Source organism: Astyanax mexicanus, chromosome 15, assembly GCF_023375975.1.
Source record: "Astyanax mexicanus isolate ESR-SI-001 chromosome 15, AstMex3_surface, whole genome shotgun sequence".
Lineage (NCBI taxonomy): Eukaryota > Metazoa > Chordata > Actinopteri > Characiformes > Acestrorhamphidae > Astyanax > Astyanax mexicanus.
Genome location: NC_064422.1, coordinates 7649663 through 7793841, shown reverse-complemented (window position 1 = coordinate 7793841; position 144179 = coordinate 7649663). Strand labels below are relative to the sequence as shown.

Sequence of the window (144179 nt, the reverse complement as noted above, 5' to 3'; positions counted from 1 at the left end):
GCACAAAACACATCTGACTGGTGGGCTATAGATCGCTAAAATAGGGTGATATATGTGTGAGACAGTGATTATGTACAACTAATAAATAGTTTATATATAGTGAACATGTCTTCATGTCTTCACATACACTTTTCCCCACGTATCATACTGAGCTCCATCTGATAATGCTGTATGTGAAGCTTCTGATTTCTATAAATAAATGATAGCAGGTAATTAAACGTCACAGACTTCCTAACATCCCCCAGATACTTCACACTGTAAATGAGTCACCTCCTCCCTCTCTCTCTCTCTCTCTCTCTCTCTGATTCCTGGCTCAGTAGCAGCTCAGCTCTGGGAAGTGAGGGCACTGTGACATCACCTCCATACCGAAAGGCAGGTGAAGGAAACATATCTGGGTCTTGTCCTGCTGAGAGGATCCAGGGGGAGCTCTGTCCTGACAGAAGTGTGAGCAGATTCTGCTGTAAGAGGGAGAATGTGTCACTCTGAACAGAGAATAAAGTCCTCTGGCTCAGGCAGTGTATTATTAATAATGCACTTTTTGTACAATATAATGTAGTATTACATCATACATTATTAAATTCTGTTACATATGACATAGGGAATTGTCATATACTGTAAGAAAAAAAAACTGATGCAATTTTACAGGGGAATTCTAACAGGAAAAAACTGTTTCTATCAAATACAGAGCATTGCTGTGAATACAGAACAACCCCCAAAAGAGTTTTTCTAATGGATGCTGGGAGATCAGCTGTTTAGTGAAAACATTTAGTTCACAAACTCATTCAGAACGAGGTAGTAATTTAATTTTAACTGTATTTTGATAGAGTTTCTACATTTACTTTACTTAGTACACCTAATACCATATTTATTATTATATTCATAATAAGTGTCCCCCCAACCATCACTCACCATCAATGTCTGATCTTTTCCACCTGAGTATTCATTTATATTTTATTTATAGTGTTAGTGTGATTTTATGTTGGCTGAGAACTGCACTGAAGTACAGTACTAGTCAAGAATTTGCACACACCTTAAATTCAGTGGTTTTACATTGTTTTAAAATTTACAGCATTGTAGATTAATGCTAAAGTCTTCCAAACTATGAAGAAAACAAGTCAAAATATGTTTTATGGGGATTTTTCTCAGTCAGTTTTATGAGACAAGTTGTAAAGTAGTGAAGAGGTAGAGTTACAGGTACACAGTGAATAGCTACAGTATATTTGAGTAATGTTCTAATCCAGATTATGACAAGCAAGAACTACTTAACTAAGTAAAGAAAAAAAATGACTTTAAGAAATGAAGGTTCATTCAATCCAGTCAGAACATTGAAAGGATCCTCAAGTGCAATTACAAAGACCATCAAAAACATCATGATGATGAAACTGGCTCTCACCAGGTCTTCTCCAGGAAAGAAAGAGCAAGAGTTCCCTCTTTTGCACTGGATCCCTTAATCAGAGTTATCAGCCTCAGAAACCACAAGTTAACAGCCCCCCTAGATAAGAGCACCTAAATGCTTCTTCACAGAGTATTTTGGTTTGTTTAATACTTTTAAGTTACTATATGATTCCTTATGTGTTCCTTCATTTACAATGTAGAAAAAAATAATAACATTGAAGAAGGTGTCTCCCAACTGTTACTGTAAGTCTGTGCTGAATTAAATTTACTGTATAATGAGACTATATTCTATAGATTTTATGTTTTTACAGTAAAACTTTAGCATCTACTGTTGAAAATAGATAATAACAGTATATAACACAGTGGAGGTAATGTAAAACAAAAGTAACGCTGGAATTCAATATATAATAAACTAGACTCACAATAAATTATAGTAGATGCACTTCTGGAAAAACTGCTTGCACTTAATTAACTGAAATTTTGTAATATTACCGGGCAATTATTTATTTAAGCTTGTGACATAATTCTTTAACACTCTATTATCATCTACATCTCACTTCAAAATAATCAGTTTCTCTGCTTCAACTATCTATATGTATATATTTGATTAAAATAAACATTGTGGTTTTATTCCATTAACTACTGACACATTTCTCACAAATTCCAAATAAGAATATTGTAATTTAGAGCATTTATTTGCAGAAATTAGAAATGATCAAATTACAGAAAAAAAATCATTTAGAAGCAACAACAATATTAAAGTTTTATCTAAGGAAGACTTCAGAATGAAAAAATGGTAGAATAACCCAGATTTAGAATAACCCAAAAACAGTGTGAAAGACTTATGGAGAGCATGCCAAGATGCATGAAAGCAGTACACCAAATATTGGTTTCTGAACTCCTAAAACATTAACATTGTTGTTTATGAATATGAACTTTTTTTTTTTTTTGCATTATTTAATGTTTGAAAGCTCTGGACCTTCATTATCATAATCATTATTTTGACCATTTCTCATTTTCTACAAATAAATGCTCTAAATGACAATATTTGCATTTGTAATTTGGAAGAAATGGTCAGTGGTTTATAAAATAAAATCACAATGTTCATTTTACTGAAACGTATACACAAACAGAGTTGCCTGAGGTGTGCTGTTGCTTTTGCATACCTCAGGCGACTCTGTTTGTGGCGTGCTTGCAGAAATGGCTTCTTTCGCATCACTCTCCCATACAGCTTCTCCTTGTGTAAAGTGCGCTGTATTGTTGACCGATGCACAGTGACACCATCTGCAGCAAGATGATGCTGCAGCTCTTTGGAGGTGGTCTGTGGATTGTCCTTGACTGTTCTCACCATTCTTCTTCTCTGCCTTTCTGATTTTTTTATTGGCCTGCCACTTCTGGGCTTAACAAGAACTGTACAATATTTATTGCTGTACAATAAACCTAATTTCAATCCTGAAATATTACTGTGTCCATCAGTTATTAGATAGGGGTGCAAAAAAAAAAATCATATGACTGTACCTATAAATAGTAAAATCAGAGAAACTGATCATTTTGAAGTGGTCCCTAATTTTTTTCCAGAGCTGTATTTTTTACCTTGCCCCTAACATCTTATAGCATAGCACTAGTTTAGCATGCTGGCCCATGTCTTTCAGAAGCTCTGTGTTCCTCCTCTGTTTTTATTGACTCTGAAGTAAATTTTCATAGTTGGACAGAGATGAAAGAAGCCATTAGTTCAGTCACGAGGCTTCCCAGGCTACCACTGATCACTGCTGCATTGATTCAATTAGCACGCACGCATCGACGCACCGGCTAACGTAAACCTACAAACACTAATCAGGTTTATCTGTTAACAGCATCATGCGCTCATCACTCTATCTATTTCCATGCCGTGGCTGTGAGCTGTAATAACTCCTTCAGTTCTAGACTGTTTTTTATCAGATGACAGGACACTGAACTCCCAGCTAATGCTCAGAAATGCTTTAAAAGATACCAAGCTAAAAAGATTAGCCTGTAATGTTCCAGGTACGTCCTCAAAGCCTGTGATGTTATAATGATTGCATCACAACGTTAGGATATTTCTTATGCAATCTTAGCTATACACAAATAACATTATGAAAATATCTGAAGTAACTTTACGTTACTAAAAAGACAACACAAATAAATACAGTTTAATAGAAATACTGCAAGAACTATTTAACCAAGTACAAACTACACAACTAAGTAAAAAAATATACTTTAAGAAATTAAGGTTATTCAATTTTAAGAAAATTTTGCAGTTGCAAAGACCATCAAAAATGTTATGATGGAACTGGCTCTCATCAGGATAAGTTCATCAGAGTTACTAGCCTGAACTTTTAAGTTACTACATGATTCTCTATGTGTTCCTTCATAGTCTGGATGAGTTAATTATTAATTTATAATTTAGAAAAAAAATACAAATAGCAAGCAAAAAAAATGACCCAACCATATATCCTCATACTACTTGCAGAATAACATAGCAGAGATACTCATTCTGCTGTTTAAGAATTAGACAGGTGCACCTGCTCATTCTCACTCATTCTCTCTCTCACATCGTGTGAGTTTAAGAAATGCAGTTTAAGAAATAAAAAATGGAAAGAAAAGAACACTTCAACTGAACATACATTAATTTAATTTCACTGCAATATTATTTAAATGAAATTCGCTTTTTTTTTAAACATCAAAGCCACAGTTCTCTGCTGCCTTTTCTCCAGCTGTACTGTATATCAGTTCTTCAACACAACTCCCAGTAAAACCAGCAGTGAAATACACAGATCTATGGTTTATGTTAGCGTTCGTTTCTCATCACCAGGTCACATTTTGAGAAAGTTAAATACAGAAGAAATAAAAAAAAAATCAGAATTTGTTTCTCTGATTTTGCCAGAATTTGTTTCTTTGATTTTGCTAGTATATATTTATTTGTTGTTTTATTCTATAAACTACGGACAACATTTCTTCCTAATTCTAAATTAAAAATAGTCATTTAGAGAGAAAATGAGAAATGGCTGAAATAACAAAAAAAATGCAGAGCTTTCAGACCTCAAATAATGCAAAGAAAACAAGTTCAAATTCACATACGTTTTAAGAGTTCAGAAATCAATAATAGGTGGAATATCACAGTTGGTTTAAATCACAGTTTTCATGCATCTTGGTTTCATATTCTCCTCCACCAGTCTTACACACTGCTTTTGGAGAACTTTATGCTACTCACTCCTGGTGCAAAACATTCAAGCAGTTCAGCTTGGTTTGATGGCTTGTGATCATCCATCTTCCTCTTGATTATATTCCAGAGTTTTTTAACTTGGTAAAAGAAAAAAAAATCATAATTTTTTTAGTGGTGTCTTATTTTTTCAGAGCTGTATATTAATTCATTACCAGTTTTGTCAAGTGCTCTAAAATGCGGCTCACTGCAGGAGACGAGTGAGCATGGTGGAGCGCGCTGCAATGCACCTCTGTCTTAGTCAAAAACGTAATATTGTTATAATAAATAATGTCGGATTAAGTGTAGTTCACACAGCAAAGAAATGGTATAAAACCCACTATAACCACCATCTTTACTGAAATGTTACATCGTCGTTTATACAAGATTGTAGTAAATTACACTGTGCATTTAAATAATACCCAGTCATTGTCTGGGGGCCCCAGGCCGACTTGGGGCCCCAGGCAAGTACTTGGTTAGCCTGTCCAGTTGCAACGGACCTGAACAGAGACAGTAATGTTAAAAAACTGAGCCAATAAACATTTAAATACTTAGATATGATCAGGCCTGTGGGGGCAAACAGAAGAGGAACGCAGAAAGAACCAGAATAGCTGACCAATCCAAACACTCTTATATAATTTTAATGAAGGAAGTGTTTCCATTACCTAAAGTCTGGCCTTCTAAACCAGATTTGAGAAAGTAAACTGAGACTTTAGTGTCCTGCTGTGTGCTCTGCTCATAATCAACAGAAACTTCTGGAAATGCTGAAAAAAGAATCAGATTAATGTTATAAAAAAATCAGAAACTTAATCTCCACTTAATCAGCCATCAGGTAAAAATCATGATGAGAAAAATCTCAAATAAAAGAGCAGAAATTGTACTATAGTGAAGGAATAGAAACTGTATTAGCCTCTAACTTGATTAAAAGTGCAGAGACTGCACTATTAAATAAATATGGGTCCTGAACCATAATCTAACTCAATCAAAAGAACATAAACTGTACTATACTGAAAGTAAGGGTACTGTATCATGATCTAACATGATTAAAAGAGCAGAAAATGTATAATAGTGTAATCATGCATAATAAATCACAGTGTAGCTTATTAAACGAGCAAATATGGGTACTGTATCACAATGTAACTCAATTACTCTCTATTATAGTGAGAGTATGGGAACTGCCTTGGAATCTAAATCTATAGTAATGTACTATAGTGAAGTTATGGGTACTGCAACACTTGAATAATAACTTGAATAAAAAAACAGAAATTATAATGAAGTAAAAGTATAGGTTCTGTAGCACAATCTAACTAAATTAAAGTAGCAGATAAACTGTACTAGAGTAATAATATGTGTAGTGTATCACTACTGCATCACACTCTAACTCAATTTACAATACAATAACATACAATAACATCAGGTTTGAAGCAGGGAGAGGACTTGGAGAGCAGTCGCAAATGTGAGCTTTTATTGAAATGAACACAAATAAACAAATAACCAGAATTACAGAAAAATAAACCAAAATATAGAAACACTGGAATGCAAAACCTCACTGACATAACAACTTACAAGAACCGACAAACTAACACTGAAACAAAGGGCTATGTCACGTCTTAGCCCTGTCTCATGTCTCTGTGTGTCTTCCCCACGTGACCTGTGCCTCTCTGTGTCTCCTGTCAGTAGATTTCCACCATGTGTTTCTCATTTGTAGCTCCGCCCCTTCCCCAGGTGTTTCCAATTCTAGTGTGTTTTATGTTACTATAAATAGCCCTCCTCTGCCACCTTGTCCTCCGTCGGTCTTTGCACTAACCTCTGTTGTTTTGTCTCTCTGTGTTTCTCCGCGTTTCTATAACCCTAGCTCTGTGTTTATTCCTAGTTTGTTTCCTGTGCTCCTTATTTCTCTGTTTATCTCCAGTTTATGTTTCCAGTCCCTTGTTTATTTCCGTTAACTCCTTGTATTTAACCCTGCTTTGTGTTTATTAGTTTATTCCCTTGTATTTATTTCCCTGCCCTGTTTGGTTTGTTTATTTTTATTATATTCTCTAGTTTGTTTTAGTTCTCTGGTTCCTCTCGTTTGTTTTCTGGTTATTTTCAGACATTTAGTTTTTTTTCCCTAGTTCATTGTATATATCTCCCTGTTCCGTGTTTTAGTGTTTACTTGTTTCTTTGTTACTTGTTATTTATTTATTAAATTATTATTTATTGATTTCACCCTACCTGCACTTGTGTCCGCCTCCTCGTCTCCCTGCCTGGGTCAATCGTGACAGGCTATATATACAGATTGGGACAGGAAACAGGGAACACTTGAACAATGGTAACGAGGGGGCGGAGCTACAAATGAAACACAGGTCAAAACACTAAAGGTGGAGAAACAGGAGGGACACACAGGACTATGTGGGGAATGACACAGGCATGGAGGAGGAAAGATGAACAAACACAGAGATAGCAGTAAAAATGAAACAGATAGGATGTGGCAAATAATATTTAAAAAAAATCAGCAGTTATGTAAATGATCTTTTCTAAAATATTATGTACTAATAACTTAGTGAATTTTGAGGGGGTTGATTTAATTAGGCATTATTGTAATGAATGTTCATTATGACACAATCTTAATTTTTAGAAAATTCTGAATGTTTCATTGTTTCATACTAAAAAAAATAATTTGTTTGATGTGAATTTCAGTAAACTAAACCACTGAGACACTGAGACATGCAACTCCTGAAAGTATTCCTTTAACGGAAAACAAGCCCACATTATGTCACAATAAAAAACAAGGCCACATTAAGTTTGACGCACTAGTTTTCCGGTCCAGGCCGTTTACAACCTCCACTAACACAGTCCTGTTTCAGAGCTCCGGGGAATTCTTTAAGTGCTATGACAGACACTGAACACTAGGCCCTCTATTTAGGACTGAATAGAAGGGGAACTGGAGGAGAGACGGTAGCACTGCTGAGTCATTTCTACTCTTTCTCCTTTCATTTTAAGCTTTGATGAAGCTCCCAAAAGCTATGATAACAAACACAACACCTTCACAGAAAAGCACTGACCAACAGAACAGGATGCAAACTTTAAATGCACAACTTTAAATGCACAACTTTAAATGCAGGATTCATGCTGATGTAGAGTATGAATACTTTGTTGTCTTTCCTTTTCTGAAAACAGTTTATTTGGGTGAGTAAAGCGTATTTGAAGCTTGTTAGCCTGTACATAAATAACCCATATTAGCCACACCGTTTTATACGTTTTCTAAGTGTTTAAAGCGTGTGAATAAAAGTAGCGGCTTATAGCCCGGACTTTGTGGTACCTGAACACACCTCATTTCTAGACCATCACACTCATTGGCGTAGATATATTTACAAGCACTGTAGGTTGTTGGCAGGGTGTAAGATAGCAATGAGCATCATGCCTTGTGCAAGGTGTAAGATAGGGCCCCAGGTCTTGATTAGTGTTATGAGCAAAAAAAACATTCTAAGGCTACTTATTCAGTGCTAAAATCGCTGTTTAGTTCCATTATTATAATAAAATCTAACTGAAAACCAGAAAATCTCTCAGCGCAGGGATAAAGCACTAATTTGGACTGCAAACCACTGCTGTATAGAATTACTGTACAAGATCAGTAGGACTTCTGCTCCATCTGCTTCAGCTGTGTTTATATAAAGAACCACATTTTAGGCTTTACAAGTATTGTGTGGTTCATAGTTTTTCCAAATGTTTATAGACACAAGCAAAATCAAGAGAAATCAGGAGAAATCAAGAGTATTACACCCTTTTACAGAAAAATGTCTGCAGAATCAGGACAGCACATTATCCGGACATTATCCATTATCCTTTCATACATGTAGAGTTCAGCATGGGATTTTCTACGTCACTCGTGTTCTCTTTACAGCAAATGAAATGTTCCACATGAAATGCATGCAGGAGGCAAGGCATGACCCCACTGAATTCTCTGGAAAATGACCTGCAGTATTCACAGATGAGCTCTGACACAACTGATACAGATATTTACCTTCATTTACATATGCAGCTCCTCTGGACAGAGCTGGGCTGTTAAACTTAAACGTTTGTCACATTTTTTCCTTTCAAAATTCTTGAAAACTTTGCTAACACATACGCACCAGATTATCAATTTTTAAAAAAATGCAGAAATATTTCAGAATGCCAACCATATGCAGCCACTTATTAATACACATTATCAAGTTTTTTTTTAAACATCATAATTTTTATTTGCAGCTTTTATCGTTTTATAGTGCGTGTTTACGGTGGATCAGTAAACAATCCGTAGCTTTGTGTTTCTGTAGCTGCTTTCAAACTGAACGTGAATAATTTCAGCAAACAAAGTCCGTCGCAGCAGACGCACAGGGTCATATAAAGGTTAAATGTTTCCAATTTTTGTGTGTCGCGCTTCGGCTTTGTCCCTTGCAGCCAATCGTCTACTAGGGCCAGTTGTTAAAAAAAATGTAATCCGGATCAAAATTATACAGATTTGGTAATCACATTTTTTGCTATTCAGGATCAGGTGATCTGTCTTACTTTAACCCTTGTGTGGTGTTCATATTTTTGTTTTGTCTCGTTTACTTTGTTACTTGTATTTAATTCAGCAAAATTAAGCAATTTTACATTAACATGCTTTACACATGCTTGCTTCACCTAAATTGCAAGCAGTATAAACAGCTTACATGGTTAATATTTGCCCTTTACCTTTCTTATGTTACATTTCTTTCAAAAAGTGCTAATCTTTTTTATTAGTTTTTAATAAAATGTAAAAGAAAATGAATTTAACTCAAGATATGAGTAGAAAATTTGTTTCAAATTTACAAATGAAGCAATGTATATTAGCCCTTGGCCAAACATACTGTATGTAATATAAATGTGTGTGTGTGTGTGGGGGGGGGGGTGTACAGTGTGTGTTTATCGAAAATGTGTTTTGATATATGTTTTTCACAAAAAATGAGCCAATGCCAATGAGTTTGAGTTAGAAAAAATATTTTTTGTATCATTTGATGAAAAATGAAAACGTGTCCCACAGACCCGAACACCACACAAGGGTTGAAGCCAGTTTTTCAAAGCAATATTGGATTCTGGACCCTGATCCAGATACACAGTTTTCAGGATTACCTAATCCGGATTACCAGCTATGTAAAGAACAGGTAGAAGAACCAACATGGGCTGATGACTCCTTTTCTTGCAGTAACAACAGCTGCGCAGGCACACTTCGGTACTGCTCATTGCAAAACAAGATGTGCGATTGAGCATTTAAATGGAGTTCTGAAGAGACACTTTGCATGCCTTAACTATTTGTGAGTTGAACCACAAGGAGCATGCAACATAACACTTGCATGTATTGTCCTGCAGAATGTTGCTACCAAGCGCAATGTCCCTCTCTGTGATGTTTTTGATGCACCTGAGCCTGTTGAAGAACCAGACCAACCTCTGGTGTTCTTTGCAGTTGTTTGAAATTACTTTTGGCAGGTTCATGTCTGATGAATGTTTCTATGACATTAATATACAGTAATGAATGACAGTGACATGAATAAATGAATATATTATTTTTGTTTGTTATTGAAATCTTTTGGGGGGATTATTTCATGGGGCCAAGATCATTTTATTTTAACTTTACTATAGTAAAAGGCTTAATTGGTAGCCCATGTCTACTTTATCACTGTAACGGTTAAACAGGTCAAGTGCAAAATAGAAGTAAATGTATATACACTAAATTGTACGAATGTATTATTTTTTTTACTTTAAAACTGATTTTAAAGTTTTATTACATTTTCTTCCTGAAATCCACCTTGAAATCCTACCCCTTGTTGGGATCAGGGTAATCCTGTTTTTTTGGATCAAAGTTATCCAAATCCTACTGAAAAGTTTTGAACAACAGAAACTGAAGGTTTGATCCATTTACAAACTAGGATTGGATTAGATGATCTGATCCGATTTCAGAATGCTTCTTTCCCTTTTGAACAACCCGTTTTCCAGATTTGATCCAATCCGATAACCAAAATCCAATCAGATTACCTCTGAACAACTGGCCCCTAGGTTGTTCAAAAGGGAAATTTTGCAATGTTTTTTCAACCATGGGAGCACTTCAGTCCATGTCATCCTAAACCCTGACTTGCATCTGGATCCAGATTCCATTTCCTTGTCCTGTCAGAACATAGGTCCTTGCCCCAGGTCCCATCTTTGTCCAGTTTATTTTGTTTAGTTCCATCTGGATCCAGGTCTCTGATCTCTGTCCAGATCCTTGCTTAGTTTCTGTTCCATGATTCTGGTCCCATCTGTATCCACTTCTCTTTTCCAGACTCTATCTGGATCCTGTTTTTTTTCCAGATGCCATTTGAAAACAGACAGGTGAACGTGGTGGGGCGAGCCTCCCAGGGCCAGTAGATGAAGTGGGACCAAGCATTGATCAAACGCTGTCCTGGAAGGAGCTTTGGAGCACTGACCATCTTTTGCCAACTCTAAGTAATTTTAAGATCTGGGGGAGGGAGGAAAGTTCATCATGCACAAAACGTAGCGCAGCATTGTGCTCAGTGAACCACACTTTGACAGGATGTCCAAAAGCACTTGTAGATAGATGGCTGATACAAGTGGAGGCATGACAAGGTACTAAGAGAAATCGGCAAATGGATGGAGCTCAAGAAAATCAGAGGCAAAAAGAACCATGCTTTTCCTCATGCAGTCACCAATTTCAAGATTCATCTTCAAGATGACCAGGTTCTCAAGGGCAAAGAAAACAGTCAAGAACCCACTTTATTCCATTTTATAGCCTGTCATCCAAGGGTGACACAGGCACTCAATCATTTTTACCATAGAAGGTACGGTGTTGAGGTTTCCCATCAACATTGGTGTACTACTTCCTACAAAAGCTTCTGCAGGTAAAGGCTAACCACTCTTCACTGCCCGCTCAAGCAAAGCATACAGGCTAACGGGAGAAATGCTAGTAAACCTGAGACACCTGCTGATGTAGTTGGGTTCTTAATATTGTGGAAAAATAGACCATGCCTTCATTAAGGAGAACCTACACAAGGAGCTTTCTTTTGTTTTTCTCCAGCACCGCCATCTTGGTAGTAGTTCCAGCAGTTTCTGCTTGTAGCAAAGTATTTTTGATGCTTATCTCACATAAATATAGTTCCCTTTTTCAGGATGAAGTTCCTTTTTCCTTGTGCCATCTGGACTTAGATCTTTGTCCCAGGTTCTTTCTGGATCCAGTTCCCCTTTCCTGGTCCTGTTTGGATCTAGGTTCCAGTCACAGGTCACGTTTGGATCCACTTTCCTTTTCCAATTCACTCCAGTCCGGAGGGCACTTTTACAGCATTTTTTTCTAAACCACGGGAATACCAAGGGGGGCAATTGCCCCCTTTGCCCACCCTGAATCCTCCAATGCCTCTGGGTAAGGTCTGGAAAGGTTCAGGGTTCCTGTGCATGTGTGCCTCTTTGATTCTATTCAGCCTCACGAGTGAGAGCATCAGTGAGATCAGGTACTTAAGTATTTTGGACAACAGGTTCTGTTCCTTCAAGTCATCCCAATGGTATTGGATGAAGCTCATCATGAGTCTGTAATTCTTTGATCTTTTAGTATGAGGCAGAGTCTTGTGTTAAAATCAGACCAAGTCAAATCCATGATATGGTCATTATGTACACAAAGACATACTGACAGATACACACACTCTGAGGAAAACTCCCTTCGGTCCATCCAGCCTCTGTGGTTGTACTAAACACATACAGCTGTACAAACACATTTTGTTTTGGGGAAAAGCCCCTGAAAATCAGATGCATAATAATGTCAGTGATTTCAGGCCAATCTCAAAAGAACACACAGCTTTTAGGGCCGTGGATAAGTAGCTGTCCCGCAATAGTGATGAATAGCTTGAGAGAGAGCATCAGAGAGATAGAGGGACAGAGCGCTATTGTTCAGCATAATAACGTTATTAACACAGTCAGAACTTTGGTTTATATAAAACCATTTAATATACTTTATATAATGATGAAGGTCAGCAGGTTTCCCTGTTTTTAATATTAGACATGGATCAAAACTTGATACAGCTTCATCAAGCAAATACTGAAAATATTTATTTTATAAATTAATTAATAAAATGCGTGCAATAATAAAAGCAATGCCAATATTGTCCTCAGATCTGTCCCTGTTCCCAATATGGTAGTTTCCCGCCAAAATGGCTATGACTTTCACACATACACTTACAAAAAAAAATTTCACAAAAGGGCACTTTGGGCAGTAAGAGCCAAAGCGACAGGTGCTACGCCCCCACCTCTGCACGTTCTTTATCTAGATCCAGTTCTCTTTGTCTGGTCTCATAAGGATCCAGGTCCCTGTCCCAAGTATAATCTAGGTCCAATTCACTTTTTCTGGACTCATATGGATCCTAGGCTCTCTCGAAATCACTGTCCCAGCTCCTGCTGTGATCATGTTTCATTTTCCTGTTCCCTTTAGGATCTAAGCCTTTGTCCCAGATCTTATCTGGATCCAGATAACTTGTTTTGGTCCCGTCTAAATCAAGTGTACATTTACTCATTGGCGTAGGACCCGGGGGGGATGTATGTAATATTAGAAACAGGTGGATTTGTCCCCCCCAAAAATGATATCGTTTGGCTCAGATCAGCTGTACTATTAATGAGGAGACAGACCAGACCAATCACGGAGCCGGTTCAGGAATTAAGTCCTGCCTCTCAGTAGAAACAGTTAATCAGCTTGCTGTTTTTGCTGCGCGAGGAGGAGTCAGTGTGCTGGTGGGGAAGCCCCTCCCTCGTGGTGAGATTTAGCAGTGGGATCGGGACGCAGCTGATTTTAAAACAGTGATTTTACTAAAAGAAATGTAACAATAGGCTAACCACTTAAACTGTGATGATATCTTTCTGATAGCTGGTTAAAAATACACGTCTCTGAATCAGCACACAGATCAAAACCTACTATGATTAATAAACTGCAGCTGTGTGAGTGAGTTAACTTAACTTTGGAATTAGATAGATTGGGAGTCATGGTTAAAGAAAAAAAAAACAATAAATGTAATGTTCAACTTGCCCTGTACCTGATCAGTTAATTACTAATACATTTTCAAACTGTCTTTATTAATTTAGGAATACAGGACTTATTGTGAGCTATAATGAACGAAAATTCATTTAGCTAACTAGTTAGCTAGAAGATGGATGTAGTGGATAGCCAGAATTTAGTACAGTACTTTATGTTTGTAGTTTAAAGCAGTTTCTTAACCCTGATCATCACTGCCCCAAAATAGTGTTTTCCACCTGATCAACTAATAAACAGTCATTTACTGAGTTTACCTGTTAAAATCCTTTAGCCCTCTATGGAGCCTAAATTAATCATGTATATCCAGCAGTGTATTAAACACATCATACCACCACTTACTTTATTAAGTGCCTTTAAAGCAAAGGAAGCTGTAGAATATGCAGAACAGTGTTAATATGCAGTAGAATATGTAAGAACAGGGTTGAGAAACACTGCTGTAACGTGACTTCTATTCATTTGTAGTTCACAGTGAGACCACATGTCCTGTGTAAAAATAAAAGCGCAGGACCCAACGTTTTTTTTTTAAAAGAGTGGAAAAAATGTAAATATACAACAGAATTGACATGCCAATACATAATATGTCACGTCTGGTGCTGTTAGCTCCTCTGTCCCTTCCACACCCAGCTCTAACGGAGGTTCTCAGGTCAACAACTACATTACCCAGAATGCACCACCCGCTGACATCACGCACTCACCTGATCACGTGACACCTCACCTGCTTCCTCCAGGAAGTCCTGAATACTGATTACTGGCACTATAAAAGAGCACTCCACACAAACACCCACGCCGCGTATTGTAGGTTCTCCTCATTACAAAGCGTTCTATATCTCTTGTCTCAGTTTATCTTGTGTATGACCTTGCCTTTGTTTTCTCGACGCCGATTATTGCCTTTGCCTCTGATATTGGATTGCTTGTGTATTACCTGGACTGTGTTTTCACTACTGCCTCTTGGATTACCTCTGACATTGGATCTCTCGTGTATGAACTCTGGACTGTCTCTCGTTTATGGTATGGTTTTGTCTACATTGCTCTGGTTTCTGGTGATTAACTGTTTTCTGTATCAACCACGTATTACATCTGTTTATTTTTATAATAAACATACATTTTGATCAGTATCTGCACGTGTCTGCAATTCTGTGCTCATCATGACATAATAATAATATTAATAACAATAATAATAACCAAATGTGTTATATTATTTTAAATATCAGGTGATAACTGATCATTTTTGTCATATGTATATAATTCAGACATTTCATGCATATTTTTTTTTCTAACAACAGTAACTGTAACATGGAGTAACATGTTTAGGTTGTAAAATCACCATTACTTGGATGTTAACTAATAATAAACAAAATACAGAAAAAAATGATTATTTGTGATTAAAGTAATTTCCATAAATGTTGTTCTAGGAAACTATAGTGTGGGCTTGGGTTCATATTGGCAAATGTGTCCCCCCCAATGTCAAGCCCGCTCCTACGCCCTTGCATTTACTTGTCTGGTCTGAATACATATACCCATTTAGGATCCCATTTGGGTACAGTTCTCTTATGCAGGTCTTTTCAGGATCCAGTTCCCTTTTCCTGGTGCCTTCTAAAGACCCACACAACACTGAGCATGTCCTGGCTGATTGATTGAATTTTGGATCAGTGATTAATCATACTCAGAATAAACAGGAAGAATATAGCCGTCCTATTTCCTTGTCCAGTAAAGCCCTGTCATCAGAGATTGTATTATGTAATAACCTTGACTTGTGTAAAGTCAAGCAGAAACAGAAGCACACAATATACCCTATACACTCAGTACACTCTATACTGCATTAATATATGCGTTATAGCAGTGCTTTGGTCTGAGAGCAGGTTTAGAGAACTGCAGTGGAGCTGGACTGAGGCGGACGGGTCTGTTCTGCATTTTGTCAATAGTAATGATTAGAGAAGGAAGTCTAGCCTGTGTGAACCCCACCCTGCCCGAGTGCTACCGTCTTCTGTCTCCACCAGAGAGGGACACGAGATGATCGCACGTGTCTCGCACAACACCAGTGCACATCACAATGCCCTCCAGTCCTGTACTGGTGTGGGTGTGTGTTCCATTGTCCGTAAGTCCGGACGAGCTTTCAGTTTCATATGTGTGTTCAAACAAAGCCTCCCACACATTCAGAGCTGTGTATCCTGATCAGCAGAGATACGGCCAAAATTTAACCTCCGCTTTCTTACATTTCTATCGTACATTTTGTTTTTCTGAAGAGCAGAATCTTATTTATTACAGAACCAGCACCTGAACCTTAGAGGAACTTTCCCCACCAGCACTATTTGGTTTGGTTAAATTGGACACTCTTAAAAAATGGGGTTCGTACTGCACAAATACTAGTGCATCTCAAAAAATTAGAATACTTACTTTATTAGTTACTTTATTTCATGAAAACCCCAAAATCAGTATCTCAGAAAATTAGAATATTTTATAAGACCAGTTAGTACTTTTGGCAGTGTGGGCAGTGTGTCAAGTCCAGTGTGTCAAATCTGCATCTCCATAAAAGTTGTCAGCAGAGGGAAGCATGAAGTGCTGTAAGATTTTACAGGAAAACACTGCACTGACTTTAGACTTGATATAACTCTCCAAAAGAAGATCTAAAAGGAATTAATGATGCTTTTCATTTACTTCTGATGTTGGATGTCAGAGCTAGGTACGATGTCACACCTGAGTTGTTGGCGTTCCAAATTAAACATTCAGATATAAGCTATCATTGTTAGCATTGTCCCAGATTAGCATTGCTAGAGATAACTGTTGATAACAATGCATTATATAGTATTTTGTGCATCCAAACAACATGTAATCATGTTTATAGATAGAAGTTGGACAGTACTGTGTGTATGGCTGATTTAGTGAGAAACAAATACAAAATACTACTGTTAATGTGCAGTGCAGCCACCTTGGCTTCTGAACTCTGACTTGTGGGAGCATTCTACTTGGAACTAGGAAAATAAATGGGATGCATACTTTATTTAATTATGATAATTTAATAAATATATTTTAGAACCCAAGAAATTTCATATTTTGTTTGCTCAACTCCATTTTATTTGTAAATATACGTTAATATACACGTTTCTAAAGTTCAGGCCTGCAACACATTCCAAAAACATTAGGCCAGTAAAGCCACTTTACCACTTAACCAACAATGTTAGCATTCCTTGTCATAATTAAGGTATTTGGCAAATAGCATATCAATTGACGAAGTGTTTCAGGTGTTACGTTGCCATTCATTTCAAAATTCTCCACACATTTTCTTTAGGCGACAGGTCAGTCCAGTACCCGTACCCGTACCCTCATGTGATTTTGCATTGGCTTTTTAAAAATCATCTTGAAGGCAGCATATATTGCTCTAAGATGAAACAAATGAAAGGAAGTTGACCAGACAAAACATAATTCAACCGTCTGCAGTGAATAATTCTTACTTGCATTTTCTCTAGTGTGCCATTAGAACATTAGTGTTCTCTAATGTTTTTTTTTTATTATTTGTGTGTATCAGTACACACACATTTAGTTAGACACACACAAAGCACCAATCATGCCCTCCAAACATGATCATAATTGCAGCACCACAAACTTGCGTCACAGTGAACCGGGGGTCTAACCGCAGTCAGACGGAGGCTGTTATGAAGGTATGCGCTGGAAGGCTGGTGTCGCTCCCCCGTGTCCTGTTTCTGTCGGCTCTATTCACGCTAATGGAGACATGCAGTAAACTGTCGGAATTTTGGCTGTGATGTGAGCACTAGCCTGCGTCGCCCTGCTTACATAACACTGACTGTAATTAGCATTAGCGTTAGCGCCTGGCATTATTCACATCTTGGGCTGATTAATGGAATGTTACCGAAATGGGCCTTCAGGAGCAAACAGAGTTAGATAATTCCTGAAAATGGAAACAGCTGCATCATTTCAATGGCCTGGCACAGAAACCTGAAAACATAACGAGACATTAGCATTGGCAACTTTAATACTGACTGCCTTAGAAATTCTAAACTAGGTCTAGAAACAGGACAAAAACACTATTCATCCTGCAGGCTAACAAGATTAAGGAGTAGCAGGTTGACGCAGCTATGGTCAGTCTGCACAGCTGTGAGTCTAGATCGGTGCAGTCAGTGTAAGTATATGATAAGCATTAAGGTATTAAAGTGTTCATGTAATCCACTGAAAGCAAATGACAGTGATTAGTAGACCATTCTGAAAGTAGAGGCCTGGAGTCTACAGAAGCTCTTTTTGCCAATTATTTCATTTTATATGGTTTTCCTTCCAATTGGTTTTGCATAATTGCATGTTTGAATGGGCAATAAAAATGACCATCCCATTTCACCCTTTGGCCCAGCAATTTAGCCCAATTACTCAGTTTGTATGTGCACGCCTAGGGGTAGGATGGCCCGATTCTTGTTAGGCTCTAGAGGTGGAGAGTGTAGTGGTATATGGCCCTAGTTTAATGTTTAGTTTCATTGTTTTATGTCATTTTCTTCATAACAAGCATAATATTGCTTGCTAGCTAGCTAGATAACTTTCCTTCTCCACCTTAAATAGTGTAACAGACAGCAGAGGCTGCATCATTTAAGGTTGTACAAAACAATTAACTAGAATAAAAGTGAAAAAAGGCTAGGCCAATTGTCCCACCCATTCAGCTGTATATCCCCCATCACTGTTGATGCCACAACACAAGGAGGGTGAAGACTAGCACATGCCTCTCCAATACATGTGAAGTGTGCAATCGGAGAAAAGCGCAGCGACTCGGTTCCGATACATCAGCTCACAGATGCCTTGTGCTGATCGACATCACCCTAGGAGTGATGAGGGGAAAGAGCGACATCTACCCACCCAGAGAAAGCAATGCCAATTGTGCTCTCTTAGGATTCCAGCAGCTGATGGCAAGCTGCATGACAGGGATTTGAACCAGCATACCATCCCGAGCATAGTGGCAGCACTTTAGACCGGTGGAACACTTGGTGCTTGATGACAATAAATAATTGCTGCACTACCTGCCCCCTATCTGAAAACATACAATGCCTTAAAGTTAACTAGTTAACCACCAGCTAGGAAAGGAAAAAGGTTACAATCGAAAACGGAAGGGTACAAATTAGAAATGGCATTGGGCCTCAGTATCAGTGTAATTACAGTAGTGGTATTTTCCCAATACAGCAAACAGGACTGTTTCCTGTGTAAATAGGAAGTGTGGTATGTTATGCTCAGAGTCTCTTATTCAGACAGAAGTTATGTAAAACACACCCTGATTTTACGCTGTGTGTACACACAGCGACACAAAGACAACTCCTACACCTGTTTACCTTTCACATCAGCGTTCACCACGTGTGTGAGAGTGTGTGTGTGTGTGTGTAAGTCTATTGGACTTTTATTGCCTTCATTGAATCCTCCAACCCACGGCTTCCCGAGACCACGCCAAACAAAACACTGGGCAGATCCCGAGCTCACACTGAATGGCTCCAGTCCACTCTGCGACAACAACTCGATAACACCACGTGAGAGGCCAGACATTGTTCTGCCATCAAAACATCCGTCTGTCTCCTGAGGATCCCGTATTTACCCAGAGAAGAAAATAACCAGCGGCTCCTCGTTACTAATAATCGATGCCCTATCAGAGCAGGCCTGATAGGTTGGCATAACATCTGTGGCAGCTCAGTTAAACACTGAAACTAAGCAAATAATGGAAGATCTTTTGTTTGCTGGGAAGCATGCAGGATGTTTGCATGTGTGTGTGTATGTAGCGTGTGTAGCATATGTGAGTGAGTGTGTGTGTGTGTGTAGACTTGAGTCTAATGATCCTTACAAGCTCACTGATCCATGTGGACTGTTTTGGAAAACCACATGATTGCTATACTTTCCATTAACACTACAGACCACTGCTGCTGTAGAGCTTGAATCCAGACTTGAATTCATCTGATGATATATTGCATGTAATATGTGTTACAGTATTAGAATGAAAATACAAGTTTATTCTGAAACTGTGCTGTTCACAAAAAAAAAATCTGCGAAAAATTTACTTTAAAAAAGTAACTCACAACTTTCTGCATTTGCTTTTTTTAATAAATTGAATTTCAGATAAATAGAAGTAACTTCAACTTGATTTCAAGACTTAAATGTTACACAGAGTAAATAAGTGAAATGAACTTCTGTCAATCCTTTCTTTTAATAAACTTTACTTTATTTATTTTTGCTGAATCAATCCTTTTTTTAGTAAACTTTACTTCATTTCTGCATAAAAATATTACATAATACAATGACTTAATTTATACAATATTACTTAAATAATTTATGATACATTATATATTATAATTCCTGAGATTTATTTTAGTTAAAACACACATATTACACGCTCTCAACACATAAATTGGCATGTAATACATTCTTTTTAGTATACTAAAAATAATGTATTACATTCCAGCCATGTGTTGAGATTAGTCTGTTTACAAAATAAATCTTTGAGATTATGTAAATATTTCAATGTGTGTTTTAACTAAAAATATTTAAAGTGTATATTTAATTGTATAAATTAAGTAATTGTAGTTAGGTAATATTGTATGCAGAAATTAAGTAGAGTTTACTAAAAGAAAAAAAAATCAGCAAAATTAAATTAAGTAAAGTTTACTAAAAGAAAGGATTGACTGAAGTTCAGTTCACTTATTTACTCTATGTAACATTTAAATCTTGAAACCAAGTTGAAGGTACTTACGTTTATCTGAAAATAAATTTACTTTAAAAAAGCAGATGCAGAAAGTTGGGAAACTTTTTTTAAGTACATTTTACGCATCATTTTTTACAGTGTTGAACAGATCCTCTATTACCCTGTTTGGTGGCTCTAGCCTGGATACAAGAGGAGATATGGTTGGGCATGGAGCACATTTACCCACAGATGTTGCAGCTGGGCCTGTAGATCCTACACTCTTCTAGGTTACCAAAGCAGCCATCCAAGCTAGTCCCATTTTTGCTTGATTATTGATAAATCTGTAAACCAAGGAAGGCCATGGAAGAGTTGCAATACATGGGAAGCTCTTGCATTGTGTGGACGAGCATTATCCTGCTGAAACATGCCAGCTGGAAGTCATTCCATTAGAGGCAACCCTTGTGGTCGCAAGCTGTTCTGCCCAAACTGCTGAGCTGTTGGTGTCTTTAGTATCACTACTAGTGATTACTGACTGTCGTATGCAAACGCCTCCCAGATCATCACACCAGCAGTGGGAGCATTGTGTCGCTCCACATCAAAGGCTGTACTTGATGTATACTCAAACTCAACTGTAATAATTCCTCAAACAGATCCTGGGTTTGGCAATAAAGATGAAACAGTTTGTCAAAACAACAGTTCTACTTCTTTCAATTTAGTGATTTGCCACCTGTCAAAATCTGTCAATTGGCATCATGCAGTATACAATCTCTCACCAGGAGGTACACTACCTAAAAAGTCAAAAAGTAGTCTCTGGGACCCTTTTTATAGGGTAGAAGCGGAAGCACTTTTACGCTTCTGACAGCAAGACCCAGACTACACCTGTAACCATTTACATATCTGCCTGGTTCATAACTGCTTTCTGAATTTTGCAACAAAACTTGCAAGAAAAACAAAAATAAATTGACCTTCTGCACAAAATGAGGCGCCACCAGGTGTAAAATAGCATGGAATGAAATATGTTTCTTTACATCAATATGTGTCTTTACATCAAGACCAAAATTTGGTCTGACCAAAAGAGGTGCTCTCAGTCCGAATCAACTGAACAATGCTGAATGAATTTGTTTGCAGTGTGAAAGCACTTTTTTGAAGTGCAAAGGGATACTTGGAGAGGCACTTCTCCATCAGAGAAGCACCAAACCAGGCGCTTCCTAAAGTTTTATCACCTTTTATTTAACAATAAACCACATTTTCTCTACGGGGACAGACACCACTTGGGACAGTGTTAAGCAGCTCCTTATCTATTGGAAGGGCAAAAAGTCATGCGACATATTATCAAATTTTCTTGCTCTAGAGGGCACATTATAATTAATTGCAAGATGGAAAACCCTAGGGGGACCAGAATATATGAATGGCTGTCAGTGGGGCAATTCATCTCATTTTTTCCACCCTACAGGGCACTTTAACAATGTTTTTTAAATCATGTGGCATCAGGGGAGGTTTTTAAACTAGTCTCAGATTTTGAGTATCCCATCTCGGACTTGTCTTGGAATCAGCAGTGTTTGTTCTCATATTGAACTTAATCCTTTTTGTATTAAGACTGGTCTTAGAATTTTGGCTTTTGGTAGTTAACATTTCAAAAACAATAAAGGCTGCATCCAGTTACTCTGGTTTGTTGATGGTGGAGTAGTGGGTAGATGCCAGTGTTTCAGTGTGCCTCCATGTCTATGTTACCTTCTGGCCTTTAGTTAGGTTGTTATATTCAGATCTGCGCCTGGTCATTAGCCCCAATCTAAAAATATACAACTCTGGGAAAATGAGACCAGTTAAAAATATGAGGTTCTTTGATTTTCCTAAATTAAAAACTTCTAGAATATAATCAAGAGGAAGATGGATGATCACAAGCCATCAAACCAAACTGAACTGTTTGAATTTGTGCACCAGGAGTAAAGCAGCATAAAGTTATCCAAAAGCAGTGTGTAAGACTGGTGGAGGAGAACATACCAAGATGCATGATGAAAACTGTGATTAAAAACCAGGGTTATTCCACCAAATATTGATTTCTAAACACTTAAAACTTGTTTTTTTTTTGCATTATTTGAGGTCAATATTTGGGTGAATACCCCTGTTTTTTAATTACAGCTTTCATGCATCTTTGCATGTTCTCCTCCACCAGTCTTACACACTGCTTTTGGATAACTTTATGCTGCTTTACTCCTGATGCCAAAATTTAAGCAGTTCAGCTTGGTTTGAAGCATTGGCTTGTGATCATCAATATTCCTCTTAATTATATTCCAGAGGGTTTCAATTTGAAGTCTACAGACCATATGTTCCGGATTGCTTCTGAAAAGTGTAGCACAGGAGTGTAAGCTGCTGGGGTGTGTGGTGATTAAAGACACTGGCTGTGTTGTTAAGAGGAAAGGAACATGCTGAACTGTTCTGATAAAAGAAGAAACCCCATCTACCTGCTCCAAACATCTGAAGATCACACATTTTACTGTATTACGTACATAATAAGGACCTCCTCCTGCAACCCATTAAAGTCCAGTACAGGAGAAGAATTTACAGGCAGGATAATCAGTCATCATAATCTTGTCGATGTGAAAGATCTGTCCCATTCTTCTTAGCAGAACAGGACTCATTATGTTCTGATTACCTCCTGGGTTCTCTCGCTGAAGAGCATGGAAGAATCTCTGAGTCACGAGTGGCGTGGGGGTGTAGGAGGAGCACAGTCACATTCAGATCTGTTCTTCTTCTTCTTCTCCTCTTCTGCGCTCGGCAGAGTCACCCTCACTGGCCTTTATTTATCAAATTCTCTGAGAACCAGTGCTGATCTGGGGTCGTGGACTACAACGACTCATGTGATCTTAGATCTGAACTCCAGTTCTGAGAAATTTGGTTAATATGACCCAGTGTGTGTAAAATAACAGAAAACAGTTCATGGGAGGAAAAGAGTAGTTAATTTATGCTGTTTTTGCAGAATTTGTTTTATACAGCAAAATAAATAACCAGATGAGAACAGACGGCACAAAATGTCAACCGGTAGGCAGCTAACAGAGAACATTCATTCATTACAAGAACATTCAGAAGTGTTTGTACATTTATAAATAATCAATAGTTATAGCAATTTTGTACACTAATTCTACTTTGACATTTATTGTAAGGTGAATAAAATATATTTGTATTTAGCCTTTTTAATCCATTTTTTTTTATAATTTAATTTTTTAAATTTTTTTCCATTTTCTCCCCAATTTACATGGCCGATTACTCAATCCCCTGCTCCAACTTGGCCAAGCCCAACTACTGTGGTTATTAGCATCACATCTCTGACTCTGCCTATGCTGGTTTTGTGCCGAATTCAGCACCCCAGCCAGGAAAAGCACCACATCTTTGAGCGAATTTTAAAGTAAAGTTAAATCGCTTTTATCAAGAGAGAAAGTGCTTTTCCTGGTGGGGGTGCAGATTTCATCACTACTATGTTGCCGAATTCAGCACCCGACGCCAGGAAAGGGGTTGCTGAATTTAGAACCCCTGCCAGGAAAAGCACCTCCTCATGGGAGAGGCTGCAGGTGACATGAATATTTTTATTATTTCTTAGGAGTCAGTGTAGCTTAAAACAGCATCTTGGGAATTTCCATTTTCTAAAAGTTAAAGCCAAGAAGACGTACACGCGTGCTCTTGAGAGGGGGTGCTTTTCCTGGCGGGGGTGCTGAATTCGGCACAACACCGTTTGTTATGATTGAAGTTAACCTGCTTCAACTTTGCCAAGCCCAACTGCTGTGTTCATTAGCATCATGGCTCGAATTCTGCATAGGCTAGGCTTGCTGTTAGCATTGCAGCTAACCTGCTTCAACTTTGCTGTGTCCAACTGCTGTGTTCATTAGCATGACAGATCCGACTCTTGGACAAACCTTGGACAAACCAAACTGCTGTTATTAGTGTTATTAGCATGACGGCTCCAATCTGACCAGAGGGTTAAATGTATTTGAAGCACTTTGGGAAGAATTAATAAACACTTAATATATTTGTTGTTTTGGTTATCGTACTTGAAGTTTGGTTATGAGGGTTCCTGTTTACACATGAACGCAGACAATAAAGTATCTCCTCATGCCGAATTGAGTGTGTGAATAAAACATTTATTAGGGAAAAATAAACAGATTGGAGATGTTTGGCAGGGAGAACGTTTCCGCAGCTGTGATTAATATTTTCTGTGTATTCCGTTCAGCTGCTGACCGGTTTATTTAAGCTTCAGGAAGACTTTATTAATTCTGCAGCTCTGGTCAACACAGAATAACCAAACCGTGTTACGCAACAACCAACCCAGCATGTAAAAACATAATAGCACACAGAAGTTACATCAGAACTTGGTAAATCATGACAAAACCCCAGCATCCAGACTACACTCTCCCCTTGAGCATGATAGAAGAACTCAGATAAGCTGTAGAACCCTAAGGACATCAGTGAGACTTATCTGCAGTGGTGTTTTATGATGGAGATTTATTACTGAAGGCTTTTACTAGAGGGAAGAGCCTAGACCACAGACCATAAAGACCTTTCATCTTGTTAGTCATTTAACCTTGCATCAACATTTCTGCCATTTTGATGTCTAATTTGAATGCCTGAATGCCACTAGCTCTTTGCATCTTGCATACGTTTATTTTGCATAGTTATTTTTTGAAGAAATGCATCTGATTCAGTGTACATAATGCAGCCACGTGTAGATAACAGCATGTATACAGTATCTGTAGCCTTTTAATACTATGCTTTTTTTCCAGATCTGTGCTTGCTCAGAAAGTTTGGTCAAGCATGACCTGATGCAGCTCTGTTTCGCTGCAGGTGTGGAAGCTATCTGTTCCCAGTGCCATGTGTGGGGTCATGGGACTGGATAATTTTGTAAAATGGCGCTTCCACTTATGGTGTTACTATCATATGGAACCAAGAAGACCAGTAAAGGCAAAATAATATTGAAAAAAAATATTTAAGCTTGTTAGAATTGACAGGCGGTACCGAGTGGTCCGGTGGTTAAAAGCGAGGGATTGCTGGTTCGAATTCCGCTCATGCAGCATGCAATCAGCTGCCGGAGCCCCAAGAGAGCACAATTGGCCTTGCTCCCTCTGAGTGGGTAGGTGCACTCTTTCCCCTCATCACTCCTAGGGTGATGTCAATCAGCACAAGGCATCTGTGAGCTGATGTATAGGAACAAAGTCGCTGCGATTTCCTCCGAGCGTGCTGTGATGCTACTCTGCAATGCTGCATCAGCATCACTTCAAAAAGTCTTCACACTCCTTGTGTTGTGGCATCACTAGTGGTGGGGGATATACAGCTAAGTAGCAGCTGAATCGGTGGGACAATTGGCTCAGATAAATTGGGAGGAAATGGGCAAAAGATTTAAATAAATTAAAAAATCGACTGCATCAAAGGATGAGGCCCTAATGTAAAGCATAATTAAAGTGGTACTAAAAAGGAGATCCTGCCTGAAAAGTCTTAAACAGTGTAACAGAGTTCTGAAAGTCCTACAGCTGAGAGGCAACAACCTTTTCAAGAATGTTGGTGTTGACAGACCAAATCTGTAATACCTCAGTTTATTTGATTCACAATGGAATAACATTTTCTTTTGCTTCCAAATAAATAAATACATTACAATGTTGGTCTTGGTTATGTAAACATACACTCTGTTAGTCAACACAACTTATTTACTGTTTAAATACTTTTAGTGTGCAAACCAAACAAGCCAACTGGGTTATTCCTGTCCTGATGGGTTTAAACAAACACTTCAGACTCTAGTTTGGTTGGGTCTGGCCTCAGCTTTAGATCTGTGGTTTTCAGAAATCATTAACTCCAGTAAGCTGAAAGTAAGGATCTGATAGTCCCAAAGAATGTGATACATGATTTTCCACTATTTTACCATCCTCAACATTACAGTTAAAACTCCAAAAGTCATGGGACAGCAGTATGGTTACCTCAGGGGACAGCTTGAAAATGCCAACATCTGTATAAGTGTCATCTTGTGAGTGATGTTGAACACTGGCCTGCGTGGTTATGGCAAGGAGACATGAATTATTATTAAAAAATTCTATTACATTCATCTGGGTGATTATAACAGCATTAATCAAATGGACATACAATCACATCTATATTCAACACAGGAGGCCCAATATGCAAATCCAGCAGTTCATATGCAATATGCAAATTCTGCAGTGCACCATCCTGTAACTTGTATTTGACATGATAAATAACATGGGACACAATACTAGTTCTGCAACCTGGTCTTACTTACCAACTGTTTAAAGAATTAATATTTTGTAAGTTTCTGTATGGTAACACTGTTGTGAAAATCATATTTATTTTTAAAAGGTTGAATAGATTGCTGACTTTCTATCTCTCTGTCTGTCTTGTTGGACTGATGGCTGGCTGGCTGGCTGGGTTGGATGGATAATTAGCTGATTGGCTGGATGGATGGATAGCTGGTTGGCTGGATGGATAGCTGGTTAAATGGATGGATGGACGGATGGATGGATGGATGGATGGATGGATGGATGAATGGATAGCTAGTTGGATGGATGGATGGATGGATGGTTAGCTGTTTGGCTGGATGAATGAGTAGCTGGTTGGCTGGACTGATGAATAGCTGGTTTGGATAGGTAGCTGGTTGAATGGATGGTTAGCTGTTTATGGATGGATAGCTGGTTAGATAGATGGTTAGCTGGTTGGTTAAATGAACGGATAGCTGGTTGGCTGGATGGATGGATAGCTAGTTGGCTGGATGGATGGATGGATGGATGGATGGATGGATGGATGGATAGCTGGTTGGCTGGATGGGTAAATGGATAATCTCAGAGGAGAAATTCACATATTTCAGTTGCCTAAAGAGGGCTTTCTTTTTGTAAAGTTTAGACTCCAACATCTAAGTATCAAACTGACCCTATACTACTGACTATACCGAAGTTTACATAAACCCTAACTAGCAATATTGTAACTGCTTTCATTACTCCACATCCAATCTGATATATGCATATAATTTGTTTCTCTTTTTTTCCCCAATTTGGAAGGCCCACCCACTCATTAGGAATCCCTCCATAACTAGTCATTCTAATGCCCTGAAAACTAAGAGGGTGAAAACTTTATTTCTAAATGCAACTGGACAGGTTTAAAGCGCACTCAGAGGAAAGCGCCTGGTCCCCAGCTACATCAGAGGCCAGTTATGCTCGCTCAGACTCCGGCTGCTGATGGCAAGCAGCATGATTCGGGATTTGAACCAGCAATCCTCAGATCATATTAAGATCTTAGTCTGATGGACCAATCACAGCCCCCTCAGACTCTGATTTCGGTCTGTTTACACTTGCATTGTTATGTTGCTTGGATTAATCCAGATATAATTCTGATATTTAAGACATTCAGCAGGTGTGAACAAGCTGGTCAGTGTTAATACAGACAGACACAGCAGCAATCTGAACAGCAGGAGCGCTGGGTTATTTCCAGACTTCTGAACTTTTTTGACTTTAACTTTCTGTTCCGTCACACGTAGACAATTATCTGTCCATCAAATCGTCGACAAACTCCTCCAGCAGACAGCATCTGTCTGAATCCACTTCCTGTTTATTTGTGGTTTGAGTAGCAGTTTACAGTGAGTGGAGATGAATAGACCCGTTAAGAAAAGACAAATGTCTTCAGTCATCAGAGCTGCTGCGCCCACAGATACACCCTCTGACTCACAGAGAGAGAGATCTGTCATCTCTCGCCCACTGCACACACACACACACACACAAAGCGCTGATCAGAGGGAGAACCAGGAGCAGCTGGACGATGGCTGGCTCTGGTTAGATGAGCGGTTGGTTGAGTTCTCAGAGAGTTCTCCTTTTATCAGATGGAGTTCTGTTTACCTGCTGTAGCACCCAACCAGTGAGGCCAACTGTGACCAAACACTACACTACACATACACACAAACACACACACACACAAACACACACACACACAGACGCAAACACCACGTCAGGATCAAAACTGCAGCCTCTTCAACAGCAATGTCCATCCAGCTGCTTACAGAGAATCACATCAAATGACTCATTTCACTGATAAGAGTCAACTCTTTTAGCCTCTGCAAAAATCAATCAAGCAATCTAACTTTATCTTTCATCAGAAAAACAATGAGGGTGGTCATAATTTCCAGTGTAGCGAAGTGTGTAAATGCACACACACAGTGCTGTGAAAATAAAAAAATAAAGATAGAAACCTAACTAGCTTACCAAGGCTATGTTCAGACTGCTCAGAAAGCCCAATGCAGATTTCTGGCATAAAAAATACAAACAAGATAAAGAAATGCTCCAGGGGTCACAGATGTGAGGCGCAAAAGACAAAGTACAACAACAATTTCTCAAAAAGAACTAAGCACTGGCAGTAGTGAAAGCTGTGCCATCCATATGCATCAATAAAAAAAATAATAATATACTGGATTTGTCCCAGAGCAAGGAAACTCCTAGGGTTGAAAGAGTGAAAAGTTTATTTTTCTTCTGGGGTGGTCCTGTTGACTTTTGCTTAATTGAGTAGTTCTTGCCATAATATGAATTAAAACATTACTCAAATAGGGCTATTCTTATCTGTAACAATGTGTACTTTGACAGTAGTTACATTGTTATTACATGGATTGTTAATGTGTAACTACACAGTTATTAGAGACACATTAGTAAGACCAAATTTTTCACAAAATCATCTGCTGCTCTCCAAAAACAAATGCACACAAGAACTAGTGATGCAATGCAGAAGATACATTAATTCTTTCTATATGCATTCTCATTGGCTGTAGGTTGTCGTTGCTTGCCAACTGGTCCAGATATCAAACCTGCTAGATGATTGCTGTGCTTCTGTGACTCTTTTGCAATCATTTAGCCACATCTTTTTGGAAAAACTACAAAAAAATATTCTGCACTAAAATTGTGTAGTAGTGAGAACCATGAATTAGCTGTGTGGGTACAACTTTGTTAGTTTTGAACTACAGAAGACTTATCTTAACTCAAAGAACCTTAACTGGGGCGTGGGCCCAAAATTGTATGTTTTCTGGGTTTTTTGGTGTTTTACAGGTAAGCCTTGTCCAGATGTGGCCCAGTTTACAATGGCCTACTCCTAGGTGCTGCATCCATCACACCGTACTAAAAAACAGTTACAGAAAACAGGGTGAATCTGAAAATGTAAACAGTTTTTTAATAGACCAATGTTTTTGCCATCTTTTATTGCTAAGGAGAGATCAGACATTGACCCGAAACGAATAATCCAGAATATCTTTAAAGCTCCACAGCACACCCGTGATCTCCAGCTATGTAAGAGACTCGGCCGTGTTAAATCCCATCTCTGACTGAACTATTGCCTGACTCATGCGTAGGTTGGTTCCAGTCAGGAGGAAGCCGTGGATGAAACGATACACAGATGCTGCAGATTCACTGTTTCATGCTAAATCAAAAAGCCTCTGAAGATCATCTCCCTGTCCAACCCTAGCCTTGTGTGTCGAGACAAACAATGTGGTCCCTATAGTGCTCTCCAGCTTTCCTCATCTGACCAGGATGCTGCTCAGCTCTGCCAGAGACCATGTGATGTTTTAGCTGGTTGGAAAAGGTTCTTACATAAGTCCCACGTAAGAGCGGCCCAGAGTAACTAGTGTTGAATCAGGACCCAGACTTTCCAGGGTTCGAGTCAGAGTAAAGACCACAAATTTGCAGTAGTTGTGTCTGAGTGGAGTGCTGTTAAATTGAGGTTTCTTAGGCTGGTAACTCTGAGGCTGGTAAGGTTGATGAACTTATCCTGTGCAACAGAGGTCATCTGTAGGTGAGCCACCAACCGTGCACCATGCAGCTTGATTTAGGGTGAATCAGTGTGCCTTTGCTATTGTAACGACTGGAAAAGTACACCTTGTACAGATTGAAACTAACTCGTTCTTATTCTCTTAATTAATCATGGGTGTGTTTTGGCCATAATGTGAAATAAACCTATCCGTGTGCCATTCTCTTTTAAGAGCCAGGTTTGCTCTGACTTTGGCAGCTTGCTAGTTTTCTCTATTATGGGGGTCCTCTATGATATGACCATCCAGAACGACCATTTATGTGTTTTTTTCAGGGGTCCTCTAAGAAAATTATAGGCTGAATTGCCTACAGTTTTTCACTGAACTCCGTGGTCCTCTGGTAATTTAGTCCCATCCGGACGCACATCTCTGAGTTCCATCACCTCGCATTTAATAAAATAGCTATTTGTCCACTGCTACGCACCGTAATTACACTTTGGGCGCAGGTTTTCACAAAGATCCTCGTAAACACAACAGCTAGTGGAAATGGAGGGGCTACTGAACATGATGTCATGTGACCGAGAAAGCTAAAAAACTCACTGGCCCTCCTGTTTTTTAAATGAGGTCTGGTTGCAAGAGTTTTATCACTGAGTGGAAGTGTGAAATATTTTTTTTACAGAGAAACTTATCCCATCCGGATAGGGCTTAATGCTAATGAGGCAAAGTAATTAGAGCTTATTTTAACTAATTTTATATGTGATTTTTGACACATTAACCATGTTTACTTCACTGTGTAGAAATGGTTTGTAACATATAAAGGTCAATATCGCATATTAAATAAAAATGTTGGTACTATGGTATTAGTTACTTACTTTGTGTGCATTAAAGGTAGAAAAAAAAGCATTTTTATACTTATCCCTCTTTGGAACATAACTCAGAGTTGAAAGGGTCAAGGTGTGTCCAAATGTTTTACTGATACTTTAATTAGAACATAATAAATGAAGACGATTTCTCTATTCAACCACTTCTGTTATGTCTTAATGACATTAAAGCCTGGATGGCTTTAAACTTTTTGAATTTTAATGAAAAGAAAACAGAAGTGATGGTGTTTGGTCCCAGTGGTTCTTGTGAAGCCCCCCCTGTTGATTTGGGCCCCTTGGCGCTGTATGTGAAACCTACAGTTTCTAACCTGGGTTTTAAGATGGACAGTGATTTTAAATTGGATCGCCAGATTGGTGCAGTAGTCAAGTCCAGCTTCTTCCACCTTAGGCAGCTGGCAAAAGTGAAGTCAGTTCTCACACATGAGCACTTTGAAACAGTAATCCATGCCTTCATTACATCCCGGCTGGATTACTGTAATGCACTATATTTTGGGGTCAATCAGTCCTCCCTTAAACGCCTTCAGTTAGTGCAAAATGCCGCTGCCCGACTTTTAACAGGTTCACGCAAGAGAGAGCACATTACTCCCATTCTGGCCTCCCTCCACTGGCTGCCTGTGCATTTTAGAGTTCATTTTAAGATTCTTTTATTTGTTTTTAAATCTTTAAATGGACTCGCTCCGCCTTACCTCACTGAGCTGCTCTGCCCCCACGCCCCCGCTCGGTACCTTAGGTCAGCTGATCAGCTGCTCCTGGAGGTGCCGAGGTCAAAACGCAAGCTTAGAGGGGATAGAGCTTTTTCAATTGCGGCTCCTAAACTGTGGAATGGCCTACCACTATATGTCAGACAAGCCCCGTCACTGTCCACGTTTAAAACCAGGCTAAAGACTCATTTTTATTCCTTGGCTTTTAACCCAACTTAAGACTTTGTTCTTGTTTTATTTATTAATTAATTATTTTTTTAATTTTTTATTTATTTTTATTTATTTTATTTCTGTTTTTATTTTATTTTGTTTTTACTTTTACTTTACTTAGTTCTTAGATTTATCTGAAACTTTTTATTGATACCTACATTTTAATTTGTCATTGTTTCTAGTATTTTGTTTCTTATCTTATAATGTGCTATGTACAGCACTTTGTTGCAGCTGTTGTTGTTTTTAAAGTGCTCTATAAATAAAGTTGAGTTGAGTTGAGTTGAGTTGAATACATGTGTTTAATACGTGAAAAATGCAAATGCAAACAAAGACAAAAAGAAACGTCACACGCCGAGGCACGCGAGCCTTGCAGTGATTAATAGCTAATATTATTAATAATAATAATCTGAATAATAGTCAGATTGGTCTGTGTTGCTGATGTCAGAGGACTGTGATGTCAGAGGACAGTCAGCTGAAGATGGCGAGCGCTGTGGCTGTGGTGGAGGAGACGGAGGATTACTCCTTTTTACCTCTAATTCACGATATTATCAAATGGTAAGAGTTTACAGCCCTAAACTAGACTGTCGTCAACTGAACAAGCCCAAAATACAAAGTCTGAATACAGAAAATACCGGTTTACGGCCGGTAAACTATCGGGACCAGCTACAAAAGCTAACGCTAGGTTAGCTAGGCTAACGCTAGTTAGCAGAGAGCTTCTGAGTTCCCGCTTTACTGCTCGAGAAACAGTATTATTTTAATTAAAGATGTGTAAAATATAGAGCTGTATATACACTGTTATTATATGCAGGATAAATAAGGCAGCATAAAAGTGTAATTAAACAGCTAACCTACATGTGACGCTGTAAAAGAGTGCTGTGGCTATTGTCTGTTCCACCTTAAAAGGTTAGCTAGCATCTGAGGCGCCAGAACGTAGCTAAGCTAAGCTAACCCTAGCTAACTGCTGCAACCTTTAAGGTGGAACGGACAATTCCAAACTCGGGTCACTCTAACACAGCCTCTATAAACTTATGTCCAAATTATACAGTTAAACAAACATGTAACTCTTATTGCACCAATGAATGTCTGCTGACAACAAAACCCTAAGGACAATAAGCATTAATTAACATATATTTTGTTCAGCTAAACTTGTAGGTTAGCTAGCTAGCTAGGTATTGTTATTTGTTTACTTCCATGCTGGCTAACTAACATTAAGTAAACTTTTTTAGCTAGTGTAGCTTTATTTTATTTTCTATAACGTCTGTTTCTTACACCCAGATGTTCAGTGTAACTAATTTAATCTGTTACAAACTACTTTTGCAACAGGATGGAAAAATAGTAACATAAATTCATTTTTTCCCTGAAATTTCCTGATTAATAGAACATTGGGAAAACGGATGAAAACCGTATTTTCTTCATAATGCCAAATAGAAAAAAATAATACACACTCTAATTTTGCCTCTCATAGTCAGAAAATACTGATAAACATTACAGTGACCCACAATTTGTCCAAATATCACTTTATACAGAAACTGACCAAAAGCTTTGGAGGATAAACAAATAAATTAATCATAATCAGATTTCAATATCGACACTTTCCTAAAATAATCAAAATAAAATACATTTTCTCACGTTTTTCAGATGATAAACTATCCTCTTAAAAAGTTATCATACAACCCATCAGTAAAACAAACCAGAATCAGTGCTATATCAAAATTTTGAAAAGACAAAAAACAATTAAAGACAGAAAACATTTTAACAGCCACAAATTGTAGCACATTTCTACCTAGCTTTGTTTTTAATGCTTTTAGTTATATTTTGCTGACAAAAATGCAGACTAAAACCCCAATAAAACCTAATAAGATTAACCAGCCATGCAAAATGCATAGTCTATTTGTAGCCTTTATTATTATAAAAGGAAACTTAATTAAACTTGTATTAGGCATAATAAAGCTTAAGTCATTCTGAAATAGGGCATTATTCCTAAGGGGGTAGAATCAAATAATCTGATCAGCTGAGGCTGTAGAAGAATTTACCACAGGTGGCAATACAGCACCATAAAGAGATGCTTTAGACAGACACAACAATTTTGGTAAAAAAAAAAAAAGGCTATTATTAAGGAAGGTGGTGAAAAATTGTTTTGAAATGGGGGTCAAGATGCATCAGTAGTGACAGATCCATAAAATATACAATTAAAATGCTTTCCTATACTACTGATGCATAAACATGTTTAATGTTAATTAAATAAGAAAATGCATCTTATTACAATAAAATATCGTCATGCCCACCACTAAAATAAATAAGGTTAAAGTTTTAAATGTAATTGTGGTGGTGAATCTGAACAGATACTTTTTTGGTACATTTTGCCAGGGGTATCTCAGATATCAGGCAGTGTATTTGAAAAACATTTGCTGTAATAACATTCTGTAAACAAATTTGATTTGGTAAGTTTCATTACAACAGAGCATTCAACCCCAAACCCACTCTGAAGTATTTATGATAAAATTCAGCAATGCAAATTTGACAGCCAATCAGATGTTTGGATGTAATATGTTACTGCTTTTCGTTCACACATTTCCATGCTGCTATAGCAAAAGTTGCACTCTTGATTTCATATTGCTGTATGTATGGTTTTATATTATTTTATTTTTATGCTGTTTTATTTTTTTCTTATATTTATATTATTTTAACTATTTTAACAATTGCTCTTTTTGGTGTAACTGGACCATGAGAATACAGTTGTCTTTAGTCTCATGCACCACATTTAATGTGAACCACAATAAAGTCTCCTTGAATCCTTAAATTTTAGAAATGCTTATAGAGTCATAGCTGCTAATCAGTAGAATAATATAAGTTACTAATCTTGTCCTGTTAAAGTACAGATTTTTGATACTCATCTTTACTTATTGCTGTTGTATTACCTGCACTGTGTCTTTTTTAAAATGGATATATCTGGCTCTGCATCCACAGCATGGACAAAGAGAACCAGGATGTTCACCAGGAGTTAAACAGACTGAGAGCACGGATTCAGGAGGCACGGGAGCAGATTTCAGCTATGCCTGGCATTGATGCGAGTCCATCAGCACAGCAGCAGCGTCTGCAAACGCTTAGGGATCAGGTTCGTACCAAGAACCAGCTCTTACACAAGTACAAGGGCCTGTGTATGTTTGACATCCCCAAGCCTTCCTGAGGAAGAGGATCAGAGGATTCTACAGAGTAAATAAGGACAGATGGATTATTTATTGACAGACAAACTCATCTGAAAAAGAACTGTTCCACACAAGGGACTGTGCTTTTCCCCATCATTCGTGTGACTTTACTGATTTTGACTGTGCTTTAGTTGCTGTTAGATAATTTTTTATTTTTTATTTTTTACTGCTGAAAATGTCAAAGCTGTGTCTAATAAACCAAACATATTTTCTAAGAACATATCCTTTCACGTTTCAGTTGAAGCAGTCCGTATGCTGTAGTTTGCTTGTGGTAACAGCACTGTTAACATTTGATCATGTTTTGATCACTGCTGGTGAGTCATCATTCAGGGCATGCTGAATGCTGTGGTAGGACTTATTAAAGCAGTTCTGCAAATATGAGAATAAAATGAAGATACCAACAGACAGTCATCATAAAGCCTACTACACATACTGTGAATCTTACTCACAGGTTAACCTCTATATTCCTCCAGAAGCTGTGTGGAGAACACAGGCCAATGATGTATTTGGCAGTGAGATTATTGGCAGAAACAGATGGTAAAAAGTTACTATCGATGGCTCTATGCCACTTTTTCTTCACTAATACAGATAAGAAAAACCTGAGTAACAAAATTATATTTTTTAAATTAGCTGCTTTAAACTAAAGCTCTTCACATCTGCATCTAAACATGTGCTATCTTGATAAAGCTACTCAAGCACACATAACGTCTCAAATACAGTGTGGCTTTGTGCTGCTTCAGGATAGATCTGTTACAGGATCAGCTTCATTATATTTACCCCTTTCTCTGATATCCACCCCTACAGTACCCATATACTTCTAATACCCATACATTATGTTGTCAAACCCAAGACCAGGAAGGATTAAGACTTTTAAGTAGTTGAGTAGTTCAGGGTCTGCATTTTCTGAGACATCCAATACCTGTACCTGTTCAGATCCTTTTTTATTCTTATATCCTTCTAAGTGCCATAAACCTTTAAAACCCATACCCATGTGATGTAGTCAAGACCAGGACATTTAGAAATTGAGGTTTAGATAAGTTTGGGAAATTGACCTATTGACATATTGCATAACAACAAAATAGTTGTGCCAGTGTTATTCTTTTTCAATATCTTGCAGCCCTAATTGGGATGTTGGTGGTAAAAATAAGTGCAATAGTCCCCAGTTTAACGAAAGAACATGTGGCTTAAACTGTGTTCTTTTTAGAGTAATAATGGAGGAAAGAAAAGGGATATTCAATAAATTCATTTATTTCATATTTTCCTCATTGCAAAAGTGTACAGAGACAGAAGAATAAATACATTCATCGTAAAATTTGTTCCAAAAGCAACAAACATTCAAGTTCAGTTATTTGTTATAAAATAACAAAATGTAAACAGTAGGCTGTTCTGAACATGGCAGTTCACTGTGCTGCGTGAGTCTCGTGAGCCAGATCTGTTTAAAGGCAGACGTACCGAAGCAGACTTTTCAACGGCTTGTTTAGCCGAATCTCACAACAAACGAAAGCCACATTACAGAGCGCTCTAACTGAGCGCGGCAAAGTCACATTCTGGGTATGTACACATCTCACGCACAGTAACGTGTCCATTGCATCGCAGCGTGGGCTACGTCTCCGCCCGGTGCGCATACGCTACACTGATGTCGCCACCTGTAAATATGGCAACAGTGTGCGCGTCTGTCAGCCTGCAGCTCAACCCTGTTGTGCCGTGTTTTGTGGCAGTTTCAGCAGGACAGTCTTTAGCTGATCACACATCTTTCCTTGTCCTTGCCTTGGCTGCCACCTATGGCCTTTTCTTTTATGTACATCAGGTCACTGTGCACACTGGGGCGGCGTGCAAATGGTGCCACGATTCCGTATGCGTCACCATCCTTTGGCTTCTTGCTGCGGAATGACTTGCGATGCAGCACGTCGCAGTACTGCAATGACACCTTACGATGCAGGTCTGGGCTCATCTCATTGGGCAGCTTGGCCATTGTGAAGAGAGTCTGGAACATGCGGTCCACGTTGGTGTTGCGCTTGGCCGAGATCTCAAAGTAGGCGCACTGCTCATCGCCGGCCACCAGCTGCTCGATCTCCTCTCGCTGCACCTCTCTGGAGAACTCTCGGTCACCCTTGTTGCCGCAGATGACCAGTGGCACGTCCACATTCTCCTTGGTCTTGTTTTTTAGGCACGACTTGGTCTCGAAGATCTGTTGCTTGAGACGTTGCACTTCCCGAAAGGACTCTCGGTTGTCCAGGCTGAACACAAGGAGGAAGACGTCACCTATGGAACAAGAATGGAGAGTTTGAGTAAGGGGTGGCCAGTGACCATTGAACATGAACACATTAAAGATGTTAACAACATTTATAAAACTTTATTATACTGCATGCAAGAATACACAATGCTGCATGTACTAACCTGTGAGTATGGACAGTCTCCTCATCGCAGGGAACGGATGGTTTCCCGAAGTGTCTAGAATGTCCAGCTGGTATACATCTCCCCTAATACTATAGAGCTTCCTGTGAAAGTCCTCGATTGTCGGTGTGTACTGCTCCTCGAACCTGCCGTTGAGGAACCGGGACACGATCGCAGACTTCCCGACTTTGGTGGAGCCCAGGATCACCATCCTGTAGCAGTTCTTGGCTGGGATGTCGAAGTCGTTCTCTGAGGGCGACATTTTCTTAATCATGGTGCCTTATACTTTCACGACGTTAACGTTGTTCCTCTGAGTTCTAGAGCAACAGGGAAGGAGCTGTGTTTGTCTGCTGAGCTCTCTGATTTCTGAGTCTGTGAGAGGCGAGGATGGTTGTTTTATACCGGTCCTGGTGCCCCTCCTTCCACAGCTCAGAGGCATGAGAAGCAGCGTGTGGAGCTGGAAGGGGGCGGGCCTGTGCAACTTGCAGCCCACCCAGCCCTCGCTCGCTCACTGCAAGGCTGAAAAAGCTCTTTGTGCGTCATTCCAGCTCTCTGCTGGGGCTTGGCGAGAGCGAGCAGAGAGACGTGTTTACTCTGCGGTGCAGCATAGGATACTTTTCTTTTTGCAAGAAAACGTGTTGGCATGGTGACTAAAGTGTCTAAATCAACTCTAGTGGCTAATTATAGTGTTATTGTTATGTCTTATGTCTGACATATTGTGCTTAAGTTTGGATTCTCATTCAGTCTCTACGTACATCCTTAAATGGTGTCGCACCTAAGATGCCACAATGTAACTGTTGCATCATTTAAGACGGCACGAATAATGCCTAATTCATGCCATTTCCAGACCCTGTACACTGATACTGGTAGTGCTCTTTTTGTGGAGAGTGAGAGACTGAGTGGCTAGGTGTGTTCACTACTGTGCACAAGCTGTGCATTAACACATGTTTACACCACAAGAGGGCACACATGAGTCAGTCTGATCAAAACAGGCTCATCAACAGCAACAAAAATAATCATCTACCCATTCATTTAAAACACCTATGCATATTTCTGAAGAGTTTTTAAAGCTTTTATGGCTATATCACTGGCCACTTTAATAGAAACAACAAGGTTGAGCATCAGCACTGGTCACTTTATTAGAAACACCTGCCTTGTGCTTCATCACTGGCTATTTTATTTGAAACACACTACCTTAGTAGAGTGTCTTTAATTAATTTAATTATTTAAATTAATTCATTAATAATACCTCTGCCTGTGTTTCCACTCACTGGCCACTTTATTAGAAACATCAACCTTGTGCTTTATCACTGGCTACTTATCACAATTAGAAATATCTGGCTTATGCTTCCACTTACTGGCCACTGTATTAGAAACCCCAACATTGTGCTTTCACTCACTGGCCACTTAATTAGGAACACATATTATACTTTATCACTGGCCACTTTATTAGAAACACCATACCTTCTGCATCCACACTTTGACCACTTTATTAGAAACACCCTACTCCCACGTGCTTCCACTTACTGGCCACTTTATTAGAAACCCCAACATTGTGCTTCCACTTACTGGCCACTTCATTAGAAACACCCTACTCTCACGTGCTTACACTCACTGGCCACTTTATTAGAAACCCCAACATTGTGCTTCCACTTACTGGCCACTTTTTTAGAAACACCCTACTCTTACGTGCTTCCACTTACTGGCCACTTTATTTGAAACCCCAACATTGTGCTTTTACTCACTAGCCACTTAATTAGAAACACACATTATACTTTATCACTGGCCACTTTATTAGAAACACCATATCTTCTGCATCTACACTCTGGCCACTTTATTAGAAACACCCTACTCTCACGTGCGTCAACTCACTGGCCACTTTATTAGAAACCCCAACATTGTGCTTTCACTCACTAGCCACTTAATTAGGAACACACATTATACTTTATCACTGGCCACTTTATTAGAAACACCCTACTCTCACGTGCTTCCACTCAATGGCCACTTTATTAGAAACCCCAACATTGTGCTTTCACTCACTAGCCACTTCATTAGAAACACACATTATACTTTATCACTGGCCACTTTATTAGAAACACCATACCTTCTGCATCCACTCACTGGCCATTTTATTAGAAACATCCACCCTGTGCCTCCACACATTGGTCACTTTAGAACCCTGTCAGTTCTGTTTGTGTATCCAGTACAGTAAAGGCCGTGTTCAGTAAAGTGATACTCACACTGCAGGAGTGGAATGTCAATAAGGCATAAATTACACCTGAGCAAAGAAACCTCCCCTAGATAACAATGAGCTGTCTCACACACACACACACACACACACACACACACACACACACACACACACAGGTAATCGTGAGATAAAGGCAGCTCATGCTTCAAGCCAAAGCAAACAGAGCATTACTACATAAGACTCTCAGAGTTAAACACCAGAGGGGGAGAGAAAGATATATACTAGTGCATCTCAAAAAAATAGAATGTAATCAAAAAGTTATTTTATTTCAGTAATTCAGTTAAAATGTGAAACTCTTTTATGTTATATAGATGTATTACACCAAGAGTTATCTATTTTAAGTGTTTGTTTATTTTATTGTTAATGATTATGGCTTATAGCCAATGACAACTCAAAAATCAGTATGAGAAAAAATAAGATTTTTCATGAAAACACTGCACTGACTTTGGACTTGATAATAAAACACAGTGGACCAACACCAGCAGATGACATGTCTCTCCAAACCATAACTGATCATCAGTAAATTTTACATTTCATTTGGAAATTAAGGGAGCAGAGTCTGGAGGAAGAGTGGAGAGACACACAGTCCAAACTGCTTGAGGTCTAGTGTGAAGTTTCCACCAATCAGTGATGGTTTGGAGAGACATGTCATCTGCTGGTGTTGATCCACTGTGTTTTATTATCAAGTCTAAAGTCAGTGCAGTTTTGTTTTCTCGCAAAATCTTACAGCACTTCATGCTTCCCTCTGCTACTGACAACTTTTATAGAGATGAGGATTTCATTTTCCAGCAGGACTTGACACACTGCCCACGCTGCCAAAAGTACCAATTGATCTTATATAATATTCTAATTTTCTGAGATACTGATTTTTGGTATTTCATCCATAATCATCAACAATAAAAGAAATAAATACTTAAAATAGATCACTCTGTGTGTAATACATCTATATAATATAAAAGTTTCACATTTTAAACTGAATTTCTGAAATAAAGTTACTTTTTAATAATATTCAAATAATGATATGCACCTGTGGTTTCTGAATTAGTAGTTAGTAACAGGTACTTTTTGCTAATTTTAACCTTAATCTAAAGCAAAGAAAAAAAAAGCAAAGAGAGAAAGCGGGAAAAGTGTGAGAGAATAAGAGAGAAAGGACAAGAGAAAGGTAAACAGGGAGAGGAAAAGAGAGAAGGGAAGAAAAGAAAGAGAGAATAAGAGGGAGAGTATTAGATGAACTCATTCACAGTGGGGGTTTGGTGTGAAATTGTGCTTCATTGTGGAGAAACTTGCCAGCTCAGGTTTCTGTATAGTGGTGGAAATATATTTAGGCATCGGTCACCATGACTCAACTCAGATATAGCTGTTTCATTTACTATCTAAACCCAGCAGTGAACCAACATATCTCCATTTAGTTTTATATAAAAAGCTGATGATGGTAAAATAGTGGCACAGGTGATAACACACGTTTTCCATGGGGACTATTTTGTGTTGCATAAGGTGGAGCAGCATAGTAAGAGTGTTCCCATCACACAGTTTTACAGTGCTGAGAGGGTAAAGTCAGTCATATTTATGAATATAGATTTTTTATATATTCTCCTCTATTAATATTTAAAGCCGACTAATTGTCTATCCTGCATACTTAATCACTGATTTTCTTTAAGGTCATGAAGCAATGGTAGCTTTAATTCTTTAATTTAGTTCAACAATTCAGATCTCTTATTTTTACTAATTAAATTTAATGTTTTTTTTATTATTTTTGTGTTATTTACCCATATTCTTCTATTACCTTTATTTCTTTCTTTTTTTCAATTTGTACATTCACTTTCATGGATTTTTTGTTTGAAGTATAGGGCAGTGTCACATTAGAGTGTCAACTTTGACAGACTCTGAAAGACTCCATTGGACAGGATAGGTGCCAAGAGGTGCAAATTCTTTGTTACCTTACTTAGAGGTACAAATTTTGGTTATCTTTACTTTACTTATACTTTTTTAGTTATACTCGTAGCATTTTCACACAATTATCTGTACTATCTGTAGTTTCTAAATGTATCAACATTAACATTTTAATAGAAAAAATTGTTTTTGGTGGGTGGGAGGTGTGGGGGGGATGTGCACTATAGAACTCTGTGGTTCAGCCTAAGCTTGTGTCCTTAATGGCATTTTTCCTCTTACATCACTTTTACCTTAATATTTTAAGTAGTTTTAAAAACAGTATTTTTACACTTTTACTGGAGTAAAAAGCTTGAGTTGATACTTCGACATCTGCAGAAGTATTTTAAACCCTAATATCTTTAATAACTTTGGCACTTATGTAACTAATGCTCCTGAGCTCATTTGTGTTCAGACAGCTTGCCCAAATTCAGTTTGTGCATATATAGATCATTTCCATATAGATTTTAGATAAGTCTGGGCAACCAGAACCCATGAAATCCAATTTGGAATTTGAAGGCGGTTTAAAATGCGATACAATCAGATATGTACAGATGCGCCTCAGTCTGGACGGTCGCTCAAATCAAATTTCAACATGTCTTTTGCGTCACTCACAACAAAAACTACAACCTCCTGCCAAGAAAAGGCCTAGGGGTTAGTTACTGACACCGACCTTGTTACCACAGCAACCCACGCAGATGCGTTTGTGATGTCCGGACAGGCAAATCCGATCTGATCACTTGCAAATAGCAGTGCAGAGAGTCGGTAGACTCAACAAATCGGATTTGCCTGCAGTCTGAACACAGCCTGGGATGAAACTGATCCAAAATCTAAAAAAACAAATATGGGGACATTTTTTTTTTTATAAAAACTCACTTTTTTTGTGTGCTTTTGTATTTTTTTTTTTTTTACTTGGGTCTCGACTGCCACTATAAACACATCAAGCACGAAAAAAAAAAAACATATCCATTTTCTGTAAATCAGCTGAAATGTTATCTTGTCAGGAATCATATGCTTCTATGAGCAGTTAAGTTTTTTTTACGTTTGGATGGCTGCCTTATTCCTTATCCATATCCAACTAGATCAGTTGAAGATCCCCCACTTTCGTCATTTTGGTTGAGGACCTCAGACAGGACAAAGCAGGATTAGCCAGCAGACTTCGTCCGAGGGAGGGATCTGTACCTACTGTCCAGTTTTGTGTTTGTGCTTCTATTGTAGTCAAACACGAACTTGCTTGTTTGTGTTTTGCCACTGGTAAGGTGATAAACACTCAGCGGAAACATAGTGTGGCTAGCAACAGCTTATTTGTATAAAAGTGACAGAGCCCTCAAATGGCTCATTTTGAAAAAGACTAAAACGGGCAAGAATAGAGCTGGTGAGATCTCTTTTTTTATGTGTATTGTAACTTGTGTAAAAAGGTATAATATAAACCCTTTAACACAGCTGATTGTGCACCCAAGCAGACAGTGTGCCATAAACATAACCCGTGCGCTCCCTCGTGCTCGACCAGGACGAGCTGTACGCTGAGCACACTGCTCTTATTGATCGTAGGTGGAAGCTGCCGTTGAGCAATGTGGAGCTCCATTAGGAACAGGTGTAACTAGACCTGTGTCTGTGGATGGAGATGTACGTGGAGGAGTAAATGAAAGGAGCTGAGTCAGCCTAAACGTCCTCACTGCCCTCACCGCACTGCCCTTACTGCCCTCACTTTCACAGCCTTCTAGGGGTTCAAAAAACATCTAATTATATCCGTGAACAAAAATCCAGAAATCCCTTGCTGAAACTGTAGAACATTATAATTCTGCAGAATAAAGCTGGAGATTAACCTCTTATTAGTCTAATTATAGTTTTGAGTTGTGCTGGAAACTAATGGGTTAAATTAGTGAAAGTTATAGACAGAAAATTGTCCAATTGTGTTTGTTCTTTAGGTGAAACAACTAAACCAGCTCTGCAGTTGGTCTTGGATTTCAGTGATAGATTAACCAGATTAACAACTAGGGCTGTGCCATATTGTATTGTTTACAATAATAATTTTCCATAAAATAAAAATCCACATTGTGATAATAGGTATGATGCTTTAAATGATTTTTTTGTAAAATTATTCATATTTGTAGTTCATATGCATGCATTGAATATTCTGATTTTTTTTGTTTTTTGTTTCATTGTGTTATTTCAATTTCAAAATGTTGGTATAATATATATATATATTTTTTAATTTTGTATCATTTTACACCAACTTTTTTTTCTTTTTGTTTTCTACTTTTTTTACTATATGTTTGAAACTGTTAAAAATTATTTTGGCCAGAAGAACTCGCAAAAGGCGACCCAATACCCCAGTTTTTAGATTGAATATATTAGGCTTAGCAAGGATGGCCATTTCAGCACACTGGTATCATTAAACACAATATTTTATCCCTTCTCCACACAGAAATGCTTCTTCTTTCAGTTTAGAAACTAAATAATACGGACTGCCAAGAAATCTTATGATCCAGACCATTCTTCATGCATCTCCTGTAAGGTAAAACAAGCAATTAAAACAAGCCAGCAATTAAAACATCAGCAAATAAAATGTATTTATTGTTCTGTGTCAAGTTTAATAAATACAGTGGTTTCAGAACAATTCTATTGGATTTAATTTGTAAATAAAGAACATCACTATCTAAACTAAACCCCCAGACTCTAGAACAGAAACGTCAGAACAGAAGCTCTTCACTGAAGAACTCAAGAACGTGCAGAGTGTATCTGTTCAAAACAACAAAAGCCTTTAACAGTATTTCATGTAAACCATCATCCTCATATCTTAGGAATTAAGATATTAAGAATTATAAATCACAGCTGTTGGACTAAACCATAATTAGGGCTGGGGCGGTATTGATTTTTTATAACCGCGGTAAAAAACTAACGCATCACCGCGATATTGCGGTTAACCGCGAGACCCCAAACCCCCGCCCCCCCCAAAAAAAAAAACGCAAATTTATTGGTAACAAATCTTTATTCTTCAAACCATACAGCCTACATACAACCTCTACATAAACCATAAATACAGCATAACAAGTGAACATATGCTGCCTGTATAATTCGTCATTGTACAGCTAACCTGTCTTTTTCCGTGCAGACTTTTTGAAGGAGGAGCTTGTCCGCCTCCCCCTTCTCCATCCATAGATCTATTTTAGGCCTGGCCCGAATAGCGGTTTTGAGCTCAGGATATTCGGCAGTAATTGGTAGCGAATATTCTAATATTCGTTTAAAAAAAAAAGACGAATTAATCCACAGCAAAATTTTCCACTGACCCCCGGCCCCGAAAAAAATATATTTCTCACCCCTTTCCTCGGGCCGTTCGGGCTCAAGGCTCAAGAAGTCTGTGATAGGCGTCTGTTTTTTTTTTATTCACACTCTTCTTATTTCTCATTAAATATCTACTAGATACAGATTATATCTGTACAGTATCATTTATTTCACTTCCCTCCTGAATATTTGGAGTGCATTATGTCTCCTTATGTTGTGTAGTTATGTAGTTTTCACCCCAGAATTTCTGCTGCTGCCCAGGCTTCGGCTGCATTGCAGGGCAGGAGCGCAGCTGCGTTACGGCTATTTCGTTTGAATTGTGCAGTGCAGAGTATTACAGATTTTGTATTTTTGCACTTGGGCTATTAGCTCAATATTAAATATTTCGTTTGTTTATAAATTATTTTATATTCTTAAACCATGTTAAATTATATTCGATTGGAGGAAATTAATTCAGACATCATTTCTTTTTTGTCCCGTTACCGTTCCGCAAAAAAAAATCCTTCTTTTAATCCCGCATCAGCCCGCCACATACACAGTTTTGCCGCACCTGCCCCGCGGTCCTAAATAAATTTAATAAATTACATTTAGTGCTTAAAATTAAAAAAAATATTTATTAAAACCGCGCTGAATAGTGCGGTCACGTTTCTTACCACATTACAAAAAAAAAAATCGGTGTGTGTGTGCGCGTGTCGGTCCATTCTCCGCTCCTTTTTTGTGCTTAGGGTTTTTTTTGTTGCGTGCATGAGAATCACTGCGTGATTATTACAATTTTCTTAACTATTTATTAATGTGCTCCCACATCCTCTGGATTGATTAAACTCCTGTTCCCGCCAATAACAATTCAGTTCTGTCTGTGCCGCAAGATATCCTGACGGGACCCGCGTCATATAATATGTTGATTAAAATGTCGTGACGTTAAGAAATCGGCTCGCAAGAGACAACCGACCAAAAAAAAGACATTAGTTCCATTTTAAAATAATAGAAACCTGTCCTTTATGTTTGACAATTTTTGTTTCACTTTACGTGTCCTTACTCATCTGAAGTTTATTTATCTGAACTGAGTTTCATATGGTTATATTTGTAGCGGTTCTGAACTCAGTTCCGCGTGCTGTGAAAGAGACAAGGCGCAGCGCATTTTACCTCAGACTTGGTCAGATAACAACATTTCAGTAAAGATGGTGGTTATAGTTTTATATCATTGCTTTGCTGTTTGAACTACACTTCAACCAACCTTACTATTTTTACCAAGACTGAGGCGCAATGCCGCGCGTTCTCCGCGGTGCTCACGCAGAACAGCCAGCAGCCAGACAATGAATTAATATATTTTACTTTCTCAAAATGTGACCACGGAACACCTTACATGGCTCTATGGTTTACCTTGAGGTGGGTGAATTAGTTTGATGTGTTGGCGAGAGGTGCAGACACCACTTTCCGGCAAATCTTGCAGATGATTCTCTTCTGTTCTGAGTCTTTTTCTTCCTTTTTTCTCAACTTACTGAGCCTGCCCTGTAGCTTCCATTTCCGAGCCAATATTAGTGCTGCTAATCTTCACTCTCTTCAGCAGCCTCAATGGAGACGAAGTGAGCAGGACCTCAATGAGTACCACGCACCGCGTTTTGCTTAACCCATTCGCCGCCGCGCCAGTGCAGCGGCAGCACAGATAAATGACAAAAAATTTTATATTCGATATTATGAATTTTGAGATCGTTTGACACCAATATCTATCGCGATCAAAATATATTTGATATATTGCACAGCCCTATAGTGTAGGACTTACACTTGACATATTAATACTGAATTCACCACAGTTGTGCTTATATGGAGCATTTTACTACCGCTCAAAACGCAGTCAATCAGATTTGACAGCCATAAAAAAATGCGGTAATGACGGTAATGAGCTCATCACCGCGGTGACGTCCCATAACCGCGGTATTGCGGTAATAAAATTATCGTCACAGCCCTAACCATAATATTGTTTATAAAAGTTTGGTAACACTTTACTTGTATGGTCCATTGTAGAGGCCTCATACAGAACACACTCAATTAACATCTTAAATTCAACTGAACTCTAAAGTGAAAGAAAAGGATTCTGTATTGAATGTAACCCTACACCCAACTCTAATCCAAACTCTAATCTTAACATTTAAGGACTGGGTTTATGGTTGGATTTGAAGGTTAGTTTAAGGTTTTGGTCGAAGTTAGATTGTTGGTACCACTTTAAAATAAGACTACCTTTATAAAGGGTTTATTAATGGTTTACACTTAGTTTATTAATGGTTACTAATTAGGTTGTAAATGCCTTAAAAATCATTAATAATCAGTTATAACACATACGTAGAAAGGGCAACAATATAGATGGCTGTGGGTTCAGTATTTTACAAACAACAGGTCATTATTGCTTTTTCTACGTATGTGTTATAACTGATTATTAATGATTTTTAAGGCATTTACAACCTAATTAGTAACCATTAATAAACCCTTTATAAAGGTAGTCTTATTTTAAAGTGGTACCGGTTTTAGTACCAGTACCAGAACCCTTATCTTACACAGCCACATCTGTGTAATGTGTGCAGCATGTGGTTTTGTATTGTCTTTTTGAAAAAAGCATGAACATCAATGGAAAAGGTAGGATATGTTGCTCTAATATCTCAGTGTACTTTTCTCCATTAGTTGAGATCCTCTGCTCAAGCACTGAACTGTTTTCATTTTATTGCTTTGTTCCAAATCAGGATTAAAATCACTTGTTAATTATTTTTACCTCTTTTTTGGAATGTGCTGCTAGCCTGAAATGTAGAAATGTATGTACTACTGCATCTGAAAAAAAAAATAAAATAATTGAAAATTACTTTATTTTTAGTAATTCAGCTCTCAAAACCACCACTGATCATCAGTAAATTTTGCATTTCATTAGTAAATCAAGGGAGCAGAGTCTGGAGGAAGAGTGGAGAGACACACAGTCCAAACTGCTCGAGGTCTATTGTGAAGTTTCCACCAATCAGTGATGGTTTGGAGAGACATGTCATCTGCTGGTGTTGATCCACTGTGTTTTATTATCGAGTCTAAAGTCAGTGCAGTTTTGTTTTCCCACAAAATCTTACAGCACTTCATGCTTCCCTTTGCTGACATATTTTATAGAGATGCGGATTTTATTTTCCAGCAGGACTTGCACACTGCTGTAAGTACCAATTGCTCTTAAATAATATTCTAATTTTCTGAGATACTGAGATTTCATTCAAAATCATCAACAATAAAATAAATAAATCAATGTATAATACATCTATATAATGATATGATGATATATGAGTTTCACATTTTGAACTGAATTTCTAAAATAATGTAATTTTTTAAAGTATTAGTTTATTTATAAATTGAACGAATTTGAGCAGATAAAACATACTTTTTGCAGTCAAATAATAACTGTAAGAAACACGTAGGGCTAGGCAATTAATTGTAAATATTGATATATTTGAAACCATTTATACAAAAACGTGTGGTTTGTGTAGGAATGGCTTGGTTTCTAAAGGGAAGACACTCAGCAGAACACAGCAGAAAAATTATGTTGTAGAAATATTTTGTAATTAAAGAAACCGAATAATGACTTTTTTCAGCATGTCAAACATCATCCAGTGCATTTTACTACACCAGTAAAACACTTACTTACCTACACCTAAAAATTCACAAATAAAACCTAATATGTTACAATGATACGTTATCGTTTTAAACGTCCTATACATTATATTGCATGTCTCTACAAATATTGCCATATGAGTTACAGTTTCGCCCAGCCCTAGCAGCACTGCTTTTTTCATACTTTCTCAATAGAGGGTGTATTATTCAAATCTTAATAAAAATAAATTATTTTATATGTAAGCTAGTTGTGAGATGCTTTCTTATGGCAAAATGTTTATGCTATGTTTATGTTTTATTGGGAAATAAGATATTATTTAAACTCATTTTTGGACTATTTCTTTTTTGTTGTACATAAAGAAGTATTTAGAAGATTTAATGTGGTTGTCAGGCCTTTTAAGGGTGTTTTCACACCTGTAGTTAACTTCTCTGGTCTAAATCAGTTGATTAGTTTGTTTATTTGGAACATTTTCTCACTGGGTTTGGTTTGTTTTCACACAGGCAAAAACCTAGATGCACCAAAATGTGCACCAATAAACAAAGAGCAAAAAAGTAAATACAGCAGGAAGGTGACGTGTTCCAGACTAGCTTATATATTTGTGCAGTTTGAAGCTGCTTTAACATTAAACACTGAACAAAAATGTGCAGATGCACTTTTAAATACATGCGCAATTGCGTTGGTAAATGGAATTGCATGAACGTGAGCATGAGAATTGCGAGCGCTTGTTTAATACTATGATAAATATCTGGGTAGTAAATCAGTCTAAACTGCACCTGAACAGCAGTTTAGCTCAAATTTAAGGTGTATTTGATTGGGTCGTATCGAGGCTAGATCACGTTCTCACCACTAAAGAACTGCCTCAGAGTTTGCACACCTGCTAAAACAAACTGGACCAAGGGTGCAAACGAACCAGATAGTGCTGACGTGAAAATGCACTAAAACACTGTAAACTATTTTAAAACCTGGGTTAAAGGATTTAGTAGGATTCAGACAGTCCTCTAGAAGTCTATATAGTTCAGAACTGAATAGCTGAGGAACATTAGGACTGGTGTCTACCAAGGCTCCCATCACTGTGATGCTCCTACAGTAGACCTCAGTGGATCTAGACCAATCAGAAGCTGGGGGGTTTAAAGCTGGAGATAAGCGAGCGATGACATTTGCAGCAGACTTCTCCTCGTCTTCATCTACACCTGCTCCAGAGTGGAGAGGTTTTACGAGTCGTGTCGATGGACACCGCTGAGTGGGACGTCGGCCGTGGTCCTTAGACAAACACACTCCAGTGTTATTGGTGCTTGCAGCGCTGACTCCTCCTCCGGTAGATCTCCTCCGTGAACGGCCTGTAATCCAACAGAACAAACACACACACACACAATCACACACACAATCACACACACACACACACAGAGAAGGAGGCTGTAAATCTCCAGCATTTCCGTACCGTACCAGCCTGCTCCTGGCACCCCCGCCCACCAAACCTCTCGCACCACTGACCACATCAGAGGATTTTTCCAGTAAGGAACATTTTCTATGGAGGCTAATGTGGCTAAACAATACTGCTGAGTCCCTTAAAGGAGCAGTTCAGACATAAAATAAACTTAACGGTTAAGTTGATCAGCCACGATTACACCAGCAGATGCTAAGCTAACAATAAACACTGAACCAACCTCTCATCTGCATAAACTAGGGGTGTACCATATGGTATTGTACTCACTAATATCGCAAATTTCCATATCGTGATAATAGCGATATTCTAAAAAAAAAAAAGCAGTATTTGCATTTTTTGCGTTTTTTAACTTTATTTACTGTTTTCAATAGATTTTTTATACTGTTATGTCATTTTCTCCCCGATTTACAGGGCTAATTACCCAATCCACTCATTAGGACTCCCCCTATCACTAGTGATACCCCAACACCAGGAGGGTGTTGCCAAGCATTGCAGAGTAGCGTCACAGTGAGCTCAGAGGAAAGCGCATTTACTCGGTTCCGATATATTGGCTCACAGACGCCCTGTGCTGATGGACATCAGCCAAGAAATGATGAGGGGGAAAGAGAGCCTCATCTACCCACTCAAAGAGAATAAGGCCAAGGACTTAGGCAGCTGATGGCAAGCTACATAAACAGGATTTGAACCGGCGAACTCCCGATCATAGTGGTAGCTCAGCCCGCTGGACCACATGGAGCCCCTTTTTTTAAACTATTTTAAACGGCATTTAATTTCAATTGTAGTTTGCAGTTCCATGCAATAAATAAATATAATGCGCTTTTGTTTGTGGAAGATTTGGGTTATTACTTCATTTTTGTTATATTGTATATATTTGTTTGTACAAAATTACAGTTTTGGTGAGTTACTGTTTATAGAATAGACACAAATTTATAGATGTATTTGTTATTACTGAATGTAATGAAACTGTTATTGTTATGCTAAATTCAACTTTTATCTGTATATTTTGGTTTTCATTTTTGCAAAACGTAAATATTTTGTCATACTGCAAAAAATATTACTACAGCAATATAATTTTAGAGCCACATTGCCCACGCCCAATGTAAACACATGGCTTCTAATAAACAATGTTCTGTCAAAACTCTTCCAGATCTTAATTCAGAAAAGTGAAAAGTGCTAAAAAAGTGCGATGCTGTTTTAAGTGGTTGCTAGGGTTTGCTAAGCAGTAGCTGTAGTATTTAAGGTGGTTGAACTGTGGGTAGCATAAACTTGCTGCCAGCAGGTTAAGTCTTTACAGATGCAGATTAAACAGGTAAATTATGCAACATCCATATTTCCACCACTTTTGCTTTAGAAACACTACATCTGTGTTGATTCTCAGCATTTCAAACTAAAATAGCTCCAAACAAACGTCATTCTGCTCAAAACAACGGCTGATTTTACGAGCTTTCTCGGGTTCAGGATGGAGCTGCTTGCAGCTCAGTTAGCAAGAACTTCTGGTACTCTCTCACAGAAAACCTCGTCAGGTGCTGCTTTAAATGATTTAACTGATAGTTTAACTAGCTGTCTTGCTCTTCTATTTCTACACTAAAATATCTCCAAACACACAACTTTAAGTCAAAGCTACAGCTATTGAGCCTCTAGATTAGTAAGTGGATCAGCCTTGTGTGCTTGATAACCAAAATGTTGATTATGTCAATATCGGACCCAGTATCAAAATTGGATCAAATTGGTCACATTCAATTTCCAAACTAACGGAGATCTGGATGAGTTCTGAGAGTTTGGTTGAGAAATAAGCAGTTTTGAGGGCAGCTTTACAGAGATAAGGTTACAATCTTAACTTAACAAAGTCCAGTGTTTGTTAGCAGAGTTAGCCTAGCATTCCCCATTGGACATTAAAGAAGCACACATCAGACATCAAACATATCTTAACTGATCGACCGGCCTAAACAGCGTACACGAACCCACTCAGCCTGGTCTTCATCCATACTGCTAATGGTCTGCTTTCAAGGGGGATAAAATGCTGCTAATTCCCACCTTTCTGATTTTAGCTAAGCCCCCAAAAAACGAAATCTGTAACCAGGGAAACAAGCCATTACTGCCCTCCATTAGAGAGCGGCTCTGAGTGCAGAGCTGAAGAACTGAAGAGCGCGCAGGGCTCAGATCTATCAGCGGGGACAGGAACCAAAATTAAACACATAAAAACTAACAAAAACAAAATAATGACTGTCAGTTTATGAAGCAGCAGCTAAAACACAGTGTGGCCCAATTTCCCTCCGACAGACCATCAAACCCCAGCGAGCGACCCAATAGCTGCAGAGAGAGAGCTACATTTTCTCTTCAGATGGTCCATCATTATCTGGGCTTCATGCTGATGCTGCTGATGCTGAGGTTCAGTCTTTAACGAGCTCCACTTAGCTTTGGTGTTTTTTGGTGGTTTAGATCTCCACTGCTGCACAGTACCATCCAGAAAGATGGAGTATCTTCAGAAGCCATTCTCTAACATTTGTGGTGAGAGCAGACTCATCTGACTCAACGTTTGACTGAAGATCTGAACTCTAACAACTGACAGCTTGACCAAGAAGAAACCTAATATGAACCTCACATCATTCACACCACTGAACAACCTCATATCCACCTCACATTATAGCAAAGTAAATCAAACATAGTTTTATAAAAAAAGGGTGCGGCACACAATCCACCTGTCCATATTAAGCACTTGACTTGCAGTACTGTGCATAGACGTTTTAATGTTTTTTTGTGTGTTTTTGCACATAGACTATAAGCTCAGTATAAAAAATCATTTGTTTAGAAATAATTTTCTATTCTTAAACCATGTTAAATTATATTAGATTAAAGGAAAGTCATTCAGACATCATTCATCTAGCCTAATCTACAGATGTGCTGTGGATCATTGTTTGCATTGTTCATATTTTAATCTTTTGGAGATCTGTTCTGTTTTTTAAAAGCTCAGTTTTGACACTCTAAAATAATGTGGGGTTTAATTTGGTCTCGGGCTCAAAAGGACAGTGTATGGGGCGGGTAAGGGTGGGCTCAAAAGGACAGTGTATGGGGCGGGTAAGGGTGGGCTCAAAAGGACAGTGTATGGGGCGGGTAAGGGTGGGCTCAAAAGGACAGTGTATGGGGCGGGTAAGGGTGGGCTCAAAAGGACAGTGTATGGGGCGGGTAAGGGTGGGCTCAAAAGGACAGTGTATGGGGCGGGTATGGGTGGGCTCAAAAGGACAGTGTATGGGGCGGGTATGGGTGGGCTCAAAAGGACAGTGTATGGGGCGGGTATGGGTGGGCTCAAAAGGACAGTGTATGGGGCGGGTATGGGTGGGCTCAAAAGGACAGTGTATGGGGCGGGTATGGGTGGGCTCAAAAGGACAGTGTATGGGGCGGGTATGGGTGGGCTCAAAAGGACAGTGTATGGGGCGGGTATGGGTGGGCTCAAAAGGACAGTGTATGGGGCGGGTATGGGTGGGCTCAAAAGGACAGTGTATGGGGCGGGTATGGGTGGGCTCAAAAGGACAGTGTATGGGGCGGGTATGGGTGGGCTCAAAAGGACAGTGTATGGGGCGGGTATGGGTGGGCTCAAAAGGACAGTGTATGGGGCGGGTGTGGGTGGGCTCAAAAGGACAGTGTATGGGGCGGGTGTGGGTGGGCTCAAAAGGACAGTGTATGGGGCGGGTGTGGGTGGGCTCAAAAGGACAGTGTATGGGGCGGGTGTGGGTGGGCTCAAAAGGACAGTGTATGGGGCGGGTGTGGGTGGGCTCAAAAGGACAGTGTATGGGGCGGGTATGGGTGGGCTCAAAAGGACAGTGTATGGGGCGGGTATGGGTGGGCTCAAAAGGACAGTGTATGGGGCGGGTATGGGTGGGCTCAAAAGGACAGTGTATGGGGCGGGTATGGGTGGGCTCAAAAGGACAGTGTATGGGGCGGGTATGGGTGGGCTCAAAAGGACAGTGTATGGGGCGGGTATGGGTGGGCTCAAAAGGACAGTGTATGGGGCGGGTATGGGTGGGCTCAAAAGGACAGTGTATGGGGCGGGTATGGGTGGGCTCAAAAGGACAGTGTATGGGGCGGGTGTGGGTGGGCTCAAAAGGACAGTGTATGGGGCGGGTGTGGGTGGGCTCAAAAGGACAGTGTATGGGGCGGGTGTGGGTGGGCTCAAAAGGACAGTGAATGGGGCGGGTGTGGGTGGGCTCAAAAGGACAGTGTATGGGGCGGGTGTGGGTGGGCTCAAAAGGACAGTGTATGGGGCGGGTGTGGGTGGGCTCAAAAGGACAGTGAATGGGGCGGGTGTGGGTGGGCTCAAAAGGACAGTGTATGGGGCGGGTGTGGGTGGGCTCAAAAGGACAGTGTATGGGGCGGGTGTGGGTGGGCTCAGGCCAGGTTGGGCTGGATATTTTGGGCCCGATCTAAGCTTTAATTAACACTCCTCAACCCAGTGTCACGTGTGTACCAGGAATACATCATATAAGGGATTACCACCTACAGTGGACAGAGCAGTGGCAATAACTGTCTGTGTGAACAGACAAGTGATTGTGGAATTATTATTCTATTATTCTTTTAAAATTTCTGAAATTAACTGAACTTACCCTTCATATGCGATGGCCACTCTGTAGGACAACGCCACCACAGCAGTCAGGACAACTCCTACAGGACTGGCATTCCTACACACACACACACACACACACACACACACACATACACACACACACACACACACACAGTTATGTTATAGCAAGGAAACATCTGTTTTCGCTGCTCATATCTAAACAGGCTTGTATCAGGTTCAATCAATCCATCATCTTCAGGATTTGCCAACTGTAGTAGGGGTGTAACGATACACAAAATTCACGGTTCAGTTCACACCACATACAGTCATATGAAAAAGTTTGGGCAAAAGCACACCTCAGGCGACTCTGTTTGTGGCGTGCTTGCAGAAATGGCTTCTTTCGCATCACTTTCCCATACAGCTTCTCCTTATGCAAAGTGAGCTGTATTGTTGACCGATGCACAGTGACACCATCTGCAGCAAGATGATGCTGCAGCTCTTTGGAGGCGGTCTGTGGATTGTCCTTGACTGTTCTCACCATTCTTCTTCTCTGCCTTTCTGATATTTTTCTTGGCCTGCCACTTCTGGTCTTAACAAGAACTGTCCCTGTGGTCTTCCATTACCTTACTATGTTCCTCACAGTGGAAACTGACAGGTTAAATCTCTGAGACAACTTTTTGTATCCTTCCCCTGAACAACTATGTTGAACAATCTTTGTTTTTAGATCATTTGAGAGTTGTTTTGATGAGCCCATGATGCCACTCTTCAGAGGAGATTCAAATAGGAGAACAACTTGCAATTGGCCACCTTAAATACCTTTTCTCATGATCGGATACACCTGGCTATGAAGTTTAAAGCTCAATGAGGTTACCAAACCAATTGTGTGCTTCAGTAAGTCAGTAAAAAGTAGTTAGGAGTATTCAAATCAATAAAATGATAAGGGTGCCCATACTTTTGCACCGGTCAAATTTTGGTTTAATGCATATTGCACATTTTCTGTTAGTACAATAAACCTCATTTCAATCCTGAAATATTACTGTGTCCATCAGTTATTAGATATATCAAACTGAAATGGCTGTTGCAAACACCCAAATATTTACAACTAAATTGATTAAGATTAATAGGGGTGCCCAAACTTTTTCATATGACTGTATATAACCCACGCTTTAGTATGATTTCGCTACAGTGCTGAAAAACAATAGGCAGGGTTTCGTTTTGTTAATTCATTGTGAACAGAGAGTTGTGCATCTTACAGAATGCTTCATGTTGTTCTGTTATTTATTCCATCTGATGGGATTAATACAGCCCATACTACATCAAGCAGTGAAATGTAAACTGTGAAAGATTTTACGTTTTATTCATTGATGCTAACTGTACCGTGTATTCTCCGTGTGATTGCACAGAATTAGCCGTGACCCCATTCTATGGCGGTTCAGAAAGACAACATGCACCATAACACGCCTAGATTAGATTCTACAGAGTATTTTGTTTGTATTTTTTAAGAGCCAGTACATCTCACCCATGAGTGAGAGTGATCTTCATACACAAATCTAAATTCAGTAGCATTACCATCTTCCCCAAGACTAGTGTAGTTTGTAGTATTACTACCGAATAACCTGATTAACAGCTGTGTTCAGATGAGGATCTCTGAATTAGTCTAAATCCCAAACACTGAAGATCTCACTACTGCCACCGAATCCACTCCACCATCAACACCCATCTGACCAGTAGATTTGTGACCCCAGCCTCATTAAACTGTGGAGAGCAGGAGTGTGAGGGGTGTGAGTCAGTGCTGTGAACAGAACGACAGCATGTGCTGAGAAGAGCAGCAGATGATCAGGCGTCTCCTCAAGCTGTCGTTCAGAAGACGTCCGTCCACCAGCGACAGAAAGAGGCTTCCGTAAAGCCAGGAATCACGTCCACAGTGCTGACAGGACTGCGGAAAACAGAGGTCTTATCTTTGTGTATCTGTATATACAGTTGTGGTCAAAAGTTTACATACACTTGTAAAAAAACATAATGTTATGGCTGTCTTGAGTTTTCAATAAGTTCTACAACTCTTATTTTTCTGTGATAGAGTGATCGGAACACATACATGTTTGTCACAAAAAACAGTCATAAAATTTGGTTCTTTCATAAATTTATTATGGGTCTGCTGAAAATGTCACCAAATCTGCTGGGTCAAAAATATACATACAGCAACAAAATTTGTCAATTTTGGTGATGTAGCGAGTTGTGTCAATCAAATTAGCTTCATGTCATGGCCTCTTCACTTCTTGTAAGTGATTCTGATTGACTACAGCTGTTGACTTCTCATGAGCCCATTTAAATAGGGCTCATTTGACCCAGTGATTAGACTCAGCTACAAAAGCTACAATGGGAAAGTCAAAGGAACTCAGTGTGGATCTGAAAAAGCGAATTATTGACTTGAACAAGTCAGGGAACTCACTTGGAGCCATTTCAAAGCAGCTACAGGTCCCAAGAGCAACTGTGCAGACAATTATACGCAAGTATAAAGTGCATGGAACAGTTGTGTCACTGCCACGATCAGGAAGAAAACGCAAGCTATCACATGCTGCCGAGAGGAGATTGGTCAGGATGGTCAAGAGTCAACCAAGAATCACCAAGAAGCAGGTCTGCAAGGATTTGGAAGCTGATGGAACACAGGTGTCAGTCTCCACAGTCAAGCGTGTTTTACATCGCCATGGACTGAGAGGCTGCTGTGCAAGAAAGAAGCCCTTGCTCCAGAAAAGGCACCTTAAGACTCGGCTGAAGTTTGCTGCTGATCACATGGACAAAGATAAAACCTTCTGGAGGAAAGTTCTCTGGTCAGATGAAACAAAAATTGAGCTGTTTGGCCACAACACCCAGCAATATGTTTGGAGGAGAAAAGGTGAGGCCTTTAATCCCAGGAACACCATGCCTACTGTCAAGCATGGTGGTGGTAGTATTATGCTCTGGGGATGTTTTGCTGCCAGTGGAACTGGTTCTTTGCAGAAAGTAAATGGGATAATGAAGAAGGAGGATTACCTCCAAATTCTGCAGGAAAACTTAAAACCATCAGCCCGAAGGTTGGGTCTTGGGCGCAGTTGGGTGTTCCAACAAGACAATGACCCAAAACACACATCAAAAGTGGTAAAGGAATGGCTAAACCAGGCTAGAATTAAGGTTTTAGAATGGCCTTCCCAAAGTCCTGACTTAAACCCCATTGAGAACATGTGGACAGTGCTAAAGAAACGGGTTCATGCAAGAAAACCATCACATTTAGCTGAACTGCACCAATTCTGTCAAGAAGAGTGGTCAAACATTCGACCTGAAGCTTGCCAGGAGCTTGTGGATGGCTACCAAAAGCGCCTAGTTGCCGTGAAAATGGCCAAGGGACATGTAACCAAATACTAATGTTGCTGTATGTATATTTTTGACCCAGCAGATTTGGTGACATTTTCAGCAGACCCATAATAAATTTATGAAAGAACCAAATTTTATGACTGTTTTTTGTGACAAACATGTATGTGTTCCGATCACTCTATCACAGAAAAATAAGAGTTGTAGAACTTATTGAAAACTCAAGACAGCCATAACATTATGTTTTTTTACAAGTGTATGTAAACTTTTGACCACAACTGTACATGTACTACAGTCTTTAGTTATAAAATTACACACTGCTTCTACATGATTGACATTGGCCAAAAAAAAACAGATTGCTGAAATATATATATATATATATATATATATATATATATATATATATATATATATATATATATATATATATGCAGTTATAGATTACAGGTGTGGTCTAATTAGACACAAGATATTTTGTCCAGCTGACTTTGCAGGATGGTTCACTGTTGGACTAAGAAAAGCAGTATGGTTGCTTTGAGAAATTGCCCAGCAAAAAGATCCGGCAGTGGTCAGGTTGAGTATAGAGAACTCATGGTGGAGCTCTTCAGTCCTCCCTGTGGAGCAACAAACTGCCTCAAAAGTTGGTGTATCATACTCTGAAGCCACTGCATACAACACCGCTGTTGCCGTAGCAGAATGTTAGCAGTATGTTTGGGATCATTAGCTTGCTGTAAGACTAAATGCTCCCCAATGAGTTTGGAGGCATTTTTTACTGATTTCTAGAACACAGTACTGCAACAAAATAAATAAATATTAATGTTTTATTTAGCATAACTATACTATAAAATAAGATATATAATATAATATACTGTGTTGTACATATAGTGTCTCCCATTCTTTTATATTATATATCTTATTTTTACCCCCATCACTATTGCACTATTGTCTTTTGTCTTACGTATGTCTATTTGTGTCCTTGTTGTATTGTACATATAATGTCTCCCATTTTTTAATTTAAATCTATTTTCTGTACTTGCTGTAATTTTGTATGTTCTGTATGTCCTGTACATATGCAGTACTGACAATTAACATCAAACTACTTGACTTGACTATATGTTTACTGACTATATGGGTGTTAACTGAGGTGTTTATTGTTTATAGGTGTTGGAGAAGTTTAGTGTTTAAGGGTGTTGATGAAGGTGTTTATTGTTTATAGGTGTTGGAGAAGTTAAATGTAAATGGGTGTTGATGGAGGTATTTATTGTTTATAGGTGTTGGACAAGTTGACTGTTTAAGGGTGTTGATAAAGGTGTTTATTTTCTATAGGTGTTGGAGAAGTTGACTGTTTAAGGGTGTTGATGAAGGTGTTTATTTTCTATAGGTGTTGGAGAAGTTTAGTGTTTAAGGGTGTTGATGGAGGTGTTTATTGTTTATAGGTGTTGGAGAAATTGGCTGTTTAAGGGTGTTGATGAAGGTGTTTATTGTTTATAGGTGTTGGAGAAGTTGACTGTTTATGGGTGTTAATGAAGGTGTTTATTGTTTATAGGTGTTGGAGAAGTTGACTGTTTAAGGGTGTTGATGGAGGTGTTCATTGTTTATAGGTGTTGGAGAAGTTGACTGTTTAAGGGTGTTGATGGAGGTGTTTATTGTTTATAAGTGTTGGAGAAATTGGCTGTTTACGGGTGTTCTTGGATTTGTTTAAAAGTATTTGTGGAAATGTTTACCAATTCCATTACTGGTGGAAGTGTTGGTTTATTGTTTTCCAGTGTTTCTAGAGGTGTTTATTGTTTACATTTGTTGGTGGTGATGTTTATTGTTAACAGGTGGTTGTAGAGGTGTTTGTTTTCTGTTTACAGGTGTTGTTTAAATATTTGTTTTATTGTTAACAGGTGGTGGTAGATGTGTCTGTGTTTGTTTATTGTTTCCAGTGTTTTTAGAGGTGTTTATGGGTTATGGTTATGGTGGAGATGAAAGTGATGAGAGTGAGTGAAATTCTCTGTGAGTAAACATGGCAGTGCTGTACTCTGGGTGTTTACAATGCAAAAGGTGGATTGGCCCACCAGTCCGGGAGAGTTTAATATTTAATATGGCTGACCTTGCTGACCTGCAGCAGCTGCACAGAACATGTTTATTCTCACTTTCAGAAAGGAAAACTGATCTAGGAGTGTATGCAGGTTTGTTCAGGGTGACGCAGTGAATCATGCTGCTCCACACACACAGGAGGCACTTATCAGTTAGATAGACAGCCCTGAAATAAAAGCTTCAGCAAAAGTTCTACCAGGAGACACTATATGATCTATATTTCAACCAATCACTAGCTAAATACTCTGTACTGAGTAATAATACTCTCTCTCTCTCTCTCTCTCTCTCTCTCTCTCTCTCTCCCACATGATGCCTCCTCCTCCAGTGTGCTGGAGAATCTCTGTTCAGCCTCAGTGAGGGACAAAGGGAAAATAATAGTGGGAGGATAGAGTGAGCGGGTGATATCCAGGTGTCTTGACAACAGACGGACAGGGTGATCGTAACTCAACATTGACACCAGCCCACCACTGGCCTCACACCAAACCCCCCCCCCACCACAGACACTTCATTTTTAGTCTGTAAGAAGTGCAGGACTCCTCTGCAGGACAGGGAGGTGGAGTCATACAGTGTGGCTGTCAATCACACTCACAGCTAATAACATTGTTCCCATGAGGGACAGTCTGATCTACATTCTGATTGTTATCTGATATAAAGTCTGATCTAAACTCTGGTCTACAAAGTCTGATCTTCAGTCTGTTCAGCAGTTTAGTCACAGTCCAATCTGCCTGCTGACCACAACCTGATCTAGAGTTTTGTCACATTCTGATTTGCACTCTGGTCGCAGGTTGGCCTACAGTCTAAACGCAGTCTAATCTACAGTCTGAACTTCAGCCTGATCTACAGTCTGATCTACAGTCTGATCTACAGTCTGAACTACAGTCTGATCTACAGTCTGATCTACAGTCTGAACTTCAGCCTGATCTACAGTCTGATCTACAGTCTGATCTACAGTCTGAACTACAGTCTGATCTACAGTCTGAACTACAGTCTGATCTACAGTCTGAACTTCAGCCTGATCTACAGTCTGATCTACAGTCTGATCTACAGTCTGAACTTCAGCCTGATCTACAGTCTGAACTTCAGCCTGATCTACAGTCTGATCTACAGTCTGATCTACAGTCTGAACTACAGTCTGATCTACAGTCTGAACTACACTCTGATCTACAGTCTGAACTACACTCTGATCTACAGTCTGATCTACAGTCTGATCTACAGTCTGATCTACAGTCTGATCTACAGTCTGAACTTCAGCCTGATCTACAGTCTGATCTACAGTCTGATCTACAGTCTGATCTACAGTCTGATCTACAGTCTAATCTACAGTCTGATCTACAGTCTGATCTACAGTCTGATCTACAGTCTGATCTACAGTCTGAACTACAGTCTGAACTACAATCTGAACTTCATCCTGATCTACAGCCTGAACTTAGTCTAATTGCAGTATGAACTTCAGTCACAGTCTGATCTAAAATCTGATCTACAGTTTTGTCACATTACTAATTGCAGCCTGAGCTACAGTCTTGTATACAGTTTTTTGCATTCTGATCTGCATTCTATGTGCAATATGACCTACAGTCAAACCGCAGGTGGATCTACAGTCTAAAAGCAGTTCAGACGTCAGTCACAGTCTGATCTACAGTCTGATCTACAGTCTGATTTACAGTCTTGTCAACAGGCTGAACTACAGCCTGATTTACAGTTTAGTTGAAATCTGGTCTACAGTCTGATCTACAGTCAGAATCGTAGTCTGATAGCAGTTTGGACTTCAGTCACAGTCTGATCTACAGTCATATTAACAGTCTACAGTCTACATTCTAAACTACAGTCAGAACTAGGGGTGGGCGATATGGCTCTAAAACAATATCACGATATTTCATGTTATTTTTACGATAACAATACTTTTGGTGATATGGCAAAACACTAAATTAGAAAAAAAAAATAATTTTATTATTGCATGCAATATGATATGGCTAACTGAGATAACAAAAAAATATTTTATCAGAGTCAATAATGATAATAGTAATACACTCCAAATATCTTCATATATCCAGGATTAAAGTAAAATAAATGATATTGGACAGATATAATCTGTCTGTAGTAGATATATAATAGGTGTATATAAACAGTGTGAATTTTTCTTTTGCTAAAAACGTCAAAAAAGTACCACCCTAATGTGATAATTAGGGGTGGGTAAAATGTCACAATATTTCAGGGTATAATATCGTTCACGATATTTCTCGATATTATCGCGTACGATATGGCACACCCCTAGTCAGAACTAAAGCCAGAACTCATTCTGATTACAATCTGATCCACATCCATATCTACAGTCTGGTCAACAGTCTAGTCTACAGTCTGAACTCATGAATGAACTCGTGATCACAGTCTGAACTACATTCAGAACTTACTCTGATTACAATCTGATCTCCAGCCTTGTCTACAGTCTGAACTCATGAATGAATTTATGATCACAGTCTGAATGACAGTCTGAACTACATTCAGAACTTTTAATTACAATCTAGAGTTTGGGAACAGTCTGGTCTACAGTCTGAACTTATGATCACAGCCTGAATCACAGTCTTAACTACATTCAGAACACAATTTGATCTAGAGTTTGGTAACAGTCTGGTCTGCAGTCTGAACTAGAGTTGGAGCGCAATATGCAGCTCAAACAGTCTGATATACCATCTGGTGTGTAAAATAATACCTAGTGTGATCTGATCACTAAATATTTGCTGTTGCAAAATGAAGGGAACAGTCAGGGGGGTCTGTGGCTCTAAGTGAAGAAGGAACTGACAACTGTAGGCGGTTTATAGTGGAAACATTTGTAGAGATGTTAAGCACTTGTTATAAATAACTGGCCAACACCAGTACATCCAATGTGTCAGTTTTCAGTTTCCATATAGATTTTATATTTGGATAGAAAATTAAATATTCAATAAGACTAGGCTCTGAAACTTTGATGCTAAATCAAGAGTAAACATAAGCAGAGACATACAAATAAAATTGGTCAACTTGGCTGTAATTGCAATATATCCAACAATCACGCCTGACACTGAAATTGGCACTGTATTCTACATTTACACCATATATTACTACAATTATACAAATAGCAAAGCAGAATCGCTTCTCTTGACCCAGTTCCAGCATCTGTTGGGAGGTTTATAGATGTGTATAAAGAACGTACATCACAGCAAGACTCTCTTAAGAAACTGGGTTAATGGGGTTTTGGGAGTAATCAAGTACTAGATAAATTGTATGCCTGTGTGCAGCTCATCTGCAATAGGAATAAATGAGGTTTCAGTTTGAACTCCAGAGCAACTTTCAACAGGGAGATAATGAGACAGAGTAAAATCCTGGCTATTTCAGACTGAATCAGAATGAATCAGACTGTTCTGCACCCTCTGACCCAAAGTACCAGTTCTGTAATACACTAACACGAACATTAGGCATGGGACAGAGGCTGACACAACCCTGAATGAAGATGACACTTCGGATATTTAAACTGTGTTTTACACCAAAACTATGAAGCAGAATGCTATGTCTTTGTGGCAAAACTTATGAGAAACTTTATTCAAAACTTTATTCTGAGACTCCCTCTAGCTGTGTGTTGGTCTTAATCACCGCCCAGCTTGTTCTGAGACGCCTCCCCCTAGCTATGAGTGGTCCTTATCAATACTTAGCTTGTTCTGAGACTCCTCCTTCTAACTATAATTGGTCCTTATCAAACCTAGCTTATTCTGATGCACCTACCCTATAAATTTGGTTGGTCCTATTTGCCAACTGGCCTGTTCTGAGACTCCCTCCTTGGTTGAAGGCTGCAAAGATGTCTGTGTATATTATTATAATTATATTAATTGGTCCTTATTAAAACATACCTTATTCTGAGACTCCTCCTTCTAAATTTGATTGGCCCTTATAAACACCTAGCCTATTGTGAGACTCCTCCTTCTAACTATAATTGGTCCTTATCAAACCTAGCTTGTTCTGAGACTCCTCCTTCTAACTATAATTGGTCCTTATCAAACCTAGCTTGTTCTGAGACTCCTCCTTCTAACTATAATTGGTCCTTATCAAACCTAGCTTGTTCTGAGACTCCTCCTTCTAACTATAATTGGTCCTTATCAAACCTAGCTTGTTCTGAGACTCCTCCTTCTAACTATAATTGGTCCTTATCAAGCTTAGCTTGTTCTGATGCACCTACCCTATACATTTGGTTGGTCCTATTTGCCAACTGGCCTGTTCTGAGACTCCCCGCCCTGATTGAAGGCTGCAAAGATGGCTGTGTCCCTAAAACCGTGTCTGTTCAAAACCACACACCCTGTAGGTCTCTTGCCCTATAGCACTGCATGGTGTTGACATCATCAAAGAGTACGCTTTAAGGGCAGTGCAGGGTGTAGGGAGTGATTTGGGACAGATTTGTAAGCAAGCGGTTCGCGATTTGACCTAGCTAGCAAATATATATTTTTTTAATTCAGCTAAACTGCTGATAAGGCACAATTTAATCTGATATATTAGCCAGATAATATATTGTTATGAACAAACGCCGTCTCTGCTGCTCCATACTGTTTACACACTAAGTGCGCAGTCTGTGCATCGTTCTCTGCTCACAGCCGCGACACTCTGTTTAATACATTTGCGCTGAAAACACCGTTTGAAAGCGCAGAGGCACATTTTCAGCACTCTGTGTCAAAGCAGCTTCACACTGCACATATATACACACAGATACATACATATATCAGGAACACAGAATGTTCTCGCTATATTTACTTTCTTGCTCCCGCTCCAGACTGCTCTGACCAATCAGAGGAGACAATGTGCTCTTGGTGGCATTTTGGTGTGTTTAGGTTTATGCCTGTGAAATCAAACCAAACAGAGGGAGAAACGCTCCAAGTAAACAAACTTATCAACTGATCCAGACCATAGAAACCAACTTCAGGTGTGAAAATGCTCTTTTATACTCAGCAATACAATTTTAATTCAGAAATCAGTAATAATTTATCTTGCATTCTTTATTCCAGCTCCCCACATTGATTTTTTTCTCCCTTCAAACAAGTATATACTGGTATTTTTTAATTGACAGAACTAATCTAAATATAATTAGTTAGTTCCAACCCTGCAATGTGATTGGCTAAGAGGCGTTCTATGAGTGCCATTATCAGTCGGTAATGCACTATAACCGAAGCTCTCCATGTATTACTCCACCACATACAGTGCATACCAAACAGTGCAGCTACAAACAGAGCAGCAGTGGAACTATTTTAACTCGCGGCGTGTTTATAACCAAATAAATTCTATTTTCTTTAACTCAAAATCTTTCAATAAACAGCAATAATATGACTGTGGTATAATCGCAATAATACACTCAAGGTTCGTGCTATAACGTGTAATATTGAGTGTATTATTGCTTAATTGCATTTTACATTTCTTATATTCATTATTTTATTAACATTTAAATGTACACTATAAAAACTTTGTTTTAAGACGAACAAGTGTGATTAATCGCAATTTATCACACAATATTGTTGTGATTAATCAGATAAAATTTTATAATCGATTGACACCACTAGCTAAAAATGTTCTTGGAGCTGTACCCTTGGAAACAAGGCCAGGCCAGGCGACGCCCCTGTTATGAACAACCTAGCTACCCCAACACCATACTGTCTACCTGGCCCAGTTCTGGTGCGGTCCATCTGGCTGTAGCTTATTCTGAAGGCAGGGGTTCTCTGACACAGAAATCAGAAGTGGGTTAATTGAATGCGAGTGTGGAGGCGGTCAGCAGACACACAATACCAGCTGCTTCCTTCTTCCACCTCCATCACCCTCAGCATCTCCTCAGTCGTATGGAATCGGCGGGCAAAGCAGGCATTCAGATGGTTCTGTGAGAAATAGGGCCAGGTGATCAGCAGGAAGAACCAACACAGAGCTGAGGGTGTTATCCTGAGACCCAGCTCACAGCCTGGAACAGTACAGGACGTGGTCTTATGATATGGTCTCTGCTGTGAGTACAGTGCAATCCAAACAGCCCTGCCCTCAGGACTGACTAAACACGAAACTCCACAGCTCAAACAGTCCCAACACACTCCTAACACACAGTGTAAACACCTTCATACTTACACTGTTTACACTGTTAGAATCTCACACACATACGTACACACCTCCAAGACCATAAACAGAACAGGACACTGGCACCCAAGACTGATTGATTCTCATACGGAGGCCCCACCTGTTTAAAATAGTGACAGTCTGTAAGCTTAGGGAATTTGGGGATTCAGAGACCCCTCTGGTGAGAATGTGTAATTGCACAGGGAATGTAGATGAGTAGTTTTCTAATGTGAAATTCTGTGTTTGAGTGCAGAACACTAGTGGATCACAAAAAAATAGAATATCATTGAAAAGTTACTTTAATTTTAGTAATTCAGTTCAAAACGTGAAACTCATATATAATATACAGGGGTAGGACACCTGTCATTTTAGTGTGGGAGGTTTCATGGCTAAATTGGAGCAGCCTGGTGGCCAATCTTCATTAATTGCACATTATTGCACCAGTAAGAGCAGAGTGTGAAGGTTCAATTAGCAGGGTAAGAGCACAGTTTTGCTCAAAAAATTGCAATGCACACAACTAGGGTTGCAGCGGTAACCGGTTTCACGGTATACCGTGGTATTAAAATGCACGGTTATCATACCGTGTGTGTTTGCTTATTACCGGTAAAACGCAAGCCAGCTGAGAAATAAATAACGAAAACTGAAAGTGAAACTTAACTAACCTACTTATAAGCGCTGTTTTCACTTCCGCAGTTGTACAGCGGAGGGTGTTGTGCCGATTCTGTCCGCGAAGCGGGAGTCGGATTGAGCAGGGAGTCGGATTCGGCATAACAGCGGCAGCACCTCGCGACCCGCGGTGTTAGTTGTAAGCGCTCGCGCTGGCCGCAAAATACGACAGAAAACACTGAGAAACTGCAGAATTATGAATTGGACTAAAATGAGCACGAGGAGATAAAAGAGAACCTTTACCTGTGAGTAGCTCACATCAGAACACGCAAATCTCTCTCTCTCTCTCTCTCTCTCTCTCTCTCTCTCTCTCGCACGTGAACTTCTCCGCACTGTGTTTAGCTGTTCTTAAAAATCATTTTAATTAAATAATAGTTCTATGCTTCTATGTTACTGTTAATTAACATAATTCTGATCATATTTCGCTCATTCAAACAGACTTGTAATCTTGTAATCAACAAGCTTGTAATTAATGTGGCCGTTAAGTCACAGCTAAAGGAGGAAATACATCAAACCTGTTCTCCATCTCCGAGAACACCACCCCGCTGTGCAGCACTAAGTATGTGTTTAGTTTATAATTTTAATCTGAACCTAAATAAAACCTCTTTGTAGTCGTGCACAACCCATGCGGTAAGCGCCCGCAAAAGCGCTGAGTTATCCGAAATTTGGGCACGCAGGTACAGGCGTGAAGTGCGTGCTACGATGGATTCACGTGTCCGTGTAAAGGTCCTGGCCGGACTGGATGTGAAAGACGCCATTCATTTACATGCGTTCATTTTCAAATTCTGACGTGCCTGTTTTTCATATGTTGAAGGTTTTAAGGTGTGAAAGCCTTAAAATAGAAATATCTAATGTGAGGATCATGTCAGATATAAATCCCCTCTTTCTGCAGTATCTGGTTATATACCAACTTTTTTTATATATATATACACACTCTTAATGCCCTTAAGAGTAGTGGAAAAACATGGTTCCCTTCACCTGATGGTGTAGTTTCTACAATAAATAGTTAATTGAACAAAAAACACTTTGTTGTAATTTTTTAAGGGTCAGTTTAATAATATATGTAACAAACTGTGATACCGTGATAACCGTGATACCGCGGTATTTTCCGAGACGGTTATCATACCGTGAAAATCTCATACCGTTGCAACCCTACACACAACATTATGGGTGACATACCAGAGTTCAAAAGAGGACAAATTGTTGGTGCACGTCTTGCTGGAGCATCTGTGACCAAGACAGCAAGTCTTTGTGATGCATCAAGAGCCACGGTATCCAGGGTAATGTCAGCATACCACCAAGAAGGACCAACCACATCCAACAGGATTAACTGTGGACGCTGTAAGAGGAAGCTGTCTGAAAGGGATGTTCGGGTGCTAACCCGGATTTTATCCAAAAAACATAAAACCACGGCTGATCAAATCACGGCAGAATTCAATGTGCACCTCAACTCTCCTGTTTCCACCAGAACTGTCCGTCAGGACAATAAATGATTATGGTCTAAAACCAGGTGTTTCAGTTTCATTGTCCAACCTCAGTAGATGTATTACACACAGAGAGATCTATTTTGAGAATTTAATTATTTTACTGTTGATCATGGCTTACAGTCAATTAAAACCAAATTTAGTATTTTGTACTTTAGCACTTTTGGCAGTGTGGGCAGTGTGCCAAGTCCTTTTAGAAAATGAAATTCGCATCTCCATAAAAGTTGTCAGCAGAGGGATTCAAGAGGTGCTGTAAGATTTTCAGGGAAAACACTGCACTAACTTTGGACTTGATATAACAAAGTGGATCAACACCAGCAGATGACATGTCTCTCCAAACTTGCCTTGCCCACATATCTTGTGAGTGTTTCAAATCACGCAATGTGTACTTTTCCTGTCGTTACGATAGTAAAGACACACTGACCCGCCCTAAGTCAAGCTGCACAGTGACGGCTCACCTTTAGATTGTTAAAATAGAACCCCTAAACTTAGAGATACACTGAAACAAGTTTAATTGGGGCAGTTTATACAAATTTATTAGCCCATGAACTGTAACATAAAGGCAGGTTTATTTTTAAACAGGGCAATCCTCGATCGGATTATGGGTCTACTGGAACTGACTCTGACCGTAACAAGTGGAACCAACAACACCCCGCCTTCATCCCTTCATTCGCCCACAGTGGTGACGTGTTGTTTTTGCCAGACTGTGGAAAATGATATGATATAAATCTGAACTCATACAGGACAGGCATTAACATGCAGAAAAGTGGAAGGAGTAACTCGCCATCATCTCTTAGCAACACTCCTGATGTTCACGCCTCTAAACACTGACCGGTAACTCAGCCTAAATGCTCACGGTTTGACTTCCTGGGAAAGTTTGCTCATCATTAGCTTCACACCACCTCCCAGTCTGCAGAGTAACAAAGATATCAAACCCGCAATAGTCCCAAATTCCCAGCAGTCTTATCAGGAAGAAGCTTTACAGGCCTTTTCCATTAGCCGATAGCGCTCTGGAGAACACTAGAGAACTCTTAAGAACTTGGCAGAAACTTGGTGGTGTGCCAGAACACCCTGCTGACCTGACCTCGCTCTACTGACACACAAACAGCCGTCAGTCAACTCGCCGCCAAAGAGCCTGGTAAACATCCAGCACTGGACTCTCAACACCAGCCAGTATTCAATAGTGGTATGATTTATGTACCTTCCACCATTAAACCTAACCAAATCTGACAATGATGAAAATGCTGAATTGCTAATGCTATTGCTGCTCCAGCTGTGCTAGCCACAGTTAGCAGCAGGCCACAGGCTGATAATACTCTCCTCTGAATGTCAAAAGAGCTTGCGTTTAGCGGCTAATGCTAATACTGATGAAGAACTAAACTGAAACTCCTTTAGTGGAGTGGCTTTACTGCTCCTTAATAGATGAATTAATATTTTTAATGTGGATTATGTGTCAGCTAAGTAAATCATGTTCTCTGTGTTTAAACACGCTGTTAAAGGGGACATGAAACACTTCAAGTATTTAGTTTAATTCACAAGATGTATTTTCACTCTAACAAATTTTATAAGTTTAACAGTTTTAAAATAATGAGCAATCTAAATGTCATTTTTTTAAGTAAGGGCAGCGCCATCTTGTCCCAGCGCTGAAAGTGACGTCACGAGGTTGGTTCTCGCACGCCTCACTACTATAATCTATGAGAATACCGTAATTTAGCTCCTCAATAGATCATAAAATCCAAACCAAAACTCAATGCAGAGCGGGGGGGCACTTTTGTATTGCCCCTGTGTGTAGTAATACTGGGAGTAGTGAATTTTAATAGGGTGAGGAATGAGAAATATTTACTTTCACTTTCATACCCTCGCAGCGCTGAAGCGTGAGAATCCTCCGGTTAGCTGCAACGCTAGGGGTTAGTGGCGTTAGCACTTTCTAGACCAGGACTATATGAAGGAGAGGGGTTTGAGTCAGGAGCATTAGCGCCGGATAAATAAGCGGAAGTCCGAGGCTTTTTTCCTCCGTTTTTTATTTTTCCTCTGATCAGCTGGAATGTACAGACCGTCCGACTGATGGTAACGTTACTATGAGAGCAGCAGCTGTGAGCCGCACCAGCGAAACAACACGCCCACCCAGCAGAGCAGCGAGAGGTACCGTTACCGAAAATCTAGATAAAATGACAATTTAAAGATAACATAGCTAGCGTTAGCTACTTAGCTAGCTATCTTATTCTAGCTAGCCAACGCTAGCTAACTAGCTAACACTAACTAGATGAAGCTAAGTACCCAGTAAGCATTCTAACTTCTAAACTGAACGGTTTATCAACCAAACAGCGCCTGGATGTTTCAATATCCACTTAAATCATGTTCGTTTCATTCAGTCTTAATGAACTCTGGACTTTGCATGTTAAATAGCTAAATGTATATAAAATAGCTGGTTAACCGGATGGTAGTACCTGCTGTGGACGCGCTGCAGGGTTCTGCACGGCTCCACGTAGAGAGAGAATAAACACTCCCAAAACGTCTGGCTCTTAGAAAAGCATCTGAAAAGTTCTGCTCAGGTTTATACAGGAAAGATCTCTGAGCAAATGCTCCATGTTAGCCCAGTTCAGCTTCGTCTTCATCCATAATCTCGACAAACAATACGCTCTTTTCCTCTAGCTATATGCCTGGGATCTTAAACCAACCAACCTCGTGACGTCGCCAGCGCTGCACGGGCAACATGGCGGCGCCCTAGCTCAAACGTAACAAACATAAATATATTATAATTTAGTGTGTAAACATTTTATATAAAAAAAATCCCCCCCAAATAAATTCCATTACATTTAATACCTTAGAAAACTTGTACAAACTGAAATGTTTCATGTCCCCTTTAACGGTAATAAATAGTATTATATATGTAAACAGAGAAGAGTTCCTGCTTTTTCTGGGGTCACACTTCACACGAGTTTCTGTGTGAACAATGCTTTAATGTGTGTTAAGGTAAGAAAAGGTAAGAAAAGACTGTTTATATTTGACTGATTGACCAGCAAACACTCGTCTCAGTGACTAACTCACAAAACTTATATACACACATGCATGTTTTTAAATTACATTTGTAAAATAAATATTTTACAGTGTAATACATACAGTAAAGGATTTTCTTTGCTGTTTTTTTTTACATCAATAAAGTGTTATCATCTGAATATCATCATTAATTGGGAAATGTGATATATACAGATATGGGGGAAAAAGAGTCAGTTTCTCTGATTTTGCTATTTATAGGTTTATGTTTGAGTAAAATGAACATTGTTGTTTTATTCTATAAACTACAGACAACATTTCTCCCAAATTCCAAATACAAATATTGTCATTTAGAGCATTTATTTTTGAGAAAATGAAAAATGGCTAAAATAACAAAAAAGATGCAGAGCTTTAAGACATCAAATAATGCAAAGAAAACAAGTTCATATCCATAAAGTTTAACATGTTCAGAAATCAATATTTGGTGAAATAACCCTGTGTTTTTTAACAGCTTTTATGCATCTTGGCATGTTCTCCTCCACCAGTCTTACACACTGCTTTTGGATAACTTTATGACACTCCTGATGTGAAAAATTCAAGCAGTTCAGCTTGGCTTTATGGCTAGTGATCATCCATCTTCCTCTTGATTATATTCCAGAGGTTTTCAATTTGGTAAACGCAAAGAAACTCCTCATTTTTAAGTGGCCTCTTATTTTTTTTTTCAGAGCCGTATATCATATATATGATATATGACATTTTATTTGAGTAACTCACCCCTGCTTTAGCATGTTATGCTAGCTGAACTTTTGCAGGGATCTTTCTTACTTTGTTACAAAGTAACACCATAAGAAACAGCCTCAGCACAGCACAGCTGATCCATGAATGCTCCTCTCTTTATCTCCTGCGTCTGATTAAATACCTGACCATAAAAGAAGATTAAAAAGCAATATGGACGCTAATGAGGATGCTATGTATAGTCCAGTCTCAGCCTACTGAATCACATCCTGAGGACGCACAGGGGAATGGACCATGTGACGTCTTCATCAACGTTTGCACGTTCTTCTGGGCCAAACTGAGAAACGGTGTGTGTGTGTGTGTGCGTGTATTTATGTGTGTATTTGTGTACCAGTCTAAGAAACATCTTAGGTGAATTCTCTGAATTTTCTGACTAAGACTCAAGTGTGTAACAGTCACCCACAGAGCAGGAACAGGAACATTACTCCACCACAGCGCTTTTATCTGGAATAAAAACATGTAGAGAACACAACTAAAATTTTCCACATCAGTTTTCAAACTAAAAAAAAAAACTATAATTTAGTTTTGAATGTCAATATGCACAATATAGGCGAAAAGGTGGCGAAATTATTTGTACGTTCGCCTTCCATTTCTGGGGTCCATGTCATAGAACCACAGTACCACCTGTCAGCTATTAACCTCCAGCAGTAACACCCACTAGATCAGTTGAAAAAACACAATTTTGGTTGAGAACCTTACATACATTGGTGGATTAAGGTGATTGGGGCCCCTAGGCTACATTTTAAATGGGCCCCCCATCCCAAACAGTTCTACACACACACACACACACACACACACACAATAATGTCAATCACTTCTATTAATCACAACAATATTCTGTGATTAATCATTATTAAAATATAATTATTTTTTTCAATTATCAACATTTATTATTAACATTTATAATATTTTAAAGTGCTGAGTTTGACTGAGAGCTTTAAAGCCCCACTAGATAGGATTTCCTTGGTTTTTGATCTTTTTAAAGAAGTAAAATTACAGCTTGAAACTCACTGCAGCGCTGCATTGAGGTGTAATAGGAGGAATAGCGGTGCTCTCGTGTCTGTGCCGGAGCTCCTCTGAGCTCAAACCAGACTCTGTAAGTTTTCCGAGGTGGCCGAGACCAACGCTCGCGAGAACTGCGACCTGCTTTCCGGCCTTTAGTTCTAACAGTTCTACAAGGACTACTGGTTAATTCTTTACAAACTAACTTACAGACACTCTGGCAGAAGCTGGAAAGAGACCGAATATGTCTGTGAAAGCCAGAAAACCAGAAAGAGAAACTAATCCACCTGAAACATTTATTACACTCTACAACTGTAGGGGGAGCCCACGAGCACAAAATCTCAATTCTACCTAGTGGAGCTTTAATAGAGGAAAGAAACGCTAGTGTAGCTGCATATTCTACCTTCAACAAGCTAAAAACATGCAATCAACTGTGTGTGTGTGTGTGTGAGAGAGAGAGAGCATCAGAGAGTCTTCAGCACAGTTACATAGGTCCACATAGATAGCTTGCTAATTAGCGTTATTGTTAACCGGTCACGCTATAAACAGTGCCATAGTGCAAGCAGCCATGAGCACACTCACACAGACAAACTCATCATTACCATCATTAATTAATAAGGTCTCTGACTGGCCAATCAGTGGGCCCAAATCATCGCATGTGCCCCAAAGCTGCAGCTTAGGGTAGCCTGTGCGTTAATCTGCTCCAGAGTACACAGCAGGATTAGCCAGCAGACTTCGTTGGAAGGAGGGATCTGTACCAACTGTCCATGGCAAGTCAGCAGATGAGGGAGATGCAGGTACTTTTAAATAATGAGTTTTGTGCATTTATTATAGTTAAGCATAAACTAGCTTGTTGTAACATGGCATGGCTGAAAAGTGACCTAAGAGCTAGTGAGATCTTTTCATGTGAGAGTGATTTTGTGCAAAACCTATTGTAACTTGTGCAAAAAGAGGTATAATATGTCCACTTTAATTGGGGTGGGGGTGTCAGTGATCATTTGACAGCTGACTAGTATGTTGTTAAAGAAAAAAATAAAAACTTTAGGTATTACAATTGCTGTTATAAGCTCAGAGCAGTTGTTATTTTGCCAAGTACAACATGCATTTTTGAAATCTTGAATAATAATTTTAATTTTAATCCTGTGCATGAAAAGCCAATTATGAGATTTGTCTGATTAAAATATCTAATTCAGGCTTTACTGAACTAGAAACAAGACCTTAATAATCCTCTAATTTGTGTTCCTAAAAATTAAGTATTGTTGTGCTTGTTCATGCTGTAATTTTATTTCGTGCTGGGAGCAGTTCTGAGAAATTAAACTTTAATTTAGACTTTTTTTATAATGTTATGTTATGCAGCCTAACATCAACGGCCAAACTACACCAACATGCTTTCATTAGTTAGTAATGTTCTTTTTTTGTTTTGTTTTTTTACTGTAGCCTGCTGAATATTGGTTTTAAACAATATATTTTTCCCTAAATATCACCATGAATCGACAACAAGGAATAAATTAATAGACAAAAATAAAGAATTATGAAATAAATACATTTATAAATCCATTATAACTTAATATCTTAATAAATAACATCCTGGAGCACACAGCAGTGTGAACAGAGACTCTTGTTTGAAAATAATGCATGAATAGACTTAATCTCTATCCTGATGCTCAGACAAATCTGTCTGTTTATATGTTTATATGTCCACTAAAAAATCCTGTTTTTATAAATCTTATTTTAATCATAATCAGGAGAGTTTTTTTAATTGCTCTAAAAGAAGAGTGGGGTTTCTGTCTGCTGAATGTTCACACCATTGTGAAAAAACTGTCCAATCAGAAGCCCTGGCCAGGTAAGTGACACACAAAACCTTATTTAACTTATTTTAAAACGTTGATAAACACTGCAGTATTGAATTTTCATTTTGATTGAATTTACCTCATTTCTGTGTCAAAATAAAAGCCAGAGGTTGATCTGGGTAAAGAAATGCTCATGAATACATCAGACTAATTTAAGAACAGGGTTACTATTGCAGAGTCACTATTACTGGGTCACTAACGCCTGATGCAGAAGTGTAAGCAGAGAGAGCTTGATCTATGCGTCACTAAAAATAATAAGCCCCTCTGATGCAGAAGCTACATCCGGAAATCTGTGAAACCCATGCTCTGGTTATGTTGTGACCTGAGAGGAAGGCTCCAGAAAACTCAGATCGAGGTCAGAGGAAGCACAGTGATATTTGAGAAGTGAAATGAAGTTTATAGGATTTACAGAAAGTGTGCAAAAAGTATTTAAACTAAATTAGGCAGGTGCATACATTTGGGCACTCTTGTTGTTTTATTGATTTGAATACCTTTAGCAAAAATTATTTTTTTGTTTGGTAAGCTCACTGACCCTTGACCTACATACTGAACACAGGTGAGTCCAATTATGAGAAAGGGTTAAGGTGGCAAATTGCAAGTTTTTCTCCTCGTTGCTCATCTTCTCTGAAGAGTGGCAACATGGGATCCTCAAAACAAAACTCTCAAATTACCTGGAAAAAAAATTGTTCAACATTATGGTTTAGAGGAAAGATACAAAAAGCTCAATAATCTTAGAGATTTCAGCTGATCAGTTTCCACTGTGAGAAACATAGTGAGGAAATGGAAGATCACAGGCACAGTAGTCTAGTTAAGACCTGAAGCGGCAGAACAAGAAAAATCTCAGATAATCAGAGGAGAAGGATGGTGAGAACAGTCATAGAGTCATAGTCAACCCACAGACCTCCAGAGCTCCAAAGATCCACAACATCATCTTGCTGCAGAGAAATGCAGAAGAAGCCTTTACTCTGCACACGCCACAAACAGGGTCGCTTGAGGTATGCTAAAGCTAAAGCACATTAAGACAAGCCAGCTTCACTTTGGAATTGGTTCTGTGAACTGATGAAAGCAAAATTTAGAAGTTATTTGGAGGACGGTTATTTATGCATGGTATAAAAAGAACACAGCATTCAAACACAAACACTTTTCTGTTCCCCACAGTAAAATGTGGTGGTTCCATAATGCTGTGGGGCTGTGTGATCAGTGCAGGTACTGGGAGTCTTGTTAAAGTTGAGGGTCACATGGATTTTAGTCAATATCAGGAGATTCTTGAGAACAAAGTTGAAGAATCAGTGAGAAAGTTGAAGTTAAAAGGCCGGGGCTGGATATTTCAACAAGACAACGACCCTAAACACTAAACTCTGCTCAAAATCTACTAAAGCACTAAAGCATTCATTGCAGAGGATCAAGTACAACATTCTGGAATGATCATCTCAGATCATCTCAGTTCCCAGACCTGAGTATTATTGAAAACCTGTGGTGTGATTTAAACCATCAAACCTAACTGAACTGGGGATGTTTTGTAAAGAAGAATGATCCGAAATACCTTCAACCAGAAGCTCTCATTGGAAGCTATAAGAAGCATTTAGAGGCTGTTATTTCTGCAAAAGGAGGCTCTACTAAATATTGAAGTATTTATGCACCTGCCTAATTTAGTTTATAGTATTATTGCAAACTTTCTGTAAATCCCATAAACTTCATTTTAGTTCTTAAATATCACTGTGTTCATCTGCTATGCGATATATATTTAACTGAAATTGCTGATCCAAACAACCAATGATTTATAAAGGAAAATCAAGAAAATGATCAGAGGTGCCTCATACCTCATACTGTGACACTTGTTTGCTCTATTATAAAGGGTTCTATAAAAACAGTTTACAACAATATGTCAAATTATTTAATCAAGCAAACAACCAAAGTTGCTCAAATCTTTGTATTTTTTTAGTTAACTGTTGTTCTAAACAAGTAAAAAAAAATGTGGGTCAAATTGTTTAGAGGGACAGCAGCTGATGAAGGTGAAAAAGCAAGAGAGTTTTTAATGAGAAGAGAGTGGAATAAAATGATGCATTACAGTTAATGGAGATACCACTGGACCTGAAGTCTAAGATCACTAATCTGATTAAATCTCGCTCTCTCCCACACTTCCACATTTCCAAGTTGTTGAAGGTGGAATATGGAGCTACACTAGAGTCTATTTCCAACATTAAGAATTCTTTTTGTTTGTTCTTTTCCCAAAAATAAAAGAAAGCACCAGCTTTTAAAATGTTTAATCATAGTATTATGTTAAGATTAATATAATTTGTAAGCAACTGACACAACTAATATAAATATCATTTTATTTAGCCAATCTAACATTTTGTGCTGAGGCCAATCTACACTAATCTCATTAGTTAGTGGTGGGTTTGTTTACTGTAGCCTGCTAAATGGTTTTAAACAATACCACTGTTCCCTAATATCACCATAAAATATATAACATTAAATAGATTAAGAAAATAAGAGAGCACAATAAAGCGATGCTTTCCAGTTGCAGACCAGACTAAACAATGCACTGCTAATTAGGAGAGAATGTAAAACAGGCTTAAAATAATTCAACTTAAATAAATATCATGCAGTTAATTTCTCAAGTTTGGTAATACCTCTGAGCCTGAGCGTAATTCCAATGGACAGAAGAGTAATATCACTGGCCTATATAGTGATATTTTGACCAGGATGGTAATACCACAGGCCTGCAGAGCGGAATCACTGGCATGCAGAGCAAAATCAATGGCCTGGATGGTGAGATTACTGGCCTGCAGAGCAAAATTACTGGCCTAGTTGCTGATGTCACTGGGCTGCAGAGCAAAATCACTGGCCTGCAGAGTGAAATCACTGGCTTGCAGAGTGAAATCACTGGCCTGCAGTGCGAAATCATTGGCTTGCAGAGCGGAATCACTGGCTTGCAAAGCGAAATCACAGGCCTGGATGGTGAGATCACTGGCCTGCAGAGCAAAATGAATGGCCTGCAGAGAGAAATCACTAGCCTGCAGAGTGAAATCACTGGCCTGCAGAGTGAAATCACTGACCTGCAGAGCGAAATCACTGACCTGCAGAGCGAAATCACTGGCCTGCAGAGCGAAATCACTGGCCTGCAGAGCGAAATCACTGGCCTGCAGAGCGAAATCACTGGCCTGCAGAGCGAAATCACTGGCCTGCAGAGCGAAATCACTGGCCTGCAGAGAAAAATCACTGGCCTGCAGAGAAAAATCACTGGCCTGCAGAGAGAAATCATTGGCCTGCAGAGCAAAATCACTGGCCTGCAGAGCGAAATCACTGGCCTGCAGAGCGAAATCACTGGCCTGCAGAGTGAAATCACTGGACTGCAGAGTGAAATCACTGGCCTGCAGAGTGAAATCACTGGCCTGCAGAGTGAAATCACTGGACTGCAGAGCGAAATCACTGGCCTGCAGAGCGAAATCACTGGCCTGCAGAGCGAAATCACTGGCTTGCAGAGTGAGATCACTGGCATGCAGAGCAAAATCACTAGCCGGCACAGCGAAATCACTGGCCTGCAGAGCGAAATCACTGGCCTGCAGAGCGAAATCACTGGCCTGCAGAGCGAAATCACTGGCATGCAGAGCAAAATCACTGGCCTGCAGAGCAAAATCACTAGCCGGCACAGCGAAATCACTGGTCTGCAGAGCGAAATCACTGGCCTGCAGAGCGAAATCACTGGCCTGCAGAGCGAAATCACTGGCCTGCAGAGCGAAATCACTGGCCTGCAGAGCGAAATCACTGGCCTGGATGGTGACATCACTGGCCTGAAATCACTGGCCTGCAGAGCGAAATCACTGGCCTGCAGAGCGAAATCACTGGCCTGCAGAGCGAAATCACTGGCCTGCAGAGCAAAATCACTGGCCTGCAGAGCAAAATCACTGGCCTGCAGAGCAAAATCACTGGCCTGCAGAGCAAAATCACTGGTTTGCAGAGCGAAATCACTGGCCTGCAGAGTGAAATCACTGGCCTGCAGAGCGAAATCACTGGTCTGCAGAGCGAGATTTAAGAACAAGTGTATGCTTTTGGGGATGCTTTATATTAGTGGTTTATTCGTATATTTAAGCACTCACTTGTGGATTTCGGTCATATGTTAAGGCCAGTCAATTTTCCTGTACGCATCATCTTAAAGTTGCACATCTGAGTCAGAAGAACATATTACACAATAAAAAATAGCAGTCCAGTAGGGTCACCTAATTTGACTCGTCATCCATTAAAGGCTGCCTGTTAATGCTGCCTTAGTAGTCATATGCCATCACCACAGCAAGCTGCAACGTTAAGCATGCAATGGTCCGGCAGCTGCACGTGAAATGCGTCCTTTACGCACGCCCAGCAGCAGTCTCTTTCTTCCCCGTGGTCTCTGACGCAGGAGCGTAAGTGAGGTCACTGTGCAGGTCGACCAGCTCGATCGAATGTGGGGTGGCAAAAATCTGAGCTTCGATGGAGAGCAGGGACAAAGCGAGAGCGAGACAGAGAGACAGAGGAGGAGAAACAGGAGAGTTTGGGTGGACATGGGATAGTTTGCTCCAGCAGCAGCTGCCTAGCAACCAAGCCAGTCAGCAGACGTTTGGCAACTGTTGCCATGCCAACCACTTGCAGGCACATGCTCCCAAAAGAAGAAAGAAAGTCCTCCAGAGTTATAAAAAATAAGAAAATATATAAATCACAATTTCACTGTAGCTTAAAATGTTTCTAACTGTTTGTGTCAGTCCATGTTCTATTCCTCACTTCCATGTTTTGCACATTTCTGTCTTAATAAAGCAAACAAAGTAATTGCGCAACGCAATTCGCAACACTCTGATTAGCAATAAAAGGTTTTATTAAGCCAGAGTCTTGCTTACGTTCAGCATTTGAATTTTTAGGATTAAAGAGCTTCCAGATTTAGCCTCACCTCAGTTCCCCTGCACTGCTGGAGTCATCCATTAGCCCTAATTACATCTGCCTCTGCTGCACCTCCCGAGTCTGCTCTGGCTGTGTAATGAAGTAAACTGAACTAAAACGATGTAGGGCCAGAGCAGGGCCGACTGGTGTCAGATTAGCAGTATGGGGGGGAGCTAATGGCTAATGGAACAGTGGCTAAAAAAGCAAAAGGGTCAAAAGGGGAACGTTACATCTAAATTTCAAAGAAAAGAATATGGCGGTTCAATAGAACAGTACGTGAACGGTTTTCTAAAAATAAACCCCATACCAACGACTCAGGAGAGAATAAGCCTAAGTGCACAGCTACAAAACTATGAAACCAGCAAAGAGCTTTCCATTCTGACCTATATTTATCCAGAGGAACAAAATTATGACCATGGTCTTTTTTAAATACAGAGCAACAGTCAGCTTGGGAGTTCTTTAACAATAAAATATCCAGACCAAAGTCTGAAGCACGTCTCGCTAATCCTTGACACTTTCTGGGTTGAAGGGCATGGGTTTCACATCATTTTTTCTTTTATTCAGCAAGTTGTCTTTTCTGCCACTGTGCTGCTTTGAAGTGCATGTGAAAATTAGAATATTAAATAAGACCAATTGGTACTTCTGGCCGTGTGGGCAGTGTGCCAAGTCCTGCTGGAAAATGAAATCCGCATCTCCATAAAAGTGGTCATAAAAGAGGGAAGCATGAAGTGCTGTACGATTTTCTGGGACCAACACCAACAGATGACATGTCTCTCCAAACCATCACTGAGCATCAGTCAATTTTGCATTTCATTAGGAAATCAAGAGACCAGAGTCTGGAGGAAGACAGTGTTTTCCCCAGAACATATTACAGCACTTCATGATTTTGCCACAACACCTACTGTTTTTCTTCTTCTATAGTCTACTAATAAGAGCAGTTAAATGGTTAAGTTACTGTTACTGCAGTAAAGGGGAGTAATACCAGCACAGCAATACTCACATTAAGGCCAAGCCAAGATAGTTGGCAGTGCTTCCCCAGTACATCGGGTTCTCCAGGACATTAAAGGGGAAACCTGCGACCTTCTGCTCCATCAGGATTCCAAAGTAGTCACCTGTAGAAGCAAAAGTAGAAGAAATAAGATTGTATCAGGTCTTTTTTTACATGCACATGGTCTACAAAATCCAGTGTGCTACCACTGAGTTAGTCAGGTAGCTATCCTCCTCGCAAGCTTACCTGTTAAAAACCAGAGGTGGAGAGTAATGAATTACATTTACTCAAGTTACTGTAATTGAGTAGATTTTATGCGTAAATTGTAATTATTAAAGTACTTTTTAAAATAGGTAATTTTACTTTTACTCAAGTACATTTTGACACAGGTAGTCTACTTTGCTACATTAGGAAACTCACCATTACTTTTTTTTTTTCTTTCTATTTTTTCCCATTTTTCTCCCCAATTTACACGGCCAATTACCCAACCCACTCATTAGGACTCCCCCTATCACTAGTAATGCCACAACACACCAGGAGGGTGAAGCCAGCCACCGCTTCTTTTCGAGCTGCTGCTGATGCAGCATTGCCGAGCAGCATCATAGTGCGCTTGGAGGAAAGCACAGCGGCTCGGCTCCGGTACATCAGCTCACAGACGCCCTGTGCTGCAGACATTACACTAGGAGTGATGTGGGGAGAGAGCGCCATCTACCCACCCGGAGGGAGCAGGGCCAATTTTGCTCCTTCTGACGCCGGCAGCTTGATGGGGTTCGAACCTGCGACCTCCTGCTCATAGTGGCAGCGCCTTAGACCGCTGGACCACTCGGCGCCCCCCAGGAAACTCACCATTACTGAGTAAAAAATAAAATGCTGGGAAAAAAAACAATTGTCTGAATTAAAAAATAATAATAATTGGTGCGAACACGCCGGCGCACGGATGCTCACGCATGGAATAACGAGGCAATAACGTCCTCATGCAATACAAAATGTGCCCCGTCGGACAGAGCTGTCAGCTTTCAAAACTTGCACATCAAACCTAAAAAGTATTTTTATTATTAAACAATCTGTTGAATGTAAAAAAAACATGTAAATAGCAGTTAAAGCAGAGCAATGGCGAGTTAAAATTCAACAATCACCTGTAAAAACTATAAAAATATGGTTTATTGTCACTATATGGTTAATTATATGGTTTATTGTCAAAACTTTTTAACAGTAAAGAAAAAAAAAGGATCATAGAAACCTGTGCCACTTGTTCTTGACAATGTTTTATGGGGTGGTCTGAACAAATACTGCCTGAAAGATCCAAATTATTATGTGGAATAATAGTTCATTAAAAACAATTTAATTTATGATTTGTTGTAATTTTATTACATCACATAATTAAAAGTAACTATGTAACTTTTACTCAAAGTACATTTTAAATTGAGTACTTTTTAGATGGGTACTTTTACTTTTACTTGAGTAGAATTTTAGCAAAGTAAAGGTACTTTTACTTAATTACAATTTTTCAGTACTTTTTCCACCTCTGTTAAAAACCTATGGTCTTTTCCTTGTTCACTGTAGTTTTATAAAAACAATATAAACAATTAACTTTCGCTAGTTTCACTCCATTGTGTTTTGGACATTGCGTTTGCTCTTTTTGTTTGCAAGCCCAATGTTGTTACCACGGGAATGCGCATGCATAATTTGAGGCACTGAAGAGCATTTCTGTGTTTATATCAATAATGAGTTCCTCAGAATCATATACAAAAAAACACTGATTTTAATTTTTAACAGTCGTGTTCAACAGATTACAAGGTACTGTGAAAGAAATTAATCAAATTTGCTTTTTACAGCACATGTGCAGACTGAACACAGCAAAAAATCCATTTACCAAAACCAGAAAAAATATACAAAAATTGAGTCATATATGCTTACATTAAGCAAAAAACCTCCAATTGGGGAAACTCATTTTCTAAGTAAGATGTCTTACTAAGCAATCTCAAAATTCTTGAAATAATACTTTAATCAAGTAAAAATCATTGATTTCATATCTCATACCTAAAATAAGCAAACTAATCTTACAATACCATCAGTGCTTTAGAAGACAATTATATTCTCATTAGGAAAAGATTTTTTTTTTTTTTTTTCCGTTTAGCAGTGAACCAGATCAGGTGAAGCTGCTCAAGTTCTCAATCAAGTTCTGGTAATTGCAATAATTTTTTCTAACTGCTACCCCTCTGAGTTCCCAATGAGTATTAGCATCACATTCTCAATCAGAGAGAAAGAGAGAGTAAACACACGCTTCTCTCACAGCACGTGTTTCATCTCTTCAGCGTGATGCTCGTGAACAGCTGACCGTTCACTATCTGACTAATTCTGTAAATCTGACCAAACAGACGTCCAAGATCGACCAGCATCTGAAGAGAGGAACTAAACCAGCCTCGATTCAAGCAGTGCATTCACCCAGACAACTCTGAGACCTACTCTAAGAGGAAGAGGAAGAACCACCGCAAAGACCTGATCAATTAAGAATGAAAAATATGAAGTCTATTTTGTGTACTAACTCAAATATTGTGAGAGTGTATCCTCAGATATTAATAAAACATGGTAAGTTTTAGCTCTGGCGTATTTTGAGGGCAGCTCTTAAGTCAATAAAATGTTCTGCAAGAAGTTGTCTGTTATTAAATCTGTGTCCTTTTTGGTTTTAACTTATAATCCTGCAAACAGGTTTAGCAGAAAGCTCAGTGCTATCAAACCTAAAAAGCCTCAGCATCCTTCTAAAAGCTCCATGACCAGAGAGAAAGTAAATTGAAATAGCTGAGGATAGATGGAGACAGCTTAGTGCCCAGAAGGACTACAAGACAGATGCTGAGCTGCCTTATTTTCTCCTGAACAAGCAAGCACTCAGTTTTAGCTATGATTACCTAACCATAGCTAGGTAATCAATCACAAACAGTAGTAAGGATGGGCGTTTTAATCTCATTGCACCCCTGAATGCTTGCATTCAAGTATTTGGCAAATAATGGATTTATCTTTGGCTAACACAGCCTGCAATGCACCAAGCTAGCTTCCAGTTGGCAGCAGAGTAAAACAAAATCCATAAAAGCCTCAAACATACAACTCTGGAAAAAAATAAGAGACCACTTCAGTTTCTGAATGAGTTTCTCTGATTTTGCTATTTATAGGTATATGTAAAATGAACATTGTTGTTGTATTCTATAAATTATAGACAACATTTCTCCAAAATTCCAAAAAAAGATATTGTTATTTAGAGCAATTATTTGCAGAAAATGAGAAACGGCTGAAATAACAAAAAAGATGCGGAGCTTTCAGACCTCAAATAATGCAAAGAAAACAAGTTAATATTCATAAAGTTTTAAGAGTTCAGAAATCAATATTTGGTGGAATAACCCTGGTTTTTAATCACAGTTTTCATGTATTTTGGCATCATGTTCTCCTCCACCAGTCTTACACACTGCTTTTGGATAACATTATGCCTTTACTCCTGGTGCAAAAATTCAAGCAGTTCAGCTTGATTTAATGGCTTTTGATTATCAATCTTCATCTAGATTAAATTCCAGGGTTTTTCAATTTGGTAAAATCAAAGAAACTCATCATTTTTATGTGGTCTCTTGTTTTTTTCCAGAGCTGTATATATTAGCTGATCAATGTACAAAGTATGGCTTATTGTTGCTTGCCATAGCAAAAGTTCTTAAACTTATCTTTAACTTATTTATGTAGGTTTAAAGGCCTCAACCTGGCAACCCATGTGAGCATGGCAGATAACTGTCTCAAGAGTTATGATTAAAATTGGTCTGTGGTAACCATTTACATGCTTGTATTTAAAGGGCATTAAGAAAAACGACTGAAACGAATCAAGACTCACACAGATGTACAGAGTGGAACATTTCTGACCTGTGAATCTTTTACCTTTATCTGTACGTCAGGAGCTGTCTGTGGTAACATCTGACTCACTTTATATCCATCTATTCTCTCTCTCTCTCTCGGGTTCGAGGTCACCTCTGATGTAGCTGCCGTTTGATTCACCTGGTTATCTGAATTTAGGCCAGGCTGATGGAGAAGTGGAGCAGTATGTGGAGCTACATAACCCTGCTAACACACACAGGCACACACACACACACACACAGACACACACACACACACACACACAAAAACACACCACTCCACTTTTCCATCCCCTGACCCAGTTTAAGACAAAAGTCCCACAGTAGCACACACCTGGCTGTTAAACCCCCACCCATTTACACTCACTTTTATCAGTGATTCTCTGATCGAAGGGGGGGTCTAACCCTATTTTGAGTTGCATAAGGCTCTAACATCAGTATCTCCTGGCTGAGAGGATCTTGTATAACCTGAATAAGTCAACAGTGATTGTGAACTGAATTGAAAATGGTTTCTTTCACAAATCAGATGTTTTAACCTTGTTCTGTCACACAACGAGACCAATCAACCATATATCCGCTCTGTAGGACTGTGCGATAAGAGCAAAAATGAATATTCCAATCTAGGCAACTTAATTTGCCCATAACAATATACATAAGATACAGCATAATTTCCTGTGCTGTAGCTCTGCTCTTTGATTTCACCACATTGAAAACCTCTGGAATATAATCAAGAGGAAGATGAATGATCACAAGCCATCAAACCAAACTAAACTGCTTGAATTTTTGCACCAGGAGTGAAGCAGCTTAAAGGTATCCAAAAGCAGTGTGTAAGACTGGTGGAGGAGAACATGCCAAGATTTAAAAATGATTTTGGTAATTTCACCAAATATTGATTTCTGAACTCTTAAAACTTTATGAATATGAATTTGTTTTCTTTGCATTATTTAAGGCAGGGGTGTCCAAACTACGGCATTTTAGAAATAGAATGAAAGTTGGCCCGCTGTTAAGCAGGTTTTTATAATATGAGATTCAAAGTTTGAACGCTAGGTGTCAGAAACGGGCCAAAGAGTCTAAAAGCGGAGAGGGTGCGCATTTCTAGCGCAGAAAAATGGGCCAAAGAGTCTAAAAGTTTAATATTATGAGACATCATGAAATTAAACATCAATTTGAAAAATCTTAGTTTACACAACACTGTCAAAGATAAAGATAGTAAGTCAAGTAAAATGGTGTGTAAATGAAATAATCAGGAAAAAAGTATTATTTAAAGTGGTATATTTCATTTTTTGTTTAATTACAGAGTGTGGCCCGTGACTTCAAATATATTTCTCCTTCTGGCCCCCAACAAAAAAGGTTTGGGCACCCCTGATTTAAGGTTTGAAGGCTCTGCATCTTTTTCAGATCATATTTCAGCCATTTCTCATTTTCTGCAAAAAAAAAAAAACTCTAAATGACAATATTTTGGAATAATCTGGGAGACATGTTAGCCGTATTTTATAGAATAAAACAACAATGTTAATTTAATTCAAACACATACTTATAATTAGCAAAATAAGAGAAACTGATACAGAAACTGAAGTCTCTTATTTTAACTGGTATTTTTAACTGGTCTCTTATTTTTTCCTTTCTCCTAGCTTTTGGCCGGTAAAGTGGTCATTAGCGGTGGGCGATATGGTCCTAGAATAATATCACAATATTTCAGAGTATTTTTGTTATTATGACATTCCTGGCAATGACAAAACATTCTTTTTTTGTTCAATTAATTTACATAATATACTTCTGCAACAAAATAAATGCTAAAAGTTAATTTAGTACAATTTATGTTTTTTTAACTATCTATAAATAATTGTTTATTTTATAAACAGTGATTTACCAAGTCCCTGTTTTCTTGCTGGTCGCTGATAAGCTAGCTAGTAAACCAGTAAAAATTACATTTGATTTACGTCATGCTGGTCAACCAGACTGGTGATGTTGGTTGTGTGCTTGTTGACCTGCTGGTTATAATGGTAGACCAGCATGGTGGAAAATTGGACCTGGTAACCAGTTTGTAACCAGCAGACCGTATGTTACATATGATTCAGGTCATTCTGAGGTTCGTCTGAGGATGAGATCAGCGTTCTTCACAGGAATTCGTGAGGCAGACAGAAGAAGGTCACAGACAGCAGTTAGCTAGTTGTAAAAACTAATGACCTGCGTGTAAGCTCTAATGACTCTAATACAGTCACTGACTGCACTATAATGGTGCTAACAGCGCGACATCAACTCTGAGCAGCAGCTGTGCAAACCTCTCTCACTCTCAGCGCAGCCGTGCCGCATCGCACAGCGCTTTCAGCGTTAGCTGGAAAAGAATGAACTGAACGTCTTCCTGGGAAGCTCAAACATTTACACTGTGCTGTAAATTAAAGCTGCAGCTCCATTGAGGAGAGTTTCTGATAATGTGTGAACAGAGCTGAACACACTCTTCATTAGCCTTCATCTAAAGCAAATGTAAGCAGATGAGATCTAGAATTCTCAGAATATTAGTACACACTCAGAGCACACACTGCAGACTATAGGGTGTATCAGTACACAAAATTATGGGCTGCTTTAAGTTGATTACTTTTGCTGCCCTCGGAATTGTTCTGTTCTCCTCGGCTCTCACAGGCACTGACACAGACACAGGCACACAGTTTTACTGCTGCTGTAGTCTTTCACACTGTTTAATCAAGTGATATACAGACAGCTGCAACTTCAGTCAGTCAATTAGTTATTTACCTCATCTGACTTAATCAGCTTAAACTTCTTTAGACTAAACATCCCTAATCTCTTTCACAATGATAAACAAACCTATCCTATTCACTCCAGTACACTGCTATATCAGCACAACCGACCACTGCTTTATCTTTATATAGTAAAAATAATCCTCCAAAACCAGGATCCATTTTGAACACTGATTTTATTTTTCTAATGTCGAGTTTATATAACAATAAAGTGTTTTATTATTCATGTAGAATATAATTTAATAACAATTCAAACATTTTCCTAACTATTAAAAGTTATTTTACTTTTGGAAAGGGTGTAATTGCATAATTTTGCTAAGATAATACAAGTAAGATTAAAGAAGGAAGGGGTGTGACCTCTGCTGCTTGCATGTGGGTGTTTATCAGCATGGTTGATTAGAATGGACGCTAATCTAGCAAACCGTCCCTGTATTGGAGCAAATATACATCACATAAAAAAGAAACTGCGGTTATGTGTCTTTGGACACTATTTTAGCAATCTATAGACGAGCCGCCAACCGTGCACCGTTCAGCTTGATTAAGGGCGGCAGTTTTCCATTGCCAAGATAGCAATATACCAGAAATTTACCTGAACACAGCTCATTTCGAGACCACCACGTCCATCAGTGTAGCTATATATTAACAAGCGCCGTTGCTTTTTAAACAGTGCAGGTAGAAGGCGTGAAAACAGACTGCTGGCGGGGTGCATGATAGCAATAAACATTGTGACACACCTTACACGTGGTGTCATGTTCAGTCATGTTCACACTGCATGGTATGGTAGGAATCAAAGGAAAGGATTTTGGATCCCAGTGTTTGTGATTGGTCAAAAGAATTTGTTTGGCCAATCGGTTTAGAATGTCACTTTACTGCATCATAACTAATTTGCATAAAATTTTGACTAGATTTATTTATGCTGCTCATCACCAAACTATGATACAATTATGCCTTTTCCATAAGAAATTAACTGCTACCTGAAATTAACAGCATCTCCTGTTGCACAGAAAATAAGCACATATTAGAGAAGAAGCATTTCTTGGCTAATAAATGATAAATGTGGGATTAAATATCACTGGTTCGAATCCCTGTTATGCAGCTTGCCATCAGCTGCTGGAGGCCCGAGAGAGCACAAATGGCCTTGCTTTCTCTGGGTGAGTAGATGTCACTCTTTCCCCTCATCACTCCTAGGGTGATGTTGATCAGCACAAGGCTGCATCTGTGAGCTGATGTATCAGAACCGAGTCGCTGCGCTTTCCTTCGAGCGCACTGTGATATTACTCGGCAATGCTACAGCATCAGCAGCAGTTTAAAAAGAGGTGGTGGCTGACTTCACATGTGTCGGAGGAAGCATGTGCTAGTCTTCATCCTCCTTCACCCTCACTAGTGATGGGGGAAATACAGATGGGTGGGACAATTGGCCTAGCTAAATTGAGGAGAAAAATGGGTAAAGAATAAAAAGATAAATTGACATATTCTCCTTTATTAATAAACTCTCAGCCTGTGTTCATTAAGTGAGAGTGTTTTTCGGTGTTTGAGAGTGTAACTCTGACTGAATGAGCGAGTTCAGAGAGGATAATGCCCTGCAGTGAAGCAGACGTCTCTGTGATGAAACTGCTGGTGAAAGTGTGAAAGGAGTGAATGCGTACTCGTTCAGAGCGCAGCAGGTGGACTGAGCGAGGCAGCAGTTACGGGGGGGTCAGTAACGGAGGAGTGAATACGCACAGTCCCATTAAGTGCTGCCTGCTTCCTCTTGGCAGTCCATTAAAGTATCCAGTGGTCGGGGGGCACAGGGGGCACTGCTGTTAAAGCCTCTCAGAGAGAGAGAGAGAACATAGACTGTGTTCCTGTGATAATTTATCGTTAAGTGTCTCGCGTCTCCATTAAAACATAAGGGCTGCTGTGCATTTATAAAGCCGCCCCCAGACAGCGGAATACATTACCTTACTGAGTCAGATCTACTTCAACTACTGAGGAATGTAAATGGTCACCATTAAAGGACTTACGACAGTAATTAACATTATTAAATGGATAAGTAATGACTCAACTAATTATCAACTGACAATAAACATTACTAAATAATAATGAACAAAGAAATTGAGACAAAGTTGTAATGATTAATAATGTCCTAGTTAATAGTGTCTCTTAATAATTAGTTGAGACATTCTTTCATAGGTATTGTTAATTAATATACTACCATTTTACCAACGTATCTAGAATGATAATATACATTTTTGTTCATAGTATTTTACCTCCTAACTGGTATTATATGATTTCTATTTTCATTTTTCTGACCTTACTTTTTTTTCCTCAATTGTAGATCAATATTAGAGCTGGGAGATATGGCCCAAAAAATAAATCTTCAATTAAAAAAAAAAAAAAAAAAAAAAAAAAAAAAAAAAAAACTGATTTTCGATTTAAATTGATTTTTTTCCCCTACTAAAAATCAAATTAAAAATGATTAAGAAATTGTTAAAAACTATTTTTTATTTATTTAGTTTTCACTTAAATGTCCCCTTTGTGGTTAAAGTGCAACCAGAAACAAGCAAAAAAAAACTATTGTAAACTGTGAGAACATCTAATAACTTTTAGAAAGCTTTCTCCAACATAGTTTATGTACTGACAAATGCGCGCGGGAGGGAGGGAGAGAGAGGCGGGGCTAAGCTCACTCTGAAGTACGGGAGCCCACAGGAGAGCGTCTGTGGTGAAAATTAAAACTCAGAGAAAATCAATTTTCATAAAAACACATTGTCCTTAACTGTAAATTCGAATTCATCGATAAAAGCTGTAATTAATATTAAAGTCATTCAAACTACAAATAAAAAAATATGGAATTATTTAGTAAACCAAAAAATTGTAAAACAAACAAGAATATGTTTTATATTTTGCATTCTTCAAAGTAGCTCCTCTTGTTTAGATGACAGCTTTACACATATTTGCATTTTCTTAGTCAGCTTTATGAGGTAGAGTCAATTAAACTGGAGTTTAGAGTGCCTATGTTTCAATAAATAAAAAAATCATTTGACGGTATATATTGATGCTATCCAAATTATAAGATATATTGCAAAAACAATATATAGTCCCGCTTAAACTGTGTGGTTTTATTATTTATACAAACACAAACACCAGATCAGATCAGTATCAGCTGTTATTTAATCAGAAACTCATTTTCTTTGTTTAATAACTCAGTTTTAGTACGAAATAGCTCTTATTGTAACCTAAAGCCAAATTAAACTATTAAGATAGCCCTTAAATCTGAAGAGACATGAACAAACTGAACGTGCAGGTGAGTTACTTACCAAGAAAGGTCCCAGTGAAGCCCAGGGCCAAGAAGCTGCTGATGACGAACAGCGAGCCCACGGCCAGGAGAGCAGCCCCCGCATAATACACCTGAACTCTGTCCATCAGCTCCAGCCGAGGCTGACCCTTCATAGCCACGGTAATGCTGGAAGAGAGGAAGAACATGGAGGAGTGTTGTTAAGAGGGGTATGGCTAACCTTTACAGTTCAGAATCACTTGCCAATACTGATCTCCAGAAAGTCATTTTTATGCGAAAAACAATCAGGATTAACAGGGCTCTGAGCTCTGACCAATAAGAGTGCTCATGTGGTTTGTTGTGACGCATTTCGTTGTACTTTTCTTGTGTGAAATCAAACTCGTTAACAGATTCGAAGCAGTAAAAAAGTGTGAAAAGGCCTTAAAACGGTCACAACTAAAAAATGCATCAAGTAATAGAATTATTTAACTGGCCATTGGTAGCAAACTTGGAGTATATATATAAATATGGTATAAATAAATAAAATATGTAATGGTATATGTAGTATATGTACTTATTGCAAACAATTTATTTGTTGTTGTTTTTTTAGTCATTTTTGGTTGTTTTTTTGCAAACCTAACATGCTAGAATATAGCACCCAATAGCATGGTCGCAGGAATTCAACAAGAAAAACATGAAAACCAAAGCAGAGTAGATGAGCTGAGCTATACTAACAAGCATCAGTGTGTGCAGAAAGTGGTGATGTGAAAAATATCTATTATTTTATTATAAATATCAGAGAGATTGTGTGAACTATTTCCAAACAATCTCTCTGTCGGCCACCCGCTCAACCACAGCCAGGCTCTTAGCACCAGTGGTCTTTTGGTAGATGCAGCCAATTGGTTATTTTGTCAGCGTGGGCAGTGTGCCAAGTCCTGCTGGAAAATGAAATCTGCATCTCCATAAAAGTTGTCAGAATTGCTATAAGGTTTTCTGGGAAAACACTGCACTGACTTTAGACTTGATAATAAAACACAGTGGATCAACACCAGCAGTTGACGTGTCTCTCCAAACCATCACTGATTGGTGGAAACTTCACACTAGACTTCGAGCAGCTTGGACTGTGTGTCTTTCCACTCTTCCTCCAGACTCTGCTCCCTTGATTTACAAATGAAATGTAAAATTTACTGATGATCAGTGATGGTTTGGAGAGACATGTCATCTGCTGGTGTTGACAACTGGGTACCAATTGGGCTTCTTTCAACGAGTCTGAATCTGAAAGATGCTTCGCTGGTTGGAGATGTTGCTCCTTTGGTCTTCACAAGTTTAAAACATCTTTTGGAGACCAGTTTGGCTTTGGCTATTGACCTGCCCTGAGTGTCAGCTTCGTATGTAAAACAATTTCCTATTTTTACTTTATGTATATTATTCTTTCTGTACATGCTGAGAAAGATTAAAAAAAAAAAAAAAAAAAACACTGGTATTTGTTGGCAGCCATGTCTGGCTTTTTCTTTTTACTCGCAGAATATGCTGCCATGCTTGATTTAAAATGCATTCATTCTTAAAAGTACCAGTACTAAATAAATTGAAATATTTTTGTAGTATCAGTATATCATACAACACTAATGTTAACTGAATTCATTGGCTCTGAACCTGCACTACACACAATGACAATGTGGTTAAATCTAACCTAATCTAATATAACCTAATCTAGTCTAATCTAAAGTCCACTCTATAAAACTGTACATAGTTTTATGTTGAATGGTTCCAGAAGTCATCCATATGGATACAATACTGAGAAAAACATCAGTCAGGCTTGTTGGAGGGCAGAAATCCTAAGTATTAGAGGTAACCTAAGGTGAGTCACACAGTCCTTAATAGTTTATATATTATCTATTGTTGCCTGATTTTCCCCTTTCGAGCTGTTTTGTTTGTCTGGAGCGCTGACGACACTGACCACCCCACTTTTGACATAATCAAGTCAATGATGAGTAGATTGATGACTCTTATACAAGCCTGGACACAACCATGTAAATATGACCATTAGAGCCCATCAGTCTGAGATTGAAGCAGAGAGGGGGAGGAGGGAAAACTAAAGTAGATTCCACTCTGACACTAACGGCACTCTGCAGAGTTGAGAGTGCTTAATTAACAGCACTCTGCAATGCTGAGAGTGCTCAGGGGTGATCACAAGTACAGAGGAAGGATAAAGGAATCACTGGGCTGTGTGGCAGATTTAGACACTTTAAAACACTGAGTTTTTACAAATGCAAGAGATACATGCTAATAATGCTGTAATAAAACTGCACAACTTCACATAAAGCAACTGATACACAAATTACAGTTAAATCATCAGATTTGTTGCCATCAAGCTGCTGGCGCTCAGAAGGAGCAAAATTGGCCCTGCTCCCTCCGGGTGGGTAGATGGCGCTCTCTCCCCACATCACTACAGGGTGATGTCTGCAGCACAGGGCGTCTGCGAGCTGATGTATTAGAACCAAGTTACTGCGCTTTCCTCTGAATGCGCTGTCATGCTACTCTGCAATGCTGCGTCAGTAGCAGCTGCAAAAGAAGCGGTGGCTGACTTCACATGTGTCGGAGGAAGCATATGCTAGTCTTCCCCCTCCTGGTTTATTGGGGCATTACTAGTGATAGGGTAAGTCATAATGAGTGGGTTGGGTAATTGGCTGTGCAGAGAAAATTGGAAAAAATAGAAATAAATTATAAAAAAAAAAAAAAAAAATCAGATTTGTTTTTTTTATACTCACTCATGTAAAGAGGTTCTGATGTTTTCTGCTGAAACTAATCTACACCACAGCTCAAAGTGTCCCTGTATCGAGTTTAAGAGCGGATTGAGAACTTTACACTGCTTTCTGTAATAAATACACAACACAGTACTGTACTTTTACTTTCAGTTTTTCACTACTACATTTTACTATAAACTACCTGCAATGCTTAAGTACTTGCAATAATTGCAAGTTTGGAGATTAAATAACACTTCAGATACAGTGTTGGGCACGTTACTTTGAAAAAGTAATTAGTTATAGTTACTAGTTACTCCTCCAAAAAAGTAACTGAGTTACTAACTGAGTTACTCCACTATAAAAGTAACTAGTTACCAGTAAAAGTAACTATTGTGTTACTATTGCGTTTCGAACACCTGATGACTCAGCTCACCGTGAGGGCGTATCTGTGACTTTTTTTTTATTCAAATCAAGCAACAGGTGTAGTCAATTATAAGTTTAAGATTTTTTATCAACCTCACTGTGATCTATAGTTCTATAAATCCATTTTCAGCTTCTCCTCCGTGGTTAAAAGGCAGCTGTTCTGGGTGTGTGAGGCTCGTATGTGCCTCTCTCACACACAGCTGAACTTTTTGCCGGAGGGCGGGGCTGCGCTGATGGAGCAGCTCTCTCTATGTAAATGAATAGGATGCGCTGGGCTGGTGGACGGGGAGAGGATGCGTGTTTCTTGCGGGCACGCCGCACTAACACTACAATTTTATTTCAAGTCGCCGGCCACAAAATATCATTCGGCTGGCCGCGAGTTTGAGACCCCTGATTTAAAGTGATCACTACAGACAACTGTCTTCTTCTGAGGATGATACTGCGGACCCCTAGAGTGTGCTTCGCGGCCCCCTGGTTGTCCGCGGCCTTGTTTATCTCATCCTCCTGTCCCTTGTGACTCACACACACACGTGCGCCTTTGTCTACATGCGCGAAGTTCGTTTGAGCGGCTAAAGTAACGTGTTGTAACGGGGTGTCGAATATGGTAACGGCGTTATAGTTACAGTCAGAGTAATTAGTTAGATTACTCCTTACTGAAAAAAGTAACGACATAAGTAACACCGTTAATTTCAAAGCCGTTACTCCCATCTCTGTTCAGATCTACTTATACTTCTACTCAAGTCTGGCTCTCGTACTTTATAAATATCTAGATGTTGCTCAGCAAAGGTGCATGTTAGCTGATGTATTGGAGGTGGGACGCTGTACTTTCCTTCGAGCTCATTCCTTGTTACCTAGTGAAGGTATTTCAGTAGCAGTTTGTAAAGTGTTGACTTTACGAGATCTTTCTCCATTCGTTAAAAGTTTGTCGCACTCTAAAACTAAAGTTAATATAATTGTCGGTCGCAGCAAAAGCGCATTGTTTAGTTGCTGGAATCTAGGTCATTTTAATGTGTACGGACGCGGCTGTTTGTCAGTAAGTGTTTATGATGCTGTATGCTCCTGGTGGGTGTAGGTCAGTAAACAACCGCAGCTCTTATTGTCCACACAGGATCTCCACAGGACAGCGTTAAGCAGCGGCGAGACAGAGACTTCCTTTGAAGTGTAAAGCAGATGCATTTCATCCAGTCTGCTTTATTTCCCATCAGCCACACAACTTCAGGGAGGAGAATTCACACCGGAGCAGAGCAGCATCATTTCTGAGAGCAGTGGGAGGTTCAGCATGTGTCGCCTGAACCCTGTGATTCAGTCCGCAGAGGGAAAAAAAAATCGCTGTCCAGCTCTTTCTCCAGAAACACAAAAGCAGTTATGAAGTCACCACGACCGGGTCTGCTCTTCTGGGTCTGTAGGTCAGTGTGACACAGGAATTAACACATACAGCACTATCCCAGCTGCTTCATTCAGTAATTCAGGTGCTGTAATTCAGGTTCACTGGGGGTGTTTTTGAATGAAGGCACTGCTGACGCTTAAATGGCTCCGTTCCTGATTATAGGGTTCTTAACACTGGTGGAAGACAATTTAAGCATGGAGGCATACAGGTGCAACATGGCTTCCTGCAGCACATATGACCACAGATGTTGCAGCCGGGTCTGTAGATCCTGCACACTCACAGGCTGTTGAAAAAAAGTCAAGAGTAAATATGATATGCTGATAGACAGCCTAAGTCAGGGGTGTCCAAACTTTTTTGTTGGGGGCCAGAAGGAGAAATATATTTGAAGTCACGGGCCACAGACTCTGTAATAAAACAAATAATGAAATATACCACTTTGAATAATATTTTTTTTCCTGGTTATTTCATTTACACACCATTTTACTTGACTTACTATCTTTATCTTTGACAGTGTTGTGTAAACTAAGATTTTTCAAATTGATGTTTAATTTCATGATGTCTCTTAATATTAAACTCCTTAATTACGACAACTTTTAGACTCTTTGGCCCGTTTTTCTGCGCTAGAAATGCGCACTCTCTCCGCTTTTAGACTCTTTGGCCCGTTTTTCAGCGCTAGAAATGCGCACCCTCTCCGCTTTTAGACTCTTTGGCCCGTTTTTCTGCGCTAGAAATGTGCACCCTCTCCACTTTTAGACTCTTTGGCCCGTTTTTCTGCGCTAGAAATGTGCACCCTCTCCGCTTTTAGACTCTTTGGCCCGTTTTTCTGCGCTAGAAATGTGCACCCTCTCCACTTTTAGACTCTTTGGCCCGTTTTTCTGCGCTAGAAATGCGCACTCTCTCCGCTTTTAGACTCTTTGGCCCGTTTTTCAGCGCTAGAAATGCGCACCCTCTCCGCTTTTAGACTCTTTGGCCCGTTTTTCTGCGCTAGAAATGCGCTCCCTCTCCGCTTTTAGACTCTTTTGCCCGTTTCTGACACCTAGCATTCAAACTTTGAATCTCACATTATAAAAACTTGCTGGCCAACATTCATTCTATTCATTCTAACGGGCCGCAAATGGCTCGCGGGCCGTAGTTTGGACACCCCTGGCCTAAGTGATGTGTGGACAATCTGTCAAAACAACCTTACTGCTTCTCTCAGACTTTGAGGGGAGCATCAATGGACTATCAATTAAGAAAAAGTCTTGATGGTTCACATTCACAAATGTAAGTGATCTGTATCTATGTGTAATGTGAAAAAATCTGTCCCTAAATGTCCTCACATGCGCACAGCAATACGTTAATATATGTATAAATGTCCTTCTTCATCAACAACAAAAAAACAAATATTTGAGAGACGACTTGTAGCTTTATAAAGGGAAATGGATGCGTTTGTTAGCAGCTCATATGTGGAGCATCTTTTGCTGGAGTGGGGAGTAAACAGCTGGTCTGAAATTCATGCTCAGGTCGAGGAGGTGAAAAAAGAAAAAGGACAGGTGGTTTGCTTTTGCTGTTTTTTTGCAGCTATAGCTGCACAGCTGCACCAAGAGATGTGTGGATAGGAGAGGGAAGCACATAGCAAAAAGCAAAAAGATGCATGAATTCTGATTTGACAGTTCGGATTCATATCTTGTGTATTAATGTCCACAGTGATACCACATCGGCTCAACATCGCTACGACACTGGCCTCGTCCAACATCACGATTGCGGTATTTTGTGTTGTGTCTTGAATGCACAACACTGCCAATCATATATATTTAACACCAATCATTACGTGTGGGTGGCTATAGTAGCTAGCACGTTCGCCCTTCCAGCATTGGCGTCCACGGTTCAAGTCCCTATCTGGGTGAAGTTTTTACATGGGTTTCCTTCGTGGGTTTCCAGTTTTCTCACACAAATTTTTTAATTAGTTACTCTTAATTGCCCTGGTGTTCATGTGTGCATGTCTGTATTCCCAGAAATGGACTGGCACTCTCTACAGGGTCAATGGCTTAATGTCTGATGCAGTCCTACATGTAGACAACCATGGGTTGGTTGACTCTAAAACACGATTGTAAAATGTCCTTGGTCCTCAGGTTAAAATATTTTGGCATGGCCAATTTTAGGATATACTTATGCTTACAGTGTGACAGCCAATGGTGGCCCAGCCAAATTAGAATTATTGTTTTTTTCTTTATTGATAAAATAACACTTTAACCAACATCTGGCCCATTTTATAGTCTGTACGAAACTCCAAATCTCTCCAAAATAAGAAATTCAGAAGAGTTTTCAATTTTCTTTTATTGATTTTAATTCAACACAAAATGTACACAGGGTGTCAAATAGCAGCCAGTGTTGCTAATATAGGCAAAAGCAGCAGGCTTTGTTTTGACAGCAAGTTCTTTTAAAGTTCAGCTTCCTAATCTTAACGTTCTCCAGAGACAGTTCTCATGAAGCAACCGCTGTCTTGGAAACCACTTTTTATAGCTCAGCAATTCCCTGTAAGTAAGTAATTAAAGCCAAGACAGATTACAGAGGTTACACAGCTGGTTTCAGACCAGACTAATAGAACCTCCACAATGCTCAGATCTAATTCTGGTTCCTGCTCACAGTCTGACCAGAGAAAAGGGTCTCCTCAATGAAATAAAGATAAAATACACACTGACCATAATATTACGATGACCTCCTTGTGTCTTCACTCATTTTCTATTTCATCAACTCCAGAAAACATATACTGTGTAGTAATTCTATGATTACAGACTTTAATCCTGTATCTGTTTTTCTGTATGCGTCATCATTCTTCTTTCACCCTGTTCTTTAATACTCAGGCCCCACAGGAGAGACCACCACAGAGCAGCTGTTATTAGGATAGGGAGTCAATTGTGGTGTGTTAATTTGTGCCATTCTGGCACAGGTGGACCAGACACAGCATTGCTGCTGGAGTTTTTTAAACACACATAGTTTTTGTACACTATATTAGACATATATTAGTTACTAACGTTGATACTTTTTTCAGTAATGAGTAATCTAACTAATTACTATGACTGTCACCATAACGCCGTTACCATTTCCGACACCCCGTTACTGCACGTTACTTTAGCCGCTCAATGAACTTTTTTTTTTTTTTTTTTTCTTCTTCAAAAGCATACCTGTCAAGTCTCCTGTTTTGGTCCGGAAACTACTGTATTTTACCCCTCTTTCCCGCCGTCCTCCCGTATAAGTATTTATGACCGTATTAATGAGAGATTATTAAATCTTTTAACGCCAATCTTGGTGCCAGTTCAAGGAGAATGTCCCGCCTTTCAGGAGAATCAGCTTGCTGGTTTTGCAGAGTGCAGAGGAGGGTCAGAAAAAAAATCCCTTATTTTTAAATTCAAAACTTGACAGGTATGCAAAAGTAGCGCAATAATTTCTTTTACTGATAACTAGTTACTTTTGTAGTGGAGTAACTCAGTTACTAACTCTAATTATAACTAACTACTTTTTCAAAGTAACATGCCCAACACTGCTGAACACTAACTTTGTTAATCTGGGTTTATACTAATGTTATATAGAGTTACTTACAAGTAGACACACTCAATGACCACTGACTATGTTTATTTTGGCTTATACTAATGTTTTACTGAGGTAATTAAAGGTAGACACACTCACTGAAGACTGACTTCATGCTTATTTGCATTTAATCTAAATGTTATTTATAGTTAATTACAGGTAGACACACTCACTGACAAATGATTTATTGTGGTTTATACTAATGTTATACAGAGCTAATTAAAGGTAGACACTAACTTTGTTAATCTGGGTTTATTCTAATGTTATATAGAGTTACTTACAAGTAGACACACTCACTGACCACTGTATGTTTTTTCAGGTTTATTTTAATGTTATATAGAGCTAACTAAAGGTATACACTCTCACTGACAACTGAATATGTTTATTTGGGTTTATTCTAATGTTATCAAGAGCTAACTAAGGGTAGACACTCTCACTGACCACTGACTATGTTTATTTAGGTTTATACTAATGTTATACAGAGCTAATTAAAGGTAGACACTCTCACTGACCACTGACTGTATTAATATGGGTTTATTCTCATGTTATATAGAGTTACGTACAAGTAGACACTCATTTACCACTGACTATGTTTATTTTGGCTTATATTAATGTTATACAGAGCTAATTAAAGGTAGACACTCTTATTGAACACTGCATTTGTTAATCTGGGTTTATTCTAATGTTATATGGAGTAAATAACAGGTAAACACTGATTTCTTGTTTATTTGGGTTTCTTCTAAGGTTATATAGAGTTAATTACAGGCACATGCTCTCACTCACACACGTGTGTCAGTATGTCTCATCTTCTTTCTAAGTGGTCACTCTGAGATCAGTAATGGTCAGAGGGCAGGGCTGATACAGAAAACATTATTTGTTTTTGTTTAAATGTCACATCATATAATAATGTCTAATGACTGACCTCTAAACCAGTTTCGATTTGCTGGTTTCAGCAGAATGCAGGACAGATGATGAGCTGACGTGGGAGACGTGGGAGAGAAAGGATGACACAAAGGCAGAAATAAAAGCCATCATATCTTGGGAGACTGTATTGATTATTAGCCGTCATTCACGTCAAAGCCTAATGATTTCATATCTCCTCCAGTCAGCTGAGCATGGAGAGGGATGGTGACGGTAATGTGTGGTAGAGTGTGGTTGGAAGGTAATGGTAAAGAGAGGCTGGGTGAAGACAGTTTTGGTAATGAGATGAGTGGATGAGGATAGTAATGAGAGGATGGGGATGGGGTGGGGACATTGACAGGTTTGCTGCAGTGGGCTGGAAGATCAAAGATGATGGTAATGTGAAGATGGGGTTGGATAATGGCAGTAATGCAGAGATTCGATGGTAAAGCGATGGTAATGTGGAGATGGGGTGGAATAAGGACGATAATGCAGAGATGGGATGGGATAGTAACGATGACATGGAGGGTGATGGTAATGTGGAGATGGGGTGGGGTGATGGCAGTAATGCAGAGATTCGATGGGACACTGATGGTAATGCAGAGATGGTGTGTGATAGGGATGATAAGGCGGAGATGTGAGATGAGGACGATAATGAAAAATGGGATTAGAAAGTGATGGTAATGTGAAGCTGGGTTTGAATGGTGATGACAATGTGAAGATTGGGAGTACAGCAATGATTGTTAAAGCAGAGATAAGGTGGTGAAGGTAATGCAGAGATGGGTTTGAATGGTGATGGTAATGGAAAGATGGATTACAACAGTGGTTATTAATGCGGCAATGGGGTTGGATGGTGATGGTAATGCAGAGATGGGGTTGTATGGTGATGGTAATGTGGAGATGGGGTTAGATGGTGATGGTAATGCAGAGATGGGGTTGGAGGGGATGGTAATGGAGAGATGGGGTGGGGTAATGGCAGTAATGCAGAGATTGATGGGACACTGATGGTAATGCAGAGATGGGATGGGATGGTGATGGTAATGCAGAGATGGGGTTGTATGGTGATGGTAATGTGGAGATGGGGTTAGATGGTGATGGTAATGCAGAGATGGGGTTGGATGGTAATGATAATGTGGAGATGGGGTTGGATGGTGATGGTAATGGAAAGATGGCATACAACAATGATGGTTAATGCAGAGATGAGGTTGGATGGTGATGGTAATGCAGAGATGGGGTTGGATGGTGATGGTAATGTGGAGGTGGGTTTGAATTGTGATGATAATGTGAAGATGGAGTACAACAATGATTGTTAATGCATAGATGGGGTTGGATGGTGATGTCAATGCAGGGATTGGGTTGGATGGTGATGGTAATGTGAAGATGGGTTTGAACGGTGATGGTAACGTAGAGATCGGTTTGAATGGTGATGATAATGTGAAGATGTAGTACAGCAGTGATTGTTAATGCAGTGATAAGGTTGGACGGTGATGATAATGTGGAAATGGATTTCAATGGTGAGGGTAGAGTAAAGATGGAGTACAACAGTGATTGTTAATGTGACAATGGGGTTGGATGGTGATGAAAACGCAGATATGGAGTTGGATGGTGAAGGTAATATTAAGATGGGATGTGCAAGTGATGGTCATGTGAGGATGGGGTTGGACGTTAACAGTAATGTGGAATGGAGTTGGATGGTGGTTGTGAGGAGGGGCTGGGTGGGGACAGTTTTGGTAATGGGATGAGTGGATGGAGTGGGTGTTCTGTAACATATAGAACATATATAATCACTGCTGTGATTATATATGTTCTATATGTTACAGTATGTCACACATCTCTGCACCTTATCCCCACTATACACTTTATTATACTGTATCGGTACTGCACTGTCCTGTCTTTAAATTGTCTCGTCTTTTGTATTTATTGTATTTATTGTTATTTAGTGTTATAATTTTATAATTTTATGTTGCACTGTCGTCACTCCTGCACTTTATATTGTCTATTGCTTGTTGTCCCATGTTGCACCATGGTTCCGGAGGAACGTAATTTCATCACACTGTGTACCTGTACTCAGATGTAATGACAATAAAAGCCTCTTGACTTGACTTGACTTGACAGTGACTGTACTGCTACAGTGGGGTGGGAGAGTGATGGTAATGGTCAGACTATAATGCTGTTATTTATACAGTTTCAGTTACATTTTTGCTTTATATTTTGTATTTTATAGAATATGTACATTTCATACAGATCAATAAATCACAAAGAGGGAGGCTAGAGCCTTTAGCTAACACAGAAAATCATTTTTACACTGGTGTGCTGCTTCTTTGCTGTCTTTTTTGGAAAGTGTGAGGTGAGACACTCAACATTTACGGGACCCTTAGGGGGCCAAGCTGGAATAGAGTCATGAAGGTAATGTGGTGATGGGTCAGGGCAGTGACAGTAATGTGGGGATGGGGTAGGGAACTTAATGGGTAGCACAAACCATGGCTGAAAATTGAATTGATATATATTTTATATCATTTTCTTTTTACTGTGTTTCCTTTAAACCTTGCTACCGTAATACTGTGGTCAATTTGGATTGGGTTATCGAACCGTAAAAGACATAAAACACTGTTATAAAGTAAAAAAAAAAAAAAAAAAAAAAAAAAACTTAAGTCAGCTTCCCAGAATATCCGAGACAGTCTGCTGAGACTTTGTGCTAAGAATAGAACAGTATCACAGCGCTGTCCTTCAGTAACTCCAAGTCCCAACGCAGAGCAGCAGAGCAGAGACTGACAGTCCTGAGCAGTTTAATGAGATGCGCGTATAGGAGAACATTATTTATGCATGCGTCAATCAGAAATGCAAATACCAGGGGATGTGATGTCATTATTTACTAATCTGCATGATGAAATGCTCCATGGGTGGTCTCTGAGGCTTCTCATTCTGTACCTCAGCAGGAGAATACAATCAGGACCATGTGTTCCGGTACTGGAGGAACCCTACCATAGTTATGGGGGGCTCCAGACAATATAGACTCTTAAACAGCGTTACTGTTCCTGAGGGAACTCCTGAGGAGACAAATTCATTTCGCCCACCCCTACTGTTAACCAATGGCAATATATGACTATGAGTTTTGAGCAGCGTGTCAAGAAGTAATCCAGCCTGATGAGAGCCAGTTTCATCATATTGTTTTTGATGGTCTTTGCGACTGCAATTGAGGATAATTTTTTTCTTTACTTACTTGAGTAGTTCTTGCCATAATATGGATTAAAATATTACTCAAATAGAGCTCTTCACTGTATACTAGGGCTGTGTATTGGCACCAACCTGGCGATACGATGCGATATATCACGATACTTTAAAAAAAACCTCATACAACCTAATTTATTCTAAGTGGAAAAAGTTTAATTTGTAAACAATCAGAACAGTGGGAGCTACATTAGACTTAATAACAGGTCCTGTAGCATCCAATATCATGCCACTTTTTTCAACAGTTTTAAACCCTCTGCCGTCTTCATTGTGGAAGCCAAAATGTTGCGATATTCAAGTGTATCGATATTTTCTTACACCCCTACTGTATACCAACTCTACCTCTTCACTACGTTACAACTGATGCTCTCAAACACTTTATTAAGAGACAAGAAATTCAAGTAATTAACTTTTGATGAGTTCAGCACAGCTGTTAACTGAAAGCCCGAATTCCAGGTGACTCTACCTCATAAAGCTGACTGAGAAAATCCAGTCAGAATGTGCAAAACTGTCATCTAAGCAAGAGATCCTACTAAAATATCTAAAAAATTAAAACATATTCTGATTTATTTACCACTCCTTTGTTTACTAAATAATTCCATATGTTTTTTTTCTTCATAGTTTGAAGGACTTCAGTATTAATCTATAATAAAAGAACATTTAAAAATAATTTAAAGACATTTAATATAAGATGTGTCCCATCTTTTGACTGGTACTGTGTATACAGTACATCTATATACTAGAGGTGGGCGATAGCCCGAAAATTATATCACAATATTTTATGGTATTTTCACGATAACAATATTCTTGGCGATATGAAAAAACACTGAATTAAAAAATTTAATTTTAAGAATACACTACTGCAACAAAAAGAAAATTAAATTGTACTATTGCATGCGATATTATATGGCACACCCCTAACTGAGATATTTAAAAAAATACAAGAGTTTTATCAGATTTGTAACAGAAGTCAATGATCCAGAATGTCATGATACTGATAATAACGCACTCCAAATATCTCCATATATGCAGGATTAAAGTAAAATAAATGATACTGGACAGATATAATCTATATAGTCTATGGTAGATATATAATGGGAAATTAGAACAGTGTAAATTTTTCTTTTCCTAAAAACAGCAAAAATAAGTAGTACCCTGATGTGATAATTGGGGGGGGGGGGGGGTGTGATATGGCACAATATTTCAGGGTATAATATTGTTCGGTTCCACTTTAAAATAAGACTACCTTTATAAAGGGATTAGTTTATAAATGGTTACTAATTAGGTTGTAAATGCCTTAAAAATCATTAATAATCAGTTATAACACATACGTAGAAAGGGCAACAATATAGATGGCTGTGGGTTCACTATTTGGCAAAAAACAGGTCATTGTTGCCCTTTCTATGGGTTATAACTGATTATCAATGATTTTTAAGCCATTTACAACCTAATTACTAACCATGAACTAATTGTAAACCATTTCTAAACCCTTTATAAAGGTAGTCTTATTTTAAAGTGGTACCTGTTGTTCACCATATTCAAAAATGTTGGCAATATTAAATGTTGGCACACCCCTACTATATACACATTTGTATCCGTCATGTGAAAGTGATTGTGTGTACTATGGCACATTATTTAGTTAAAAGTAAAAAAAAAAAAAAAAACACAACATAAACAACATACGGACATGTGACGCAATTTTTGATTGGTTGAAACTACCTACTGTAAACTAGGAACTTGCACAGTAGAAACGTTACACATAATTTAAGAAGGAACATTCGCACAACTGGTGCATCCCAGTGCAGGAATGGATTTAGGATGATTCCAGAGAAAAGCAGAAATATCTACTGCAGGGGTGTCCAAACTACGGCCCGCGGGCCATTTGCGGCCCGTTTCCTTTTTTGGAGCGGCCCGCGAGGTATTTTAGAAATAGAATGAAAGTTGGCCCGCTGTTAAGCAGGTTTTTATAATGTGAGATCCAAAGTTTGAACGCTAGGTGTCAGAAACGGGCAAAAGAGTCTAAAAGCAGAGAGAGTGCGCATTTCTAGCACAGAAAAACGGGGCAAAGAGTCTAAAAGAGGAGAGGGTGCGCATTTCTAGCTCAGAAAATCGGGGCAAAGAGTCTTAAAGCGGAGAGAGTGTGCATTTCTAGCGCAGAAAAACGGACCAAAGAGTCTAAAAGCGGAGAGGGTGCGCATTTCTAGCACAGAAAATCGGGGCAAAGAGTCTAAAAGCGGAGAGAGTGTGCATTTCTAGCGCAGAAAAACGGACCAAAGAGTCTAAAAGCGGAGAGAGTGTGCATTTCTAGAGCAGAAAATCGGGGCAAAGAGTCTAAAAGCGGAGAGAGTGCGCATTTCTAACGCAGTAAAACGGACCAAAGAGTCTAAAAGCGGAGAGGGTGCGCATTTCTAGCGCAGAAAAACGGGCCAAAGAGTCTAAAAGTTGCCGTAATTAAGGAGTTTAATATTAAGAGACATCATGAAATTAAACATCAATTTGAAAAATCTTAGTATACACAACACTGTCAAAGATAAAGATAGTAAGTCAAGTAAAATGGTGTGTAAATGAAATAATCAGAAAAAAAGTATTATTTAAAAGTGGTATATTTCATTATTTGTTTTATTACTGAGTCTGTGGCCCGTGACTTCAAATATATTTCTCCTTCTGGCCCCCAACAAAAAAAGTTTGGACACCCCTGATCTACTGTGTTTGTAGGTGGAGCTTTCTACATAAAATGCAGACGAAAAATGCTTTGCTTTGGGTAAATCCAGTAGACTTTCTGTTGTTGGAAAAGTAACACTAAAAGACTGGATTAAAATCAGATTCAGAAAAGATAGAGCCTACAGCTGCAATCACATCTTCTTTAACGAAACTTTATCTAACTGTAAATGTGAACACCTGCATCCCGCTACAATACCATCATCAGCCCCCCACTGATGCTCTCATACTGCTAAACGCAATCAAACTCCTTCTGGCTGAAGTATCTTACAGGTGGGAGGAGCTTAATTCCTAATACTTAAGTTTTTTTAATACACAGGCTTCCTTTCTGGTGTTTTCTCTCAGGGGGGGATTTTGCCCCTTGCTCATGGTTCCATCTCCTGACTGCTCACGTCACAGAATCAAACACACACACAAGCGGCCTACTTTAACTACCCTGTGCATATTAAGCTAACTGACCAGGCAACTGCTACATTTCCATGGAAATCTGACCCTTCTGCCCTGTTGTTATGAAATCCCTCCCCAGATAAGCATACACCCCCCCACCCCTCGCTCTCTCTCTCAAGGCTACAGCAGGTGAAGGGAATTTGCAGATGGATGGATGGATGGATGGATATTAATTGCAGATGGATGGATGGGTGGATGTTAATTGCAGATGGATGGATGGGTTGATGGATGTTAATTGCGGATGGATGGATGGATGGATGGATGTTAATTGTGGATGGATGGATGGATGTTAATTGCAGATTAATGGATGGGTGGATGTTAATTGCAGATGGATGGATGGGTTGATGGATGTTAATTGCGGATGGATGGATGGATGGATGGATGGATGGATGGATGTTAATTGTGGATGGATGGATGTTAATTGCAGATGGATGGACGGATGTTAATTGCGGATGGATGGATGGATTAAATCAAAAGTGATACTGTGAAAAGCAATTTTGTAAAAACCCAGTAAAAATGTTCTGAATTAAAGTATCTTCAGGTCAGGTGATTTCTTTTGCCCTATTGAAGTACGTCTTCTGTTTAATGTCAGTTTTGGTTTTAAAGTCTGGTTTAATTACGGTGGAAGTTGTGGTCAAACTTGGTGCCTTAATTAACTTGCGTTAAAAAATAGTAACGTGTTACTGATTCTAAATTCACAGCGTGCGTTAACGCTTTGATGTTGAAACCACTAATTCTAAGCAATGCCATGTTTTTTAGGTCAAAATACATTTTTGTGTCTCACCTAAAACTAAATAGGCGTGAAGTACAGGACCAGAATTTCAGAAGAGGTTTTTAATTAAAAATATTTCTTTATCACACTAACTTTAGTATTTCCACATATTTCATTAGCAGAACAAAATTAAAATTCTGAGCACACTCCTGCTGCTACACAGAGCACTGCTGCTCTTTGATATTTGATCCGCACATACACAAACACAGGAAGTGTTTGAGAGCTAATAGGCACTTCTCTGCATTTCCGTCCAAACAAAAATAAAATATAGCCTCGGGCTGCAAAAGAGAGAGGTGAAAAATTGTCCAAATAGACTAAATAAAAAGCCCTGTTTTAAACACAGAGTGCGTGTCTAAGGTGTTTTAATGGGTAAACAGTGCTCTGCCCTCTCGGCTAATACACTCCCGACAGAGAGAGAGCAGGACGAGCAAGGTGCTCCAGACACTGACCTGAAACATCTACATACACACACACACACACACACTGCTAGCAGCTGTCACACGCAAGGTCCATGACACCAGCACTAGCAAAGAGAGGCAGAGGGTGCCATGGCAACACTGACATATGCGCTGTAATAAGTGGAAGGAGTGAGGACGAGAGAGGAGACAGATAAACATGGAGAGAGAGAGAGAGAGAGAGAGAGAGAGAGAGAGTAATAGAGAGAGAGAGAGAGAGAGAGAGAGAGGGGAGGGGGCACTTGCAGAGAATATATTTTAGACTAGCTAAGAAACTCAGCTTTTCTCAGAAATAATAATACAAAAAAATAAAAAACTTTGCAAAATAAATAACGCACCAGGAAGGAGTTGTTGTAACTGAATGAAACTTTATATGTGTGAATGTAATGACGAAATATGCAAGTTCTGAAGCATTTACCACAAAACCTCCATACTTAAACAAAGCCATCAGAATTTTAGAATCTGAGTTTGATTACAGTCTGTCGCAATTCCAGTTTCTCACTTAAAATACCACTGCAAACGAAGGCTATGGTTTACGGACAAAATATGACTGAGATGGCGAGTAATTGAACAAAATAATCCAATGATGTTTCCCTCTCAATGTCTGACAACTGAGTAAAAACTCTAGTTAATCACTTTGTTTTAAACATTTTTTTAATTTGTAGATCGACCTACACAAACCTAATTCATCCTCAAAGCATTTATCTCAAAACATCTATCGCTTTTTTTATTAGTCCTTGCTCTCCTATTATCAAACATGCTTATTAACCCCTATTGCAGCTCTGTGATAATGCCATCGATAAGAATCAACCTTGGCCTCTTTCCAGTTGTACCCAGAGCTCTCTAGGTGAAGAGAGGCCAAACGACCTTATTTGCCCATCTGACCCTGACCATGTATTAAGATTTTATGTAAATACCTTTTATTTATTCATGTCATGACTTGCTCTGACCAATAGTTGTTTTCCTCCATAATCACACTTTAACCCCCAGTGGCCTCAGTGGAGATCTGGGGCATTCAGCAGCAGCAGCCTCTTCTTACCAAATTACATAAAGAGCAACAACAGTGAAATCACTGGAAAATGTAGCAAAAACTCAAACTGGTAGCTGGTTGTGTTGCATTTATAGTGTATAACTTTAGATTAAAGTAAACTCCAGACAATCCCATCCCAGCATAACATTAGCTTTACAGTGCTTTAAAAAAAGTATTCACACCCCTTGAACTTTTCCACTTTTCCTTGAACTTTTGTTCACATTACATCAAGAAACTTATGTTTTTATTTTATTGGGATTTTATGCGATGAACCAACAAACACAGCACGTAAATGTGAAGTGAAAACACAATGCTCATTACTACCTTACATCCTGCAAAACAGGCAATTTTCACGCCTTAAATCTGCATCATTTTAATAGCAACAGTGCTTAAGGATATATCTATGCTAATGTCCGTAGCTGTCTCGAAATGAGGTGTGTTTAGGTAAAAATTGTGTATTGCTATCTTGGCAACAGAAAACACAGGTGCGCTGAACTATGTTACTATGTTCCTCACAGTGGAAACTGACAGGTTAAATCTCTAACAACTTTTTGTATCCTTCCCCTGAACAACTAAGTTGAACAATCTTTGTTTTTAGATCATTTGAGAGTTGTTTTGATGAGCCCATGATGCCACTCTTCAGAGGAGATTCAAATAGGAGAACAACTTGCAATTGGCCTCCTTAAATACCTTTTCTCATGATTGGATACACCTGGCTATGAAGTTCAAAGCTCAATGAGGTTACCAAACCAATGTTGTGCTTCAGTAAGTCAGTAAAAAGTAGTTAGGAGTATTCAAATCAATAAAATGATAAGGGTGCCCATACTTTTGCACCAGTCAAATTTGGGTTTAATGCATATTGCACATTTTCTGTTAGTACAATAAACCTCATTTCAATCCTGAAATATTACTGTGTCCATCAGTTATTAGATATATCAAACTGAAATGGCTGTTGAAAACACCCAAATATTTACAACTAAAATGATTAAGATTAATAGGGGTGCGCAAACTTTTTCATATGACTGTAAATGAAAATAAATTGCAAGGCCATTAAGAAAAAAGGTAAGTTTTTTTACTGCTTAACAGACAATTATCACAACACAGTGGATTTCAGCCCTATAAAATCAAAATAAATTAAAATCGGTCTAAAACATCAGATTATGTATTATATATTCTTCTGGGTACTTTGGACCATGTTTATACCTGGTCACATCATGTGACTATAGTATCTGAATAGTATCCTGATAAGAATTTAATTATTTAGGTATTTAAACTTGGTAGTTTGTATGTCTTCTGTTAGTCCTACTGAAATCTGACTGCATACAGAATATGCATTTTTATGTGGCTAATATTATTATTATTATTATTATTATTATTACTGGTGTTTTGGTTGTACTGTAAAGCCTTGTGAGTCCTAGATGATGACCAAAAGCATGTTTTACTGGAACTATTTTCACTGTATGTAAAATCATATGTCATATGGTGCCTCATGCTTTAGTTCTGCACTTATTGACCACCAGTGATGGGAGTAAAGGCGTTGAAATAACTTACTGCACATGCTGCCAGTTAAAAAAGGAATTATAGAACTATAGATCACACTAAGGTTGATTAAAGGTGGTCCATAAGGTAGAAAAGGTTGAGAAGGTGGTGCAATAGTAACGCAATAGTTACTTTTACTGGTAACTAGTTACTTTTATAGTGGAGTAACTTCGTTAGTAACTCAGTTACTTTTTTGGAGAAGTAACTAGTAACTATAACTAATTACTTTTTCAAAAGTAACGTGCCCAACACTGCTGACCACTAATGTGCTGAAATCAGAGGAATCAGCGGGTGCTACCTGTGACTGCGGTAAACGTTGAGGAGCAGGATAAGTATGCCCAGGCAGTAGCACGCCACATATGGACCTCCAAACAACCGCGTCAGCCCCCTCGTCCTGTGCTCCCACCTGGCAACCTGAAACATACAAAAGAGTGCAGAACAGTCAGACATCAGTCAGCATGCGAGAGAGCTGCACTGAAAAGAATACAGCTTTCAACTCTCATACCATCAGTCTCCATCAAAGAGACGCTTCACACTGAGACCTGACTATACCAAAAAAATACCAGCTCTAAAATTAAGCACTACATACAGGTGCATCTCAAAAAATTTGAATATCATTGAAAAGTTACTTTATTTTAGTAACTCAGTTCAAAATCTGAAACTCATATATTATATAGATGTATTACACACAGAGAGTAATACAGCCAATTAAAATTAGGATATTATAAAAGACCAACTGGTATTTTTAGCAGTGTGGGCAGTGTGACAAGTCCTGCTGGAAAATGAAATCCGCATCTCTATAAAAGTTGTCAGTAGCAGAGGGAAGCATGAAAGTGCTGTAAAATTTTGTGGGAAAACAAAACTGCACTGACTTTAGACTTGATAATAAAACACAGTGGATCAACACCAGCAGATGACATGTCTCTCCAAACCATCACTGATTGGTGGAAACTTCACACTAGACCTCGAGCAGTTTGGACTGTGTGTCTCTCCACTCTTCCTCCAGACTCTGATCCCTTGATTTACAAATGAAATGTAAAATTTACTGATGATCAGTGATGGTTTGGAGAGACATGCCATCTGCTGGTGTTGATCCACTGTGTTACATCAAATCCAAAATCACTGTAAATAATTGTAATTTCCATCTTAACACTGAACCTTTTAATAATGGCTGTTTAAATGTCAAATAAAAGAATCAATGTAAGATCATCACAGAGGGGGTTTATTTATATTTAACAATGAAGATGTTTGTTTGTTTCATTCTAACTTTTAACTTAGATTGTCCTTTCTGAACTTTGTTCGAAGACCAGCTGAATTTCAAAAATAAAAATAGAACACTGAGGATATGTCACCAAACTCTGTAAAAGCCAGACCTATGGCAAGACATTGGGGCATAATTTTGGTAATGTAATTAATTACGTATATATTAAAGATTCCACAAGAATCATGTGCATTAACTTGTTAACATTGACAGCACTACTAATTACACATTCTTTAGTGAAATCTGTAGTTAGTCAGTGTGGTTTTAAAGGACTGGTGAAATTCACAATATAACTATAGATGCATTACCATTTATTACAATAACATGTTTAACCTGTCATGTTTCCCCAGCTCTAGTTTACACTGTCTGCATTGAAATAAAACCCAAGTAAATGTACAAAACTGTTTTTTTATTGCATTTTTACTTATGTGGGACTGCAGAAAAAGAAGGTACAGAATTTTACACAATTTATCTTTTAATTTCTCAAAATTAACAATAGTTTTCTTCTGTTTTCAATGCGTTTATTTCCTCTGATTTTGAATTTTGGAAAAGAAAGCGTTAGGTAACAGATGAAGCTCTGCCAGTGCTATTAGAGTTTGAATATAAGCCCAGACAGATAATTTAAAAAGCAGATAAACGGAGAACATCATTAAGGCCATAATTATGTTCTAGAATTAAGAGCCAGTAATGGCAAATGCAAGGCCAACTAGGAAGCGTTGCGTAACCACTTTTACTTCTTTTTGTTTTATTTAGTATTTTTCTCTCAGGCTGCAGATCCCGGAGGAGCAGCATCAATTAACCAATCCCGCATCACTGAGTTCCAGTCGGATCCAAATTCTTTAATGTTGCTGATTGTGAACCTGATGCACTCTGTACCCTCAGTACTGAAAACTCGCCAGGAGCAAACGCAACCACTAAACACACCTAAACAGCTGTACAGTGTGTGTGTGTGTGTGTGTGTGTGTGTGCCAGATTAATGCCTGCTGGAGCTGTGAGGGTCTCAGAGGTCTGCAGAACAGAACATGTTGCCATTGCATGCACAACACACCCCAACAACGTCACATCTGTCCTCAACCTCACACACCCAAACACCCAACCATCCTAGAGTTTAGACTGTCTGCCTGAGCACCACTGAGCCGTCACAAAACCCTAAGAGGGCGGCAGCAAGTGGAGGAAGCGAGTGACCATGTGGATCCTGTTCACGAGTCGCACTTGCACTAGCATCGAGGCTATGCGCATGTTTTGCATGCAACTCGCATGGGCATGGGTGTGCATGCCTCCGAACTCCACACCTACGAATCATTGGATCGGCACATTCTGCTTTGTCATGCATTTTTTATTCCAGCACCTCCAATCTCCCCTCAAACATACAAGTACACTCACCGGCCACTTTTTGCTCATTAATGCAATGTCAAATCTAAAGATGACCAGATGATCTGATTAAAACAGCTTTACTGATCGGTGAAGTCATTCTTTTAATATCACTCAGATCTGTGACCCGCCACCACTGATCATCAGTACTAGGGATGCACCGATCCAACTTGGTTCGATTGATGAGGATCAAATATCGGTTGCAATATTAAATTCAAACAGGCAGTGATTGAAATAAAGTGGTGCAGTGGATAACACTACCACCTGCCAGTGAGCTTCCATGTGGGAGACTGGGGTTCAATTCATGGTCTGGGTGACTGAATGCTAAACCAATAAGAGACCTTGGGCAAGACTCCAAACACTACACTTTATCTCCTCTGAAACATACAAGTACACTCACGGACATTTTTTGCTCATTAATGCAAATGTGGAATCAGCCAATTACATAGCAGCAACTCAATGCATTTAGGCATGTAGACATGGCCAAGACGATCTGCTGCAGTTCAAACTGAGCATCGAAATGGGAAAGAAAGGTGATTTAAGTGACTTTGAAAGACTTTGGCATGGTTGTTGGTGCCAGACGGGCTGATCTGAGTATTTCAGAAACTGCTGATCTACTGGGATTTTCACCCACAACCATTTCTAGAGTTTACAGAGAATGATCCGAAAAAGAGAAAATATCCGATGTGCTGCAGTTCAGTTCTGTGGGCACAAATGCCTTGTTGATGCCAGAGGTCAGAGGAGAACAGCCAGACTGGTTCAAGCTGATAGAACGGCAACAGTAACTCAAATAACCACTCGTTACAACCGAGGTCTGCAGAAGAAGAGCATCTCTGAACATCAGCACAACACGTCCAACCTTGAGGCGGATGATGAGCTACAGCTGCAGAAAATCACACCGGGTGCAGCTCCTGCAGCTAAAAACAGGAAACTGAGTCTACAATTTGCACAGACTCACCAAAACTGGGCAATAGAAGATTGGAAAAACAATACTTGGTTTAATTAGTCTCGATTTCTGCTGCTACATTCGGATGATAGAGTCAGAATTTGGTGTCAACAACATGAAACCATGGATCCATTCTGCCTTGTATCAACGGTTCAGGCCGGTGGTGGTGGTGCTGAAATGGTGTTGGGGGTATTTTCCTGAAACACTTTGGGCCCATTAGTACCAATTGAGTACCATGTCAACACCACAGCCTACCTGAGTATTGTTGCCGACCATGTCCATCCCTTTATGACCACCGTGTACCCCTCTTTTGATGCTATTTCCAGCAGGATAATGGGCCATCTCATAAAGAACGAATAATCTCAGACTGGTTTTTTGAACACGACAATGAGTTCACTGTACTGGAATGGCCTCCACAGTCAGCAGATCTCAATCCAACAGAGCAGCTTTGGGATGTGGTGGAATGAGAGATTCGCATCATGGATGTGCAGCAGATAAAATCTGCATGATATAATGTCTATAAAGATCAGACTCTCTAAGGAATGTTTCCAGTTTCTTGTTGAATCGATGCCATTAAGGATTAAGGCAGTTCTGAAGGCAAAAGCGGTTCCAACCTGGTACTAGCAAGGTGTACCTAATAAAGTGAGTGGTGAGTGTATATACTAGTATTTTAATTGACACCACTTATATAAATACAATTGCACTTTAAATTTCTTATATCCAATATTTTAATTAAATGAAAATATCCACTATAACAACTTGTGTCTTAAGAAGAACAAGTGCGATTCATCACAGTTTCTCACAAATTATTGTTGCGATTAATTGGATTTATTATTTTTTTATTGATTGACACCAATACATTTAATACATTTAAGCTCATGCTCTTCTCTCCTCTTTCTCACTAATAGGCCGATCAGAGGTTCAATCAGTTATCTCTCTGTACTGCAGGGTGACGATGAAGGAATCTGATCTGACCGATCAGGAGGTGACGTGACGAGAGCAGATCAGAGATTCAGTGACGTAAAGGAAACATGATGAGTCTCTGTTTCCTTTTCTCACTGATACATTCTTACACTAATTACACCTAATTAAAGCCAGACTACAAACGAGCAGATAGAGGAAGGAGATCAGAGTTCATTACTGAACCATAAATAGCGTAACCACCCCCATGATAGCTTCAAAGCCTAAAAATTGCCAGATAATCTGATTAAAACAGCTTTACTGATCTGTGAAGTCATTCTTTTAATATCACTCAGATATGTGACCCGTGACCACTGATCGATCCAACTTGGTCTGATTGATAAGGATCAAATATCTGTTGTGATATTAACTACAAACAGGCAGTGATTGAAGTGGTTCAGTGGATAACACCACCACCTGCCAGTGAACTTCCATGTGGGAGACTGGGGTTCAATTCCTGGTCTGGGTGAGTAAATGCTGTGCTACACCAGTAAGAGACCTTGGGCAAGACTCCTAACACTACTCTAGTCCACTTCTGTAAAAGGAGTAACCTTGTCATTTTGGATAAGAGAGTCAGCAAAGCTATGAATGCAAAATGGAAATCAAACAAAAACAGCTGAATTGGGTATTAAACCCTTAGACTGACCATCTGGGCAGATATAATTTACTAAACCTGCTGCCTGCACTCAGAGCCATCTATTAGCATCTTTCAGTGAATAATACAGCTCAGAAAAACAGTTACTAACATGGCTAACCTATGCCAACCCTGCTGATGCCAGCTGCTATATCTGATATTGATGAAACTGAATTGATCCATTTGAATCAGTGTTTCGATGATGCAGTGCTCAAAGTGTTTTGAAGAAGTCAACACAGGTTTTGTTATTCTTTAGTCTGGGCATATATTTGCTAGGTTTGAAGCTTTTTACGGGTTTTGGTGAAAGCAGCTGATCTAAGATCACTATATTATGTCCCCAAAAGTTTATAAACGAGAGTTAAAAAATCTTATCTCTGATTTTAGAACTGTGTTTGTCGTCAACATGACTAGCAACAACATTACCACACTTTAAAAGCGATGCAAAGCATTGTAAATGTTTTTTTGTGCAAAAAATAAAAAATAAAAAATAAAAAATGAAAAAAATCACACACAAGTTGCATTGTTTTTATTTTAGTTGCATTTATTTCTCATAATTTGTCAAACCTCCATTTGTGAAATGAAAGGATCTAGAAAAAAGACTTATAAAAAATAATTTAGCAATGCTAACAGTATCTGTTAGCATTGCAGGTTTAATTGCTTTATCTATAACGTGTTTCAGCTGTAGGTAGGAGTGTGTAATAGAGTAGAGGACATTGAGTGATTAAACACAGTGTTTAAAAACTCCAACAGCACTGCTGTGTCTGATCCACTCACTGTAGCACCAGCACAACACACACTAACACCTCATACACCACCACCATGCTAATCAGTGCTAATCACTGCAGTGCTGGGAATAAATAAACCACCACCCAAATAATAACAATAAAAATAGCTGCTCTGTGGTGTTTTCTCTCCTGTGGGGTTCTGAGTATTGACGGACAGGGTAAAAAGAGGATAATAATACAGTATGCAGAGAAACAGCTACAGGACTACAGTCTGTAATTATTATAGAACTACGAAGCTCTCCTATTTGATCAGTAGAGCTGAAAAAGATGTACAATGAATGTAGGAATAAGGAGGTGGTGGTAATATTCTCGACTGCAGGGTGACGACGATAAAGGAATCTGGTCTGATGGATCCGGAGGTGACGAGTGGAAAGACAGTGAGGTGGATGAGGAAATGTGATGAGTCCTGTTTCCTGTTCTGACTGATACATTCTCACACTAATTACACCTAATTAAAGCCAGACTACAAACGAGCAGCTAGAGGAAGATGATCAGAGTTCATTACTGAACCATAAATACCCTAATGAACCCTCAGGACCCCAAGCCCACCCTTCCAAAATTAAATAAAGGAAAAATAAAATAGAATATTATCTTAAGAGAGCACTGGAAGCTATAAGATCATTTACTAGGAAAAAGCATGAGAATATGTTTTTTTTTTTACATAAATTTAGCAGGAAACAATTAATTTCTATTTAAAGGTGTAGTGACATGAATTAATCTTGAGTAAAGAATGAAAAAATCTACTGTGTTTTTCAGACTATAAAGGTGCACTGTTAATGTACAGTACTGTGCAAAAGTTTTAGGCACCTGTGGGAATTTCAGTAAAGAAAAAGCTTCTTATCTGTGCAGTAAATGTTCATTAGCTCAGTAAAACACTAACATTACAATAAAAACAAACAGCAAATTTTCATTTAAACATCTCCTAATCTCTCCTCCTTATCTGAGTTTAATAGAGTTATTTCTAGTTCTCATCATATTAATCAACACCTGGTTTGGTAAATTGGTAAATTTGGTAAATCAGGTGAGCTGCTGACGGAACTGAACATAATATACACATGATGGCTGAGGAGCATCCAGGAGAAATCTGGAATCTCTACACTTCAGCTTGGTTCACAGGATATAACATAGTTTATTTAGTTAAAAATCAGAATTCCTTGTTACGTTTCACTGTATCTATCTATGTTTATTTGCGTCTGTTCAAATCATATGTGATTCTTTTGTCAGGTAAAAACCTACAAAATATCTCATATTGCTGAGATAAATGGATTAGTGTAATTTGCTTTGGTGCTTAAAACTTTTGCACAGTAAAGTACGTCTATTTTCTGCTCTATTTTCATACATAAGACGCATCGATTAAAGGGCGCATTTTAAGTGACACTAGTAAAGAACAAGGGTGTCGCTATGTTTCCCTTCTAATAGGGATTATAAAGTTAGCGAGCGCTGAATGTTAATCTCACAAATTTCTCTCCTAAAAACGATTTATTTTTGTGAGTAAATCACTTCCGTTTACTTACAGTAAGCTTGTATCTCCAATATTTTAACACGATAAACACGCAGGCTACAGTCCGATATTCTCTAAACAGAACCTCTAAACTGCGAAAGAACTGCAGTTAATGGCTAATGCTAATACTGCTCCATCATTGCTGCAAATGTGACTCTTTTGTTGTGAGTCACATTATATAATTTTTTTTTTCAAAGAAGCATATTTTCATGAACTTATGCTTTTATAAAAGTATAAGAGGAGTAAGCAGTTTAACTTTAGCTTTCTTTACTGCATGTGAATACTGGTTGGATGTATAACCTCTTTGACGTCAAGATGGAGTGTACCGAGTGCTTCATTAAATTCAACTTGTTAAGGAAGGCTTAGTGAGCTGAACTCGCTCACCTTATTGAACTCACTCTCTTTATCTCTCTCACAAACACACACACACACACACACACACAGATATATATAGTACCAGTCAAAAGTTTGGACACACCTTCTGATTCAATTGAGCCTGTTTCATCACAACGTTTGATGCTCTTTGCAACTGCACTTGAGGATACTTTAATTTTTTTTCCAGATTTACTTTTTTTTTTTTTATTTAGTTGAGTAGTTCTTGCCATAATCTGGATTAGAACATTACTCAAATAGAGCTATTCACTGTATACCTGTAACTACCTCTTCACAACTTTACAACGGATGCTCTCAAACTAATTAAAATAAAATAAAAATAAAAAAAAATTCTGAATTTTACTGTGGATGTATAAGTGGAGAACAAAAAAATAACAATGGCAAATTTTAGCCCAAAGTAAACGTCATTTGATAGCTAAGGAAGAGCATACTATGTGTGTGATAAAAATCTGTCTGAACAATTCTGTAATTTTTTAAAGTACTCAGGTCAAAAAGGAGGAGCACAAATCCTTCAAACTACAAACCATAAACTAAAAAAAACAAGAAACTACATGCATGCAGTTATAAAAAAAATATATAAAAATTTCCACTGTGGGCCAGCTTACGAAAATTATGCTACAGTAATTACATTATTGATTATCGTACAGTATTGGACATGACCTCAATGGCCCTAAAATAATAACTGATATTTTGAATATTCCTGGCGATATTACAAAATATATATATATATATATATTTCTTTTTTTTTATTATTCATTCCATGAATATATTGCAAACAAACATACACTAAACATACAGTACATACACTAAAAACTAAAACAAAAATCAATTCAGGCATCTTTTAAGAATATAACAATATCACGATATGGAGTTTTTTTTGGGGTTATAATTTATGCTATATTATTGCGTATGATAGGATTATGGCACACCCCTAGTAAAAAGGCCAGTTTAAAATTGACCAAAACAAAACAAAAAAAAAAGAATTTTAAATCCAATTTTAGTGTTTGAATATCCTTAACTCTCCTCTAGTTAATTGATCCTTTAAACAGTGAAATTGCATTTACATTAGGTATTAATATTATATTGTAATTGCAATAATTTCAGAGATAATATTTAATTTAAACAAAAATAGTAATTGTGACATGCCTGGTTTAATAGTACAGTTCTTAATATTGTCATTTTAAGCATAAGTCTATACAGGCAAAGAATTCAGACAAATGATTTCCAGTGTATAGTCTTAAAGCTTTTAACACACATATATTACATTCTCAACATATCTAGAACCTTTTCCTAAAACCCACTCCTGAAACACTGTATCTGATTCTCTGAAATGCTGCTTTAAGCTCAATTTATCTACACTAATCTAATTGTGAAAATGGGAGCAGAAATCCATAAGGCCAGATAATGAAGGGTCACTGTGGTCAGGCCACAGTCCATTAGCTGGCATCACCAGGTCTATGTAGGCATAACATAACTAGCGGTGGGCGCTATGGACCTAAAATTATATATATAAAAAATTTAAAATATATACAGATATCTTTTGTTTACATTTATTTTTTTAGATTAACAATATTAACAAACTTTAATATCAGACAAATATAACCTGAATAAATACAATAAGCACTTTTTAAATGATGATTTTATTTAATTAGGGAAAAAAAACTGACAAAAAGCATCTGAAAAGCTGGCAAAATCGGAGGAGTGAATCAATTAATAAACATAATGCATAATTCAAGATGCCAAATATATGCTATCAATCATTCTTTAATTTTCTCTTTTCTGATAAATGTTGAAATTATAAGAGCTGCTACACAAAACCTCTGGTTAAATATTCTGGAAGAGAACCATTATATAATCATACATCTTATTAGACATCAGAAAGATACTGAGATCCTGGAGTGGGTGTGCCATAGTCACAGTGACCCCATTACTGTAATAAAGTTCCTGCTGTCATCTGTTGAAGAAATAAAGTAAAATAAACAAAGCCAAGTAAACTGGACTGCATGTTCTACAGCATTGTTTCTTTTTCCTAGAACATTCCTAAAACCTTTTTTTATTATGTTCATGTTTTACCAAACAGCAAGTACTGATAAAAAGAACAACACTGAACCAGCGTCGAGATGACGGCTGTTTAACAGATCCTCAGTCTGAAAGAATGAAAAGAACGGGGGAGTAGTCCATGCTGTGATGTTCTTCTCTGGTCTGTAGTCTTATAAAGATGACCTGAGAACACATGCTGAGGTTTTCTGACTCATCACATAACAGTCCAGTTACAACCAGGAGAGATAGTCATTTAATAATGTTCCTGTTTACTGTGAGAGAAAAACACCTCCATGCATGTTGATATATTGCTATATTATATTGCTATGCTATATTAGCCCAGATTTCTGTCCCGCTTCAGCGCAAAGCCTGTCCCCTTGTCCCGCTTCAGACCAGAACTCCACCCAGCTTTAGCCCAGAGCCCCTGCTGTGCTTCATCCCAGAAACCCTTCACCACAGCCCTGGATATCCCCTGCTTCAGCCCAGAGTCCCACTCTTCTCCCCTGCTTCAGTCCCGAGTCCCACTCTTCTCCTCTGCTTTAGCCCAGAGCCCCACTCTTCTCCCCTTCTTCAGTCCCGAACCCCACTCTTCTCCCCTGCTTCAGCCCAGAGCCCCACTCTTCTCCCCTGCTTCAGCCCAGAGCCCTACTCTTCTCCCCTGCTTCAGCCCAGAGCCCCACTCTTCTCCCCTTCTTCAGTCCCGAGCCCCACTCTTCTCCCCTGCTTCAGCCCAGAGCCCCACTCTTCTCCCCTTCTTCAGTCCCGAGCCCCACTCTTCTCCCCTGCTTCAGCCCAGAGCCCCACTCTTCTCCCCTTCTTCAGTCCCGAGCCCCACTCTTCTCCCCTTCTTCAGTCCCGAGCCCCACTCTTCTCCCCTGCTTCAGCCCAGAGCCCCACTCTTCTCCTCTGCTTCAGCCTAGAGCCCTACTCTTCTCCTCTGCTTCAGCCCAAAGCCCCACTCTTTTCCCCTGCTTCAGCCCAGAGCCCCACTCATCTCTCCCTGCTTCAGCCCAGAGCCCCACTCTTCTCCTCTGCTTCAGCCCAGTGCCCCACCCATCTCTCCCTGCGTCAGCCCAGAGCCCCACTCTACTCCCCTGCTTCATCCCAAAAAAAAACACTCTTCTCCTCTGTTTTAGCCGACAGCATCGCCCTGCTCATCTCTGCTTCAGCCCAGAGCCCCAATCTTCTCCCCTGCTTCAGCCCAAAGCCCCACTCTTCCCCCCTGCTTCAGCCCAAAGCCCCACTCTTCCCCCCTGCTTAATCCCAGAAACCCCACTCTTCTCCCCTGCTTCATCCCAGAAACCCCACTCTTCTCCCCTGCTTCAGCCCAGAGCCCCAATCTTCTCCCCTGCTTCAGCCCAAAGCCCCACTCTTCCCCCCTGCTTCAGCCCAAAGCCCCAATCTTCTCCCCTGCTTAATCCCAGAAACCCCACTCTTCTCCCCTGCTTCATCCCAGAAACCCCACTCTTCTCCCCTGCTTCAGCCCAGAGCCCCAATCTTCTCCCCTGCTTTAGCCCATAACCCCACTTTTCTCCCCTGCTTCATCCCAGAAACCCCACTCTTCTCCTCTGTTTTAGCCCACAGCATCGCCCTGCTCATCCCTGCTTCAGCCCAGAGCCCCACTCTTCTCCTCTTCTTCAGCCCAGAACCGTACTCTTCTCTTCTTCTTCAGCCCAGAGCCCCACTCTTCTCCTCTTCTTCAACCCAGAACCCCACCCTTCTCCCCTGTTTCAGCCCAGAGCCCCACTCTTCTCCTCTGCTTCAGCCCAGAGCCCCACCCTTCTCCCCTGCTTCAGCCCAGAGCCCCACCCTTCTCCCCTGCTTCATCCCAGAAACCCCACTCTTCTCCCCTGCTTCAGCCCAGAAACCCCACCCTTCTCCCCTGCTTCAGCCCAGAGCCCCACCCTTCTCCCCATCTTCAGCCGCAAGCCCCAATCTTCTCCCCTGCTTCATCCCAGAAACCCCAATCTTCTCCTCTGTTTTAGCCCACAGCATCGCCCTGCTCATCCCTGCTTCAGGCCAGGGCCCCAATCTTCTCCCCTGCTTCAGCCCAGAGCCTCACTCATCTCTCCCTGCTACAGCCCAGAACCCCACCCTTCTCCCCTGTTTCAACCCATAACCTCACTCTTCTCCCCTGCTTCAGCCCAGAGCCTCACTCTTCTCCCCTGCTTCAGCCTAGAGCCTCACTCTTCTCCCCTGCTTTAGCTCAAAGCCCCAATCTTCTCCCATGCTTCAGCTCAAAGCCCCACTCTTCTCCCCTGCTTCATCCCAGAAACCCCAATCTTCTCCCCTGTTTCAGCCCAGTGCGTCTCCCTGCTTCAGCCCAGAGCCCCACTCTTCTCCCCTGCTTTAGCCCAGAGCGTCTCCCTGCTTCAGCCCAGAGCCAGCTCCTCCCACTTGAGCCCAGAGCCACTCTGGCCAGTCCCCCATCACTCTGCACTGCTCCAGCCATAGCTTCCAGTTCATAATCACACATACACACTACTTTCCACAAACATCTACTGCCCTCCTGCAATTGCAATCACTCAGTGGTCTCCTCCTCCAACAGGAACTTGTGTGACCTGAACAAAAAAAAAAAGAAAAACACTTGGAATACCTCATCTGACCCCCATCACTGACGACAGCTTGTTAAATACACTGCCAGAGCAGCTGATTAGCTTCGCAGCTAAACCTCAAACACCTGTTACAAGATCAGAAATCTTTAGATAATCATTAATACCCCCCATCCACCCCCTGAAAAACAAGCTGCTTTATTTTACCCATTTCTGAGCTGACAATACTTATTACCAAAATAACAGTGATATACAGATTACAGTGATTATTAATCAGAAAAATAAAGAGGGTTTAAGGCAGCAAAGAAACGTTCTAAAACAATAATAAACCGCTTTCCAAAAATTACACAATAATTTATTGGAAAAAGACAAACTAGGGCAAAGGCTAATTAAGGTGAAACAGAAGACAATACAACAATTACAAAAACAAAAACACCAAAAAAAAGTTTTGGACAAAACTAATAACTATACAGTGGCAAAGATATTCAAGTCAAGAGTACTGAAAAATATATAAATGTATAAAAATATAAATGTGCCTAAAGAAATAACGCAAAAAAACAGATGAAGATTTATGTCTTCATTGAGAATAACCATAAAAAACTCATAGTGCAAGTGGAAAAAGTATGTGAACACTTTTAACTCTAATTAGAGTTTTCAGGCATTAAATAGCATACTTGGGGTTTTGCTAGAGTGAAGGTGTGGACTAAAAATAATAAAGAAAATAAAACACTCAAACTTTTTAGGTTTTCTCCATACAGGATGAATAAATGAATGTGAGCAATCAATGCCTTGACAAAAAGAGCTTTCAGAGGATCTACACTCAAAATTGTTAAGTTACATGAAGCTGTTAAGTGTTACAAACTGATTTCAAAGACATTACAAGAAAATATATATTTTTGTGTTGTTATTTTTCAATACCCTCAACTTACATCAACTAGAATATTATATAAGACCAATTGGGAGTTTGGGCAGTGTGGGCAGTACTGGAAAATAAAATCTCCATAAAAGTTCTCAGCAATTGGTCATATATAATATTCTAATATTCTCAAATACTGACTTTTGGGTTTTCATTGTAAGCAATGAAAGAAGACTTCTTCAGACTTGTGAAGTCTTTGCCTTGAATGGTCACATCTATTGTTGTGGCACAATAGGCAGATCTAATAAGCAGTGGAGGCACTATATATTTTTAAGCACTCGCTAAATATGTATTTTTTTTATACTGAATCAAGTACTAAACTTTCAGTATTCATATAATTATTTTATTTTTTTATATTGTGTGTTCACAGCCCAGCAGCGAAGAAATCTTAATAACATGGAGTGACATGGCCACTTCCTGTCCTAAAAATCTGAATGTCCATAAAAGGCAGAGCCTTGCCGGGTGATTTAGTGTGTCAGCAGAAGTGAGATAGAAAAAGTGAGAGACAGAGAGAGAGAGAGAGAGAGAGAAAGAGTAAGCATATGCTGTAATAATGACAGAGGAGCAGCAGGACAGTGAGGGACCTGCGGTGCCGTGTCCCACTTACACAATGAACACCATCATACTCTCTCCACAGGGAATTATCACACCAAGAAACACGCCCCCTGCCAACACTTGCAGATATGAAATCAGGTAGGAAGAATCACAGTCTAGTGCGCATGCACTGGGCGGCCGTTAAGTGATTAAACCTAAAATAAAATTGCTGATGTGTGATTTGCATACAGTTTGATATACAGTTAAAATCCAGTGTAACCAACTGCCTTTATAAATTACCTAATTACTAAATTTAGAGTCCACCTGTGTGTAATGTATTCCCATTATAACTACAGCTGTATAACAGCCCAGCCAAGAAGAGCAGTAAAAAGAGAGGCAGCCATGAGGCCCATTCTGGAGAAGCTGCAGAGATCCACAGCGCAGGTGGGAGAATCTGTCCACAGGAACATTATTAGAAGAAAGAAATTTCTACAAGCAAGCCATGCAACTAACACTGAAATGTTGCTGCTGCGCTTTTAAACAGTGTTTTAATGAGACGAGCAGCACAGATGTATTAAACAAAGTGTCACGGCTGTGAGCAGTGAACGCAGCACATACCATGTTCTTAGTGTGTAAACAGCATGGAGCAGCCTTAACAGAGTTTGTTCATAGCAGTATATTATCTGGCTAATATATCAGATTAAGCTGTGCCTTATCAGCAGTTTAGCTCAATAAAAAAAAAGTATATTTAATAGCTGCTCGCATCAAATTCAAAGCTCTTACAATCGCCTACAAGGTGATGACAGTACAGGCTCCTTCTTACCTGCATTCACTCCTGAAGGCTTACACCACCTCCCGGCCGCTGCGCTCCTCCAATGAACGTCGCCTCGCTTTACCAAACAAACATTCACACAAAGCAATCCAGACTGTTCTCATACAGAGTTCCCCAATGGTGGAACAAACTACCTTCTACTACCAGATCAGGAGAATCTCTCACTATCTTTAATAAACTCCTGAAGACAGAGCTCTTCAAAGAGCTCTTACTCTCCTAACACCTCTAACTAACTACCTTCTACTACCAGATCAGGAGAATCTCTCACTATCTTTAATAAACTCCTGAAGACAGAGCTCTTCAAAGAGCTCTTACTCTCCTAACACCTCTAACACACTAACTACTTCTAACTAGGCCTGGACAATAATTCGATATCGGTATTTATCGCGATAAGAATTTTTTCAATAACGGTGATATCATTTTTGTGGTATATCGATATGTATTATTTACACGGACAGGCATTTTTTACTGGTGTAAGCTCACGCCAGAGCTGAACACAGCCTCCGTAGCTGAGCTATGTCTGTGCGTGATGACGTAATCACACAGGCACGTAGCCAGATAGGCTAGGCTAGGTTAGATTTGGCTAGGCTAGGCTAGGCTCGGGTCCGCTCCGCTACGCATCTAAAATGCCTCGCGCTGGAGCCAAACGGAGCCGGGACGAGCGGATTCAAGGCTCGGGTAGGCTAGGTTCACATCTGAAATTTTCCGCGCTGGAGCGGAACTGAACCAAGCCGAGCCTAGCCTAGCCTCGGGTCCGCGGTCAACCTCGGGTCCGCTCGGGCAGCGGTCAACCTCGGGTCCGCTCGGGCAGCGGTCAACCTCGGGTCCGCTCGGGCAGCGGTCAGTCGCGGCTCCGCTCGGGCAGCGGTCAGTCGCGGCTCCGCTCGGGCAGCGGTCAGTCGCGGCTCCGCTCGGGCAGCGGTCAGTCGCGGGTCCGCTCGGGCAGCGGTCAGTCGCGGGACCGCTCGGGCAGCGGTCAGTCGCGGGTCCGCTCGGGCAGCGGTCAGTCGCGGGTCCGCTCGGGCAGCGGTCAGCCTCTGGTATGCTCGGGCAGCGGTCAGCCTCGGGTCCGCTCGGGCAGCGGTCAGCCTCGGGTCCGCTCGGGCAGCGGTCAGCCTTTATGTATATGAATACTTGTATTCTGGCTGAAGCACTTTTATTGCTTATGTTGCAACTGAGTTATTTATAGTTGATAAAGCCTATAGGTTTGTTTTGTTTGAGGGGAATATCTTGTTGTTTTTATGTATATGAATACTTCTTGTATTCTGGCTGAAGCATTTTTGTAGCTTATGTTGTAACTAAGTTATTTATAATTCATAAAGCCTATAGGTTTGATTATTTGACAGGGATGTCATGTTCCTTTTATATGCATATAAAGGCTTCTTCTATTCTTTATCCTGGTTGAAACACTTCTGTTAAATATGTTTACAAAAGAGTAAGACGCTCTGCCTCTTTTGTAATTTAAAGTTATTTTTAGTTAGTTAGTTAGTTATATAGGCTTATGTTTGACAGGGATGTCGTGTTTTTATTTTGCTATACGCAAAAAAATTGAGCATTGATTTATTTTGATTTTTTTTTTTATTTCTTAAGTATTGTACTTGTATTTATAAGTTTTTGTGAAAGGATGTTTCAAAGATTTAAATTAAAATTTCAGACAGTAGTGTACATGTTTTCATTGCAGGGATTCTTAGTAGTTTTCTGAGGCCTTCAAAGTATTTATATCGATATCAAAATTATATTGTATCGACCGAAATTAAGGAATATATATTGATATAAATTTTGGCCATATCGTCCAGCACTACTTCTAACCTCATTTCCTTCTTCCCCTCCTTCACTTCTCTATCCCATTATTTCCCTTCGACCTTCTTTAAGCCCTATCTAAAATGTTTTACCTTTAACTTCTATTATTTTTGTACTTGACTATTGTAAGTTGCTTTGGACAAAAGCGTCTGCCAAATGTAATGTAATGTAATGTAATGTAATGGATCGGATTAAGACCAGATTACGTTTTCACCACAAGCGAACCGTTCCAGGAAAAAAAGTCAACTCATTGAACGGGGGTGGGGCAGATTACGCCGGAAGTTGGGGTCAAACTTGGTGGTGTTATTTATTTCGTTAATTAAAAAATTATAATGCATTACTGATTACAAATTAATTAATTTATTCATTAACCATTTCCCCCGGCTCTACCTGCATCTAAATAATACTCTGAGGTTAAGAAGTGGTAATAGTAAACAGGACAAGGCGGTTTTAATAGCAGTAGCTGTTCCTAGTGTTTACAGTGGGAGGAGATGATATTGAATGCTGGAGAAAACTTTCATCACTGTACATGCAATTTAATAAATGAAATTAAAACAACAAATAAAAAAAGGTTGTTGCGCGTGTGCATGTTGTAACATAGTACAACAACTGAGCGAATACAGAGCGGACGTCTCAGATCTCGCTGTACCAGAAAGGAAAACACAGTGTTCATTTATTAAATAGTGGGAACACACCAGACCTCCACTATCCCCCGGAGACCATATTGGAACTGTACGCCTTCTGCCCTCATTCATCTCCTCTTACAAAACAACCAGCAGTTCTCCACCTGTTCCTCTTCCTCTATCATGCTCCACATCAGACTTACATCAGCATCTGTACATACACACCTATAGCTAAGCCGGCAATGATATATGTTTTAAATTGAAGATAAATTGTCCTGTGAATAATCGCGATAAAACAAGATGAAATGCAATTTAAGAAATAATATTGTTATATATATATATATATATATATATATATATATATATATATCATTTATTTAGAGACAATGAAAAAGATACAGTGCTTTTAGACCTCAAATAATGCAAAGAAAACAAGTTCATATTTATTTTGAAACAACAATACTACTGTTTTACCTCAGAAAGCGTTCAGTGAAAATCACGGCTTTCATGGGGCTTGGTATATCTCCACCAGTCTTACACACTGCTTTTGTGTGGGGCGGGTCGTAAACAGCTTGTAAAAAATAAACACTTAAAAAAAAGAATATATAATAATAATAATAATTAATGCAGATGTTTGAAGAAGTGAAATATATATTTTTGTGGTCTTATTTATTCTGTGCAATTTTTAAATTTTGATATATATACAATCCAGGACTGTTTCATCTTTCCTATATTTTTCCCCCCCAGTCATTGTAGTTTAATTACAATAATTAAGCTCCTTTGTAATGCAGCATGAAGACTGCGGTTTCAGAACAGTTTCAGAAAAAAGTCACTTTCAAATGTAGCAATATTTAAAAACCTTCTTATGAACATCTTATATCGTCTAAAGATTCTTAGTAATTTTGTTCTTTGAACAGCTTCTGTGAACACAACCCCTGAGATTTGGGTCTCAGTGTGATCTGGAGCTCACCACATTCCAGAAGAAAGGGTTGAAGATGATGGCGATGACGGCCACAAGGAACCGAGGCTCAGTAGGGTCAACATGCCTCGTCAAATCAGACAGTACAGACATGTCCACCTGAGGAAAGAAGAAGAGGAGAGGATGAGGAGGGAAAGGAGAAAGAGAAGAGGGGGAGGTCAGTAATTAATGATTGGTTTGTTTGTCTTATTAGGAAAACCTAGGGCCCTAGAGTCCCATAGACATTAGCAGTTTTACTTAAGCAGCAGTAGAGTATCACTTTATCCCTTAGCCTGTTATTGTTGTGTTCTCAGCTAACTCTGGACAGTGGGTGGTGTGGTCTCGGGGTTATTACGTACAGTATGTTTCAGCAGTGAAGAGGTTCATGTGGGCGGTGCTTTTCTGTCAGGAACACGCAGAGACACATTTTGGCACTTCAATAATAATGTGGTCATATGAAAGTGTTTCTCCGAGGTGGGTACCTTTGCATTACATTTTTAATGAAAAAGTACCTCAAAAATATATATATATATTTCTGATTATTTTATTTAGTTGACTCATTTTGAGAAAATATATTACACCTCAGGCATGATCACAATATGACTGTCAGTCTAAATCTTTTTTTAGTTCTATTTTATCCAAAATCATACATTCATATTATTAACATTATGAAAATTATGAACATACAGTTCAACAAACATTTACAAGGATTATTTCTGGATCCGGGGCAAGGGGTGTGAACCAGTATAACGCCCAGCACTAGGCTGAGTGTGACGGGGCTGAGTGTGATGCTGCAGAATGTGACAGGGCTGAGTGTGATGCTGCAGAATGTGACGGGGCTGAGTGTGATACTGCAGAATGTGATGAGGCTGAGTGTGCCGGTGTCGAATTTGATGGGGTTGCGTGTGAAGGGGCTGAGTGTGATGATGCAGAATGTGACGGGGATGAGTGTGCTGGTGTTGAATGTGACAGTGTTGAATGTGACGGAGCCGAGTGTGCCGGTGTTAAGTTTGACGGAGCTGAGTTTGACGGAGCTGAGTTTGACGGAGCTGAGTGTGATGATGCAGAATGTGACGGGGCTGAGTGTGCTGGTGTTGAATGTGAAGGAGTTGAGCGAAACGGGGCTAAACATTAAGGGGCTGAGTGTGATGGGGCCAAATGTGACGGGGCTGAGTGTGACGGGGCTGAGTGTGACGGCGTTGAATGTGACTGAGTTGACCGTAACGGGGCTGAGCCTGACAGGGCTGAGCATGACGGGGCCAAATGTGATGGGACTGTGCATGGCGGGGCTGAGCGTGGCGGGGCTGAGCGTGCCGGGGCTGAATGTGAAGGAGCTGAGTGTAACGGAGTTAAGCGTAAAGGGGCTGAACCTGACAGGGCTGAGCATTAAGGGGCTGAGAGTGACTGGGCTGAGCGTGGCGGGGCTGAGCGTGGCGGGGCGGGGCAAATTTACAGTAAGAAACAGAGAAACTGCTGCAATATCTCAAGGGAGAAAACTCAGCATTTGGTGTCCAGTGGTTCTAGATCTCTGGATAATTACTAACTGTGAAATATTATAAACACTTCTTATAGTTATGCCAATCCAGAGACTGTAAAAAAGATGGACGCCGTGTCGCCGTTCCCATTCATTCAATGAAAATGAAGCCAAAATCTTCCGCCATGTTGGCGATCCTGCCACCTGATTCTGCGCAGTAGAGACCAGAAGAGGTAGAAAGACTGTGGAGAGCAGCCTACTCATTTAAATAACCCGGCCCCCGAGGGCTGCCTCGCGGTCACAGACTGCAGAGCGGGGCGGAGCGGAGCTGACGGTCTGTTATTGGTCCCGCCCATAACCAGCCCTTTTACCATAACCACACCTTTTTTGAATAGAGCTGAATAACGTTTTAAAAACCGAATTCTGTGGGGATATAAAAATTTGACAATATAAGCAGAGGTTATACTAGCTGTTGCATTTAAATAATGGAGGTAGAATTACAGTATATTAGAAAAAAACGTGATTGAATGTTGTCTGTTTTGCCATTGAAACCTATCGGGATGGGTGGAGTTACACAGCTTTCTGCAGCCGAACAGCAGGGGGCGCCCGACCTGTGGTGGCTTCACTTTTAAGAGACGATGCTCTGTCCAGCTATACACAGTCTATGTGCCAATCAATCATATTACAATGACGTGAACGGAACACCACTGATCACCCTGTTGCAATGTCAGTGGATCAGATTTATTATACAGCAACTGAACATTTTGTCCCAGACAAATGTGCAAGTATATGGCCTAACTGTGATTTCACCATTACTGCTCCCTGGATGAACACCGCTCCAGCCTGTATGTGTGAGTTCACTGCACAGATGGATTATAGGAGGAGGCCACATTCCATCTGCACATCCAGCACACGTATGGTGAATGTGTTTCCCTTTTTTGCTATAGTATGTCTTGTCTTAGAATGTGTTGCCTTGATGACTGGAACAAAACCTCTCCAAAATGGCAGGTCTTGTGCGGTGTTCCTGGTTTGCAGTGGTTAAAAGCTACCGAAAGTGGTCCAAGGAAGAAAAAAAAACTGGTGACAGAGGTATGGCCAGCCAAGTCTCTTTAATGCCCTTTTTTTACATTGTTTGATCCAACAGAAGAGCAACTGAAGCTCAAACTGCAGAAAAAAAGTCAATGCTGGTTTTCGACGGTATATATCATGATATTAAACAATGCAGGGCCCATGATGTCACCAGCCCTGCCCCCACCTGCGCGCTGTCTCATGTCCACGACCGATCAAGAGCTGAGTCAGCTCTAAGGACCCGAGGAATACAGCAAAACAATGGTAATCGGCCCTTTAAATCAGGCATTTAAATGGCTTTTCAAAGGTAAAAAAGGAGCGTTTTTCTGGGATTAAAAGCGTGAATTCAGCTGTAACTGGACATATCTGCACTGCAAAACTGTGCTGGACTGAGGTGCACAGCTTTCGACACATGCATTTACAAGCACATGCCCATGTGGATGGAGGCCACTCCCACTCCCCCACGCGCTTCACGAGCATGCAGCAAGAGCCTGTTATTTACACAGACACAGAGACAGAGCTGTGTATCTACTCCTTGGGTCAAGAATCAAAACTTTGCAACATGACGTGTTTGATTTACATCACGATGACAATGCTTAAACGATATATTGTGCAGAACTAACCTGTAGTAACAAAGCCCATTTTTATTTATAACATGACAAAAGGATGCACTACAGGAAGAAGGCATGCAAGCAAGAGGTTGTGTGATGCTCTAGGAAATATTTAACTTGGAAACCTTGGTTGTGCCATTCTGGTAATTATGATATGATGTACCACCTACTTAAAGATTGGTGTTCCAGTTCCAGTACCATTGTGCACCTAGTCTGTAAATGTGGCATGAGATTCTCCTGCATAGAAGGTCAGATGTTGATCTAGAGACAGACTCTCTCTGTGCTCAAATGCTGCCTTATTCTAAGATGTTGTCACTGACCTGCAGCCTCTAGGGACAGCACTGTTATGCAAGAAATGATACTTTAATGACGCAATTCACCATACAAGACCATCCGTGCACAACAAAGCCGCCTTTCACACACCTGCCGCTCCCAAAACATCTACTGTTCTACTGTTTACAGAAAACAGGGGGCTGACATTCCCCCAGGCAGGGAACACACTTAACTATCATCACTATCATCTGCACATACACACATAACGAAACCACAGGATCGCAAATGCAAACACAAAGTCTGCATGAACACGAACGCAAAATCCGCAAAAGTATGAACAAGGACACTGAGACTATAGAAATTGGAATGCAGACACCGAGTCCCCAAATACACGAACACAGGCATTGAGTTTGCAGAAACATCAACAGGGACACAGACGCAAAAACACAAAAAGGTACACAGAAACATAAACATGAAAACGGGCACAGAGTCTGCAGGAACATGAATGTGGACACAGAGTCTGCAGGAACACAATTGAAGACACCATGTTCAAAGGATCACAAGCACAGGCACCAAGTCTGCAGAATCACAACCACGGACACAGAGTTAAAAAAAAATGCCAATGCAAACACTTCAGGATGCACACAGAGTCCTTTGGACACCTATTCCTCATGAACGTTATTCCACAAAATCCAAATGCAGACAGAGAAACAGAATGCAGAAATTGCAAGAGTCTGCAGAAACATGAACATGGACACCAAGTTTGTAGGCTCATGAACACAGTCTGTAGGGATGCTAACAAATGCACAGGCTCTGCCGGCACACAAACAAGGACTCTTCTGCAAAAACACAAATGCAGACACTTGTTTTACAGTCACATGCACCCCAAGTCCTCAGTAGACTGATCAGTCTGACTCAGGAATCCAAACACAAACACAGAGTCAAACAGGAACAAAGTCCAGACCAATGTTCGCACCAATGTTCATTTGTTTGTTACATTGTATTTTGTACGTTTGGTCTGGTTAGTTTTGGTTTCAGACTGCAGATTAGTGAGAGGAATAAAGAACTTTACTATATCCTGTCGTCATCAGCTATGTGGGTGGAGTCTCTTTATACATCATGTTAATTGGTTTCTAGAATTTTAGTTATGTTGGGGTTAAGCGAGTTGCTTTGCATTCAGGTGTTGTGCTGAATTCTAGCTCTCTGTCAGAATCCAACTTTCCTTCACGTACACTTTTCCTTCACACTGCAGAAGAACTGGACCATGGTTCATTAGGTCTAGACCGACACCTTTTTTTTGTTCGGACAAAAGTATTCACGGTTCATCTTTATTTGTAGTCCCAAATCCATGTAATGCAGCTAGCTAGTACCGCTTGCACATCAGGCACAAGTATCACCATTGTGCATAACTTTGTAATTGCAGCATGCTCATGCAGACGGTGGGCATTGGATGTGGCTCTCTCTAACAGTTACTTTGCAACCGTAGGTTAACTTTACCTAGCACTCAGTGCTATATCTTTATAACTAAGGCTGTATCTCTGAAAACATTTTGTCCTTTTACTTTTAGAGCTGTAAACTTGACTGTGTGGGGAAGCCAGGTAGGCATTCTCTGCTGCAGTGCTGTTAGCCAATCAGAGGAGATTTTGTTTGCATGTATTTGGTGTTCCACGTCTAAGCTGTTCAAGTGAACGGGGAATTTGAATGGGCTTTTTAAAAACTTGCCTCTATCACATTCTGTGTTGAATAAATATGTTCAGAACCCTGTACATTTTATTCTGTGTACATTCACCTCCTAAATACCACTGGACCCTCTGAATTTCAAGATCATTTAAGGGTAGTAATTAGAAAAATGCTAGCTTTAAGCTAATGCTTAACTGATGTCACGGAACAGCAGCTGGAAATGACAACGGGCTCGAATCTGCAGTACACCAGTGAACTACGGTCAGATTGCGTTTTGGATTATTCTTCTTCTTCACAGAGGATCATTAAAGCATTCAAACAGGTGAAAACTCTTTCAGTAATGTTGAGCAGTGTAATGTTGAGCAGTGTAGTTTGTGTTACAGCTTTAAAAGGCAGATAATGAGAGAAAGTGGCTCTCAATTCAGCAGCGCTTCTCTGCAGGTTTAGTATTTAATTACAGTCATTAGTTTATAATAATTACAACACCTGACCCAAATAATCAACTAACAAATCAACTAATCAACTAACTACCTGCCCTCACTGAGGCGACAACCAACCAGAAACACCAATTTATTTCACTGCATAACAAAGATGGTAAATGTTAAACGTGTTACAGCTGGTTCTGGAGTATCACTGACCTGTTTTAGTGCTGTGATATGCTGTGACAGGCTCAGCTCTCCTCAGTAAGGGCAGTTAGTTTATTAGTTGGCTCAGCTGTGTGTAATATGCTGTAAACATACGGCCAGTGTTCGCTGGTGTTGCACCAAAAGGAGTCCCCTGCTGATCTCTGCAGCTGCGCTGGGAGGTCAGTTCACTCCGCTGTAGCATTAGCTTAAAGTTAGCATTAAACAATCTCGTAATTTAGAGGATCCAGTGATGTCAGGAGGTAAATGTACATAGAATAAAACATACAGGGGTAAGAACAGATTTGTTTACCACAGAATGAGATAGAGGCGAGTTTTTGAAAAGCCCATTCATTTTCCTCATAGGGAAAAACGCTTAAACACGGAAGCTATATGAGGACTACAGAATGACGCATAACTTCATTGGTCTGAAGCAGGGCTATACAGAAACACTGGAGCACTTTTTTTTTCACAAAAAAAGTCTCACATGGCATTCATTCATACTAGACACCACAACTTGAAAAAAATGATGGAATGAGACCTTGAAAAGGGCAAGAAATTAAAGTCATTAACTCTTGACGAGGCACAGCTGTTAACTAAAAGCCATTCCAAATGACTACCTCACAAAGCTGACTGAGAAAATGATGAATAAGCCCACTTAATGGAATTGTCCGTTCCACCTTAAATGGTGCCAAAGGCCAAAAAGCGACAGAACGTAACTGCTGCACCATTTAAGGTGGAACGGACAATTCTCTAAAAGACGTTTAATACCCAATAAATGTTGCTTAACACACCAGTAGAGAGCAAGTAACGACCTTACACACATGCTGAGGTGTTATCAGTGCTGTGTTCAGAGGTGAATCAGGTGTTTATGGGGTTATTTTACCTGTGTAGAGATATTTACCTGTGTATAATCCACGTTACTGAGTCCTCCGCAGCAGTCCAGCACAGGCAGCGTCTCAGCGCTGTTCATTCACAAACAACCCTCAAACTATCGCTTTAAAACCCGACCACGCTGACCTACAGAACATTTAATAAACATTAACTTCTCTCACACTCGTGCCAACACTGTTCCCAAGGCAGACATGACAGTTTAACTTCGACCTGACGCGCCTGCAGTGCATTGTGGGTAGTGTAGTTTATTTTCCAGGCGTCCTTAGTGAAACTACACTACAGCTCACTTGCTCAACATACTAAGATTTTGGAGGGGCACTATTTTTTTTAACACTCAGATCTCTGCATGTATCCTTCCACCATTCAAATGATATGTGTCTTGTCTGTTTGATTGTAATAAAAATAAATATTTTTTTATTAAAACCTGTACTTACTATACAGCTCTGTAAAATATCACTTAAGACCACTTAAAAATCATTAGTTTCTTTGATTTAAACAAATTGAAAACCTCTGGAACATAATCAAGAGGAATATGGATGATCACATGCCATCAAACCAAGCTGAACTGCTTGAATTTTTGCACCAGGGGTGGCAAAAAGTTATAAAGTTATCCAAAAGCAGTGTGTAAGACTGGTGGAGGAGAACATGCCAAGATGCATTAAAACTGTAATTAAGAAACAGGCTTATTCCACCAAATGTTGATTTCTGAACATTTTGTTTGCATTATTTGAGATCTGAAAGCTCTGCATCTTTATTGTTATTTCAGCCATTTCTCATTTTCTGCAAATAAATGCTCTAAATGACAATGTTTTTATTCATCCATCCATCTCCAGAGATCTTGATGTTCCTCTGTCCACATAGTGCAACCCATTGGCACTGTAGGTGGTTGAAATGTATATGTATATATATACATACTGTATATACTTATACATATACATATATAAGTGTTGAATACTTAACAAAATGAATTGCAGCTGCATATTTCACCACTTGGAACTTGGAAGGAAAGGAAATGTGCCAGCAGATCTTTGTTTGTGTTAGTGTGTATATGGATTTAATCCATATTTCAGTTTAAATAAAACGTAATCTACTCGACAGTAGCATTGCTGTGTTTATGTGACTAAATAAAACTGCTAATACATCACCAGGCTCTGTAATAAGATTTTCCAGATTAATCGCATGAAAGTATTTACCGTAATATAAGTGTGAACACGAAGTACCTTAATAAACATGGAATACTCATAATCTATTACATTGTTTAGTTTTAGGATTGTCTTCTAAGCAAGAGGTGCTTCTTTGAAGAATCTAAAATATAACATATTCTGGTTTGTTTAAAACTTTTTTGTTTAATAAATAATTAAATTATTTAATAGTTTGTATGAGTTTAGTATTATTTTCTACAATGCAGAACAATTTTAAATAATACAAAAATAAAGCACTGAATTTAAGGCGTGTTCAAACTTTTCACTAGTACTCTATGCTCTGCTGTCAGCCCTCACAGCAATGTTTCAGCATCTACTATGAAGCCTTCACAACATTAGAGGCTATCATTGTAGCAAAATTGTAGATACCCCCACATATAACAGCTGCTTTTAGACATTCCATTAAAGGCAAACCCCCTTCAGCACAATGTGCTTTATGGTCACTGTATTGACCCATACACTCTATTTTCTCAGAAATGGAAAATGAGATAGCCTTAAATGGTTGGGCCGAGCTGCACAGTGGGAAAGAGCCTAATAACAGCCCATATTCCATAGCTGTCTGTGTGTAAATTACACCACCATGTTTAAGGAGAAGCTGTTTTCCGATACACTGGAGATGAACGTCGTGACTGGCCTGCTATTCCCGTTCACTTTCCCACAGGAACCCTACACAGTTTAATTTAAGACCCAAAGTTTCGTCCACACAGCTCACAGGAGTGTTTCTGCTCTACTGCAGAGCCTACGCCTACTCTCAGCTTCAGTTAACTCCAGTTCAGTCTGCAGAACCACGTCAACATGCTCCACTCTCAGAGGCGAAGTGGGAAATACACTGGCGCTCATTCACATGATTCATGAGACCCATGTGAGCGAAAAACACTCTCATCAGGAATTTTCTATCAGGCTCTGTGACCCCTCATGTCACGGGATGAGACTCCGTTTTCTGAGGAACCCACTTAGAGAGCAGAAATTCATGTGACATCCAGTTTTTAACTATGGCCAACAGTTTATGAACACCTGCTGCTTTATTAGTCCTTTTGAATTCTTTTAGCTCTGATTGAGTGTAGAAAGCATGGACACCATGGTTCCATTATCTTCCGTTCAATAGAAATAAAGTGTTGGCAAAAATGTCAGCCATGTTGTTGAATATGCAACCAGAGTAGAGATCAGAGGCAGAGCCACACTCATCTACTCATTGGACAATCCTGCCCCTTCTACCAGACCAAGTGTGCCTGAGATGGAACTGCTGAAAGAACTAATAGGTTCAAAAAGACAGACTAAGACTACAGCTTTACAATCAACTGAAAAGGTCTCAGGTGTTTTAGCAAACAACCGGAGTTTAAAAAAGGCCAGGTGTCAAGTATTAAAGTACAAATACTTTGTTACCTTACTTTCCTGGAGTAATTATTTTTCAACCAACATTTTACTTTGTACTTCTTACATTTTCACACAATTATCTTAACTTTCTACTCCTTAAATTTTAAAAATAGCCTCATTACTTCTATTTCATTTCAGCTTGTTTTCATTCCGGCTTCCCATTGTTCAATAAAACCCCTATCCAGATAAATCTCTCTATCCAGATAGAGTGAATCTGATTGTGATTGGATGAGAAGTATAAACATAAACCACACCTGCACACGTGCTGCCCACACTCCAGCAAGAACATAGCAGACGTATGTAGTCTAGTATGAAGATGATCCGTGCAGAGACTCAAGAGAACTCCAGAAAAACTCCAGTCCAACTAAGCTTTTTTAACATATTTACATTCTACTAAAATACATTCATTTTCAATGGGGATATACACAGCTGAAACCGGACAATCCAACAGCCTGGTCAGAAAAACAGGTAGGGTCAAAAGGGGAGTGAGACAGTTCAGGTAAAAAAAAATCCAGGCAGAATCATAGTTCAGAGGAAAAATCATAGTAATATCATAAAAAATGGGTCATACAGAGAATAAACACAGTACAGGTAAGATAAACGCTTTGTGGCGACGGACGGAACCAATCGACAATACTTGGTGGTAAGTGAGTGAAGTGCAGGGGTACATATATAGTGAGGTGAATAGGTGAAATCAATACTCAGGTGATTGTGGTCTGGGAAGTGTCATGTAATCCGTCATGTGAGGGAGTGAATGAAAGATGCCAGTGTGTGGTGCATTCTGGGCAATAAAGTCCAGAGCTGGGAGATCGCTGGTAGATTCAGGTGCTGGAGGAATAGAAGTTGGCTGTCAATCTGTTGCCTGCTAGTGTGAATGCAGGGTTAGAGCTGTAGGCAAGGTTTGTTTGGTGCCTTAGTAGTGCGAAATACTTTTATTTAATTAAAGATTATTTAGCAAACACAGAATGTCTTCTTTTAAGATGAAAATATTATAAGAAAGAAAGTATTTGTATTATTTAATGTTTGAATCACATCTGCATTTGTTTTTTTTTTCTTGTAAAGACTATAAAAACAGTGCACACCTCAAATTTGAGCTGAAAATGCAACCATTTTCAGTTATTTGTCTTGATTAGATTTAGCGTTTCTTCTGAAATCAAGGGTATTCATTTGTAGTAGAGGAGTTTGACCACCTTTACTGCACTAACTCTTCTGGGAAGGCTTTAAGGCTTTACACTAGATGATCATGGCTGCTTTATTCTATTGATTAGAGCTTTTGAAGCCTTAAAGAACCCGAATTCACTATTTAAACAGGGCCAGGCTATAAGACTGACCCCAGATGATGTTCCAATGATATTAGATCTAATCTAATCTTATCTAGTAGTGGCTAATTAGGGAGATCTGAGTGTTATAGAAAACTAAAAGCGTTCTCTTTCTTCAGTGCTCAAAAAAATTAAATAAAACATTGAATTGCTTTCTAAACCAGTCAAAATATAAAGAAGAAAGTAAGGAGATAAGCAGAATAGTAATTGTCACTTTTCCAAATTTGAAGCCATGCAGTCTCTAAATAGAAGGCTCTTCACATGAGACAGGCAAATTTAGGTAGGATGGTGGCCCTATTGCTTTTTTCTTTTTTTGGCTTGTGCTTATTTTAGAAAACCTCACCTGGTACCCAGCATGTCTCCAGAAACACCCCACTGAGGCAGTTTGGTTGGATTGTAAGTGAAGTAAATGGAAAAAAAGGTGGAGAGGGCGAGAATAAGGCCCTGAAAAGTAGGTGGTGATGAGATGCTCACAGATGCATCAAAGCCATTCATCTCTGGAAGTCATTTAGAGTGAGGGAGCCATTCTCCGCAATCAGCGCAGCACTGCTTCACTCCGGGAGCCGCATTCAGATGACTTATCAAAGCCCCTTCAGAGACTTCATCAGAGAGGAATCACAGCTGGAGGTTTTGCTGAAATACTGGAGCTCAGAAAAATCACTACCTCCAAATGGTCTATGTTTTTTTTTTTTTCAAAGCTTTAACATGAAAGATGTTCAAGTCTATATGGAAAGTGTTTCATTGAGCTTCAAACATTTATAAACAATAGTCCTTAAAACCTAGTGTTTACAACGACACAACTTTCTCCATATAGACTGTGTTAAACTTTCCAGACTGTAGGGGGCGCTAAACAGACACTAAAACCTCTGATAAATCAATAGAAATATTTATAATTTAAGAAAATTACATACAGGACTGTAGCAGAGCAACTTTCCAACCTAAATACGTGAAAGTATCTGTGTTCAATTAAATGCGATGCAAAGTGGGCAAATTCAGTAATGCAGTCAACCTGAGCTTTGTGCAACTATATGCAAATGAACAATGACGTTCAATGGCAACTACCAATCAGAAAGCAAGTTTGCATTCCCTCGAAACTGCACCTCTGGCTTTGGTTCCTACTGAAGATATATATTCTTTTTACTTCATGGTGGAGATATCCACTGGTAAAGCACACCAACAGCCAGCACAATCTCTCACAATAATATTTTTATTATTTAGTTCCGTTCTGTAATCTAATTTTTACAGGACAATAGCCACAAAAAACAAGAGGCAATGCTGCTTACTTGCTAAAACAGCAGCAGTCTCTGAATATTTTAAAGAACCATATTTCTGTAGTAACTCATAATATAATCAGGATGTGTCTTCAAAGAGCTGGTTTGTAAATACTGGTTTGCTAGACAACACAGTTCAATCCAGCGTACAACAAACAGAAACTGTGTGTAAAACTACCTCCATCATGTTTAGAAGCCTGGCTAACTTTTAAAGCTCATTATAGCAAATACAAGCTCAATTAATCACTTTTAACCTTTCAATTGTTCTATATTTTCTATTAGTATTATATGTTCTATATTTTTAAAACTTTAGATTTAGAAGTCCTAAAAGTAGATAGCAAATAAAATCAAATAAATCAAACAAACGTAACAGTAATATTAGACTTGGTCACTTATTCATTAAGAAATATGGTAACCAATTTAAAGGGTTTATAAAGTAGTTAATTATTGTTATTAAAGTATTTGATTAATCATTAATAGCTAGTTGACTGAAACTGGTATATTAACTGTAGGGGATATTTATGATTATGACTCAAAATCATTTGACCAATTGATGGAGTAACTTAACCTGCCCAGATCACAATTTTAGAGATATCTGAAATTAAATCATGTGCTCAAGAAAATTTTTGCATAAAATTAAAAACATCCTTAACAGTCAGAATGATTATCTTAGGATTTGGGGTCCTCTCATTGATTTCTATAGGGGCCTTAGGTACAGTAACAGTGTGTAAAACTACCTCCACCATGTTTAGAGGCTGTACTTTTTAAGGCTCAATGTATCAAAAAACAATTGCTTTGGGTTAAATACTTGAAACATTTAAACTGTTCTATATTTCCTTATAGATTTGACCTATAACATCAGATTTAGAAGTTCTAAAAATAGATAGAACCAAATAAATCAAATAAACATGGTAGAAATATTAGATTTGATCAGATTAGATCACTAATTTATTAAGGAACATGGGTACCACTTTAAAGCATTAATAAATTGTTTATAAAGTATTTTATTAATATTATTAACTGAGTGCTTTATTATCATTAATAACTAGTTAAACCAAACAGGATTTTTAACTAGAGGACATATTAATGATCATGACCCATCAAAATCACTGGACCAATTAGTGCCCAGATCACAATTTTGGAGGTATCTGCAATTAAACCATGTGCTCAATGGATTTTTTGCATGATATCAAAACCATCCTTAACAGGCAGAATGACTATCTGAGGATTTGAGGTCATCTAATTGGTTTATATACACTCTAAGAAATATAAGTACAGATTTGTACTTAAAAGAGTACAAAGCTTGTCGCTGGGGCTGTACCTTATATTGAGGTACAAAAAAGTACCTTTCAGTGAAAGTCCTTTTTTGTACCCATGGTTTTTGTGCCAGTATAGATTATAAAGATTATAAACATTGTCATCAACTACAAATGGCTCAAAAACTTGATGATACAAAATTGTCTGGCTTTCAAATAAAAAATGTGCAATTTAAATATATACTGTTCATTAGTACAGTGATGCAGAATACTGAATGTACCTTTTGGCTGGTTAAATGGTACAAATCTGTACTTATTGCTGTTAGAAATGACTTTGTACTTCAGAGGGAACAAATCTGACCCTGTAAAGACCAATATTGTACCTTTGAGGGTACAATTATAAAGAATGTACCTTCGAGTACAAAAAAGTACTCATATCGTACCTCTGTTTTTTAGAGTGTAGTGGCCTTTTTTCTAGGTATATTAACAGTGTGTGATACTACCTCCACCGTGTTTAGAGGATGTACTTTTGACTGCCTATCTTTTAAGGCTTATTTATGATATTGCTCAATGTAACGATGTGATGCATGATACACTTTTACGAAATGTTCAGGCCTGCACTCTCAGCACACTGCTGTACACTAGGACTGCTGTAATCATTATTGGTGTTCTTATAGCTCCTGGTGGAGCAGCGTTAGCCAGTAACCGAGAGGCCCGGGCTCTGTGAGTGTTCTGGTCTTGTGTTCTGAATCAGCGGCCGACATCTGTCCTGGGTGTCGGGGGGGCGATGCAGGTGGCGGTTCGTTTTTCTGCATGATGTATATAAATAGTGGTCGTCATGGTGAAGCCTGTGGGCGATCAGCTTTCCAGTGGTCATGAGGTTTGTCGACTCTGAAGAGAGAAACTTTCCCCGTTCGAACCCAGAGTTTCTGCGTGAGTCAGAACCAGCTCACTGCTATTGATCTTCCCATTCTGGACTCACGAGCACAGCTCCACCATCCTCTCCCTCATCCTTTATTAAAAACTCCATATCCTGCACCTCTGTAGCACCACCCCCAGCTCAGCTTACAGTATCCGGGTGTCTGTGTGAGTTTATGTCATAATTCCTTTCTACATCAAGTTCAATTAATTCTTTGGTATAAATAAGTTATAAAGTGTTTAATATGTTCTATATTTCTGCATAAATTTGATCCAAAACCTCAAATTTTCACACCATTTCTGTCCTAAATGTAGATATCAAATATAATCAAATAAATGTTACAGAAATGTTAGACTTTCTTCACATATTTATTAACCCTTGTGTGGTGTTCAGGTCTGTGGGACCCGTTTTCATTTTTCATCAAATGATACTAAAAATATTTTTTCTAACTGAAACTCATTGGCATTGGCTCATTTTTTGTGAAAAAACATATATCAAAACACATTTTCGATAAACACACACTGTACACCCCCCCCCCCCCCACACACACACACATTTATATTACATACAGTATGTTTGGCCAAGGGCTAATAAACATTGCTTCATTTGTAAATTTGAAACTAAACAAATTTTCTACTCATATCTTGAGTTTAATTCATTTTCTTTTACATTTTATTAAAAAACTAATAAAAAAAGAGTAGCACTTTTTGAAAGAAATGTAACAAAAAAAGGGCAAATATTAACCTTGTAAGCTGTTTATACTGCTTGCAATTTAGGTGAAGCAAGCATGTGTAAAGCATTTAATGTAAAATTGCTTAATTTTGCTGAATTAAATACAAGTAACAAAGTAAACGAGTAACAAAAATATGAACACCACACAAGAGTTAAATATAAATCTAGATTATAAATGTATAATGTATTCATTTATGATGTAGTTTATTAATGTTATTAATTGGGTATGTTTTTAATGAACAAAAATGCAATAATGATTACAGCAGGCTAAATGTACAGCAGTGAGCTGAGAGGTCAGGCCTGAAGGTTTGTATAAGAGTTATACTAAGAGGTAATAGCACGGTGTTGAGGTGATGGTGTGAGTGCAGTTTTGAGGTGTGGCTTTAAGGTGATAGAGGGTGTGGTCCTGAGGTATGTTTTTTAGGTTTTAAATTGGGATTACATGTTGGTGTGGTACTGAGGTGATGGGGTCAGTGTAGTTCTTAAGTGAGGGTGTGGGCGTAGTGTTAAAGTGATAGTAATGGTGTAGGTGTGATTTTGAGGTGATGGGGGGTAAGTAGTGTTGAGGTGAAATAAGTAAAATGTGATAGTGATAGTATTGGGGTAGGTTTTGTTTCGAGGTGATGGCGTGGTGTTGAGTTGACAGGGTGTAGATTTGAGGTGATGGTGTGTCTGTGGTGTCTGAGTGAGGTGTGGTTGTAAAGTGTTTGTGTGGATATTGCATTGAAGTAGTAGTATTGGAGCAGTTGTGGGTTTAAAGTAAAAGTGTAGATGTAGTGTTTAAGTGTAATGTGTGAGTGTGGTTTTGGTGTTTTGGTGAGGTGTGTTGTTAAGCCTCTGGTGTGTATGTGGTGTCAAATTGTTAGTATTGGTGTGTATGTAGTGTTGAGGTGGTGGTCTGAGTGAGGATATGGTGTTAAGGTGAAAGTGTATAAATGGTTTTGAGGTGATAGTGATTTTGTCACTATACTGTTGGTATGTGATGTTGATAGTGTTGGAGTGGATGTGGGTGTGGTTATGGTTTTGATGGTGCAGTTGTGATGTTTCGGTGATGTGCGTTGTTACAGTGATTTAGGTATAGTGTTAAAGTGACAATATTGGTGTGATTGTGGTGTTTGAGGTGTGGTGTTGATGTTGATAGTGGGGCTGTGATGTTGATGGTGCATATGGTTATGGTTTTTAGATGATGGTGTGGTTGTGCTATTTTGGTGAGGCGTGGTGTTGGTGATGGTGTGGGTGTGGTTATGAGATGATGTGGTTGTGCTGTATCTGTGAGGTGTGTTGTTAAGATGATGTAGGTATGGTGTTAAAATGATAGTATTGGTGTGATTGTGGTGTTTAATTGAGGTGTGGTGATTGTAAAAGTGTGGGGTTGATGTAGGTGTGGTTGTGCTGTTTCTGTGAGGTGTGTTGTTAAGGTGATGTAGGTATATTGTTAAAGTTATAGTATTAGGATTGTGGTGTTTATGTGAGGTGTGGTGTTGGTGATGGTGTGGGT

General features: G+C 39.2%; 3 protein-coding genes across 3 annotated transcripts; 1 reads left to right on the top strand and 2 right to left on the bottom strand.

Moving 5' to 3' along the window:
- The first annotated feature begins 32291 nt into the window (after positions 1 to 32291).
- med9 (mediator complex subunit 9) lies at positions 32292 to 35285 on the top strand. The gene is made up of 2 exons (XM_007232853.3): positions 32292 to 32414; positions 34827 to 35285. Exons 1-2 carry the CDS (start codon positions 32314 to 32316, stop codon positions 35044 to 35046), a joined length of 321 nt encoding a protein of 106 aa, XP_007232915.1. The 5' UTR covers positions 32292 to 32313; the 3' UTR covers positions 35047 to 35285.
- A 1012-nt stretch (positions 35286 to 36297) lies between these two features.
- On the bottom strand, positions 36298 to 38550 carry rasd1 (RAS, dexamethasone-induced 1). The gene is made up of 2 exons (XM_007232854.4): positions 37463 to 38550; positions 36298 to 37327 (listed from the first exon to the last, which is right to left on the bottom strand). Exons 1-2 carry the CDS (start codon positions 37731 to 37733, stop codon positions 36801 to 36803), a joined length of 798 nt encoding a protein of 265 aa, XP_007232916.1. The 5' UTR covers positions 37734 to 38550; the 3' UTR covers positions 36298 to 36800.
- Positions 38551 to 47762: 9212 nt separating this feature from the next.
- pemt (phosphatidylethanolamine N-methyltransferase) lies at positions 47763 to 134817 on the bottom strand. Its single transcript, XM_022669329.2, has 7 exons — positions 134619 to 134817; positions 127998 to 128105; positions 110178 to 110293; positions 90713 to 90858; positions 80786 to 80897; positions 54595 to 54669; positions 47763 to 49889 (listed from the first exon to the last, which is right to left on the bottom strand). Exons 1-7 carry the CDS (start codon positions 134685 to 134687, stop codon positions 49835 to 49837), a joined length of 681 nt encoding a protein of 226 aa, XP_022525050.2. The 5' UTR covers positions 134688 to 134817; the 3' UTR covers positions 47763 to 49834.
- Positions 134818 to 144179: the final 9362 nt, after the last annotated feature.

Excerpts from the sequence above, each read along its gene's own strand:
- med9 (XM_007232853.3), top strand. The coding sequence starts at position 32,314 with ATGTCAGAGGACAGTCAGCTGAAGATGGCGAGCGCTGTGGCTGTGGTG. Across the intron at positions 32,415-34,826 it reads ATTCACGATATTATCAAATG|CATGGACAAAGAGAACCAGG; the intron begins GTAAGAGTTTAC and ends CTGCATCCACAG.
- rasd1 (XM_007232854.4), bottom strand. The coding sequence starts at position 37,733 with ATGATTAAGAAAATGTCGCCCTCAGAGAACGACTTCGACATCCCAGCC. Across the intron at positions 37,328-37,462 it reads GAGACTGTCCATACTCACAG|GTGACGTCTTCCTCCTTGTG; the intron begins GTTAGTACATGC and ends CTTGTTCCATAG.
- pemt (XM_022669329.2), bottom strand. The coding sequence starts at position 134,687 with ATGAACAGCGCTGAGACGCTGCCTGTGCTGGACTGCTGCGGAGGACTC. Across the intron at positions 110,294-127,997 it reads ACCCTTTCTTCTGGAATGTG|GTTGCCAGGTGGGAGCACAG; the intron begins GTGAGCTCCAGA and ends TGTATGTTTCAG. Across the intron at positions 80,898-90,712 it reads CTTCACTGGGACCTTTCTTG|GTGACTACTTTGGAATCCTG; the intron begins GTAAGTAACTCA and ends TTGCTTCTACAG.